This window comes from Jaculus jaculus, chromosome 7 (assembly GCF_020740685.1).
Source record: "Jaculus jaculus isolate mJacJac1 chromosome 7, mJacJac1.mat.Y.cur, whole genome shotgun sequence".
NCBI classification, from domain to species: Eukaryota; Metazoa; Chordata; class Mammalia; order Rodentia; family Dipodidae; genus Jaculus; species Jaculus jaculus.
In genome coordinates this window covers 156,949,653-157,090,841 of record NC_059108.1, presented here as the reverse complement: position 1 = coordinate 157,090,841, position 141,189 = coordinate 156,949,653, and the positions used below count along the sequence as shown (strand labels likewise).

General features: G+C 49.9%; 4 protein-coding genes, 1 non-coding gene and 1 pseudogene across 9 annotated transcripts; 3 read left to right on the top strand and 3 right to left on the bottom strand.

Annotated features, from left to right (window-relative positions):
* Positions 1 to 28,685: 28,685 nt before the first annotated feature.
* LOC123462235 lies at positions 28,686 to 29,187 on the bottom strand (annotated as a pseudogene).
* A 22,218-nt stretch (positions 29,188 to 51,405) lies between these two features.
* Positions 51,406 to 52,503, top strand: Gpr132 (G protein-coupled receptor 132). The gene has a single exon (XM_004665569.1). It carries the CDS (start codon positions 51,406 to 51,408, stop codon positions 52,501 to 52,503), a length of 1,098 nt encoding a protein of 365 aa, XP_004665626.1.
* Positions 52,504 to 68,281: 15,778 nt separating this feature from the next.
* On the top strand, positions 68,282 to 76,834 carry Cdca4 (cell division cycle associated 4). Of its 5 annotated transcripts, none has more exons than XM_045155487.1 (2): positions 68,282 to 68,398; positions 74,788 to 76,834. In XM_045155487.1, the coding sequence occupies exon 2, from the start codon at positions 74,791 to 74,793 to the stop codon at positions 75,502 to 75,504; it is 714 nt and encodes a 237-aa protein (XP_045011422.1). In that variant the 5' UTR covers positions 68,282 to 68,398; positions 74,788 to 74,790; the 3' UTR covers positions 75,505 to 76,834. The 5 variants fall into 5 exon arrangements, with proteins under 5 accessions (XP_045011422.1, XP_045011421.1, XP_045011424.1 ...); XM_045155486.1 differs by lacking the exon at positions 68,282 to 68,398 and adding an exon at positions 68,424 to 68,795; XM_045155489.1 differs by lacking the exon at positions 68,282 to 68,398 and adding an exon at positions 71,690 to 71,725.
* An 8,447-nt stretch (positions 76,835 to 85,281) lies between these two features.
* Positions 85,282 to 93,297, bottom strand: Clba1 (clathrin binding box of aftiphilin containing 1). Its single transcript, XM_004665568.2, has 5 exons — positions 92,560 to 93,297; positions 91,116 to 91,261; positions 89,691 to 89,820; positions 87,071 to 87,187; positions 85,282 to 86,003 (listed from the first exon to the last, which is right to left on the bottom strand). The coding sequence occupies exons 1-5, from the start codon at positions 92,980 to 92,982 to the stop codon at positions 85,845 to 85,847; spliced, it is 975 nt and encodes a 324-aa protein (XP_004665625.2). The 5' UTR covers positions 92,983 to 93,297; the 3' UTR covers positions 85,282 to 85,844.
* Positions 93,298 to 100,317: 7,020 nt separating this feature from the next.
* Positions 100,318 to 140,047, top strand: Ahnak2 (AHNAK nucleoprotein 2). The gene is made up of 8 exons (XM_045154112.1): positions 100,318 to 100,394; positions 119,731 to 119,789; positions 119,893 to 119,991; positions 120,636 to 120,737; positions 121,438 to 121,588; positions 121,887 to 122,071; positions 122,187 to 122,947; positions 123,818 to 140,047. Exons 1-8 carry the CDS (start codon positions 100,340 to 100,342, stop codon positions 139,887 to 139,889), a joined length of 17,484 nt encoding a protein of 5,827 aa, XP_045010047.1. The 5' UTR covers positions 100,318 to 100,339; the 3' UTR covers positions 139,890 to 140,047.
* Positions 119,077 to 119,157, bottom strand: LOC123462649. The gene has a single exon (XR_006638433.1). It is a non-coding gene; the product is annotated as a small nucleolar RNA U2-19 (small nucleolar RNA).
* Positions 140,048 to 141,189: the final 1,142 nt, after the last annotated feature.

The following is a 141,189-nucleotide window of genomic DNA, read 5'->3' as shown; positions in this document are numbered from 1 at the left end:
GAAGGCTCCCATGGCAGCAGGGTGCAGGTGAGTAGGAGCCTGGAATCCAGTGAGGAGGTACCAGGAGGATAGGGTTGGATGTTCGCAGGATACAGGTCTAGGAGGCCTGAGCTCAGGTACGTTAGATTAAGGGGACTGGGTAAATATTGGGGGAGGGGGCTGGAGAGATGGCTTAGCAGTTAAGGCACTTGACTGTGCAGCCCAAGGACCCATGTTCTACTCTCCAGATCCCATGTAAGCCAGATGCACAAAGGTGAGGCAAGTGCAAGGCATGCCCACTAGGTGGCACAGTGTCTGGAGTTCTATTGCAGTGGTCGAGGCCCCAGCGTGCCAATTCTCTCCCTCCCTCTCTCTCTCTCTCTTTTTTTTTTTTCGAGGTAGGGTCTCCCTCTATCCCAGGCTGACCTAGAATTCACTATGTAATCTCAGGGTGACCTTGAACTCTGGTGATCCTCCTGCCTCTGCCTCCCTAGTGCTGGGATTAAAGGCATGTGCCACTATGTGCAGCTTCTCTATCTCTAAAATAAAATAAAGAAAGAAAAGATTGAGGAGGGGATGAAGGTTCAGCTGGGGAGAGTTTGGAGGTCTACTGGAGACTCTTCCTGGTAAGGAGGAGTCAGGGCTGGAGACACAAGTGTGGGAGTTGCTGGCACCAAGGTAGAGGTCTGAGCTGGGGCCCAGCAGTGCCCAGGAGGAAGGTATCAAGGACTGGACATGGTGCAGGGAAAGGATAGAATAGAAGCAGAATAAGAAAGACATCCTGGGGGCTCAACAGGACAAAGCCAGGCAGGCCCCAAGCATGGCCACAGGGAAGCAGAGGGTGACTGCGCACCCAAGGTCAGCCTGGCAGACAGGGACTGAGTGCAGGTCTGAGCTCCAGGACCCGGATGTGCCTCTGCAGGGTTCACAGGCTAATGAGCACAGCTCCATCACTCGTATGATAGCCCTGGTGTGGGGCCAGCTGCCTGGCAACCTCTTTATTCTGCTCCTTCATCCCAGAGACTAACATAGGTCTGGCGTTAAGTGAGGGTCAAGACCAGGCCACACATACCTCTTCCTTCCACCTGAACTGCAGGTGGATCAAAGCTCTCATGTCTGCCTAAATCCATGGGGAGAGTGGGCATGAGAGTGGAAGATTTACCAAGCTTTGGGCACAAAGATGCCTTGGAACCTAGCTCCCTGATAGAAGAGTAAAACAGATGAAGAGAGCCATTTGTGCCCAGGGTGATTGTCAGCAAACTGAACGTGAGGTGAGAAATACCTATAATCAATATGCTGATGAGCAGACAGACACCTCTACCACACAGTCTGTGATTACGAGAATGCTGCAGCCACTGCCCCATGCACTTTCACATGTTCACACACCTGACAAAAGGCTGCTGAGGCCTGGAAGTCCTGCAGCCAGAGAAAGCAGCTTCCAGCTGCAGAGCTCTGGGACCCAGGATCCTTCCCCCTTGTGTCATCACCAGCACACCCAGGACCCACCCACAGGGTAGACAGCAGCACCCTGCCTCCTCAGGGTCCAGGCTGGGGGTGGAGCATCTCAGCAGTGCTCATGTGGAAAGACCTATAAGGGCTGCCAGCTGCCCAGGGCTGGCTTGCACCACACTCCAGGCTTGGCAGGGTAGACCTCCCACCAGAGCAGGAGCATAGTCACAGAGTAGCAGCAAGGCAAACAGTCACACTCATGATTTTTCCAAGAACAAGGACCACTTTGAGCTAGAGGGATGGCTCAGCTGTTTAAAGCACTTCCTTAACAAGCACGAGGGCCTGAGAGACCACCTGAGTTGAGTACCAGGACTCACATATCCAGCTGGCTGTGGTCACATGCATCTTTAACTCAGGTCCTTAGGGGAGCAAAGACCCGAGAATCACTGAAGCTCACATGGGCACATACGTGTGCATACATCACACACACACATAAAAGCAAGTGAAATAAAAAAATAAACACCATTTGAAAAGTCAGTCAAGGGTTGGAGGAATGGCTTAGTAGATAAGGTGCATGCCTGCAAAGCCAAAGGACCCAAGTTCAATTCCCCAGGACCCATGTAAGCCAGATACACAAGGTGGCACATGCTTCTGGAGTTCGTTTGCAGTGGCTGAATGCCCCGGATTGCCCATTCTCTCTCTCTCTCAAATAATAAAATAAAAATAAATTTTAAAAAAGGTCAGTCAAAAACTGAGATGGTATGGGTGATGGTACTCTTGGTTGGCTGTGAAGTGGCTTCACTTTATTGCACCGTCTGAATCTTCACTCTAGAGCTGGGAGTGTGGTGGTGCACACCTATAACCCCAGCATTTGGAAGGTAGAGGCAGGAGTATCAGCAGGTCAAGATCATCCTCACCTGTATAGCAAGGTCACAGGTAGCCTGTGATATGTGAGACTGTCTCAAAAGCAAACAAAAACAAATCAATATGTAGGGCATGGTGGTGCATGCCTTTTATCCCAGCACTGGGGAGGCAGAGGTAGGAGGATCGCTGTGAGTTCGAGGCCACTCTGAGGCTACATAGTGAATTCCAGGTCAGCCTGGACCAGAATGAGACTCTACCTCAAAAAACCAAACAAACAAAAAATCAATACAAAAAAGTACCCTAAATAGTGCTTACTGTAGAAATTGGTCTGAGTGACTGAATGCAGAAATCTGGAAACCACTTAATAAGCAATACTAGAAGAATTTTCAGCAGACAGAGGGCATCCTAAAGACAGGAGACTATGGGTTATATGCCATGCCTTTAGTATCTATCAGCTGAAGCACCAAACCGCAGAGCTGACTCTGCTGTGCCTCTGCTCAGACACCTCCCATACCTCCCCACTGCCCTCTTGACCATGCTGGAGCCTAGGCCCTATTCTGTAGCCCCAACTTCCATCTGAGAGTTCCCCAGCATTTCTCCCCATCCACCCTTCTTCCTTCCCATCCTCTGCCTGAATGCCAGGTATTGAAAGTTATTCAGTTATTATTTATTTATTTCATTTCTAACACACACATATGTATATGTATTTTGATCTTATTCCCTCAATTACCTTCTCTTATTCCCCTCTCCTTCCACCAACATCCTTCTTCTTCTCCGTTAATTCCTGTCTTACTTCCATGCCCCTGTTTTGACCCATTGAGTTAAATTAGGCTTGCTTGCATGACCATGGGCGGAGGTTATTTGTTGTGGAATGGGCAACTGACCAGTGGCCACACCACTGATGAACATGACTCCCCTCTCCCAGCAACCATTAGCTGCCATTAGGCATTCTGGGAGAGGTGGGGTCTTATGAACTCTTCCCCCAGCCATGTGAGATATTTACAGGTTTAATCTTGTATATGAAGCCACATGCACTGTGAATTCATGAGTGTAATGGCCATATTTATGCAAAGACAGCAGCAGCTCAAAGCCCCCTTCTTCATCTTCCTGCTTTGACACCCTTTCCGCCCCTCTTTCACAAGTTTCCCTGAGCCTTGGAGGGGGTGGTTTAGTTGTCCTATTTAAGGCTGAATACATAGTCATCATTTCTTCTTCTTCTTTTTTTTTTTTTCCAGGTAGGGTCTCACTCTGGCCCAGGCTGACCTGGAATTCACTATGTAGTCTCAGGGTGGCCTTGAACTCACGGAGATCCTCCTATCTCTGCCTCCCTAGTGCTGGGATTAAAGGCGTGGGCCACCAGGCCTGGCTATCACTTATTCTTGACAATTTTGCCAGTTATGCATCTCTGCCCATTGTAGTAAGAAATGTCTGTGGGCTGGAGAGATGGCTTAGTGGTTAAGCGCTTGCCTGTGAAGCCTAAGGACCCCGGTTCGAGGCTCGGTTCCCCAGGTCCCACGTTAGCCAGATGCACAGGGGGCGCACGCGTCTGGAGTTCGTTTGCAGAGGCTGGAAGCCCTGGCGTGCCCATTCTCTCCCTCTCCCTCTATCTGTCTTTCCCTCTGTGTCTGTCGCTCTCAAATAAATAAATAAATAAATAAATAAATAAATAAATAAATAAATAAATAAAAAAGAAATGTCTGTGATAGAGACTTCAAGCAGTACTAATCTATGGAAACAAATACAGATATTTAGAAGCAGTTTGACATTTTGCATAATCATAGTAAAATGTTCCCCCTAGGATGGATGTCCTCAGCTGTGGGCTTTTGAATCCCAGGCTCTGCCCTATGTGTACTTCCTGCCTTTCCTTCATCTATGCTTCTCTGTGCCCTGTTGCCTCTCCTACCTCCTGTAAACGTCCCTCTGGGGAGTAATGACATGTATAGTGCTAGATCTGGGCCTTCAAGCCGAGGGGGTTTGCAGTGCAGGGGAGTTGGGGGGTCTTGTCAGCTTGTGGGGTAGCTGGGATCTCAGCCCACCATTGTAACTACAGTTTTTTCCCAACTTCACTGAGGCCGGGGAGGATGGACAGGTGGTTTGCTCCAGCTCACAACAAGGTGTGTGTACCTTGTCCAATGAATGGTGGAGGCTGTAGTAGGGTAGGGTGGGGTGGTTGGCTCCATGTAGGGATGGGATCACACAAACAACAGACTTCTCACCACGCCTCCCAGGCCTCCCACTCCCCAGCCTGCCCCTCTTGTGGACATCTCTAGCTTGTGGGCCACACAGGCTGCCCACACCTTCTCTTGGCCCTGGGTGCATGGCGGAGTTGCCAGATTTTCCTGATTCAACAGCAGCCTTCCTCTCCTATAAGTTCACCTTCTGCTGCCAACCTGGTTCCTACACCACACCCCTTTGGGCCTCGCCCTATCCTAGGTCAAGCAAGCTACTCTTCTGGGACGCTGCCAGCCGCCTCCCCCCCGCACCCCCCGGGGCCGTGCTGTGGTGGGACTCCTAGTGGGGTGTTCTTGCTGAAAGGATCCTCCAGCCTGGGGCAGTGCAGGCCAGGTTGGGCCCGGCTCGCGGACCCCGCCCCGCAGCACCCCGACCTCGCCAGGTATGCGCACGGCGAGGGGCGGGCGCTGGAGCAGGGCCGGATCGGGCCCGCCGCGACACGCTCCGAGACGGCTTGCACAAAGGCACATTCCGCCGCCGCACTCCCCGCCCGCGCCATCCGCGTCCGGTCTGCCTCTCCGGCCCCTCCTGGTCGCCGTGGGGGTGGGTTGCGATCGGGGCTCCTCCTCCCCGCCCCACGCGGGCGCCGGGCCGGGCTGACCGCGCGGGCTGGTCCGGCGGCCACGCGGAATCCGCTCGCCTCCGGGAAGCCCCTGTGGTTGTGAGCGCCAGGTCCTCTCCTCTCTCCCCGTGTGGGGACCGTCCGTGAGACTGAGCTCAGAACCTCCTTTCTCCCGGGCCCCCACTGGTCAAGGACATCGCAGAAAGCTGGCGGTCCCAAGAACAGGCAACAGGTGAATGCGACTGCAAGGCCCGAGCCTAGGGGCCCAGCCCTAGGCGCTCCGGGAAGAGCAGAACCGCCCACGAGCTCCATTCCTGGGGTCGGCCGGCAGGATGGACCGACTCTCAGGCCCGCTGCAAGCACCACCACCTGTGGGAGGAAGTTGCTCGTGTTTGTCATTTCCATCCAGCCGATGAGGAAAGTGAGGCACGAGAACACTCCAGATGGTCGCGCCGAGCTGTTCCCCTAGGCGCTCCTGCCTGTCAGAAGCACCCACGACAGCCCTCTGTGGACTCCGGACCTAGCCCAATCCCGGGGTTTGAGACTGCCCACCCCTCTCCAGGGCTCGGAGGTTGGGTTTCCTTCCTGCTTGACCCTGGTCCCGGGGTCGGGCTGTTGAGAGCAGAGCGAGCTAGTGAGCAAACTGCCACCCAGCTTAGAGGTACCGTCCTGGGCTAGGGGCCTGTGTACCCGCATGCCCAGCTGCAGCCCCGACTAGTAGCTGGCCGCGGGTCGTGGACTCAGACCGGCAGCGGGAGAGCTGGGGTAGCCCCGTCCCGGGCCCGCCCCTTGGCTGGGGTGGCCGGGCCTGGGCGTGGCCCGCTCTCTGGAGTTGGCCAGGATCAAAGGGCGGAAAGTCGGCCTCCGCCCTCGCCCACTAAGACAAGAATCCGCGGCCTCGGGGCACAGAATCTTAAAACACATTCCGGGTGCCCCGGGCTCCACCAGGCAAGGGTGGGGCGGGGCTGGAGTGCCAAGGCTGGCACCACTGAGCGTGGGAATGACCTGCTGCCAGAGCCCAGCCCCGGCTGTTGTGGGAGGTAGGCCGCCATCTCTGCCCAGCCCATGCTGTGACAGCCCTGGATGACCTCAGGCACCAAGGTCAAAGGGGGACCAAGATGCTAGGCCTCGACTGCAGTGCCTGGGCCTCTGAAGCTTGAAGCTGCGGGTACACAGTGAGCACACACTGGGCCGGCAGGTGCACAGGAGGGACAGGGCTCACACATGGCCTGTTGGCTGGAACCGGTCTGAAGGTCTTGCAGACACCGTCCCTCTGACCCAGTGGATGCAAGGTCACCTGCCTGTAGAGACAGCCTCTTTGAAGCCCTTGGCTGGATGGGGATAGACCCATCCAGGTCCCAAGCGCTGAAGACTAGCCAAACGCAGGATAACTACAGCAATGATGCCTTCCTACCCCATCCCATTTTACAGATGGGGAAACAGGCCCAGAGGGGTCAAGTGACATTCCTAAATTCATAGGGCAAGGTGGAGGCAGCTCAGTAGGTTAAAGGTGGACTTGGAGAAATCTTGGAGAGCCAGCTGTTCCCCTCCTGAGAGTCAGAGGTGTCTCTTTCCTTGGTGTGAGTCTTCATGGAGGAGTAGGCTTATAGTAACCTTGTCCTAAGTGAAGTCCAGAAGGCCCAGCCAATGCTCTGCTAGCCCATTAGCCTCCCAGCTCTGTCCTGTGCGCTTAACCCTGACTCTGAAGCTGAGTGCCCCCTGGTGGCTATAGTGTCTGATTTGAGTGACGGAACAGGTTTCATCCAGGGAGCCTGAGGGAACTTGATTGAGGCAGGATGGGGGACAGCCCACCCAGAAGGGCAGCAGGCCAGGGCAGAGGAACTGCTGGGTTGGAGCACTGCTCTGGGGGCTGGTCCACGCCTAGTGTTGTAAGGTGTCTTCTGTGGTCAGAAACTTGGAGAGAATTCGAAGGCAGTTGAAGGCTATCTTGGCAGAGGGGATCCCATGCCTTGGTTCCCTGGAAAGTGGCTGCAGGGAAGCCGGGCCTGGGTATCAGAGGAGGTCCATGTGTCAGAGGAGGTCAGCTGGCAGACTGTCCCTTGGGCCTCATGTTGCTCCAGTGGGGGAGTGAGTCTGAGGCCTCAAGTGACTGCAGTGCAGGTCAGCATAGAGACTAGATTAACCCTTGATGGCCCACACTGACCTGCATAAGGCTCCTATCTGGCATTGACAAGTTCACAGTCGTTGCTGGAGTTGTGAGTGAATGGAATAAAGGAATGAGGTTTTGGTGAATGAATGAGCTCGTGCATGAATGCGTGCTGGGCCTGCCCACACTCCCAGTGTGGCACCTTCTTACCCTCAGAGCCCAGAGGATCATGCTGAAGCAACTGCTCAGGTGCTGGGAGTGGGGAGGTGCCTGGTGGGGGGGTCCTCTGGGCCTTAGTTTCCCTTCAGCAATTGTGATGGTGACTCACTTCCCAGGCACAGTTCCAGACGAAGGAACCATCTTGACATGGAAATTACCCTTTGCACAGATGGGGAAACAGAGGTATTTAGTAACTAAGGCAGCTGGGATTTGCACCCACAGGAGTTGAGGACAGCCTGCACCCCAGCTTTCTCTAGTGGCTGTAGGGTGAAGATTGGTCACCTCTAACTGGGACGCAAGCCGCCTGTAGGGACAGGGATGGGGCTGGCCCAGGAGGAGGGAAAGGTCTGTGAGATTGTGAGAATGCTGTCACCCACCCATTCTGTCCTCTTGCCCAGGCTGACCCGGGGAGGTCAGAAAGAGGTGGCAGGGGACAGGGCAGGCCCCCTGGGAGTCCCAGGAGCGTGTGTCAGCACACTCAGGATTCGCCCCCACCCGTGCTCTGACATGTGGAGTGGGATTCCCAAGAGGGAGGAGGCAAAGTTCCCAGAACCCAAGGCGGTGTTGACTGATCAGGCCTGTTCCTTCATCCACGTGCCCCCTTCCGGGTTTCGGATCCTACTAGATTCAGGGTTTCCCAAGGCGGGGGCGGAGGGAGGGCCCCATGGATGGTCAATTAGAAACCTCGCCACTTCCGGGCCTTGCCCAGCCTTCCCCTGTTTCTGAGCAAACCCTGCGTTAGGGGCCCTGCGTCTGGAGCCCGAGTGCGCATTTGTCACACCTCAAAGTTCACATCTGCAAAATGGGAACAAGAGCAGGACCTATCTCCCACGGTTATTGTACAAAGGTAAAGCCGTGAGCCCCCAAGGCAGTTCTCCCTGGGAACCACACGCGTGCTTGAGCCTCAGGAAACCCGGGTGGGAGCAGCCGGCGAGCGAAGCTGTACTGTCTTGGCTCGCTGGGGGCTGCGGAGCCCGCCCCGCCCGCCCGCGCCCTCTGCAGGCCCCAGCGCGTTCCGCTTACCGCGGGCTGTGGGTGGGCGGCGGCGGCGGCCCCGAGCGTGCCCTGGAGGTAGAGGAGCAGACGCGGAGGGGACAGGAAGTTGAGGGGACGAGGAGGAGAGGACCTTGACTTTCGGAGTGGGAGGAGGGGGGAGCGCCAGATCAAAGGATGCGGAGGGTGGGCTAGAGGGGCTCTAGATCCAGGCGGGAAAGGACTGCAAGTCCCCAGAACCATGGGGAAGAAGAGCTCCTGGATCCTTTACTGAATGAGGATCCCCCTCGCGACCGCAGCACCCCGTTTTCCCTACGTCTAGGCCTTCAGGTGCGGGGAGGGATGGGGGGTAATCTTCCAGCAGGGCAGATGGGGCGGAGGAAACCTTGAGCACTGGCTGAGCCCTCGGTGGAGCACACCCCATCCGAGAGACAGAACTGCCCTCACCGCCCATTCTGGGGTAGTAGTTGCCGGCTTAGGAGTTCCCAGGAGCCCTTAAAGAGCCCTCCATTCTCAGCCAGGCCGGTGTAAGGGCTGGCGGGGACGCCAGACTGACTAGTCTGTGCTCTGCCCTGCTTCAACCCTTTCCTGGATCAGCCTGGTTGGGGTCACAAATGGAGACCCACCCCTGACACCTTTAGCCCATCTTGCATCTGTTGTGGCTTGTCGGGAGCCAAGAAACAGTTACCTTGGGGCAGCAGCAGGTGGAGAAAGTTGAGGTGCCTGTTTCCAGCAATACTTCTGATGAGCTGTGTGAACTGAGGCTCTGTGTGCCTTTTACCTAAGAACATGGAGCAGGGTAGTGAGTGCTACCAAACTGCCTAGTCTGCTTGACCCCAAGAGAAGCAGGCTTCCAGGGAATCTGGACCTGTGTGGAACAAAGAGAAGCTGACCCCTGGCTGTCTCCAGGATGTGGTGCTGTGGGACTAGAGGGCCCCAATTTGAGCAGGGCTATGGATATCCCTAGGGTACCAATCAGTGTTCAGGAGGGTGCACTCCCCAGCAGAGCCTGCGCCACTCCCAGGGACGCCATTGAGCATGTGCAGACCTCCCCCTCCTGCAGCCGGGCCTGCGGATGGGACGGGCCTCCTTGTTCAGGCCCTGGGACTTCTCAGAAGGCTGGACCAAGAGATGGCACTGGAGGGATGGAGCTTGAGGCCCGAGGTCGAGGACAGTTAGGAACCAGGCTCAAGAAAAGGGTGGCTGCTGAGTCTCAGACCTTAGCTACCTTCCTACCCTCAGGGGACACCTATGCAGGAAGCCCAACGAGCCCAAATTAGCACAGAATGACCTATCCTGCCTGGGTTTGGAAGAACTGTCACTATGACCTGGGCCCTAGGAGGTTTTCTGGCTGAGGCATCTAGTCTTTTTGAATCAAGAAACTATTCCGGTGTAGTGGCACATGCCTGTAATAATGCACTTGGAAGATGGAAGCAGGAGGAGCTGGAATTCAAGACCTGCCTGGGTTACAATAGCAAGACCCTATTTTGAATAAGCCAAACCAACACCCCCCCCCCCCGAAAAAAATACATCCTAGGTTATTTGCCATTCTCTGAGGTTGGAGCAAGCCAGCCCTGACAGGGCCTCTACCCTACTGCTGTTTCCCAGGGCCCAGTGGCAGACACTGGCCCAAGGAAGGGCGTTGTCCCCTCTCCCTTGTGCTGCTGTCCTTCAGTGCCACTGTCTGATGCTTGCTTTCCCAGAACCAGCCACACGGAGGCAGAAGCAGTATGCAGCTGTTCTCACCTCCAGCCTGGCAGAGTGGCCTGAACTTAACCACTGCTGCTTTGGAGAACAAGATGGACTGCCATGGATATGGCCTCTCAGCTGTCTCAAGGCCATGGATGTAGGCATGGTGCCCTCCCCTCTGCCTATTGCAGTTCTTGAGTTGTGGAAATACAAGGCTTAGAACCTGGTGGGTTGGGCAGCTGTGGAGATGTAAAGAAGGGGGACAGACTTGTGCCCCTCAGAAACCCCTAGCTCCATCTTGGTTCCCTCCCGAGTTCTGTTTGCCAGAGGAATGGCAGTATGAGAACACAAGACTTGTTTGGCTCTAAACACCAGGGCTGCTCCAAAACTATGGTTTAATGATCTCAAGCCCCAGGGGACCTATACATCAGGCACTGCATTGCCAGGTGATCAGATGTACTTAGCTGTGTCTAAACCTCAGGAGTTATACTTTGACAGAATCCACACTTCCTTCCATGCCCAAGGCCTGTCTACTGGCCTACCTCTCTCTGGCCCTGAGGCTCAACTTTTTCCAAGCTTAAAAAAATTATTTATTTATTTGCAAGCATAGACAGAGAGAGAGAATGAGAATGGGCCCACGAGGGCCTCTTAGCCACTGCAATCAAACTCCAGATGCATGTGCCACCTTGTGCATCTGGCTTTATGTGGGCACTGGGGAGTTGAGCCCTGGTCCAAGGCCTTGCAGGCAAGTGCCTTAACTGCTGAGCCATCTCTCCAGCCCCCCAAACTTTTATTGGTGTTTGATTTTTTGAGGTAGGGTCTCACTCTGGTCTAGGCTGACCTGGAATTAACTATGTAGTCTCAGGGTGGCCTCGAACTCCCAGTGATCCTCCTACCTCTGCCTCCCAAGTGCTGGGATTAAAGGTGTGCCACCACACCCATCTCCCCCAAACTTTTTTTGTCTACTCACCATGGAGGGCTTGGCTTGGTAGGCTCCTCAGCAAGCCTTTCTAGAGCTTGTGCGGTGCCTGGCTTAGGACTCCTGCACTGGGGCTCAAGTCTTAACTGTTTTTTGGGTAGGCTTATGCAAATTATAGGTGAGGGATTAAGGGGTAGATCAATGGAAGGAAGGATACATAGAGGGATGGGTGGATAGAGGGGTGGGTGGATGAATGTATGGCTGGAGAGAAGGATGAATGGGGTGCATGAGTGGAGGATGCAGAAGAGGAATGGTTAAGGGTGGATGATGGATAGAGAGAAGGATGGATAATGTGACGGTGAGATTCTATTTCCAATTTGATTAGACTAGGAATCAAAAGACATACCTCTTAGGTGGGAGCAAGCCACCTAAATCTAGGAAGGGGTGATGCAGACAGGAAGAACTTCCCCAGAATGGATGGCCTTTCTGGTGATGGACTATATATAAAGTAGGTCTAGCCGGGTGTGGTGGCGCACGCCTTTAATCCCAGCACATGGGAGGCAGAGGTAGGAGGATCTCTGTGAGTTTGAGTCCACTTTCAGACTATATAGTGAATTCCAGGTCAGCCTAAAAGCAAGGTCCAGAAGAATACAGAGCCTTTGCCTGTCTGGCTGCCCATGCTGCTTACTGGTACACACATTTACGGTGTTGCTGCCATCCTTCATGGACACTGAAAGCAACCATCATTAGGCTTCCAATATGGATCAAAGACTAGCAGCTCTCCAGGAATCATCCCAGACCTTCAATTCCAGATTGGGACTGCTGAAACATCAAGCTTCATGAACTGAGCAGCCACTGGGTTCTCAGACTCTCCAGCCTGAGGACAGCCATTAATGGACAGCCTGTGTCCTGAAAGCTATTCCAGTAAATACATTTTTATAATATATATTCATTGTATCTGTTCTGTTCCTCTAGGGAACCTTGACTAACACCAATAGATAATGTGGATGAATGGCTAGAAAGATAGAAGGATGAGGAGACAAAGAGTGAGTGGATGGATGGATGAAGAGGGAGAAGGAGGGCTGGAGAGATGGCTTAGCAGTTGAATGCTTGCCTGTGAAGCCTAAGGACCCTGGTTTGAGGCTTGATTCCCCAGGATCCACGTTAGCCAGATGCACAAGGGGGCGTACGTGTCTGGAGTTCGTTTGCAGTGGCTGGAGGCCCTGGCATGCCCATTCTCTCTCTCTGCCTCTTTCTCTGTCTGTCACTTTCAAATAATAAATAAATAAAATTTAAAAAAAGAGAGCCGGGCGTGGTGGCACACGCCTTTAATCCCAGCACTCAGGAGGCAGAGGTAGGAGGATCGCTGAGAGTTCGAGGCCACCCTGAGACTACATAGTGAATTCCAGGTCAGCCTGGGCCAGAGTGAGACCCTACCTCAAAAAAACCAAAAAAATTTTTTTTAAAAAAAAGAGAGAGAAGGCTAGATGGTGAGATAGAGGGTGAGTGTACATATGGATGGAGGACAGGATGGATAGGTAAGAGGGTGAATGGATGGACAGAAGGAGGGATGAGAGATGGATATATAGAGGAGTTTATGGATGGATTCATGGAGAGGAGAGATGTATAGATCTAGGATAGGTGGATGGCTGGATAGAAAGAAGGAAGGATGGAGGGAATATATAGAAAGATGGATTGAGCAAATAGATGGAAAGATGAATGGGTGGAGGGGAAGATGAATGGATGAGAAAGAGAAGAGGAAAAGAGGGTTAGGTAGATAGAGGGATGCATGAACAGATGGAGACAGCAGGCCTGGATTGCTCACTGTAGCAATCAGCTTCATGTTGCTGGAATGAACCTCCAGACCAGACAGTTATGGGAGGAAGGACTTTACTTGAAGCTTACAGATCCAGGGAAGTTCCATAATGGCAGAAGGAGCTGGCCCCCTTTCACAGGCCCACACAGAGAGAAATACTACAACCAGCACCATAAGCAAGCACACTCCAGGAACCCCAGGCAGAGCTCAAGCACACTGCATAGTTTTAGTCTGGAATTCCAGATCCTCCCCCACACCTTTGGGCTGGACCCTAAGATCCACCCACAGTGACACCAAGTTCAAACGAATAAAACTCCTGAATCTATACTAAGTGAGGTAACCCAGGCCCAGAAAGCCAAGCGCCACATGTTCTCTCTCATATGTGGATCCTAGCTACAGATGATTGGGCTTCTGCGTGAGAAGGAAAATACTTGGTAGCAGAGGCCAGTAAGTTAAAAAGGAGACATAAAGGGAAGAGAAAGGAAGGGAGGAGGATACTTAATAGGTTGATATTGTATATATGTAAGTACAATGATTGTAATGGGGAGGTAATATGATGGAGAATGGAATTTCAAAGGGGAAAGTGTGGGGTGGGGAGGGAGGGAATTACCATGGGATTTTTTTTATAATCATGGAAAATGTTAATAAAAATTTAAAAATTAAAAAAAAACACCTCCTGAATCTATTGGGGGACATCCATTCAAACTACCACACTCACACACTGCACAATCCATAGTACTTTTACCTTTGCTTGGCTCAGGTAAACTCTGATCCCTGGGAATGTCTGAGACTCTGTTGAATCTTGCATGGACATTTGGGAGTGGTGGAAAGTAGGGAGCAGCTATCCATAGCACCCCTGAGGGTGTGGCCATGAGGCTTTTCTGCTGATTTCTGATTCACCAGGGACCAGGGCCTGAAAGCAGTATCATCAGTTGGAGTTGGTTCCCCTGGATGATTAAGTGGGGGCTCCAGGGAAAACAGGAGGAAAAGGGATGAATGTATAGAAGAGTAGAGAGATGAAGAGAAATGGATGGTCGGATGACTGACCGAGTGAGTGAATGGGTAGATATAGAGAGGGATGAATAGATAGACGCATCCAGAAGTAAGTGGGTAGATGGATGTGGAGAGAGGGAGACAAGATAGAGGGGTAAATGGAGAGGAGGAAGAACAGGTGGATGAAGGGACAGATGGCAAGATGGAGAGGAGCATCAAGGGCAGAGACAGGAAGTGGATAACTACAGAACATGAGTGGGTCAACTGTGTGATCTTTTTTTTTTTTTTTTTTTTTTTGAGGTAGTGCTTTCCTCTACCTCAGGCTGACCCAGAATTTACTATGTAGTCTCAGGGTGGCCTTGAACTTATGGCGAGCCTCCTACCTCTGCCTCCTGAGTACTGGGATTAAAGGTATATTCCACCACTCCAGGTTTGTGTGATTCTTTTAACCTTGGTGAACATTTGAAAAATATAAGACACATTATGAAATAACTCGTGAATAAAAGAAGAGATCATGGAGCTGGAGACATGGCTCAACAGTTAAGATGCTTGCCTGCAAAGCCTAACAAATTACCAGGATTCAATTTCCCAGCACCTATGTAAAGCCAGATGCACGAAGTACACATGCATCTGGAGTTCATTTGCAGGGGATGGAGGCCCATCCTCCACTATCTGTCTCTGTTCTAGCTCTCTCTGCTTGCAAATAAATAAAAAATAAAAATAAGTAAAAATAAGCCAGGCATGGTGACACATGCCTTTAATCCCACCACTCAGGAGGCAGAGGTAGGTGGATCTCTGTGAGTTCAAGGCCATCCTGACACTACATAGTGAATTCCAGGTCGGCCTAAGCTAGAGTGAGACCCTACCTCAGAAAAATAAATTAATAAATAAAAGAGTAAATAATAAAAATAAGAATAAAAGATCATAATAGAAATTTAAAATACTGAAAACCAGGCTTGAGAGATGGCTTAGTGGTTAAGGCACTTGCCTGCAAAGCCTAAGGACCCATGTTCTACCTTCCATATCCCACATAAGCCAGGGGCATAAAGGTGAGGAAAGTGCAAGTTTGCACATGCCCTCTAGGTGGTGCAAGCATCTGGAGTGTGATTTCAGTGGCAGAGGACTTAGCACACCAACTCTGTCTCTGTCTCTTTCTCCCTTCCTCTCTCTCTCACTCTAAAATAAAAAAATAAGCTAGGTGTTGTGATGCATGCCTTTAATCCCAGCACTTGGGAGATAGAGGTAGGAGGATCTCCAAGCATACGAGGCCACCCTGAGACTACATAGTGAATTCCAGGTCAGCCTGGGGTAGAGTGAAACCCTACCACAAAAAACCAAAAAATAAAATAAATAAATAAAATACTGAAAACCAGATAATGATAAAGATACTACATTTCCAGATTTGTGAGAACAACAAGAGTAGAGTCTCTGGGAAAACAGCTAAAACATGTGTAGACATACTTGGGCTGCAAGGTCACTCACTGAGAAATCAAGCTGGAGCTGAGCTGCCTCTCTGTAGACCAGCTAACAGAAAGCTGTAAAAATCTGCACACATGCAACCCTATGGAAGACAGAAGTCATCACAGTGAAAAAAGTGGACACTGGAAGCCTTAAGTTTGGCCAGCCAGGCCAAATGAGCCAACAGGTGCAATAGTGGTATGTCTGTTATGGGGGAAACCAGCTGATTTCTAATTGGACTGGAGGCCTCCTCCATGGGAAGGAATATATGCCTGGTATGGAAAACCTAATCAAAAGCTGATGGCAGGGGAGGTCATGAGCCCTAGGGGTGTAATGTCTGCTTGTTTATGGCTAAATGCATATGATATGCTCACCAATCTGCCCTGTAAGCACTTTACTTAAAGTTCTCACTTTTGGCTAGAGAACTTTCTCTTTTCAGATGGCGGTAACCACTGGAATGACCCAAAAAGCATCACAGTGCTGAGAAGAAGTGGCAGAAGAGTATTCAGCACTGAAATATTTTTGTCATATCTTCCAAGGCTCAAGGTTCATTGTGTAAAAGTGGCAGAAACAATGTAAGCGCCAAAGGAAGGGTAGGAATGCTTATAATGCAACTGTCCAGGCAAAAAATGGCCTCAATATCCATGACCTTGAAGTGCCTAGTCCTACCTTCACAGACACTCATAATAGGAGGAAAAGATGATGACATCAAAGTAAAAGAGAGACCTATGGGAAGAAGAAGGGTTATGGTGGAGAGTGGATTTGTGAAGGGGAAAGTCGGGGAGGGGAGGGAATTATCATGGATTATTGTCTGTAATTATGAAAGTTGTCAATAAAAAAGTTAAAAAATAAAATAAAATAAAATGTGTGTAGAGAAGATATCTCAGGACTTGTAAACATGGTCTCTGCCTTGGGGGTGGGGGTGATGCAGTAGAGGCATGGCTGCATAACAGGGTGGGGACTCATGGCAGGCACCTATATCTCAGTGGTTCTGTTGGTTACGTGGCTGGATGCATTTTGGGGTGCACTTACCCAGTGTCAGAACTAAACACCTAGAAGGACTGAACTTCAGTGTGTAAATTATACCTCAGTTTAAAAATCACATGGGAGGGCTGGAGAGATGGCTTAGCGGTTAAAGCGCTTACCTGCAAAGCTTAGGAATGCATGTTTGAATCTCCAGGTCCCATGTAGCCAAATGTACAGGTGACGCAGGTGCCCAATGTCACACACGTGCACAAGGTGGAACACGTGTTTGGAGTTTGTACACAGCGGCTGAAAGGCCCTGGCACGCTCATTCTCTCTCTCACTCTCTCAAAAATAAAGCAAATAAAATATTTTTTTTAAAAAATCACATGGGAGACTTCTGGTTAAGATGGCAGTTTAGGTACCACACCAAAGCAGCCTAAGGGGGAAAAAGACCGAAAAAACTCAGCAAAATACACACTTTTACTAAAAAGTGAGGTGTATAGGAAACCGAAATGGCAGTGGAGAAGTAGGAGAGATCCAGAGCCCACACAGGCCAGCTAAAGTGGCCCCGGCAGGTCCGCCGACCGTGCTGGTGGCAGCGCACCAGATAGCCGCCAGGCTCAGCTCCAGCCTCAGGAAAAGCCAGGTGAGGGGAGCTTCCACTCACACCAGAGCTGTCCACAACTCGAGAAACGTGAAGGGAGAGTGGCAGTGAGCAACGGAGGAGCAGACCACGAGGTAGAAGAACACGTGGAACAGCTCTGGCATCAGCAGCAGCAGCCCCAGCAGCGGCAGATCCAGTAGCGGCAGCAGTGGCAGATCCAGGAGCTTCAGAGGCAGCAGTGGCAGATCCAGCAGCAGCAGTGGAGGATCCAGCAGTGGCAGCTAAAGCAGCGACAGCAGCAGCAGTGGACCGAGCAGAGGTGGACAGACTCAGCAGTGGCAGTGTTAGCAGCAGCGGCAACAGATCCAGCAGTGGTAGCTTCAGGAGCAGCAGTGGCGGTTCCAGCAGCAGGGTTGCCATTCTGCAGGGCCACAGTTGCCAGGCTTGGTTTGCCCCGCAGGAAAAGCCAGTGCCCAGCTCCAAAAATCAGAACAGCAGCCCAATGACCCAGCCAGCAACTGGACTGAGAAAAAAAACATTCAAAAAGGTAACTGGGATTGATAGCACCAAGGAAGGGTCTCACTTGATCACAAGCTGACTTGGATCCCTCAACAGTTCAGAAATCATAACCTCTTTGTTGCTAGAGGATGTGGTTGTTATAATAACTACTCTTGTATAAATATTTGGTGCTTTTTTGATTGAATGTGTACAGTGTTTAGTTAAATTTTAGAATCTACCTGTATTTTGTTCCACTCAGCCTACTTGAATACTCCCATAGCAGGGAAACTCAACCCCTAGGAACACCTCTGTAGATACTCTGAGAGCCTTAAGAGCCACACCTAACACCTTAACCTCTTATCCAGAGATATATAACATCAAATCAATTGATACAGCTAAGAATACCTAGCTAGCTAGAAAATCCAAGCATTAACTTAATCCAAGATGCAAAAAAATATACATTATAACACAAGAAACACTAAAAAGCAAGACAATATACATCCCTGTTCCTGGATTGGAAGAATCAATATTGTGAAAATGGCAAACTTACCAAAAGCAATCTACACATTTAATGCAATCCCTATCAAAATTCCAAAAGCATTCTTCATGGAAATAGAAAAAACAATCCAAAAATTCATTTGGAATCACAAAAAAACCTCGAATATCTAACATAATACTGAGCAACAAAAATAAGGCTGGTGGTATCACCATACCTGATTTTAACCTATACTACAGATCCATAGTAACAAAAACAGCGTGGTACTGGCACAAAAACAGACATGTAGATCAGTGGAACAGAATAGAGGACCCAGATGTAAGCCCAAGTAGCTATAGCCACCTGATATTCGATAAAAATGCCAAAAATACTCATTGGAGAAAAGACAGCCTCTTCAGCAAATGGTGTTGGGGAAACTGGATATATATCTGCAGAAGGATGAAAATAGATTCTTCTCTCTCGCCATGCACAAGAATTAAGTCCAAATGGATTAAAGACCTTAACATCAGACCTGAAACTCTGAAACTGCTAGAGGAAAAATTAGGGGAAACCCTTGAACATATTGGTCTTGGCAAAGACTTTCTGAATACAACCCCAATTGCTCAGGCAATAAAACTACAGATTAATCACTTGGACCTCACGAGATTACAAAGATTTTACACTGCAAAGTGAAAAAAGCAAAGAGGCAACCTACAGAATGGGAAAAAAATCTTTGCCAACTATATATCTGATAGAGGATTAATATCTCAGATATACAAAGAACTCAAAAAGTTAAATAATAAGGAAGCAAACAAGCCAATCAAAAAATGGGCTATGGAGCTAAATAGAGAGTTCTCAAAGGAAGAAATACGAATGACATATAAGCATCTAAAAAAATGTTCTACGTCACTAGTCATCAGGGAAATGCAGATTAAACCTACATTGAGATTCCATCTCACTCCTGTCAGATTGGCCACCATCATGAAAACAAATAATCATAAATGTTGGCGGGGATGTGGAAAAAGAGGAACCCTTCTACACTGCTGGTGGGAATGCAATCTTGTCCAGCCATTGTGGAAATCAGTGTGGAGGTTCCTAAAACAGCTAAAGATTGATCTACCATATGACCCAGCTATAGCACTCCTAGGCATATAGCCGAAGGACTCATCTCATTTCCTTAGAAGTACATGCTCAACCATGTTTATTGCTGCTCAATTTATAATAGCTGGGAAATGGAACCAGCCTAGATGTCCCTCAACTGATGAGTCGATAATGAAGATGTGGCACAATTATTCAATGGAGTTCTACTCAGTGGTAAAGAAAAATGAAGTTATGAAATTTGCAGAAAAATGGATGGATCTGGAAAGGATTATACTAAGTGAGGAACCCAGGCCCAGAAAGCCAAGCACCACATGTTCTCTGTCATATGTGGATCCTAGCTACAGATGATTGGGCTTCTGTGTGAGGAGGAAAATACTTAGTAGCAGAGGCAAGTAAGTTAAAAAGGGGATATAAAGGGAAGAGAAAGGAAGAGAGGAGGGTACTTAATAGGTTGGTATTGTATATATGTAAGTACAATGATTGTGATGGGGAGGTAGTAGGATGGAGAATGGAATTTCAAAGGGGAAACTGTGTGTGGGGGGAGGGTATTATCATGGGATTTTTTTTTATAATCATGGAAAATGTTAATAAAAATTAAATAAATTAAAAAAGAAAATAACAACAAATGGAAAAAAAATAAGTAAGTAAAAATTAAAAAATTTAAAAAAAAATCACATGGGAGAGTTAGCCATGGTGGCGCACGCCTTAAATCCCAAGATTTGGGAGGCAGAGGTAGGTGAATCATCATGAGTTCGAGGCCACCCTGAGACTACATAGTTAATTCCAGGTCAGACTGGGCTAGAGAGAGACCTTACCTTAAACAAACAAACAAACAAACAAACAAACAAACCAAAAACAAACATGGGGGTAAAGCAGAGTCAATCCTAAGAAAGTTGAAAGATGCTCAAGGGGGAAAAAATATCAACGCTGAACTGAGATAGGAGCAGCAAGTTGGACCAGGCTCCAGGGTGACCAGAACAAAATGTCACAGTCCTCTATCAAATTGATTGAAGCAATAATTCAAAGTCTCACTAGGCCCAACTTGGGGCTGGAAGGACTTGTTCCACAAGTGACGGCTGAGAAGACAGCAATCTGCAGCCTCCAGCATGTTGGCCTTAATGCCAGAGGTCAGTGCTGCCCTGCCCCCTGGAGAAGTGGTGGGCTTAACAGGAAAGCAGCTCCACATTGCTAGTGGCCAGGGCTGCAGCTGGGCAGAGCCTCACACCCTGCACAGATGAGCACCGCCGTCTCAGGTCCAAACCCGGGAAGCAGGCTGGCTGCTGGGCTTCACGCAGTAGTGAGGCTGGCCCGGGGCCGCCGTGCTCTGCGCACTGCCCACACTCCTGGTCTGCCCGGAGCCGTGCGAGGTTTCTGCAGGTGGTTGTGCTGTGGGTGGGAGCATGCATGTACAGTGTGTATGCATGTACAGGCATGTGGGTGCCCATGTGTCCATTTGTGCTCACACATACATCAGCGACAGAGCTTTCATTTTCTCGAAAGCGGAGGGGGACATGGCAGAATGGGGAAGGAAGTGTGATTTTGGAGCCCCATGACTCACCCACCACCTTGGAGGAAAGTCTCATCAGCATGGCCACCAGTAGGTGAGGGGCAAGAAGCACAGGCATCTGGTCTGACCCAGTTTTCTCCCAGGTGGGAGGCGTGTCCCCTGCTGCCCAAAGCCCCTGTGTCTAGTCTCGCAGATTGTCTCCTAGGCATGCTAGTGCAAGTCTCCTAGCTCACTCCAGGCTTAGGGTGAGGCCTCTGCTTTGTCTGGGGCCTCGACTTCAGAAGCTCCAGTGGATACAGGGGTCCCTGCTAGGTCTTAGGCCAGTGTCAGGTGAGAGAGCCCCACAAGATAGCAGACAGCAGCAGCTCCACTCAGGCACCTCAGTGCCTGGGAACTGCAGTGGCCATGCCCAGACAACCTGTTTCTGGTGAGTGCAGTGGGCTCTCCAGCAGAGGCATGCTTTTTCCTGTGGGTTGCAGTCTCTCCGCCATGCTGCCATCCATGTCTGGGGTGGTGTCATGGGTGGGGTGGGATAGGGAAAGGGCCACAGTATACCACAGCACAACCGGTCAGCCCCAGACCCCATAGTTCCTTCCCCTGCCCAGGGCACTTCTGCTATTTAGTGGTAAATGGTGGGTGAGGGAACATGGCCCATGTCTTACTGGGCCTTCTCCTCTGTGTGCTCCTATGACTCCCCTAACTTCAGCTGCCAGCTTAGGGACCCAAGCTTTGGGACTTCCCCTGGTAGGGTCCAGGGACAGTCCTCTTAGGGATCATCCCCTCACCTAGGACATCTGAGCATCTTTCTAAGATAGACCTGTTCCAATCCCTGCCCTGGCCACCCACAAAAGTTAGGGCTTGCTGTCCAGCAGTGTGAGCATTTTGGGTGGGGGAAGGAATCTCCTGTACTGGGCATCTGGGGTGGGGGAGGTGTTGTCATGTGCTGGGCATCTGGAGTGGGGGAGGTGTTGTCCTGTGTTGGGCATTTGACAATATCCCTGGTCTCCATTCATTAGATGCCAGTAGGATCTCCCTTGTGTGTCTCCTTGGTGGTGGAGATGGTAGCTGTCACTCCACACTGGGCTGTGCACCCAGATGAGGGCAGGATGGGTCCCCTGGGCAGGAAGGGGACAGCTGGGGAAGGCCTGGCTGCCCCTGCCTCCAGCAGGAAAGAATCCAAATTTTTGTTGTTGTTGTTTGAGGTAGGGTCTCACTCTAGTCCAGGCTGACCTGGAATTCACTATGTAGTCTCAGGGTGGCCTTGAACTCATGGCAATTCTTCTATCTCTGCCTCCCAAGTGGTAGGATTAAAGACATGCACCATCACACCTGGCTAAGAATCCAAGTTTATAAAAATACATTTTGGGGGGGCTGCAGAGATGGTTCAGCCATTAAGACACTTGCTTGCAAAGTCTAATGACCCAGGCTCAGTTCCTCAGTACCCACATAAAGACAGATACACACAGTGACACATGCATCTGGAGTTTGTTTGCAGTGATTGTAATCTCTGGTGTTCTCTCTCTCTCTCTCTCTCTCTCTGTCCCCTTGCAAATAAAAAAAATTATATTAAAAAAATTAAAATTTATTTGCAAGGGGGGGAGGACAATGGATGTAGCAGGGCTTCTTGCTACTGAAAACAACTCCAGATGCATGAGCCACTTTGTGTATTTTGCTGCATGTGGGTACTGGGAAATTGAACCCGGGCCTTCAAGCTTTGCAAGCAAGTGCCTTTACCCACTGTGCCATCTCTCCAGCCCCCAGAATCTAAATTTTGATTTCCAGTCTGCCCTGGGTCTTCAACATTAGCTATCAGGCAGATGTCACAATCAGTGAAGAGACAGCTCCAGAGTGTGGCAGGGTCACCATGCTGTTGGAGAGCTGCTCACAGCTTTCTCACTCATCTGTGCTTACCTGTGGTGGCGCTGGTGGGGGCCAGGACTGGACAGGAGTGGACCCATGCACCAGTACGTACTTCTGAATTTCGGCATAGGGTTCAGGCTGACTCATGGAGGGCCCTTGGAGCAGGCAATTCTGCTCTTTTATCCCTGTCCCTGCCTCCATGTTCTGGGTTCTGGGGTGGCTCTCATCATTGGTGTTCTTCTTGTTTCAGGGGACACTTTTTATTTGAATTATTCATAAGGAGAGAGAGAGAACAAGCACATTTGCAGGCCAGAGCCTCTCTCCACTGCATACAGACTCCAGATGCATGTGCCACTATGTGCCTTACGTGGCCTTATGTGGGTATCGGGCTGTCAGACTTTGCAAGCAAGTACCTTTTCTTTTGAGGCAAAACCAACAGACTGACTTTTTTGTTGTTGTTTTGGTTTGGTTTTTCAAGGTAGGGTTTTGTTCTAGTCCAAGCTGACCTGGAATTCACTATGTAGTCTCAGGGTGGCCTCAAACTCATGATGATCCTCCTACCTCTGCCTCCTAAGTGCTGGGATTAAAGGTGTGTGCCAGAACGCCCAGAGACTGACCTTTTTTTATGAGGGGGGCGGGAGAGAATATTGGTGTGCCAGGGCCTCCACCAACTTGCTTGCGTCCCCTTGTGCACATTTGCAACCTTGGGCTTCTGTCACCTTGTGTGGCTGGCTTACATGGAACCTGGTGAGTAGAACATGGGTCCTTAGGCTTCACAGCAAGATTGCTAAGCCATCTTTCCAGCCTGCAAGCAAATACATTTAACTGAGCATCTCCCCAGACTTTTTCAGGGGATTCAAGACAAACACAGACAGTCCCTGGAAGCTGCTGAGAGTAGACAAGGGCTCCACGGAGGGGCTGTGGCATTGGAGCAGGGAGATCTGGGAGAGGGACTATGATGGAGAGAGTAGCAGCCCTTCCCTGCGGAAGGAGAATGCAGGCTTTACTTGGCCGGGACTGTGGAGATGCTACACTAGACAGGCCTTTCCTGTGCCCAGGGGTCCCAGAGAGAGGCCCTGCCTCATTTCTTCCTGTGTCCTAGGATCTGTGCAGCTTCCCAGCTGGCTCCAGACAGTGCTGTTTCTCTCAGGGACTGCCCCCTTTCCCGGGAGCAGCAAAAGCATCCTAAGTAGCCAAGGGATACATCTGAGGATGGAGACGACATATGATGCAAGTAGAGGTGACTGGGCAAGGAGAACATGGTGACAGAAACTCTTGCAGAGAACCTCTTAGCAACCTCTGCTCCTCCCAAGAACCTATACCTGACAGGTGGGATGGTGGAGACCAGGACTATAGATCCTAGCATATAACTGTCCCAGCCTGTAGTTCAGGGTTGACCCCAGCACAAAGCAGAGAGAATGAGAGAGTAACAAGAGTGAAGCTCAGAAGAGGCCTGGTTATGGGGCTCCCTCAAGAAAGGTGACCAGGAGTTGGCTGAGACACAGTGTAAGGGGAAAGTAGAGGAAGGAAGGGCAAGGCTGAAGTCTGGGCTGGGGGAAGTTCCTGCCGGCTCCAGCTAAGGACCAAGGACCAAGCTGTACTCCCAGCCTCCAGGGCCACCTGTGGCCACTTCTGGCTTGGCAGGTCCAGGGTTGGGTCTGGGGTATTTCCAGGGAAAGATATGGGATGCCCTAAGTTCCTCACACTGAGGCAGGTGAGATGGAGGAAGGGACAGAACTGCATGTTCCTAAGGACCGTCCCCATGAGTCAACCCAGAGCCATTCCCAAGACAGAGAGAACCAAGTAGGGGCCCCCACCAGTGCTTCTGCCCCTTCTCTTCTCAGAGCCCTGAGCTTCTCAGCCTGCCTCAGAGCTTCCTGCCCCCCTCAACCTGCCATACTGAGGAGGTATGCCCTTGGATACAGGCAACAAGGTCATGTGATACTCTGGCATGTCAGCAGCTCTGCAGCCTTCCCATCTCCACCATGCTGCTCAGCCACACTGAGGCTGGAGAGGAGGGAGGATGCGGGTGGGGGGGGGGGGTAAGGAGAGGGGAGGAAATTTCAGGCTGACTCAAAGGGGAGGGGCTATGCTGTCCTCTCCGCCCTTCCTTCCTGACACTTAGAACTCAAACAGACATGAAAGTCACAGCTCAAGTAGTTGTCTTTGCTTGTGAGATATGGCTTTGGTTGGTTTCTGAGGGCCTTGGAAGCTTTCAGTCCAGTGCTGAGAAGGAAACATTCCCTGGGATTAGGCATATCTATCAGGGTTCCTGGGACTAGGGAAGCCTGGGCCCATCAGGGATGCAATGAACTTTTTGAAATCATATGACTTGCGACTCACACTTGGGGCATGCCCTGTCAAAGGAACCACAACTTCAAGAACTGGCAAGTGCTTGGGTTGACTCTTCTCAAAAGCCCCTATCTTTCCCCAGCCTCTTCTGTCTCAGGGCGCTCCCTTCAAGACTTCCTTTGCCAGGGTCCAGGGACCTCTTACCCTCCTGTGTGTGTAACAGGGCCATCCTGCATGGAAATATCTGTTTCCCTTCCCCCACTTGGTATCATTAAATCCCGAAGGTGAGAAATACAAGGACAGAGTCCTTTCCTGAGAGATGGATGAAGCCAAGAAGGTAGAGGGGTTAGGGCTTAACCTGGGGGACTGCTATTCCAGCTTTGGCAATCAGGCACTGCATTAACTTATAACATACTCAGTGTTTGCAAACCATAGTATATAGAGAGCCATAATGGCAAACCCAAGGATTCAGACCGTGAGATCAACAGTGGGCTATTTCCAGTGTTATCAAGAATGATGACTAGCTAGGCATGGTGGGCACGCCTTCAATCCCAGCACTCGGGAAGCTGAGGTAGGAAGACCACTGTGAGTTTGAGGCCAGCCTGACACTACATGGTGAATTCCAGGTCAGCCTGGACTAAAGTGAGACCCTACCTCAAAAAAAAAAAAAAAAAAAAAAAAAAAGAAAAGAAAAGAAAAGAAAAAAAAAAAAAGATTGATGACTGCTTGGTAGAAACATATTAAGAATGTAAAAACCAAGCTGGCCATGGTGGCTCATGCCTTTAATCCCAGCACTCAGGAGGCAGAGGTAGGGGGATCATTGTGAGTTCAAGGCCACGCTGAGACTCCACAGTGAATTCCAGGTCAGTCTGGGCTAGACTGAGACTCTACCTCCAAAACCAAAAACCAAAAAAGAAAAAAAGAAAAAGTAAAAAGCGAACTGCCAAGTTTTAAGATGCATGGTGTGGAGGATGCTGTGAGTTTGGAGCCTGGAACTAACTACATGATAAATTCCACTTCAGCCTGAGCTAGAATGAAACTCTACCTTGAAAATCAATCAAACCAAAAATAAATTAAAAAAAAAAAAGTAAAAACCCGGCCAGGCATGGTGGTGCACGCTTTTAGTCCCAGCACTTGGGAGGCAAACGTAGGAGGATCCCCATGAGTTTGAAGCCACCCTGAGACTACATAGTGAAATCCAGGTCAGCCTGGGCTAGAGCAAGACCATACCTCAAAAAAACAAAACAAAATAGCAAAGACCCATGAATCCTGCACTGTGGGATCATGGTGATCTATCAGAGAATGACCCATGTGCCAACCCACTGATAATACCTGTCCATCTATGGAAGACAGATAAGCAACATGTGTCCATCCATAGAGAGGAAGGACTTTCCAACACCCGCTGCAGCATAGCTGAGCCCATAGGACAGAATGCTGAAGGAAGTAAGCCAGGCACAACAGGACAAATATTGAAAAATGCTTCTTGAAGACAAGGTTCTTATATTGGTCAAATGGTAATGGCTGTGGTTGGGTGAATGGTGGTAGTGGGTACAGACTTTCAGTTTTATAAGGTAAAAAAATTCTAGTGATGATAATGGTAAGGTCTCACAACAGTGCAGCTGTCCACTGAAAAGGAATGACAATGGTTGTGTTTTGGGGGAGGGAGGTTCTGAGGTAGGGTCTCAGTCTACCCAGGTTGACCTGGAACTCACTCTATAGTCCCAGGCAACCTCAAACTCACAGTGATCTTTTACCTCTGCCTCCCAAGTGCTGGGATTAAAGGCATGCATCACCATGCCCAGTAATGACAGTCATTGTTATGATGAATATATTATATAGTTCATCATATTAAAATTAAAAGCTGAGCTAGGCATGGTCATGCATGCCTTTAATCCCAGCATTCGGGAGACAGAGGTAGAAGGATCACCATAAATTTGAGGTTATCCTGAGATTACAGAGTAAGTTCCAGCTCAACCTGGGCTAAAATGAGACCCCACCTTGAAAAAAAAAAAAAAAAGGAGGAAAAAAAAGAAAAAAATTAAAAGCTGTGAGAGCTGCATGGATGGCTATATAGAGACCATTGTACCAAACGGTTAGGAGTATGGCTCACCTCCTCCACAAGCAGCAGCTGGTCAACTGGAGAAAGACATCAATGACCACATGGAAAACTCAGAGATGGTTGCTTCTCAGCAAATAACAATAACTTGATCTTTTCCTTTCCAATTTGTACCCCTTTTATGTGTGTCTCTTGCCTTATTGCTATGACTAAGACTTCAAAAACTATATTAAATAAAAGTGGGGACAGGGGACACCCTTGTCTTGTTCCTTATTTTAGTGGAAAAGCTTCCAGTTTTTCCCCATTTAGTAATATGTTGGCTGTAGGCTTTTCATAAATAGTTTTTATTATATTGAGATATGTTCCTTCTATTCCCAGTCTCTGTAGGACTTTTATCATGAAGGGATGTTGGATTTTGTCAAATGCTTTCTCTGCCTCCAATGAGATGATCATGTGATTTTTGTCCTTCAACCTGTTTATATAATGTATTACATTTATAGATTTGCATATATTGAACCATCCCTGCATCTTTGGGATAAAGCCTACTTGGTCAGGGTGAATGATCTTTTTGATATATTCTTTTTTTTTGTTATTCTAAAGAACAGACTTTATTCATTTTCCCAAAACACTAAAACAGCACATGGCATAGTAACTTAGCACACAGTATAAATGATGTATGCAATGCATTATCCCTTAAATGGCTGATTTTAACTCTGAGTTCAGGAGTCCTAAAAAATTATACATTCTTAAATGAATGACCTTTATTAAAGTTATCAACAAACAACAAAAATCTTAATGTAAAAGAGACCTCAATTCCTAGGACCTGGAAACTGTGTCACGGAAATACTTGATTTGCTTTTCTGTTACCTGTGCTATGGAAAATAGACTTATCATTCCTTCATACGCAGGAGAACCCTGTTGGGACTCCTAGCTTGAGAAGATGATTCCAAGGTTAATATTGCAACGTCACCATATGTGTCTCCAATTAAACTGCTTCAAGTGGAGGGAGGAAAAGGAGAGGAAACTTTGCTGCAGGTCAGAGTTATTCTATGAAATGCAGACATGGTAACAGCTCACTGTGAACTGAGCAAAGCTTGCATAATAAAAAGTAGAGCAGGTAGACAGAAAAATCCACTCCCATTAGGCAATCAGAGACCGGCAGAGATGGACGGTGTCTGGGACAGTAGCCCTTTAGAACGGGGATCTGAGAAGATACATAAAGAACCTCACGTGAAGTCACTGCGCTCTCACTGGACGTCATGCTGGATACATCATCATCTACAGAAAGGGTTTCTCAGTCCTGAGCCTCTTCCCAGCACAACTTAAAACATGCTCGACAATTTCCTTCTGCACCAACCAGCAAGGTCCGTCTAGTCATCCACATGGACTCCTGGGAGCAGGGACTGGATCGCTGTGCTCTACGCATCCTGGCTCAAGGCAAAAGAAATCCTCCTAAGACAGCTTTCAAAATTAACCTACTGTTTTTATTGTTCTCCTGTACCTTAACTATGGCATGAGAGATTTGCTAATTCCAAAGGTGGTAAAGCCAGTAGCCCCAGTATTATCTGGAGACCATTTGAAGTACTTTTTATACTTGAAACAATTTTCTTGCAGCCTATTGTTTGCTCTGAAAACAAGGGCTTTAATAGGGTAAGGAGAAAACATCTTGTCTCATCTTCCAGGAGAACTTCAGGAAGGTCACCTGGCATCCAGAGCAGATCAGAACGCAGACAAGACAGTTCTAACTCAGGAAAAGCGCTTGGCAGTTCACACTTAAAGAATCCCACATCCCATGGTTTGGGGTGGCCTGGCCATCCGACACCCAGAGCTCTCCTTTGGGGTACTGTCCTTCTTGGCTATCTGTGGCTCTGGGTCCTCCCTCCAGCCAGTCCCTCCTCAGGGCTTCCTTCATGGCACCATACACCCTAGCAAGGCGCTCCTCCACTGGGCCAGGGGGCAGACCCTCATCCTTGCGCACAGCAGCGGCCAGGGTTTGGACCTCTTCCTGTTGACTCAGTTAGATGTGGATGCAGTTTGTCTCCACTGTGAAGCAAATGATCGGCGCAGCTCAGGTCACTCTTCATTTCCAAGGAGACAGCCTCATCCTGTGATTTTCCATTGGCTCCAACCACAGGCTGGTCCTTCTTGGAAGGCACTGCTGGGCAGGGGCTCCCCCTCTGGGTTCTTTTCTTAAGGCCACTTAAGAGTTTGTCCAGGTCACCTCCTCCAGAGCACTTCACGTTTGCCAGGCAGGTGTCCAGGGTCCCTCTTCTGCCCCCCATGCTTCGTGTCCTCTGATACAGTGAGCTGGGGTGACGCCTGTCAGTCAAGGAATGACCTTCAGTGGATTTCAATATGAACCTGCAGGCGCACGTTGAGCATCATGGACGCCACGATGTACAGGTAGGGGAAGTTGATGCGCAGCCTCCAAGCCAGGTCGAAGAAGATGAGCAGCGTGCGGGTGAGCCCCTTGCAGAAGACCCCATAGGAGCCGCGCGGTGGCCGAGCGCGAGAGCCAGACAGCCAGGCCCGACAGAGCCACCGACATATAGAGACCAGCGCTCCCTCCCACCGCCTCCCCGGCTCGGCCTCGTCGCCTCGCGTTGTCGGGGACCTCGGCCCCGGGCCGCTGGCCTGCGCTCGGGCTCTCAGGCAATCCCGGAGGCGGAGTTGAGGCCGGCCGGCCTGCGGGAGCCGAAGACGCTCGTCACGCTCCGCCAGCCGCTGCCTGGTCAGCGCCCGACGCTGATATATTCTTGTATTCTGTTTGCCAATATTTTGTTGAGAATTTTTGCATCAATGTTCATGAGGAAGATTGGTCTGTAGTTTTCTTTTTTTGTTCTATCTTTTTCTGGTTTTGGTATCAGGGTGATGCTGGCCTCATAGAAGAAGTTTGGTAGACTTCCTTCTTTTTCTATTTCCTGGAAAAGCTTAAGAAGCAATGGTGTTAGCTCTTCCTTAAAGGTCTGGTAAAATTCAGCAGTGAATCTATCTGGGCCTGGGCTTTTTTTTTTGGGAGATTATTGATAACTGTTCAGATCTCCATGTTTGTTATAGGTCTATTTAAGTGATTAATCTCATTTTGACTTAAATTAGGTAGGTCATATAAATCAAGGAAATCATCCATTTCTTTCAGATTTTCATACTTTGTGGACTATATGCTTTTATAGTATGTCCCTATGATTTTTTGAATTTCTCTGGAATCTGTTGTGATGTTACCTTTTTCATCTCTGATTTTATTAATTTGTGTCTCTTCTCTCTTTCTTTTGGTCAGATTTGCTAAGGGTTTATCAATCTTGTTTATCCTTTCAAAGAACCAACTCTTTGTTTCATTAATTCTTTGGATTTTTTTTTTTTTTTTTTGGTTTCTATTTCATTAATTTCTGCCCTAATCTTTATTATTTCTTCCCGTCTACTGATTTTTGGTTTGCCTTGTTCTTCTTTTTCCAAGGCTTTAAGGTGAAGCATTAGGTCGTTTACTTGCGACCTTTCTAATTTCTTAATATAGGCACTTAAGGCTATAAATTTACCTTAGAACTGACTTCATTGTGTCCCAGAGATTTTGGCATGTTGTGTTCTCATTATCGTTTGACTCTATGAATTTTTTGATTTCCTTCTTGATTTCTTCATTGACCCATTCATCATTTAGTAGTGTATTGTTTAGTTTCCATGATTTTGTGTATGCTCTATAGCCTTTCTTGCAACTGATTTGTAGTTTAATTCCATTGTGGTCAGATAGAATGCAAGGAATTATTTCAATTTTCCTGAATTTGTTAAGGTTTGCTTTATGTCCTAATATATGGTCTATTTTAGAGAATGTTACATGTGCTGCTGAAAAGAATGTATATTCTGCAGCCTTTGGATGAAATGTCCTGTATATATCTGTTAGTTCCATTCCTTCTATGACCTCATTTAGTCCAGATGCCTCTCTGTTTATTTTTTCCTGGGATGACCTGTCAATTGATGAGAGTGGGGTGTTAAAGTCACCCATCACCACTGTGTTTGGTGTTATCTGTGACCTTAGTTCTAATAGTGTTTGTTTGATGAATTTGGGAGCCCCCATGTTAGGTGCATATATGTTTAGGATTGTAATGTCTTCCTGTTGGAGTGTGCCCTTAATCAATATAACGTGACCTTCCTTATCTTTCTTGACTAACGTTGGACTAAAGTCTACCTTGTCAGATATTAGGATAGCAACCCTTGCTTGTTTTCTAGGCCCATTTTCTTGAAACACCATCTTCCTACCTTTCACCCTAAGATAATGTCTATCCTTTGTAGAAAGGTAAGTTTCTTGGAGACAACAAATTGTAGGATCCTGCTTTTTAACCCAGTCTCAAACCTATGTCTTTTCGTTGGGGCATTGAGGCCATTGATATTAAGAGATATTATTGAAAGGTGTGTATTTATGTTTGCCTTTTTTCTTTTTTTTGTGGTTCTGGTTCTACCTGTGCTGTCTTAACTAGTATTTGAGTATTGCTTGTTTTTTCTAGGTTCCTTATATGTGTGCTTTTCCTTTTCTTCAGCATGGAGGAGTCTATCAAGTATTTTCTGTAGAGCTGGTTTTGTCTTCAAATACTCCTTTAACCTGTTTTTGTCATGGAATGTCTTTATTTCTCTGTCTCTTTGAATGGATAACTTTGCAGGATAAAGTAACCTTGGTTGACAGTTGTTATCTTTCAGAACTTGCAATATATCACTCCAAGCCCTTCTGGCTTTAAAAGTTTGTGTTGAATAATCTGCTGTAATCCTGATGGGCATACTTTTGTAGGTAACTTGATTTTTCTCTCTAACTGCTTTCAATATTTTTTCTTTGGTGTGTGTGTTTGGAACTTTGATTATAATATGGCGAGGAGAGGTTCTTTCCAGGTTTTGTCTGGCTGGGGTTCTAAAGGCTTCCTGTATCTGTATTAGCACCTCTTTCCCAATTTGGGGGAAATTTTCTTCTATGATTTTGTTGAAGACACCTACTATGCCTTTGGAGTAGAATTCTTCTCCTTCTACTATGCCCTGAATTCTAATATTTGATCTTTTCATAGTGTCACGAATATCTTGAAATTCTCACTCATACTTTTCTATAAGTTTGTCTTTCTCTTTGTTGGCCTGTATTAGATCTGCCACCTGGTCTTCTAGCTTAGATATTCTGTCCTCTCCTTCATCCAGCCTACTGGTGAGATTTTCTACAGAGTTTTTTATTTCATTAACTGTGTTCTTCATTGCTAGTAATTCTGACTGGTTTTTCTTTATTATTTCTATTTCCTTATTTATGTCTTGTATTGCCTTCTTTATTTCATTAGATTGGTGTCCTGCATCTTCTTTGATTCCTTTGATTTCCTCTTTAAGTTCCTCTTTGACTCCTTTGATTTGTTCTCTGACTTCTTTGAACATATTTGCAATCATTCTTTTGAAATCTTTCTCAGGCATTTCCTCTAACTCGTTCTCACTGGAGGTCATTTCTGATGTATTAATACTTTTAGGTGGATTTATATTGTCTTGCTTTTTAGTGTTTCTTGTGTTATAATGTATATATTTTTGCATCTTGGATTAAGTTAATGCTTGGATTTTCTAGCTATCTGGGTATTCTTAGCTGTATCAATTCATTTGATGTTATATATTTTCAGGGTAGGAGCTTAAGGTGTTAGGTGTGGCTCTTAAGACTCAGAGTATCTACAAAGGTGCTCCTAGGGGTTGAGTTTCCCTACTATGGGGGTATTCAAGTAGGCTGAGTGGAATAAAATACAGGTAGATTCTAAAAGTTAACTAAACACTGTACACATTCAGTCAAAAACAGCCCCATGTATGCCAGAGTAGTTATTATAACAACCAGATCCTCTATCATCATAGAGGTTAAGATTTCTGGTCTGTTGAGGGATCCAAGTCAGCTTGTGACCAAGTGAGACCCTTCCCTGGTGCAAACCCAGTTACCTTGGATGAGTTTGGTCTCAGTCAAGTTGCTGCCTGGGTCATCGGGTCGCTGTTCTGATTTCTGGAGCTGAGCACTGGCTTTACCTGTGGGGCAAACCAAGCCAGGCAACTGTGGCCCTGCAGATCAGCACCCCTGCTGCTGAAACTGCTGCTGTGAAAGCTGCCTCTGCTGGGTCTGTCAGCAGCTGAAGCTGCTGCTGCTGGACCCACTGCTGCTGTTGCCTCTGCTGCTGCTGCTGCTGCTGCTGCTGCTGCTGTAGCTGCTGCTGCTGCTGCTGTAGCTGCCACTTCCGGAGCCACTGCTGTTGCTGAAGTTGCTGCTGCTGGGTCTGCCACTGCTACCACTCCTGTGTCTGCTGCTGCTGGGTCTGCTGCTGCTGCCGCTCCTGGGTCTGCTGCTGCTGGGGCCGCTGTTACCGGTGCTGGAGCCGCTGATGTTGCTCCCGGATTCTGTTCCTGCTTGTGTCCTGCTGTCGGCTCAAGTTGGCGTGGCCGGGTCCCCCACCGCTGCTCTGTTCACCAGAGCTGGGCTCAGGCGGTTGGGTGGGGAGGGAGCCGCAGCTGCTCTGGTTCTCTCGCTATTCCACGTGTTCTTCTACCTCGTGGTCTGCTCCTCCGTTGCTCACTCTGATTACCAAATCTTAGGCTAGCTTTCTAGGGACTGAAAAATCTTGTAGAGATGGCTGCTAGGGTACAGGGTGAGACAGACTTGTAGCTCAACACTGTCCTTGTTTGGATCCAAGATATGTGAGTTCAGGGCTTTATTAGTCACAAGAGACCTTTGTATGCACCCACCCCCAGCTCAGGAAGCACCTCTGTGAAGAAGACTGTCTTAGTGACACCATTTTCCCACTGCTCAGTCCACATTGGAAACCTCCTACAGAGCTACTACGATGGTGTGCTTCGACCCACAACAAAGGAAGGCTTGTCAAGCAAGCCAAGGGGGATATATGTTCTTCTACAAGGCTTTGCCCAGGAAAGGGGAAGCTGGAATGTCAGGGGACTAAAGGCCACCAGATAGGTATTCCAGCAAGGATGAGATTTTTCAGGTAGATTCAAGCTGAGAAGAACTGGATTGTTCTAGCCCACTTGCTGGGTGACCTGCATTGTCTTACTAGGAACAACATAGGAGCAGGTAGGGACCAGCACAGACAGAACTGCCTGGCTTAGTTGCCCGCCCCTCCTTCCCCAACTCTGACGCTGGCCTCAGCTCCTAGCTCAGCTCTTGAGCAGAAGTGAGGCCTTGCTATAGTACTATGAAGACAAAGTCAGGTGCATCTGGAATTGTCTCTTTCTATTCACTTTCTTCTTCTTCTTTTTCTTTTTCATTTTTTTTCTTTAGTAGGGTTTCACTATAGCCCAGGCTGACCTAGAATTCACTATGTAGTCTCAGAAGTGGCCTTGAACTCACAGTGATCTTCCTACCTCTGCCGCCCAAGTGCTGGGATTAAAGGCGTGAGCCACACCTGGTTGGAACTGCCTCCTGACATCCAATGTCATCACAGTGACATAATGCTCATGCTCCGTCTACTTTGTGGTCGGGGAGTTTCAGAATGATCATGCTCAGAGCCCACCCCACCCCCACACACACACACTACTTCCTGAAACCTCTCGGCTGGGCCTGTAGAGGGGCCTCAGTACTGCTGAAGGACGGGCTTGGGTAAGTCACTGGATCCTCATGCTAGGGACAGGCCTGGGGGTGGGAGCTGCCACAAACAGGGACTGAGCAAAGGTGCTTTGGTGGCTCAATGGTGGGTCCTGTCCCCAGGAAGGAGCTCAGATGCACTGTGCATAAGAGCAGGAGGATTTGGGGGCACAGGGGCTAAAGCATCACAACTACCAAGTGTCAGGAGGTTTTCTGGAAGACCCTCTGCCCAGCTGCCAGTTCAGACAACAGTCAAGGAGCTGGATTATCTCTCACAGCCTCTCCTGACCCGCTTGTGGCAGAGCATAGCCCTCAGGAACATTCAGCTGTGTGGACGTGGGGTGAGGGATTCCTCCCTCCAGGGACTAAGTGGGGAGACAGAACACAAGGGAGATTCGGCACAATCTTCTGCAGTGGATGGTAGTCCATCTGGTTATAGGCTCAGGCCCTGGGTTGTCAACTTGCAGACCTCTGAGGCCAGAGCTCCTGGCACAGGGGTCCATAAATCCTGGTGGGTCTGGGTACTGGGTTAGCCCACACCCATGAGGTACCTGGTCTGGCCTCAGAGGACTAGAGAGAAGACAGTGAGCAGCTGTTTCTACATTTCTGTCTAGGGTCCCCAGCATAATGTTTTAGGAAGTTGGCTAGGATGGGAGTGAGAACAGGGATATCTTTGGTCAGGTAAGGAAGAATGGCCAACAGACACGGGCACTCAGCCTCAGTACCAAACTGGAAACAACCTGAGATGCCTGCAGTGGAGAACTGAAAAAAGACATGCAGGTGACTCCACAGAACCCAGTCCAGTGGCTCTGAACTGAAATCCATCCTAAGCTCCCAAGTAAAATAGGCAGTTAGAACTAGTGTGTACCAGGGGATGGTCTTCTGTACTTTCCTGTCAGTTTGGAAAACTCCATAGTCAAAAAGTGACAAACATATTGCAAAAGACTAGAGAAATAAACATTAGGTAGAGATAGAGGACAGGGGTCTGGGTCAGTAGCCATGTGATGTCACTCATGGTTTGTTGCCTGGGTGTGCCTCGAAGACTTTACCTCTCTTCCTGGAGAATGGTCTACTCAAGACGAAGGGACATGTGGGGTGAAAACAACTCCAGGAAAAGAGGCAAAAGACAAGAAAGGGGAAGTCAACCAGACAGGGGGGCAGGGTAGCAGGGCAGAAGGGAAGGCCTGAAGATGAGCTGGACAGCAGGGAGGAAGGGATGGTCTGAGGATGGGATGGACAGCAGGGAGGAAGGGATGGCCTGAGGATGGGATGGACAGCAGGGAGGAAGGGATGGTCTGAGGATGGGATGGACAGCAGGGAGGAAGGGATGGCCTGAAGATGAGCTGGAAAGCAGGGAGGAAGGGATGGTCTGAGGATGGGATGGACAGCAGGGAGGAAGGGATGGTCTGAGGATGGGATGGACAGCAGGGAGGAAGGGATGGTCTGAGGATGGGATGGACAGGAGGGAGGAAGGGATGGTCTGAGGATGGGATGGACAGCAGGGAGGAAGGGATGGTCTGAGGATGGGATGGACAGCAGGGAGGAAGGGATGGTCTGAGGATGAGCTGGACAGCAGGGAGGAAGGGATGGTCTGAGGATGGGATGGACAGCAGGGAGGAAGGGATGGCCTGAAGATGAGCTGGAAAGCAGGGAGGAAGGGATGGTCTGAGGATGGGATGGACAGCAGGGAGGAAGGGATGGTCTGAGGATGGGATGGACAGGAGGGAGGAAGGGATGGTCTGAGGATGGGATGGACAGCAGGGAGGAAGGGATGGCCTGAGGATGGGATGGACAGCAGGGAGGAAGGGATGGCCTGAGGATGGGATGGACAGCAGGGAGGAAGGGATGGTCTGAGGATGAGCTGGACAGCAGGGAGGAAGGGATGGTCTGAGGATGGGATGGACAGCAGGGAGGAAGGGATGGCCTGAAGATGAGCTGGAAAGCAGGGAGGAAGGGATGGTCTGAGGATGGGATGGACAGCAGGGAGGAAGGGATGGTCTGAGGATGGGATGGACAGGAGGGAGGAAGGGATGGTCTGAGGATGGGATGGACAGCAGGGAGGAAGGGATGGTCTGAGGATGGGATGGACAGCAGGGAGGAAGGGATGGCCTGAGAATGGGATGGACAGCAGGGAGGAAGGGATGGTCTGGGGATGGGATGGACAGCAGGGAGGAAGGGATGGCCTGAGAATGGGATGGACAGCAGGGAGGAAGGGATGGTCTGAGGATGGGTTGGACAGCAGGGAGGAAGGGATGGTCTGAGGATGGGATGGACAGCAGGGAGGAAGGGATGGTCTGAGGATGGGATGGACAGCAGGGAGGAAGGGATGGTCTGAGGATGGGATGGACAGCAGGGAGGAAGGGATGGTCTGAGGATGGGATGGACAGCAGGGAGGAAGGGATGGTCTGAGGATGGGATGGACAGCAGGGAGGAAGGGATGGTCTGAGGATGGGATGGACAGCAGGGAGGAAGGGATGGTCTGAGGATGGGATGGACAGCAGGGAGGAAGGGATGGCCTGAGGATGGGATGGACAGCAGGGAGGAAGGGATGGTCTGTGGATGGGATGGACAGCAGGGAGGAAGGGATGGTCTGAGGATGAGATGGACAGCAGGGAGGAAGGGATGGTCTGAGGATAGGATGGACAGCAGGGAGGAAGGGATGGTCTGAGGATGGGATGGACAGCAGGGAGGAACGGATGGTCTGAGGATGGAGTGGACAGCATTTGTGGAGTGTGAGACCTTGGAGAGAAGGGACATACAGGTGTGAGCAGTTTCAGTGCTGGGGCATGTGCATTTGGCTGTAGTTTAGGGGCATTTGGACTCACTCACTCCATGGTTCTGTGGCTTTGGTCATCCTAGTAATGTTCCAGGGCCATCATTCGAGTTATGCTGCTTGTGTCTAGCAGGGCCCATAATGGGGGCTTAGCTGGTCACACTTTCCTTGGAGCACAGACCACTGAGATAGACTTTGAAGCCACCTTACCCAGGCAGGCATCATGAGCCTTGTGGTCTATGTGCCCATGGTCTTCATGGACATCAAGTGTGTGGTGGGCCTTGTGGACATTGAGGGCATGGTTGACCATCTCCTACCAGATTCTCACTGCTGCTGAGTTTGGCCAGAAGTCTGCTCTGGGTTCCCTTCCCCAGGGAACAACCACTACCACCTACCCCACAGACAATATTTAGTCATAAAGATGGGAGATGACAAGAGTAAAAAGGTCACCAGACAAGGCTGAACTCTCACAGCAGGCAGAAAGGATTTAGTTCTCTAAGTGGACCAACCTGAAAGTCCTTCACCCTGCCGTCATGCTTCCACAAAAGAACCAGCTCAGGGAGCTGCAAGAAGGCCTGGGTCAACTGCCCCCTCCACAGGAAGCCTGTGCCTTAGAGGGTGGGGCACTGTCCTGTGTATGTTCCTGTAGAGGAAACAGCCCAGCTGCCACAACAACTGACTTGGTCATGTTGGGGATCCCCTGAGGTTAGGCAGCATCAAAGTCCTGAGTACCCTGAGAAAGATGACTTTGAGGATGGAGACTCACTGACAGCAGAAAGTGGTAGCTGGCCTGTGAGGCAGGGTATTTCCCTGGGCAAGATGTGATTTAAAAGTATAGGCCCAACAGCACTGCAAGGCTGGGATTGCCCAAGGGTGTTCACAGTAAGGAGCCTCACCACTATTCTGGGGAGTTGGAACCCCTTTGTCTGGTGCCCAGCATAGTCAACTGCCATCTCCCATCCAGGAAAAGAGGCAAAAGACAAGAAAGAGGAAGTCAGCCAGACAGGGGGGCATGCATGCTCCTGCCTGAATCTCATGCTTGGCCCTGTTTGATGTGGTGGCTAGATCATCAGGGCCCCAATGTCAGGGATGTGGCCCTAGATATGGATTTCAGAGCCTTTACTATTGAGCAGGCACCTCCAGTTCCCCACCCTGTCCCTGGCCAATTTCTGAACTCAGTGTGCAGGCCCAGTTCTGTGACAGGGTGCTTTGCCTGCACCTGAGCAAGCTCCCCTAGCGCGAGGCTCATCACAGAAGAAAATCGCAGTTCAGATTTTCTGTTGGGCTCTCACTTCCTTCTGTTTCTGCAAAGTGGCTTCAAAGACCACACACACACACACACACACACACACACACACACACACACACTGCTTCTCATGCTCAGGCTGCCAGGTGTCTAAGGATGAAAGATGATTCAGCCCATGCAGGAGTGACCCTATCCTCCCAGGTAGGCTCTGTCAGCTTTCTACACCACTCAGACGAGTTGCAGACAGGGAAGGAAGAATCCGGGAGGCTTTCCCAGACCTTTCAGTACTCTGACCCTGGGGCCTCAGGGAGGGTGGGTCCACAAGGTCACATGTCCATTTTCCAGGACAAGGTTCCTGTTTAATTTTGGTGTTTGGATGGGAGATGGCAATTGACTATGCTGCATGCAGTGTAGAGCAGCAGCTCTTTAAGCCCAGGGCTGGCCCAGGGACTCAGTAGCTGAGAAGGAAGTAGGGCTCCAGATATGGTGGTGCCTCAGGTGGGGTAATGCCTGCTCTTTGCACTTCCCAACTCTGGCCAGGCTGCTGTCAATAGGCTCTGACTCTCTGCAGTTCATCACTCCATCTGGGGACCCCACCTCTCAGGGCTCAATGTTACTTTGGAGCACTCATTTTGGGTCACCAGGGATTCCTGCATCTCTTGCCAGGCCCACACAAAGTCCACCTGGGGCAGCATCTGCCATAGCACCTACAACTGAGAGTGAGGGTCTTAAAGATCCCTTGAAGACTCCCATCTTACCTCACAGGAGGCCCGCTTGAGACTTGGAGAGGCAGATGAACCTCTACCCTAACCCAGGGCAAGACCAACAGAGTGAGGATGGGGCAAGGATCCTGCTAAGGGCCCAGTGCTTGACAATAGCTCTGCTTGGTTCTTTCTGGCCTTGCTCTCTCACATTTTTTTTAAATATTTGTGTGTGTAGTATAGCGTGTGTGTGTGTGTGTGTGTGTGTGTGTGTGTAGATACACACACCCCATTTATATACATTTGAAGGCCAGAGGAGGACATTGGGTGCCTTTCTCCATTGCTGTTCTCCTTTATTCTCTTGAAATGGAGTCTCTTGGAGCTCTCCTTTTTTTAGCATGAGCCCCAGTGATTCTCCTGTTTCTACTTCCTTTAGCACTAGGGTAATAGACATTTTTGGCCCTACCCAATTTTGTGGGTTTTTTTTTTTTTTTTTTTTGAGGTACGGTTTCATTCTAGCTCAGGCTGACCTAGAATTCACTATGTAGTCTCAGGGTGGCCTCGAACTCATGGCGATCTTCCTACCTCTGCCTCCTGAGTGCTGTGATTAAAGGCATGCGCCACCATGCCTGTCCCTACCCAGTTTAAAAAAATATTTATTTATTTATTTATTTGAGAGAGAGAAAAAGGCAGATAGAGAGAAGGGGTGCACCAGGGCCTCTAGTAAATAAACTCCAGGTTCATGTGCCATCTTGGGCATCTTGCTTACGTGGGTCCTAAGGAATTGAACCTGGGTTCTTTGACTTTGCAGGCAAGTGCCTTAACTGCTAAACCATCTCTTCATCCCCTGCCCAGCTTTTTACATAGGTGCTAGGGGTCAAACTCAGGTCTTCATGCTTGCACAGCAAATAATCTCACTTTTTTATAGTAAAATATTTAGGGCTGGAGACATGGCCTAGCAGTTATGGTGCTTGCCTGCAAAACCTAAGGAGCCATGTTTGATCTCTTTCTCCAGATCCCACATAAGCCAGACAAACAAAAAGGTGAGGCAAACACAAGGTCTCACATGCCCACTAGGTGATGCAAGATTCTGGTGTTCGATTGCAGTGGCTGAGGCCCTGGCATGCCCCTCTAAAAAATAAAAATAGACCTGGGCATGGTGGCACACTCGTTTAATCCCAGCCCTTGGGAGGCAGAGGTAGGATGATCGCTGTGAGTTCAAGGCCACCCTGAGACTACACAGTTAATTCCAGGTCAGCCTGGACCAGAGTAAGACCCTACCTTGAAAAACCAAAAAGAAAATAATAATAATAATAATAATACTAAAATAAATAAATAAAAATAGAGCTGGGTGTGGTGGCACATGCCTTTAATCCTAGCACTCGGGAAGCAGAGGTAGGAAAATCGCTGAGTTTAGGCCACCCTGAGACTACATCGTGAATTTCAGGTCAGCCTGAGCAGGAGTGAAAACCTACCTCGAAAAACCAAAAATAAATAAAGTGAAACAAAAATAAACAAAATAAATATATAAAAATAAACCAGGTGGTGGCACACTCCTTTAATCCCAGCACTTGTGAGGCAGGGGTAGAAGCATTGCTATGAGTTTGAGCACACCCTGACAGTACATAGTGAATTCCAGGTCAGCCTGGGCTAGAGTGAGACCCCATTTTGTTTTGAAAAAACAAAAATAAATAAATAAATAAATAATAGAGCTGGGCATGGTGATTTATGCCTTTAATCCCAGCACTCGGGAGGCAGAGGTAGGAGGATTGCTGTGAGTTCAAGGCCACCTTGAGACTACATAGTGAATTCCAGGTCAGCATGCCTAGAATGAGACCCTACCTTGACCCCCCCCCAAAATAATAAGTAAAAATTAAAATAATTAAAAATATTATTCATTTGAGAGAAAGGGAGGGAGGGAGAGAGAAAGAGGCAGATAGGGAGAATGGGAGTATCAGGGCCTTCAGTCACTGCAAATGAACTCCAGACACATGTGCCACTTTGTGCATCTGGCTTATATGGGTATTGGCTTCACAGGTAAGTGCCTTAACTGCTAAACCATTTCTCCAGCCCACCATCACATTTTAATATGTATTTGTGTTTTAAGATGTTGCTTTACATTCTTCAGAAGCTGGCAAACTTCCTGTCATTTCAGGTTGATGGTCCAGCTTCCACTTATTTCCAGTTTTCAGAAACAGTTGAGAAAAGAAAGCAGGGAAACCCATGGCTAGTCATCAACCAGGTGAGGCACCAGCACTTGGTGTGGATGTCTGTGGGTTCTTCTTTACTTGGGAGTAGTGTCTGGAGAATTCCCACAGCTTCCCCTGGAGGCCCACTGCACCCTTGGTGCACCATGAGAATCTCCACCTGACTGAGGGCAGCCGTGACCTAGTTTGGGAGTCAGGTGAGCAAATGGGTTGGAGCCAGTGACATACCCCTTTGGAGCCAGCCTATATCCCTCTGTTCACAGGCCCAAGAAACACGTGAGCCTCAGCAAGCCTGCCTAAGATGTCTCTAGGGCTTCTGGGGTTCTGGCTGAATCCTCCACAGCACCTAAAGATGTGTTGGGAGTTCTGGGGCATCCTCCCACACCCTCTTTAACTGGTCAGCATGATGTCTGGAATCTATTTCAGGGTCATTCCCATAGGGAAGGAAAGATATACAGATGTACCATTCCATAGTTCTCAGTCTGTGTGCTAATGGTATTGTCCTTAGGGGTCCCCAGAAGGGTTCCTGTTTCCTTCATATTTAGTGATGTGCTTTCATACATACCCGAGTCACACCCACTTTACTGTTTGGATCATCAGAAAAAGATTCCTTCGAAGGCATTTGAGCAGGTTAAAAGGTAAGCATGCTTAAGGTTGTTGAAAAACCTCTGTACTGACTGTCCCATCAACACAGTGTCAGGGTGACCACTCCCTCACTCTCCATAGCACTGACATGGCTACTTGTGCCAATCTGACAGGCAGAACAAGGAAATACCCCTCCATGTTTGAGTTTGCATTTATTGACTTTTTAGGAGAAATTTTTATTTCTACTGTGAAAGCTCATGGCATTCTTCTCTCCTCTTCCGGCTTTATGAAGGCATAATTGACAAATAGAAGTTATGCTTATTGGGTTGGAGCAATGGCTCAGTGGTGAAAGGTACTTGCTTGCAAAGCCTGATGAACTGGGTATGATACCCCAGTACCCATGTAAAGCTGGCGGCAAGAGGCCTTGCTGAACACATTCTCTCTCTCTCCTTGCGAATTAATAAAAGCATTTTAATGTATTTATTAGAGGCAGAGAGGGAGAGAGAGAGTGAGAATGGGCATGCCAGGGCCTCTAGCCACTGCAAACGAACTCCAGATATGTGTCACCATATGCATCTGGCTTACATGGGACCTGGAGAATCAAGCCTGGGTCCTTAGGCTTTGCAGGCAAGCACCTTACCTGCTAAGCCATCCCTCCAGCCCAATAAAAACATTTTATAAAATTACATTTATGATTTCCAGAGAGATGCGTTGGTGCCCCTTGGATTTGGTGGTTCCTTTTTTTTTGAAACTTTTTTATTGACAATTTCCATATTTATAGACAATAAACCATGATAATTCCCTCCCCTCCCCTTCTCCACTTTCCCCTTCACAAATCCACTATTCATCATACCCCTCTCTCTCGCCATTAGTGTCTTTTTTATTTTGATGTCATCATCTTTTCCTCCTATTTTGAGGGTTTTGTGAAGGTAGTACTAGGCACTGCGAGGTCATGGATATTGAGGCCAGTTTCTGTCTGGGACAACTGCATTGTAAGCAGTCTTATTCTTCCTTTGGCTCTTATATTCTTTCCACCACCTCTTCCACAATGGACCCTAAGCCTTGGAGGGTGTGATAGAGATGTTTCAGTACTGAACACTCCTCCATCACTTCTTCTCAGTAGTATGATGCCTTTTGGGTCATCCCAATTGTTGTAGTCAGGTTCACATTGCTGGCAAAAATCACCCGACCAAGAGCAATTTGTGGGATAAAAGGTTTGTTTTGGTTTACAGACACAAGAGGAAGTTCCATGATGGCAGGGGGAAATGATGGCATGAGCAGAGGGTAGACATTACCTCCTGGCCAACATAAGGTGGACAACAGCAACAGGAGAGTGTGCCAAACACTGGCAAGGGGAAATTGTCTATAATACCCATAAGTCCACCCCCAACCCCAACAATACACTGCCTCCAGGAGACGATAATTACCAAATCTCCTATCATTCAGAACACCTAAGTTTATGGGGGACACCTGAATAAAACCACCACACTAGTGGTCACTGCCATTTGGTGGTTCTTCCTATCAGGTTGCTTTCTTTGTTTTGTTTTGTTTTTTGAGATAGGGTTTCACTCTAGTGCAGGCTGACCAGGAATTCACTATGTAGTCTCAGGGTGGCCTCAAATTCACAGTAATCCTCCTACCTCTGCCTCCCAAGTGCTGGGATTAAAGGCATGCGCCACCACGCCCGGCTTTCAGGTTGCTTTTTGTTGAATTGCAGGAGTTTATGTATATTGAGGACCTGGTATTATGTCTAATAAGATTAATTCATGAGTTGGCAAGTCAATGGTCTCTCATGCCTTCTTGAATGAATCAATTCATGTGATTCAGTCTGACTCTTAAAGCCATTTCAACCTACTCTTTCACCAGGACATTTTAAACTGACAGTAACCTTCCTGAGGGGATCTACATGACACTCAGAACCAGCTTGACATCAGAGCATGCCAACATGCCAGGTGAGAGCCTTTTTTTGACTCAGTCAAGGGGGATCATAAGAGGCTGGGGAGATGGCTCAGTCAATAAAGTGCATGCATGAGGATCTGAGTTCATAGTCATATAATCCACATAAAAGACAGGTGTGATGACACATACCTATAATCCCAGTGTGGGACAACAGAGACAGCAAAATCTCTTGGGTACACTGGTCAGTTAGTTTAAACTGAATCATGAATGCCTAGATTCAGTGAGAGACCTTGACCCAAAAATGCAGGCTGCAGAGAGAGAGAGAGAGAGTAGTCGAGGAAGACCTTCGACCTGCACACAGCACACACACATATGCCCCCCACAGAGTGCTCACCAAAATTCTTCTGTATTGCACTTCTTTGTCTCACAAATCAAAATTTAAAAAATGTGTAGGGTGTGGTGGTGCTCACCTTTAATTCCAGTACTTGGGAGGCAGAGTAGGAGGATCACAGTGAGTCTGAGGCCACCCTGAGACTACATAGTAGATTCCAGGTCAGCCTGGGCTAGAGGGAAACCTTACCTTGAAAAAACAAGAAAGTGAAGAAACAAATAAGATTTTAAAATGCAAAGACAATGGGCTGGAGAGATGGTTTAGCAGTTAAGGCACTTGCCTGCAAAGCCAAAGGACCCAGGTTCAATTCCCCAGGACCCATGTAAGCCAGATGCACAAGGGGACACACTTGTCTGGCGCTCATTTGCAGTGGCTAGAGGCTCTGGCACTCCCATTCTCTTTCTACCTGCCTTTTTCTCTTTCTCTCAAATAAATAAAAATAAAATATTTTTTAAAATGCAAGGACAAATTTCCAGACTGAAAACTAGCCCAGAGACAATGAAGCTAGTGGTGCTCTCAGGACATATCCATTGTGTAATTCTTAACTAATCTTTTTTTAAAAATTATTTATTTATTTATTTGAGAGCAACAGACACAGAGAGAAAGACAGATAGAGGGAGAGAGACAGAATGGGCACACCAGGGCTTCCAGCCTCTGCAAACGAACTCCAGACGCGTGCACCCCCTTGTGCATCTGGCTAACTGGGACCTGGGGAACCGAGCCTCGAACCAGGGTCCTTAGGCTTCACAGGCAAGTGCTTAACCGCTAAGCCATCTCTCCAGCCCCATTGTGTAATTATTTATTAATAAAGTATTTTAGAGCCAGGTGTGATGGCGCACACCTTTAATCCCAGCACTTGGGAGGCAGAGATAGGAGGATCACAGTGAGTTCGAGGCCACCTGAGAATACAGAGTGAATTCCAGGTCAACCTGGGCTAGAGTGAGACCCTACCTCAAAAAAAAAAAAAAAAGTATTTTATTTATTTATTTGACAGAGAAAGAGGGGGAGGGAGAGAGAGACAGAGATTGGGCACGACAGGGCCTCCAGCCACTGCAGACATACTCCAGATGTGTGTGCCCCCTTGTGCATCTGGCTAATATAGGTCCTGGGGAATTGAACCTGGTTCCTTTGGCTTTGCAGGCAAACACCTTAAGTGCTAAGCCATCCCTCCAGCCCCCATTGTGTAATTCTTCTGATAGGTGCTAGCAAAAGCCAGACACGAGTATGAGAGAAGTGAGGTAATAGTTGGTGCTCTGAGGGTCCACTTCCTGTGAAAGTGACCATTGTTAAGCCACCAGCTGTCTAGTAGCCAACAGGAGAGCTGGGGGTACTGCAGAGGCTATAATAAGTAGCTGGCTGGAAGCTTCCATTGCCTTCCCAGGAGCTACCATGCTCTACCCTTCTGGGAATCTCTGCTGTTATCCCAGAGGTTCCTTCCCTCCCCATGTCTCCTTAACTGTGTGGAAAGGACTCAGTTTAGCCCATAGTAAGAAATTGAGAATAAAGAGAAATGGAGAGTTGGGGGTGGTGGGACACACCTTTAATCCCAGCACTTGGGAGACAGAGGTAGGTGAATCACTGTGAGTTTGAGACCACCCAGGTTTGATTCCTCAGTACCCATGTAAGCCATATGTACAAGGTGGCACATGCATCTGGACTTCATTTGCAGTGGCTACAGGTCCTGGCATGCCCATTCTCTCTCTCTCCCCCTTGTTCTATGTAATAAATAAAATAAAATAAAGAAAATGGACATTTTTTCAGACACACAAGTAATGTGTTTGACAACTGGCCTCAGAGAATTGCAGTCTGAGGATTGCCCAGCCTGTATTCTTGTTCTTGCTTTTTTTTTTTAATTTTTAAATTTTTACTAACATTTTCCATGATTATAAAAAAATATCCCATGGTAATTCCCACCCTCGCCCCCCCCCCCGACACTTTCCCCTTTGAAATTTCATTCTCCATCATATTACCTCCACATCTCAATCATTCTACTTACATATATACAATATCAACCAATTAAGTACCCTCCTCCCTTCCTTTCTCTTCCCTTTATATCTTCTTTTTAACTTACTTGCCTCTGCTACTAAGTATTTTCCTTCTCACACAGAAACCCAATCATCTGTAGCTAGGATCCACATATGAGAGAGAACATGTGGTGCTTGGCTTTCTGGGCCTGGGTTACCTCACTTACTTCCTTTGTTTGGTTTATTCCAAGGTACCTTATTTTTTTTGATGCAATTGTGAATGGGAGTGTGTTGCAGTCCGGTTTGCATTGCTGGTAGAAATCACCCAACCAAGAGCAACTTCTGGGAAAAAGAGATTTATTTTGGCTTACAGGCTCAAGGGGAAGCTCCACGATGGCAGGGGAAAACGATGGCATGAGCAGAGGGTGGACATCACCCCCTGGCCAACATAAGGTGGACAATAGCAACAGGGGAGTGTGCCAAACACTGGCAAGGGGAAACTGGCTATATATATATATGTAGCTCATAAGCCCGCCCCCAACAATACACTCCCTCCAGGAGGCATTAATTCCCAAATATCCATCAGCTGGGAACCTAGCATTCAGAACACCTAAGTTTACGGGGGACACCTGAATCAAACCACCACAGAGTGATTCTCTGATTTCATCCTTTGTGTGTTTGTTGTTAGCATACATGAAGGCTACTGATTTCTGTGTATTTATTTTGTATCCTGCTACATGGCTGTAGGTTTTGATCACCTCTAACAGTTTGCTAGTAGAGCCTTTAGGGTCCTTTATGTATAGAATCATGTCATCTGCAAATAACAATAACTTGATCTTTTCCTTTCCAATTTGTACCCCTTTTATGTGTGTCTCTTGCCTTATTGCTATGACTAAGACTTCAAAAACTATATTAAATAAAAGTGGGGACAGGGGACACCCTTGTCTTGTTCCTTATTTTAGTGGAAAAGCTTCCAGTTTTTCCCCATTTAGTAATATGTTGGCTGTAGGCTTTTCATAAATAGTTTTTATTATATTGAGATATGTTCCTTCTACTCCCAGTCTCTGTAGGGCTTTTATCATGAAGGGATGTTGGATTTTGTCAAATGCTTTCTCTGCATCCAATGAGATGATCATGTGATTTTTGTTCTTCAACCCGTTTACATAATGTATTACATTTATAGATTTGTGTATGTTGAGCCATCCCTGCATCTCTGGGATAAAGCCTACTTGGTCAGGGTGAATGATCTTTTTGATATACTCTAGTATTCTGTTTGCCAATATTTTGTTGAGAATTTTTGCATCAATGTTCATGAGGGAGATTGGTCTGTAATTTTCTTTTTTTGTTCTATCTTTGCTTGGTTTTGGTATCAGGGTGATGCTGGCCTCATAGAAGGAGTTTGGTAGAATTCCTTCTTTTTCTATTTCCTGGAAAAGCTTAAGAAGCAATGGCATTAGCTCTTCCTTAAAGGTCTGGTAAAATTCAGCAGTGAATCTATCTGGGCCTGGGCTTTTTTTTTTGGGAGATTATTGATAACTGTTCAGATCTCCATGTTTGTTATAGGTCTATTTAAGTGATTAATCTCATTTTGACTTAAATTAGGTAGGTCATATAAATCAAGGAAATCATCCATTTCTTTCAGATTTTCATACTTTGTGGACTATATGCTTTTATAGTATGTCCCTATGATTTTTTGAATTTCTCTGGAATCTGTTGTGATGTTACCTTTTTCATCTCTGATTTTATTAATTTGTGTCTCTTCTCTCTTTCTTTTGGTCAGATTTGCTAAGGGTTTATCAATCTTGTTTATCCTTTCAAAGAACCAACTCTTTGTTTCATTAATTCTTTGGATTTTTTTTTTTTTTTTTGGTTTCTATTTCATTAATTTCTGCCCTAATCTTTATTATTTCTTCCCGTCTACTGATTTTTGGTTTGCCTTGTTCTTCTTTTTCCAAGGCTTTAAGGTGAAGCATTAGGTCGTTTACTTGCGACCTTTCTAATTTCTTAATATAGGCACTTAAGGCTATAAATTTACCTCTTAGAACTGACTTCATTGTGTCCCAGAGATTTTGGCATGTTGTGTTCTCATTATCGTTTGACTCTATGAATTTTTTGATTTCCTTCTTGATTTCTTCATTGACCCATTCATCATTTAGTAGTGTATTGTTTAGTTTCCATGATTTTGTGTATGCTCTATAGCCTTTCTTGCAACTGATTTGTAGTTTAATTCCATTGTGGTCAGATAGAATGCAAGGAATTATTTCAATTTTCCTGAATTTGTTAAGGTTTGCTTTATGTCCTAATATATGGTCTATTTTAGAGAATGTTACATGTGCTGCTGAAAAGAATGTATATTCTGCAGCCTTTGGATGAAATGTCCTGTATATATCTGTTAGGTCCATTCCTTCTATGACCTCATTTAGTCCAGATGCCTCTCTGTTTATTTTTTCCTGGGATGACCTGTCAATTGATGAGAGTGGGGTGTTAAAGTCACCCATCACCACTGTGTTTGGTGTTATCTGTGACCTTAGTTCTAATAGTGTTTGTTTGATGAATTTGGGAGCCCCCATGTTAGGTGCATATATGTTTAGGATTGTAATGTCTTCCTGTTGGAGTGTGCCCTTAATCAATATAACGTGACCTTCCTTATCTTTCTTGACTAACGTTGGACTAAAGTCTACCTTGTCAGATATTAGGATAGCAACCCCTGCTTGTTTTCTCGGCCCATTTGCTTGAAACACCGTTTTCCAACCTTTCACACTAAGATAATGTGTATCCTTTGTAGAAAGGTGAGTTTCTTAGAGACAGCAAACTGTAGGATCCTGCTTTTTAACCCAGTCTGCAAACCTATGTCTTTTCGTTGGGGCATTGAGGCCATTGATATTAAGAGATATTATTGAAAGGTATGTGTTTATGTTTGCCATTTTTTTTGTGTGTGGTTCCAGTTCTACCTGTGTTCTCTTGTGTTAACTAGTATTTGAGTATTGCTTGTTTTTTCTAGGTTCCTTATATGTGTGCTTTTCCTTTCTTCAGCATGGAGGATTCTTTCAAGTATTTTCTGTAGAGCTGGTTTTGTCTTCAAATACTTCTTTAACCTGCTTTTGTCATGGAATGTCCTTATTTCTCTGTCTATTTGAATGGATAGCTTTGCAGGATAAAGTAACCTTGGTTGACAGTTTATATCTTACAGACCTTGGAATATATCACTCCAAGCCCTTCTGGCTTTAAAAGTTTGTGTTGAATAATCTGCTATAAATCTGATGGGCTTGCCTTTGTAGGTAACTTGATTTTTCTCTCTAACTGCTTTCAATATTTTTTCTTTGGTTTGTGTGTTTGGAACTTTGATTATAATATGGCAAGGAGAGGTTCTTTCCAGGTTTTGTCTGGCTGGGATTCTAAGGGCTTCCTGTATCTGTATTAGCACCTCTTTCCCAATTTGGGGGAAATTTTCTTCTATGATTTTGTTGAAGACACCTACTATGCCTTTGGAGTGGAATTCTTCTCCTTCTACTATGCCCTGAATTCTAATATTTGATCTTTTCATAGTGTTCCGAGTATCTTGAAATTCCCACTCATACTTTTCTATAAGTTTGTCTTTCTCTTTGTTGGACTGTATTAGATCTGCCACCTGGTCTTCTAGCTTAGATATTCTGTCCTCTCCTTCATCCAGCCTACTGGTGAGATTTTCTACAGAGTTTTTTATTTCATTAACTGTGTTCTTCATTGCTAGTAATTCTGACTGGTTTTTCTTTATTATTTCTATTTCCTCATTTATGTCTTATATTGCCTTCTTTATTTCTTTATATTGGTGTCCTGTGTCTTCTTTGATTTCCTCTTTGATTCCTTTGATTTCCTCTTTGATTTCTTCTGTGATTCTTTCGATTTGTTCTTTGACCTCTTTGAACATAATTACAATCATTCTTTTGAAATCTTTCTCAGGCATTTCCTCTAACTCGTTCTCACTGGAGGTCATTTCTGATGCATTAATACTTTTAGGTGGATTCATATCATCTTGCTTTTTAGTGTTTCTTGTGTTATAATGTATATATTTTTGCATCCTGGATTAAGTTAATGCTTGGATTTTCTAGCTAGCTGGGTATTCTTAGCTGTATCAATTCATTTGATGTTATATATTTTCATGGTAGGAGCTTAAGGTGTTAGGTGTGGCTCTTAAGACTCAGAGTATCTACAAAGGTGTTCCTAGGGGTTGAGTTTCCCTGCTATTGAAGTATTCAAGTACGCTGAGTGGAACAAAATACAGGTAGATTCTAAAATTTAACTAAACACTGTACACATTCAGTCAAAAACAGCCCCAAGTATGTATGCAAGAGTAGTTATTATAACGACCAGATCCTCTATCAACAAAGAGGTTAAGATTTCTTGTCTGCTGAGGGATCCAAGTCAGCTTGTGACCAAGTGAGACCCTTTCCTGGTGCAATCCAAGTTACCTTGGATGATTTTGGTCTCAGTAAAGTTGCTGCCTGTGTTGTTGGGGTGCTGTTCTTCTTTCTGGCGCTGGCTTTTCCTGTGGGGCAAACCGAGCCTGGCAAGTGTGGCCCTGCATATCAGTACCCCTGATGCTTGAACTGCTGCTGCTAAATAGCCACTGCTGGGTCTGTTACTGTTGCTGCTGAAGCTGCTGCTGCTGGGTCTGCTGCTGCTGGGGCCACTGTTACTGGTGCCAGAGCCGCTGATGTTGCTACTGGACTCTGCTCCTGCTTGGGTCCCACTGTCGGCTCAAGTTGGCGTGGCCGGTCCTGGGACCGCTGCTCTGTTCGCTGGAGCTGGGCTCAGGCGGTGGGGGAGGGGAGGGGAGGGAGCCGCAGATGCTCTGGTTCTCTCGCTGCTCCACGTGTTGTTCTACCTCGTGGTCTGCTCCTCTGTTGCTCACTGCCACTCTCCCTTCACATTTCCTGAGTTGCGGAGAGCGCGGTGTGAAGGGAAGCTCCCCACACCTGGCTTTTCCTGCGGCTCGAGCCACGCCTGGTGGCTTTCTGGTGCGCGCTGCCACCGCCGCAGTTGATGGAGCTGCCAGGGCCGCTTTTGCCAGCCTGTGCAGGCGCTGGATGCTCTCGATCTCTTCTACTTCTCCGCTGCCACTTCAATTTCCTATACACCTCCCTTTTTATTAAAAGTGTGTATTTTGCTGAGTTTTTGGTCTTTTTCCCCCCTAGGCTGCTTTGGCGTGGTACCTACGCCGCCATCTTAACCGGAAGTCACCTTGTTCTTGGTTCTCGTGGAGCTATTGGACATCCAGGATCAAAAGTGTCATTTCTAGTAATCCATGTGGAGCTTTTTGAGCCCCTAGTGTGCCTATCCTGGAGTCCATGAATCTCCTTACTCTCTCCATATGGTCAATCTTCCTCCTGGCTTTCCACAGAATCTCACCCACACTGTCATCTCTGCCCCATAGGAAATGCCACCCTGGTGACCATGCCCATCCTTCAGACCACCTTGGCCCATTCTACTGAGATCTGCAATGCATCCTTTGAGGAGAGCAGGATGGTGCTGGTGGTGGTGTACAGTACAGTGTGCATGCTGGGCCTGCCAGCCAACTGCCTGACTGCCTGGCTGACCCTGCTGCAGGTGCGGCAGGGCAACGTCCTGGCTGTCTACCTGTTCTGCCTTTCCCTCTGCGACTTGCTGTACATTAGCACGCTGCCGCTGTGGGTTGTCTACATCCAGAACAAGCACCAGTGGACGCTAGGCCCAAATGCCTGCAAAGCAACCGCCTACATCTTCTTCTGCAACATCTCCATCAGCATCCTCTTCCTCTGCTGCATTTCCTGCGACCGCTTTATGGCAGTGGTCTATGCATTGGAGAGCCGAGGCCGCCGCCATCAGAGGACTGCCATCTTCATTTCTGGGTGCATATTTGTCCTTGTTGGGCTTGTTTACTACCCAGTGTTTGACATGAAGGTGGTGGACACCTGCTTCGAGCCCCTATGGATGAATGACACGATCGCTGGCTACCACTACCTGCGGTTTGCTCTTGGCTTTGCCATTCCTCTCTGCACCATCGCGTTCACCAACCACCGAATATTTCGAAGCATAGAGCTGAGCACAGGACTGACCACTGCCCAGAAAGCCAAGGTGAAGCACTCGGCCATTGCCATTGTTGTCATCTTCCTGGTCTGCTTTGCACCCTACCATGTCATACTCCTCATCAAAGCGGCTACCTTCTCCCTCTACCGAGGTGATAAGGATGCTGTATGTGCCTTTGTAAGCAGACTATACACGGTCTCCGTGATGTTTCTGTGCCTGTCCACAGTCAACAGCATCGCCGACCCCATCATCTATGTGCTGACCACAGACCATTCTAGACAAAAAGTGTCCAGAATCCACACGGAGTGGAAAAAGTGGTCCACAAAGACAGATGTCACACTTTCAAAGAACTCTGAGGAGATGCGTTCACCCTGGGGACTTAATGACAGCTACACAGTCCCCAAACCTGTGTGCCCTCCGGGGTCACAGCCTGCCAGGTGGGGTTCAAAGTGCACTTCAGAAAGGTTGACTGAGGAGTCCTGCTGAGTCCACTATACCAGTAACAGGGGAGGATGCCAAACCTCAGATTCCAGGGACCAGTGACGTTCCTAGTCCTCTGAACCCACAGTGAGAGTGCCCACAGCACTGAATGTGGACCCCTCTGAAGACACAATACTGCTCTCTAGTTCCTGGAGCTATCCATCCTATGAGCCTCTGCTCCTTGGATGATCCAGAATCCCAAGCTCTTCCATGTGGAAGTGGCAGTGCACCAAGGTCAGTGATATCCCTAGGTTGCCAGGGAGCATATGATGGGCAGGAGAACTCTTCATCCTGTAGAGCTCTTCACCTTGTCCTGGCTAGCTCCCAATGGCAAGGCCAGTGGCAGAGACTGAGTTAGGACTTCATTTTCCGTGCTTTCTGGGTTGTCTGATGGTTACAGTGCATCTTGTGTTTTCCTTACCCAGCTAGCCTCAGAGGTGGGCAAGAAGCACACCTAGGGTCACCCAGCACCATGGTGGTGTCTGGAAGATGGGGGTTGGCTGTGCCAGAGCCCAGAACTCTTAAGGGGCTAGGAATCTAGCTTTGAGAACTCTGGTTGTGTGTGTGAAGGTGGGGGTGTGGGGTGTGGGGAGGGTGGTTCTGGACAGAAGCGTGTGCCCCCTAGGGGAGCAGTAGGGCACAGCAGCCAGAGAGCCCCAATCGTTTCTATTGGGAAGTGCTGGTGGACACCACAGAAAAGGATGCTACAGCTTCTGAGAGGCAAAGGGGATTCCTGGAATGTCTTTATCTTTAGATTTCCTGCTTTATCCTCCTGGGGCAATGGGACTAGTGCAAGCCCTATTCTGCTCCCCCTCATGCTCCATCATGGAAGGAAACCTCATGGTCAGATATAGATCCCAGCTCTGTGGGAGAAGTCTCTCTAGGCTGGACCATTGACAACTACCTCACTGAGTCACAGTTGGGGCTGACTACCACACAGCTTTCCCTTAGAGAGTTCTCACTGAGCTGAGCAGAGGGGGAGGGGCTAGCACCCATGCTTCCAGGAAGTTTCTCAGAGGCAGTGGGATAAATCCCAGATTTACAAGTAACACTGGTGTTGACTGTGGTTCATTGTGGGAGGTTTTGGGAAAATGCATTGAGAATAAAAACAAAAATCTGTGTTGATCCCAACTTTTTGTTTGTTTATCATTTTTCTTTTTGAGGTAGGCTCTCATGAAGCCCAAGCTGGCCTCAAAGTGGCTGTGTAGCGGAGGATGACCTTGAACTCCTCATCCCATTGTCTTCTCTTTCAAAGAAGTGCAGCGATTACAGGCATGCACCACTGGGTCTGGTTTCCAACTTGCTTTTTAAAAGAAATAAGGCAATTTGTTTCTACAGGTAGATGTTTATAGGGGAGATGGCTCAGTGGTTAAAGGTACTTGTTTGCAAAACCAGAAGACCCAGATTGACTCCCCAAAAATGTCTCTGGTGCAGGAGATGCCATTCATCCACAGGACTGGATGAGGCCCAGAGAGTGGGTGTCACAGAATAAGGGTGACATATGGGGGAAGAGTTGGATAGCTAGTGTCAGGGCAGAAGGGCCTGGATAGATGTGGCACCCTAAAGAAAGGAAAGGCCCTCCAGGTGCGGGAGGTTGAGGAAGGTCACCATGGTCAATAATCTTGTGTGCAGACGGCATCTGGAGGTGGGCCCTGGGAGTTGCCATAGTAGCTTTTTATTTTTTTTTAACTTTATTTGTATTTATTTATTTGAGAGAAAGGGGCAGAGAGATGGAGAGAAAGAATGGGCATGCCAGGGACTCCATCCACTGCAAATGAACCCCAGATTCATGTGCTCCTTGTGCATCTGGCTTATGTGGGTTCTCGGGAATCAAACAGAGGTCCTTTGGCTTTGTAGGCAAACACCTTAATTGCTAAGCCATCTCTCCAGCCCCCTAATAGCTTTTTATGTTTGTTTGTTTGTTTTTCAAAGTAGGGTCTCACTCTAGACCAGGCTGACCTGGAATTCACTATGTAGTCTCAGGGTGGCCTTGAACTCACAGTGATCCTTTTATCTCTGTTTCCCAAGTGCTGGGATTAAAGGCGTGCGCCACCACGTCTGGCTGATTATTTTGATGCCCTGAGTCAGGTTACAGAGTAGCCAAGACCCTCATCAGATGCTGGTGCCATGTTCTTAGGACTCTGCACCACCAGAACCATGAGCTAAATAAACTTTTATCTGTGATCAATTACCAAACTACAGGTATTTTGTTTTAGGAACAGAAAATGGTCTAAGACATATAGCATCACCTACTTGGTCTAGAAGCCCAAAACTCTTGGTCAGCTATATTGAAGAGACCTTTGGGGAGTGAAGGAGGGAGGAGAATGCTCTTGAGGTTCGTGAGCAAGACAAGCAGAGGGACAAGGCCACAAGAAGGATGGTTATGGGGTGCTTGAGAGTGACCAGGTGTGACCCAGGGCTATGGGAGAAATAGGCTGGGACAGGCCTGCAAGTCAAGACTGAGTGGGCCAGAAGCAGGAACCAGACATACATAAGAGGGATCCAGGGTAGGCCTAAGGCCTGTGAAGAGAGCCAAGAGAGTCTACCACATAACTAATGGGTAACAATGGTTCCACAGGGAAGGAAACAAATAGTGGTTCTTTGTGTTCAGCATAATAAAACCAACATCAAACCCTTGGGCTACAGATATGGCTCAGCAGTAGAGAACTTGCCTAGCATGCCTGACATCCTGGGTTCAATTCCCAGCACCTTAAAAAATAAATAAATAGGGCTGGAGAGACGGCTTAGTGATTAAGGCACTTGCCTGCAAAGCCAAAGGACTCGGGTTTGATTCCCAAGAACCCACATAAGCCAGATGCATAAGATGGCACATCTGGAGTTTGTTTGAAGTGGCTAGAGGCCCAGGCATGCCCATTCTCTCACTCTATCTGTTGCTTTCTCTCTCTCTCTCTCTCTCTCTCTCTCTCTCTCTCTCTCATAAATAAGTAAATAAATAAATCTGAACCCTTCAAGACAAGTTGCCCAGTGGCCATTGTGTGGTAGGCCCTGCCATGCACAGGGAAGTGATTGCTCACTGTCCACCTGGCCTTCAGCCACAGAGAGCACCTCACTCAGTGCCTTCCAAGCCAGGCAGTGCTCGTGGGCTCAGGTAGCATATTGCCCATGTGTAGCCCCAAGTTCCCCATGGAAATAGCTGCCAAGTGTATCTTTGGGGTCCACAGGGTCCAATAGGGGAGTGAGGGTCCCTGCTCAGTGGGGCTAGTGCCTGGCATATCAGGTAGATCAGATCTTCAAGGCCCCTGGAGGACCTGGCCCAGCTATTCACCAGGACAGGGAGCATAAAGCCAGGGGTTGTGGTAAGCGTAAGTACAAGAGAGAACAATGTATCCCATGGGGGAAGACCTACATGGAGATATGCAGTGAGGGTCCAGGGACTCAGACTGGCAGTGTTCTGTCCCAGAGAGAGAGCTGAGGAGAGCACAGAACTCTCTTCTGCTCCCTGGGATGATGACCAGGGTTAGGGAGAAGTGGCAGTCTCTTCCTACCTAGATCACTCAAGAACACATACATATACACTTGGTCACATATACTTGGCCTCATGCACCTGGCCTCATGCACCAGGCACATATACACATACAAACATACTCTGGCATATGCACACATTCTGGCAGAAACACATCCAGACATATACTGAGGCAGAACATGTAAGCACAAGTACACACTTGGACATGCACACTTTAGACACACACACACCCAGGCTGTGTCCTGACAAGGGTTCATAGGTAAGGCTAAAATTCTGACTGCCTTTTTTTCTTTAGTTCATTGTCCAGGTGGCACATACTATTGGGAGTAATTCTAATGGGAAAAAATGGTCATCCAGCTGGTTTTCCTGATAAGTTCTAGGAGCTGATGTACCTTTGAAGATAGTTGATGGGGAGGCTCTTTGTACACCCTGCCTTAGATTACTTCCTCATGTACTTACTGAGATGAGATTGCCTCAACAAGGCCCAGCACCACCACCCTGTCAGGCCCACAGTAGTCATCAGGTCCAAGATCAGTGCTACTCCTGAGACACACTGCTGTCTCTGAAGCTGCCCATTCATCATGTACATTCATTCTCTTTGCTAGTAGGATGCCTCATGCATCTATTCTTTAGCTTTGGAGGCACAAACAGAAGCCTAGACTGGCATCTAGTGAGGCCTGTAAGAGATAGCCAAACTGACTTTATAGCAGTTTCACTTTCATGACAACTAACAACTTTTGGTATAACCTGCTAATCCATGAACCATCTCTCAGAGTTCTTACCTCTCAACAATGCTGCACTGGCAACCGAGTTTCCAAGATATGAGCTTTCTGGGGACACATTCAAACCACAGTAAGTTTGTTGTGAACAACTTGTGGGCAAGTTTTTTTTTCAACTTAAAAAAATTATTATTTTTGAGAGGGAGAGAGAGAGAGAAAGAGAGAGAATGAGCATGCCTTTAGCCACTGCAAACAAACTCCAGATGCATGCACCACCATGTGCATCTGGTTTACATGGGTTCTGGGAGTCAAACCTAGGTCCTTGGGCTTCATAGGCAAGCATCTTAACCTCTAAGCTATTTCTTCAGCCCTTGTGTGCAAGTCTTTCTGTGAACATATGTATACACCTTGTTGAACACAACCTAAGGAGCAGAATGCTGAGTTATAGGCCTTGTGCTCAGCCCTGCCAGGTCTTGCCACACAGTTCTACAAAAGGACTGTCTCAGCTGCAGGTTTCCATGTTTTCGAAACTGTCTTTGCCACTCAGGAGGCAGAGGTTGGAGGATCACAGTGAGTTCGAGGCCACCCTGGGCTACAGCCATACCTTGAAAAACAAAAATTATTTTTGCCTTTTTTAAAATTCCATATACATTTTATTTAAAAACATATTCATTAATGCCAGACACTACATACACAAGACCATCATAATAGAAGGAAAAGATCATGATATCAAAATAAAAGAGACTGATTGAGAGGGGGAGGGGATATGATGGAGAATGGAGTTTTAAAAGGGAAAGTGGGGGGAGGGAGGACATTACCATGGGATATTTTTTATAATCATGGAAGTTGTTAATAAAAAATTTGAAAAGAAAAAAATACATATAGTTTTTTATTTGCAGGCAGAGAGAGACAGAGAGAAGAAAAACAGAGAAAGAGAGAAAGAATAGATACTCCAGGACCTCTGGCCTCTGCAAACTCCAGATGCATGTGCCACTTTGTGCATCTGGCTTTTATGTGGGTACTGGGGAATTGAACCAGGGTCATTAGGCTTTTCAGGCAAGTGCCTTAACCTCTGAGCCTTCTCTCCAGCTCCCATATACATTTTAGAATTAGCTGGTCCATTAAAAAAAAAAAAGCTAGGCATGGTGGTGCACACCTTTAATCCTGGCACTTGGGAGGCAGACATAGGAGGATCACCATGAATTTGAGGCCAGCCTGAGAATACATTGTGAATTCCAGGTCAGCCTGGACTACAGCGAGACCCTACCACCACCCCCCCAAAAAAAAATTACCCTTGGATACATATTGAGTTCATTGCCAGTATGGACTACATGAAACTCAATCTCAAAATGTCCAGATTGTTATCTTTAATAGATTTTCCTTATTGACTATATAGCCAATGAGTTTACCTATTATTTTTATTGCTGTGTATGTAATATGCACGTGTGGTGTATGCAGGTCTCTGTGCCTTTGTGGTGACCTATGTGCTTGCCTGTGGGTGGGGTAGGGTAGTAGTGCTTGCCTGTGGTGGGCCACGCTGTTCCTGCTTCATCATACCAGTTTTTTTTTTTTTTTTTCAAGGTAGGGTCTTGCTATAGCCTAGGCTGACCTGGAATTCACTATGTAGTCTCAGGCTGGCCTCGAATTTACAGCAATTCTCTTACCTCAGCCTCCTGAGTGCTGGGGTTAAAGGTGTGTGCCACCATGCCTGGCTCATCATACCAGTTCTTATTTGAGCTAGAGTCTCTTTGCTGGTACTGGAGCTTGCTATATTCAGAAGCCTGGGCAATTCCTTGGTCTCTTTGCTCCCCTTTGCAGGACTGGGGTTATAGGTGTGCATGGCCAACTGTTTACATGGGAGCTGGAGATTTAAACTCTGGTTTCAGGCCCCCTTAGACCTCATGCTTGGTCAGAAGGCTCACTTAACTGCTAAGCCATCTCCCATCTCTCCAGCCCAGAACTTACTAACATGGGAATTTTGGGATTCCTTGCCCATACACCAATATACCAATGCACCAATAAATTTAGTGTACCCTGGATTCTTATCTTATAAATTTAAAGAATTAAAATCCATAGACCAGAGGGTAAGATTTAGAGAGATTTTATTAGATTAAGAGAAGGAAGCTGGGGGTGATGGCACATGCCTTTAATCTCAGGACTTGGAAGGCAGAGGTAGGAGAGACTATATAGTGAATTCCAGGTCAGTCTGGGCTAGAGTGAAGCCCTACCTCAAAAGAGAGGGAGAGAGAGAGAGAAAAGGATAGAAAAGAAAGTGCAGAGAGTTCCTGCCATTTGGAGGGCAGGAAGAGGTAACGAGGGGACAGGGAAGTTCTTCCCTCATCTCAGCCTGACTGGTCTAAGATGGGGGGAGACGTACTAGAACCTGGAGGTTCAGGAATAATGTACTGGTAGCAAGAGAACCCTTGTTCCTAGTAAGGTTTTATTTATAACCTTATTGTTCTGGGTTTTACCTTTTGTTATGGGGTTCGGTGTCACACAAGAAAGACCACTGACCCACAGAATGTGAGGCAATGTTTTATTGGGTAAAAAGAAAGAAAAAGAACACCTTCCAAGGCTCAGGGTCTAATGCAGAAGAGATGGTGGAAAGAATGTAAGAGCCAAAGGAAGGGTAGGACTCCTTACAACGTGCTCCCTCCAGACATAGAATGGTCTGGATATCCATGACCTCATAGTGCCTGACACTACTTACACAAGGCCATCATAATGGGAGGAAAAGATCATGACATCAAAATAAAAGAGTGACTGATTGAGATGGGGAGGGGATATGATGGAGAATGGAAAGTGGGGGGGAGGGAGAGTATTACCTTGGGATATTTTTTTGTTTGTTTGTTTTGTTTTTCAAGGTAGGGTTTCACTCTGGTCCAGACTGACCTGGAATTAACTCTGTAGTCTCAGGGTGGCCTTGAACTCACGGCGATCCTCCTACCTCTGCCTCCCGAGTGCTGGGATTAAAGGCATGTGCCACCACGCCCGGCTCCTTGGGATATTTTTTTTTATAAACATTTTAAAAATATTTTTTGTTCATTTTTTATTTATTTATTTGAGAGTGACAGACACAGAGAGAAAGACAGATAGAGGAAGAGAGAGAAAGAATGGGCACGCCAGGGCTTCCAGCCTCTGCAAACGAACTCCAGACACATACGCCCCCTTGTGCATCTGGCTAACGTGGGACCTGGGGAACCGAGCCTCGAACCGGGGTCCTTAGGCTTCACAGGCAAGCGCTTAACTGCTAAGCCATCTCTCCAGTCCATCCTTGGGATATTTTTTATAATCATGGAAAATGTTAATAAAAATTGAGAAAAAAAAAGAAAGAAAAAGAAGGAAGCTGGTGCACGAGGTCTGCATCCCAGAGGGATCTCAAGATGCAGCCCTTATCTGTTTTTATTGGAAACAACCACATAATGTTTATAGTAAAAACAGGATCCGGAGTTAAATGACAAAATTACATACTGTTAAACAAGGGGGTCTATTACAAGATGTCACAAGGTTACACAAGTCACCTGGGTGGAACTGAGGCAAGAGACATTGTATGCTATGTAATCACAAAGATATCTAGAAACAAAGAGATACAGGGTACATTGCACTGAGGGATCATCCCATTCCTCAGTTAACAGTAAACACCTGCATTGCACAGAGGGATCATTTATTCCTCAAGTAACAGTAAACACCTGCATTGCACTGAGGGGAGGGATCATCCCACTCCTCAGGTAAAAGTAAACACCTGCATTACACAGAGGGATCTCCCCATTCCTCAGGTAACAGTAAACACCTGCATTGCACTGAGGGATCATCCCATTCATTTCACATTCCATTTTCCACTTTAGATTTAGTTGAGTCAGAGTGAGGGCTGTTTGGTCTGTACTAGGGCTGGCTCAAGAACAGGTCAGCCATAAAACCAAGTTTTGGAGCTAAGTTTAGCCAACCACAATGGCAGGCTCAGATTTGAATTCTAGAAAAGGGGACTTCCCTTGTGGGAGGGGCTCGGGTTGTTTGTGGAAAAACAGATCCAAGAACTCCTTCAGTCAGGAGATAAGTAAAAATAGAGACTGCAAGGGCAGTCTTAAGGACATTCCTACCTTTACTTTTGGGAGCTCAGTCACCCTAACTGCCTCATTACCTAATTTTTAAAAATCAATTGGAAGTTTATTTGGAATATATGTTGGGTTTTCTATCTTTAAAATATTATTTTATTGGGGAAGGGAATGGCTCAGTGGTTAAAAGTGCTTTTTGTACAAGCTTGATGACAGAAGCTCAGATCCCCCAAACCCATATAAAACCCAGATACAATGGCATTTGTGTCTGTAATTCTGGCATTCCTACAACAATTGGAAAAGTCAAGAAAGTCCTGAAGCTCATAGGCCAGCTAATTTGGTGCTTACAGAAGCAAAATAACAGTGACCCTGCCTCAAATAACGTGGAAGATGAGGACCAATACCCTGAGGTTGTCCTCTGATTTCCATTTGTGAGACATGGCATGCATGCACCCATGCACACACATCACAAAGTAGTCTTAAATATTTTTATCTGAATGGGTGCACCAGGGCTTCCAGCCACTGCAAACAAACTGCAGACACATGCGCCCCCTTGTGCATCTGGCTAACATGGGTCCTGGGGAATAAAACCAGGGTCCTTTGGTTTTGCAGGGAAACCTCTTAACTGCTAAGCCATCCCTCTAGCCCACAAAATAATCTTATTTTGGGGATTAATGGTGGTTTTCGTTCTTTTAAAATCCTTGCTCCTTTTATTTTTTAAAAAAATATTTTTATAGCGGGCATGGTGGCACATGCCTTTAATCCCAGCACTCAGGAGGCAGAGGTAGGAAGATCACCATGAGTTAGAGGCCACCCTGAGACTACATAGTGAATTACAGGTCAGTCTGGATTAGAGTGAGACCCTATCTCCAAAAAAAAAAAAAAAAACCAAACAAACCTTTTTTTTTTTAATTTTATTTGCAAGCAGAGAGAGCGAGAATGGGCATGTCAGGGCCTCCAGCCATGGTAGAAAAACTCCAGACATGTGTGCCACTTTGTGCATCTGGTTTTACATGGGTACTGGGGCGCCAAACTCTGGTCATTAGGCTTTGTAGGTAATCGCCTTAACTGCTAAGCCATCTCCCCAGCCCCTTGTTCCTTTTTTTCTCTACCTTCTTGTGTTAGCTAGGCCCTTTAGCATGATGCTAGGTGGAAGTGTGGAAGCAGGTACTTTGGTCTCATTCCTGCTTACTTTTACATTTTCTGATTCACTCGAACATTTCTTGGAAGCTCTTTGCAAGCATATCATTCAGATGAAGGGGATCCCTATGTAGTAAGAAATTTAACCTTGGGCTGGAGAGATGGCTTAGCAGTTAAGGCATTTGCCTACAAAGCCAAAGTAGTGTAGTGTCTGGAGAAAGATAAGAATGCTTAAAAAGAAAAAGAAGAATTTAACCTTGACAAAAGAGAGCCCTAGCTAGGCATGGTAGCGCACACCTTTAATCCCAGTACTCGGGTGGCAGAGGTAAGAGGATTGTTGAGTGTGAAGCCACCCTGAGACTACATAGTGAATTACAGCTCAGCCTGGGCTATAATGAAACCCTATCTTGTTAAAAAAAAAAAAAAAAAAAAGGAGAGCCCTAGTATTTGCTCTCTGTAGCTGTTTTCTCCAAATCATTTCTAGCTGAAGAGACAGGAGGGAAGCTCTAATAAAACTCACCATTCACTGGGCATTGTGGTGCATGCTTTTAATCCCAGTACTCAGGAGGCTGAGATAGGAGGGATTGCCATGAGTTCGAGGTCACCCTGAAACTACACAGAAAATTCCAGGTCAACCTGGGCTAGAGCGAGACACTACCTCGAAAAAACAGCAAAAAACTCTCACCATTGTAAGGAAAGCGTAGAGAGAAAAGCAAAAGAGAACACTGGACTTGATCTCTACAGACAGTTTACTGAGAGAAACAGCAAGGGGTAGCAGCCTTCCTGCAGGATGGAGGCTGAAGCACTGAGCCAGACTGGGGTTCAAACTTATAAGGAGCATCCTAAGAAACAGACTGTACTAGGTGCAGTTGATAAGAAAATTATAGTTGTTTGTGTCCTTATTCAGAACAGGCTTCTTCAGCCAAGACTGTCTAAGGGAGGATACTCAGATGGTCCCTGGTCCTTCAAGGCCATCTAAGCTAAGGGGAGTACATCAATCAGGGAAGATGTCAAACTTAATGAGGCCAAATACCTCTGCTGCTTATTTATTGCCCGCGAGCTTTAGGAACAGTTATTAACTCTTTAGTTCCCTTTAGTTTCAGGGAAAGTTATTAACGCTTCAACCATGTTCATGAAGTACAAAAAGTTGTATGACTCACAAGGTTCATTCCCAACATCATGTATGTAGTGAACAATTGCTGGGGGGTGGGTGGGAGGAAACTGTGGCAGAGCTGTCTGCAAGTTATCCAGGAAGCTGTAGTGTGCAGTTTTTGAGTCATCACCATGCTGGGATGGGCTTTTCAGTGGCTGAGGCTAGGGAAATGGCTCAACAATTAAAGGTGCTTGCTTTCAGTGATGGAACTGCTTTAGAGCCACCCTATTCCTATAAGTAACCCTAGTCAATTCATTGGTTCACCAGGCTAGAACTGTGTGTAATCATTGCTTTATTCTTTTGCTGGTGGCTTATCTTGGATGAAATGACATTTGCTCATGTCTCTCCAGGAAAAGCCATACAATTCCTCAGGTCCTGGGAAGTGATCTCTAAACCCTTGGGACATCCTGCCTCATGCAAGTGATTCTGCCTGGAGCCACACCAGATGGCCCAGTGATGTGATGGGGAAGCTGAGTTTGGGCTCATGTAACCTTGGCTTCACCTCCAGAAGGGCTGAGACTGAATATTAGTCTTGTGTGCACTGTACCTCAGGTGAGCCTCCTAGTGGATATGATGAATCCTGTCACACATGACAGAAAGAAATAGCTTTATGACTGCAGCAGGAGGGGCAATTGGTAGTGGATTTCTTTCTTTTTGAAGTAATTAATTATTTGCAAACAAAGAGACACACAGAGAGGTGGAGAATGGGTATTCTAGGTCCTCCAGCCACTGAAAAAAAAACTCCAGATGCATGTGCTACTTTGTGGATCTGGCTTTATGTGGGTACTCGGAAATTGAACCTGGGTCCTTAGACTTTGCTGGCAAGTGACTTAATCGCTAAGCCATCTCTCCAGCCCAGTAGATTTCTTCTGAACCCTGTGCCTCTTTCCTTGGCTGACTTTGATCTTTAATCTAAGGGTGCAGGCTGGAGAGATGGCTCAGTGGCTAAGGTGTTTGCCTGCAAAGCCTAAGGACGCTGGCATGATTCCCCAGGCTACACATAAGCCAGATGCACATGGAGGTGCATGCATTTGGAGTTTGTAGTGGCTGGATGTCCTGGTGCTCCCATTCTCTCTCAAATAAATAAAAAAGTAACATATTTTATTTATTTATTTGACAGAGAAAGAGGGAGACAGAGAGAGGAAATATGAATGGACACACCAGGGCCTCCAGCCATTGCAAACTCCAGATGCATGCGCCCCCTTGTGCATCTGGCTAATGTGGGTCCTGGGGGATCCAACTTGGGTCCTTTGACTTTGCAGCCCAACGCCTTAACTGCTAAGCCATCCCTCTAGCCCATTTTATTTACTTATTTTGGGTTTTTGAGATAGGGTCTCACTCTGGCCCAGGCAGACCTGGAATTCACTATGGAGTCTCAGGGTGGCCTCGAACTATGGCAATCCTCCTACCTCTGCCTCCTGAGTGCTGGGATTAAAGGAGTGAACCACCACTCCTGGCAGTATTTTATTTTAGTTTAGTTTAGTTTTTTTTTTTTTTTTTTTTTTAAGGTAGGGTCTCACTCTGGTTCAGGCTGACCTGGAATTAACTGTCATCTCAGGGTGGCCTTGAACTCATGGCGGTCCTCCTACCTCTGCCTCCCGAGTGCTGGGAAGTATTTTATTTTTATTTGAGAGACAAAGAGGCAGATAAAGAGAGAGGATGGGTACACCAGGGCCTTTAGCCACTGCAAACAAACTCCACACATTACCATCTTGTGCCATCTGGTTTATGTGGGTCCTGGGGAATTGAACCTGGGTCCTCTGGCTTTACAAACAAGGGTCTTTTTCTTTTTTTTAATTCTCGTGTTTTCAAGGTAGGGTCTCACTCTAGCTCGGGCCGACCTGGAATTCACTCTGTAGTCTCAGAGTGGCCTTGAACTCATGGCGGTCCTCCCAACTCTGCCTCCTGAGTGCTGAGACTAAAGGGATGAGGCCCCCTTGTGCACATTTGTGTCCTTCAGCACTTGTGTCACTGTGCGTCTGACTCATGTGGGACCTAGAGAGTCCTAAGTCTTTGTCTAAGTCCTAAGGCTTTGCAAGCAAGTGCCTTAACTGCTAAACCATCTCTCCAGCCCTGGAACACATCCTTACTCAGGAAATATTATTCACTCCTCCCATTACCCAACCTGCTCACCCTTTTGTTAGTTCCCTTCCAAATATTCCCTTTCTGCTTTTTTTTTTTTTTTTTTGTTTTGTTTTTCAAGGTAGGGTTTTGCTCTAGCCCAAGCTGAACTGGAATTCTTTATATAGTCTTAGAGTGGCCTCAAACTCAAGGTGATCCTCTTACCTCTGCCTCCCAAGTGCTGGGATTAAAGGCATGTGCCACCACGGCCAGCATCCCCTTCTGCTTTTAAATTATTTGTGTGTGTGTGTGTGTGTGTGTGTGGGTGTACATGCATGCATATACTTAATGGGCTGCTGGAGAATTGAACCTGGCTGGCAGGATTTGCAAGCAAGCACCGTTAACCACTGAACAATCTCTTCAGCTCTATTTTCTGCTTTTATTTCTCTCCATCTCTCTTCACACACATACCATTTAGATTCTGCATATGAGAGAAGACATGCACTATTTCTTAGTCTGGCTTATTTCACTTAATGTGATCTCCAGTTCTATTTTCCTGCAAATAACATAATTGTATTCCTTTACAGTGGCACACAACTCCTAGTCCATCTGTGGGCAGAAAGCAGCATGTCATCGCTTTTATTTGCTTTGCTCATTCTGACAGACTGGACATCTTTGCTACTTATTTCAAGGTGTTTCTAATTCCTTTGACACTCCATTCATTTGTAATCTTCATGTGTTAAGATAGCTGTATATTAGGAACATGATCTTTTGTGTATGGTCATTACAAGCCACCAAAATCATATTTAGATGTTAAGACAGTCAAGCACGATTTTCTTGATCTGCACCTACCCAGTACGGATGTCTAATACTGCACTTTTCTTTTGGGGGGGGGGCTCAATCAGAAGGACTTGGGCTCCCCATGAGTGGCGCCAGGGAGTGGGTCTTTCCCGCGTGCATCACCTGTGGGGGATTTGCTGCTGGGCCTTTTCTTTTCTCTTCTTTTTGAGGTAGGGTTTCACTCTAGCTCAGGCTAACCTGGAATTCACTATAGTCTTAGGGTGGCCTTGAACTCATGGCAACCTCCTATCTCTGCTTCCTGATTGCTAGGATTAAAGGCATGCACCACCACGCCTGGCTCCCTTTTCTTAATATTTTCTTTTTGTTTATTATGAGAGAGGGGGGCAGGGAGAGGGAGAGAGAGAGAGAAAATGGGCACACCTGAGCCTCTAGCCAGTGAAATTCAGCTCCAGATACATGCACCACCATGTACGTCTGGCTTAGGTGGGTTTTGGGACATGGAACCTGGGTCCTTAGGCTTCACAAACAAGTGCCTTAACCGTTAAGCCATCTCTTCAGCCCCTGCCCTTTTTTTTTTTTCTCAGACATGTTATTATTTTTTTTTGAGCTTGAATATTTATTTTTGTTTCATTTTAAGTACTAAGAAAGCTGCCGGATGTCTTGGGAGGTGGGAAGGAGAGAAAGAAGGGTGAGAGAGGGTAAAGAGAATGCAAGGGAACCATGGGGAGCTGGAGCAGAAGCCCACGGGGAAGGCTCTAGATCCCACAAAGACAGAGAAGTCGTAGGAGAATACAAGGGTGGATCTATGGGGTATGCCTGTGTTTTGTGGCTGCCCTCCACTACATCCACAGGCTGTCAGACATGTTATTTTAATCAGATACAACAGAAGAAAAACATTTTAGAATTAATCTTTGTAGCTAAAAAAAATCTGGTATACAGTGCATCTTCACCCCAGAGGACAGTATATAGGCCCCTTTGCTGGCAAGCACCACTGCCGCATCTCAGTCATGTGTGCACTCTGTGCCACAGGCACTTCAGACTCATAGGGGCACAGTGAACACAGCTGCTGTGGGGTCCAGACAGTGTGGCTTGCACACATTCTCAAGGTTGGGGTGAGGGGTGGTGTCTACACTCCTGTGCTACAGGCAGCACTGACCTGGCCTTTTCTTATTAAACCTTAATTTTTGGCTAGAGAGATGGCTTAGCGGTTACAGCGCTTGCCTGGGAGGCCTAAGGACCCATGTTCGACCCTCCAGATCCCATGTTAGCCAGACCCACAAAGATGAGCAAGTGCAAGGCCGCACATACGCACTAAGTGGTGCAAGTGTCTGGGTACGATTGCAGTTGCTGAAGCCCTGGTGTGCCAATTCCCTCTCAAAATAAAATTTTAAAAATGAAATAAGAGCTTCTCTTCTAAACCTTAATTTTGCTTTAGACTCCTGAAATTCTCTTCTGTAGTGTAACCCAAAATCAAGGGTACACTGAGTGGAGTTCCCTGGGAGGCACTCTCAATTCCGCAGGGTTAGGCTGCATTTCCCACTACCAGATATTTGCATTCACAATTGAGATCCTGCCCTCCTCTGACGCCATTATAGTGGTCCGCATATGTTCAGAGCCAACTACCTTCGAGATGTCCCTTCGGGTACTCACACTCAAGGGCTTCTGCCGCACCTGCGCCTTCCAGCCTCGTGCTCGAGCCCCCAAATACCCACCACTTCCTCTCTGGGGCCTCGCACAGGGCAGGGGAGGCCGCGCTAATTCCTGGGCAGCTCAGCCCTCCCCCCACGCATTCATTCATCAGGCGCTCAGTCTCCCCTCATCAATAGCATCAGGACTTTGTCCTGTTTAAGGCCTTGTCCACTAGGACATTCAACTTTTATCTTTTGGTGTTGAAACACGACCTCGCATGAAGGGTAGGGGGCTCCGCCACAGAGGCACACTCAGATCTATCATTCCTAGTCTCCACCGCGTCCAACGTTCTCCTCTGTCCGTCCTCTCAAGTGAACCAGAGAACGTATACAGAGCGGCGACGGAACCCAAGAACACAGGAAATCGCTACTGGAGTCGGGACACGGACGGTGCGGGACAGAGTTGAAGCGCTAAGACCAGGCGCTCAGATACCTGGGAGCTGGGGGCGGGGCTAGGCGCGCGGAAACCTGGGAGCTGGAGGAGGGACCAGGCGCGCGGAGACCTGGGAGCTGGGGGCGGGGCCAGACGCGCGGAGACCTGGGGGCTGGGGGCTGGGGGCGGGGCCAGGCGCGCGGAGACCTGGGAGCTGGTGAGCTGAGGGTGGAGTCCCTGCGCGTGAGTCCAACGGCCGCGGACGCCGCGCGGGAGCACTAGCCGCCGAGGCTCCGCCCCTCTCGGGTTTGAACGGAGCTCCGCCCAGTGCTTCGCCAATCGGCGGGCGCGCGGCTCCGCCATGGCCACCCTTTGTGGGCACTGATCGTCCCGGCGAGAAGTGGAGCGGCGGGCCGGCCTCGCGGCGTAGGTGAGCGACCGGGTGGCGTGCCCTTTGGCGCCTGAGGCCTGGGCGGCAGCCACGGCGAAGACCGAGCGGGCCTCCCCCGGCCGCCGTCCTGCACCGTCGCCTTCTTGCAGGCGTCTGAGTGACGGGCCCGGTGAGCAGGAGCGGCCTCAGTCCTCGCTCCCTCCCGCTCTCCCCTCCGCGGCTCTCCCTCCGGCCCTCTTGGTGCTCGTTTCGGTCTCCCTCCTTCGGTCCACCCCGCCCCGGCCGTCCTCCCCTCCCATCGTGGCCCCTCTGGCCGCCGCCGCCCCGAGCTGAATTTCCCTTGGCTGCTGCAAACCAAGCCGGGGTTGGAGCGCCTGCAGGCGGGTCACGGCCATTCCTGGGAAGGCAGGCCGGCCTCCCTGCAGCCGCCTGCCTGGTGAGTGTGGAGCTCGCGTCCCTTCCCTTTGTTTATCGACTTCCTTGCTTGGAGAAGGGCACCAAGTGCCCCGCTGTGCCTGCCCTCCCCTACGGTAGTAGGCCCTACTTTCAGCTAAGCTGGCCATTTGAGGCCTAGTGGACACTGCTTGGAGCGCAGCGGTGGCACCCGAGAGGAAGCCTGCAGTGTCTTCCGGTCTAGCCTGGTCTGCGACTGTAGTCAGATGAAGCTGGGAAAAGTGCCGGAGACCTTTTCTAAAGCTTCTCTCCCCCAAGCAGGGTCACCAAGGAGGAGGACTCTCAGAGAACCTGGTCTAGATCTACAGCGCCCTTGTGCTTTCTCTACTGGTGGCCTTTGTATATGACAAACCAGATGGCACGAAGGAGCTAGCCATTGTTTTAAATGAGGTGCAGGAAAAAGTGTCTGCACACATAATTAAGTCTTATGAACCTCCTCCTTGTAACTGTTTTATTTTCAAGGAGTTTGTAGTTACAGTGAAATTCAGACTGCAGTCAGTTAGGTTTTTTTTTTTTTTCAAATTTTTATTAACAACTTCTATGATTATAAAAAATATCCTATGGTAATACCCTCCCACCCCCAAAGGTTAGTTTTTTGTTTGTTTTTTTTTAAAGCGTGAATGGCAGGTCTTGGAAGAAAGCCAGGAAGCTTCCCTTAAGTTGGATTGGAACTTCCTCCCAGGTATAAGAAAGTCTCAGATCCTTTCAAGAACCATAGGAACTGGACTTAACTTTTTAGTAACTTCATGGAAAATCTCAAACATGCTGCAAGTCGTGGCTCACACCTTTAATCCCAGCGCTGTGGAGGCTGAGGTGGGAGGATCCCTACCTCGGTTCTAGGCCAGCCTGGGCTACAGTAAGAACTTGCTTTACGAAAAAAAAAAACAAAAGATAATCTCAAGCAGACATAGTGGCACTGAATTGCTGAGCTCAGTGATCCTAGAAATTTCCCAACTTGCTTCCTTCTCTTAGTTGCTCTTTGATGAAATGTTTCAAAGCAATTGTGATAATGTGATTGAAATCACTATGGTTTTGTGTGTGTGTGTTTGAGACAGGGTTTCATGTAACCCAGACTGGTCTGAAACTCATGTAGCTGAGGATGCCTTGAACTCTGGATCGTCCTTCCTCTACCACCTGAGTGCTAAGATAACGTGTGTATCATCACACTTGGCTCTGAAATTGCTAATGTTGATTGACTGTAAAAACCCAGCACTCAGGGGCTGGAGAAATGGTTTCGCTGTTAAGCGCTTGCCTGTGAAGCCTAAGAACCCCGGTTCAAGGTTCGATTCCCCAGGACCCACGTAAGCCAGATGCACAAGGTGGTGCATATATCTGAAGTTCGTTTGCAGTGGCTGGAGGCCCTGGGTGCACCCATTCTCTCTGTGTCTCTCTGTCTCTTCCTCTGTCTATTGCTCTCAAATTAAAAAAAAAAAAACAAAACAGTACTCAGGAGAGCGCTTGTCAGTGGCTGTAGTCTCAGCCCTGGTGATGGAGTACTGTCCTAGCCACCTTTACTCATCTAATTAAACTTTGGGGGTCGGCAATTCCACCTCGTTCCCGAGGTTGGGAGAACAGCTTCAGGATCAGGATATGGCGGACATGGGTTCCCCTACTTCCCATTTCTTCACCTCAGGTTGCTATAGGGGCGCAATCATTGTTACTCCTGCCTTGCTTCCCATTTCCATTGCCACTGTCCCTGAGCTCTCAAGCCTGTCTAGCCCTTATCTCTGAGCCAATGCTTGGTCTGAAGGAGGACAGAGGGCAGGAGTGAAAATTAACTGTTAAATTAACTGTTAGGCCTTGCTGGCTTTAGCGGCCCTATGGATACCAATTGGAGAGCTATTAGACACTTCAGCTAGATGTGTGGGAAGACTCTTGGTGTGGAAGGAAGGGAGTTGTGGAATACTGATACACTTTATGTAGCACTTAACAGGAGAGCTTTCTGTAATCTTGCATTAAAAGTGTTAAGCAAAAGCCAAAAGAAAAAAAAAAAAAAGCCTGGCGTGGTGGCACATGCCTTTAATCCCAATACTCGGGAGACAGAGGTAGGAGGATTGCTGTGAGTTCAAGGCCACCCTGAAACTACATAATGAATTCCAGGTCAGCCTGAAGTAGAGTTAGACCCTACCTTGAAAAGCAAAACAACAACAAAAATGTTAAGCAACTTCAGGCCAGTCATACAGACGGGAGCTGTGCCCAGGTCAGCCTAGGAAGGCCCCTGTCCAGAATCCTTTATTTTTATTTATTTATTTTTTGACTTAATAAAATTTTATTTTTCCAAATGTACAGTCAGTTGAGTTGAACCTGTTCTTCACCAGTGGTGGGGGCATCTCCGCCCTTGGTATTTCTGATGTAAATCACTTGAGCTCTGTGCTTTGAAACCGGTTTGGTAAGTCCTTTACGAAGAAGCTCCTGTAGGGCTGCCCTGGCCAGGGAACCGCAGATCTTCAGTCTCTCAGAGACCACAGAAGGGGTAATAAGATTATAGTTGGGAAGAACTTCTGTACAGAGTTTGTCATAAGTAACTTTGTCAAATAGGACTAGGTTCTTGAGCTTGTCCCGAACTTTGCCTTTGGACCACTTCTTTTTTGGCCTTGCCCCCAGATTTGTTGATTGGATCTTTGTCCTTTTCCTCCTCTTATGATGGTCTTGTGCAGGTAGTGTCAAGCACTGTGAGGTCATGGATATCCAGGCCATTTTGTGTCTGGGGGGAGCGTGTTGTAAGGAGTCCTACCCTTCCTTTGGCTCTTACATTCTTTCCGCCATCTCTTCTGCATTAGACCTTGAGCCTTGGAAGGTGTGATAGAGATATTGCAGTACTGAGCACTCCGGTCACTTCTTTCCAGGACCATGATGCCTTCTGAGTCATCCCAAGATCACTGCCATCTGACAAGAGAAGATTTTCTACCAAAAGTGAGAGTAGCATTAATATAAGGGTATGAACATTAAGTGAAGTGCTTACTGGGCAGTTTGATAAGCATAGTATATACATTTAGACAGCAGCAGACGTTACACCCCTAAGGCTCATGACCACCCCTGTTTTAAGTTTTCAGTATGGGGATGTATTCCCTCCTATGGGGCGGGCCTCCAGTCCAATTAGAGGGCAGTTGGTTTCCACCGTGACAGGCATCCCACTATTGCACCCATTGGCTCTTTTGGCCTGGCTGGCCAAATACAAGACTTGCAGTGTCCACTGTTGAGTATCTTCACTAGTGTTTTCTCTTTCTCCCATTGAACTGCATGCAGAATGGCTTCTTCCACCCACCTGTTCTTATTCTTAGTCCTTTCATGAATTTATCCCATCTTAGCCCCTGGTTAGCCAAACCAACCTTCCTAGGACAAACCTGCCTTCCGAGTGGGTCATCTGCTAGATTTTCAGTGAAGAGTGGCCAGCAGATCTGTTTGTAAACTAGGGCTTAACTGCCATCACTTGAGCCATTTTGATGTGAGTTCTAATTAAGTCATTCAGAGTTGGAAATTCATAAATAACCAGACACAAAGAGGAACTTGCTGAAGAAGAACCTTTGGAGCTTCCCCCAACACAAAGTGTCTTGTTATAGTTGGACATAATATAGTAATTTTCATTAAGTTTAGCAATTTTCCATCAGTGACTTTAAACACATAATTAGCTTAAAAAATCAACTCTGCGCTGGGTATAGAGGCTCATGCTTGGAGTCCCTGTGCTCTAGAAGGGGAGGCAGGAGGGTCTGGAGTTAGGCCAGCCTGTACTACATAGGGAAGCACTGTCTTAATTCCTCCCCAGATAGAAATAACTAATACAGTGTTAAAAAGACAAAGAACTCAAATACTCAAGTAATTAAGGCATTGTTCATTACTGTAGTGGTAAGCTCCTTTTCTTCATTTACAGAAACACCTGTTGGACGTGGGGCTGTATAGCTCAATTGTAGAGCATGTGATTAGCAAGTACAAGACCCTGGGTTCAATTCCCACCACCAAACAATAATACACCTACTGGTATGCACACCTTGAGAGGCAGCATGGAGAGTGATACCTGCTTGCCCTTTTGGAGAAATAGTCTTGTAGGAAAAATATGCTATAGCCACCTAGTATCACAAATTATAACTTTTAGTTTTTAAGGTAAGTTCTTAGTCTAGCCCAGGCTGACCTGGAATTCACTCTAGTCTTAGGGTGACCTCGAACTCACGGTGATCCTCCTATCACCCTCTGCCTCCCAAGTGCTGGGATTAAAGGTGTGCACCACCACACCTGGCTTTTTTTTATTGTTATTATTATTTTTAATATTTTATTTATTCATTTGACAGAGAAAGAGGGAGAGGGGGAAAGAGAGAGAATGGACACGCCAGGGCCTCCAGCCACTGCAAATGAACTCCAGACATGTGCGTCCCCTTGTGCATCTGGCTAACGTGGGTCCTGGGGAGTCGAACCTGGGTCCTCTTGGCTTTGCTGGCAAACACCTTAACTGCCAAGCCATCCCTCCAGCCCTATTATTATTTTTTATTGTTTATTTATATATTTTTTATTTGCAAGCAGAGACAGACGGAATGGGTATGCCAGGGCCTCCTACGCACTGCAGTTGAACTCCAGATGTATGTGCCACTCTGCATCTGGCTTTACCATGGGTACTGGGAGATTGAACTCGGTTTGTTAGGTTTTGCAGACAAGTGCTTTAACTGCTGAGCCATTTCTCTAGCCCAAATTTTAACTTTTTGTCTTGAAATTATAATTGTTTCATAGGAAGTTGTAGGGAAATGTCAGGAGGTCTCATGCCTGGCCCCCACTCCTCCAGGGTTGGAAGGTTTTGCAGTCAGGTTTGCATTTCTGGCAGAAACACTTGACCAAGTGAAGCTTGTGGGGAAAAAAAAGGTTTATTTTGCTTACAAATTCTAGGAAGCTCCTTGATGATGGCAGGGGAACATAATGGCATGAGCAGAGGGTGGACATCATGTCCTGGTCAACATTAGATGGACAACAACAGGAGAATGTGACAAACACTTGCAAGAGGAAACTGACTAACATCCATAAGCCTGCCCCCAACAATACACTGCCTCCAGGATGGTTTAATTCCCAAATTGCCACCAGCTGGGGACATGGCATTCAGAACACTTAAGTATATGGGGGACACCTGAATCAAACCACCACAGGAGGGAACAGTCCCGGTATGGCTACACACTTGTTCTGGTGCTTATTCCCTCATCCCAGAGTTCCGTGCTTGTCCCTTGAGGTCTGCTGGCCTCATTGCCATCACACTAGTGTTGGGAGAATGGGGTCACAAGATGCAGCCTCTTGAGACTGACCTTTCTCTAGCATATAGTTCCTGTGGGAGTTCTCCGCATTGTCCTGTGTAGTGCTAATTCCATTCTTTCTGCTGCTGACTAGGATCTGTGGAGTGGATAGACCAGTTTCTTCTTCCAGTCCTTAGCTAAAAGGGATTGTTTCCAGTTTTTATTGTGAGTAGTATAGTATGTTATATTCTTGGACAACTTTTTACATGAATCTTGGCTTTCCATATCCTCTGATTAAATGCATAAGAGGTCAGTTAATTATATACAATTGCATATAGAGTGTTACATGCATGGGAAGTGAGATGTGTGACCATTAAAAAAAATCATTTTCCAGCTGGGTCTGGTAGTACACTCCTGTAGTCCTAGCACTGGGGAGGCTGAAGAAAGAGCATCACCATTTTAGGGCCAGCTTGTGTGACATAGCAAGATAGTATCTCTACAACATAAAACCATAAAGAAATTTTATATATATATATATACACACACACACACACATATACATATACATACACACACACACACAAATATCATACATATATTCCGTTTCTGTTAATTTATGTTGTGATGAGGATTGCAGCTTAGAGCTTTGTTGCCATAGACTCAGTGTCCCAAATGGTTTCTGGTACACATGCTGTTGCTTTGTTTTCTCTGTCCTGGTCCTTTGGCTAGGTACTACAATGTGCTAAATGGTGTCTTCCTTGGTTCCCACAGGACATGATGTTTGCACGAGGTCTGAAGAGGAAATGTGATCAGGAGGAAGGTGGGGAGGTCTTTGGCAGTGTCCCTTCCTATAGTCTGCAGCGGCAGTCACTTCTGGACATGTCCTTGGTCAAGCTCCAACTATGTCACATGCTGGTGGAGCCCAACCTCTGCCGCTCTGTCCTCATCGCCAACACAGTCCGGCAGATCCAAGAGGAGATGAGCCGGGATGGTGTGTGGAATGGGATGGTGCCCCAGAATGCAGAACCGGCACCTCTTGACCGCCTGGTGTCTACAGAGATCCTATGTCGCACTGTGAGGGGCCCGGATGGGGAGCACCCTGCTCCTGAACTGGAAGAAGGCCCCTTGCAAGGCCCAGCTTCTGAACTTCCCACAGTCAACTCAACACATGGGCCAAGGAACCCTCAGAGTAGCCTTTGGGAGATGGACAGCCCTCAGGAAAACAGAGGAAGCTTTCAGAAGTCATTGGACCAGATCTTTGAGACGCTGGAGAACAAAAATCCAAGCTCTGTAGAGGAACTTTTCTCAGATGTGGACAATTCCTACTACGACCTGGACACGGTATTGACAGGAATGATGAGTGGCACCAAGCCGGGCATCTGCAACGGGCTGGAGGGCTTTGCTGCAGCCGCCCCACCTCCCAGCTCCACCTGCAAGTCTGACCTGGCGGATCTGGACCATGTGGTTGAGATTCTGGTGGAGACCTGAGGGGGAAGGCCCCTGACAAGGACAAGGTCATGCATCCTAAACAACATCTCACTTGTACTGTACCCACACCCACACACAGCCAGGAACCCATTCCTGCTCACTTGTTGATTTTAAAAATATCTTGGGATGATTGTTATTAGCAAGGGCTATAGCTGCTAGGCCTGTCCCACTCTCTGGGAAGGGCAGAACAGAAGCCGTCACCAGGAACTGGATGGAGCTCACTGAAGGCTTCTTGGGCCTGGACCAGGTGACATTCACAGCCCTGAGCTCATTTTCCCTGTTGCGTCAGGGTGGTGTCACATAGGGATGGCAAGCCACAGCTGAGTCCAGTCCTTTTTTAAAGTAGATAGATGACCTTTCTAAAATTAAGTTTTCTATGTTTTGACAATATTTTTACTTAAGATATATATTTTTAAACTTTTTATACTTTAGATCTTTTCAACTATTTTTTTAAAAGTATATTTTTTCTACAAACATCCTTTGCTGCTATATTAGAAACATTTACAACTTAAAAAAGTAAACCTGGTTTAAGGTTAAATTTGGAATTTTTTGTTTGTAATGATCTTTTCTACACTCCTGAGGCAACAGTGTACGTGTGTTTGGATTTTTCTTCAGTTTTGTGTGGGACCCTGCTCTGCTCCATCATGTTCCACATTCCAGGAGAGTGGGATGGATTAGAGTCAGAGGCATGCACAGCTATCTATCCTACCCTACTTCCTTCACTATGTCTGCTATGCAGCCTTGTTCTCCTGGACTTCATTGTGCCTGATGGCTTTATTTATGCCTATTTATATGTAAATGCCACCGAAGGTCAAAAATCTGCCTGTTGGTCTTCAGACTGGGGTCTCAGGTGGTACCTTCTATTTGATTCCTAGAATGGCCCTGTACTGGTTGTCAAGAGGGGAGGCCAAATGTGCAGACAACATCCAACACTATGTGTTTCATGCCAGGGAAGCTGCTGGGTAGCAAGCATGTGTGCTTGGAAAGCAAGTATCCCATGCACCCTTAGGCTGAATAATGCCTGTGCTTGCACCATTGAATTGGTGCTAGAACATTTTAAAGATACACTTGAGTTTAAAATGAAAAGGTCTGAACTGTATTCATTGTATGGCCCCTTGATCCTGGTGTGGCTGCACCAGCTGCTTGTACTTCCAGAGGGTCCTTTTGCCTGCTCAGAGGTTGGACTCTCCCATGTCCATGTTGCCTGCTTTTCTTGACTTCCCTATTTCTGAACCTCAAAGGTTTGTTTCTTGCATATGGCCATTTTTTAAAAAAAATACCAACAATGTAAACCTCACTTTATTAAAAAAGAATTATCCCACAAGCAAAATGTGTGTTATGAATTGTCTACCATCTCCTATATCTTGACTTTGTCTAGTTTGTATTATTTATTATTAAGCAGGAATGGATTTACTTATCTGACCTCACAGAGTTTAAAGCAGAACTTCCCTTTACTTTTCACCATCTAAGGGTGTTGACACAGGTCTGTTGTGCAGGAGCAGGGCTCTGAGTAGCACTACAGCCTGTGGACTTTTTTTCCTGCTTTTGAAAAGGATTTCCTCTTGGAAGCTAGTTTAAAGGGAGTTTATGGTGATGAGCATAAGGCAGGATTTTGCTTGTTTATGGCATTTCTGTTCCTTCTAGCAATGGCTTATTTAGTTTTAAATATCATTTTTATTTATTTATCTGACAGAAAGGAGAGAGAGGGAAAGAATGGGTGCGCCAGAGCTTCCAGCCACTGCTAACAAACTCCAGATGCTTGCACCCCCTTTGAGCATTTGGCTAACATGGGTCCTGGGGAATTGAACCTGAGTCCTTTGGCTTTGTAGACAAACAACCACTAAGGCATCCCTCCAGCCCAGCTTATTTAGTTTTAGCAGTATCTGTTCTGTCTGGCAACCTTCAAAAGTGTTAAAATTTGGTGTGTGTGGGGGCAACTGGGGAGATGGGTCAGTGGTTAAAGGTTCTTGCTTGCAAAGCCTGAAATCCTGGGTTCAATTCCCCAGACACCCATGTGACTCAAAAAGCGGTATAAGTTGCCTGGTGTGCTGGTGCATTCCTTTAATCCGAGCACTTAGGAGGTAGAAGGATTGCTGAGAGTTTGAGGCCACCCTGAGACTACATAGTGAATTCCAGGTCAGCCTGGGCTAGAGTAAGACCCTACCTCAAAAAACAAACAAAAAGCCATGTAAGCATCTGGTGTTTCCTTTGCAATGGCAAGAGACCTTGGTGTGTCCATACACACAAATTTTAAAAAATTTTAAAGTGGGGCTCAGTAGATAAGGTGCTTGCCCAAAAAGCCCAGTGACCCAGGTTTGATTCCCCAGTACGTAAAACCAGATGCACAAAGTGGCACATGCATTTGGAGTTCAGGAGCTCCATGATTTAAACTTTGTGTGGCAGGTATGTTCACTTGTGTCCATGTAGGACAGAGGTTGACATCAGTTGTTTTCCTCTCTCACTTTCCAGTTTATTTACTGAGGCAGGGTCTCTCACTTAAACCTAGAGTTTGTGGATTCAGCAAGTCTAGCTAGCCAGATTGCCCGGGGATCCCATCTCTGCTTCCCAAATCACTAGGGTTACAGGCAAACTTAACTGCCAAGTCTACCCAGAATTTACATGGGTGCTAGGGATTCAAACTCAGGCATGTGTTTTACCCATTGAACCATCATCCCACACCCTGGAAATACAGACTTTTAAAAGCAAAATGCCACCGTGGCAGTCAGGTTTGCATTGCTGGCGGAAAACACCTGACCAAGAGCAGTACATGGGGAAAAGGGTTTATTTTGGTTTACAGACTACATGATGGCAGGGGGAACGATGGCATGAGCAGAGGGTGCACATCACTTCCAGGCCAACATCAGGTGGACAACAGCAACAGGAGAGTATGCCAAACACTGGCAAGAGGAAGCTGACCCATAACACCCATAAGCCTGTCCCCAACAATACATTGCCTCCAGGAGGCTTTAATTTCCAAATTGCCATCAACTGGAGACCTTGCATTCAGAACACCTAAATTTATGGGGGACACCTGAATCAAACCCCATATTCTTCCCCTGACCCCCATAAACTGATAACCATACATGATATAAAATACAATGCATTCAGTCCAACTTTTAAAAGTCCCCATAGTTTTTATCAATCTCCAAGATGTTCAAATGCTCCCATATGCCAAGTAATTTTAACTGAGCCATAGTACCCCCAAACCCCAGGGCACAGAATAAACATTCACACTGCAAAAGATGGCATTGGGTATAGCAAAGAAATATTCAACCAATACAAGATTTAAACAAGGCAAATATCAAACACTTAACTCCAAGTCCACCAACTATAGTCAATGACAAGTCTCCAAATCCGGTAATTCTAACCAGCAAGTCTCTGGAGTTCCAATTCCGTACTACCAGCTAGGCTATTCACGTCCTAGAAAACTTTATTTGGGGCTGGCAGCTCTCCTTAGCATCCATCTAGTGGTTCCAGCATCTCTACTAGGTCTCCACTGCAATCCACGGTCCATCTTCATGGCTCCACTGGGACTCCATGCAGGCAATCCAGCAAACCTGTTTCACTCTGCCCATAGCCATTTCCAAAACACAAGACCCTGTTGTAAATTCAATGACCCTCTCTTTTCCTGCATTACTTATATTCCATAATACCAGGTGGGGTACCAACTTGCTAATCCAGGGGGGATAAAGCAGACTTTGAAGAACAGGACACTCCTTGAGCATTCACACTCCTTCAAAAGATTGTATTCCTGTCCTTCCAATGCAGGTCAACTGGCCCAATCTCAAGGATTATAATTTCTCATGCAATTGCAGTTGAAGGAGCAGAAGTTTCAGCCCAAAGATTTCTACTGTGCCATATCCCTCTACTCACAGCAGTCCATTTCTATGCAATGCAACCCTGCACAAGTTCTCAGGACATGGGCACAACAGCAAGCGCCTCACACAAACTGCTTCCAGCCCAGCCCAGGCAAATCTCTCACCCTTAAAAGACAAACCTCTTAAGTCCATAGTTCCTACTGCATTCAGGTCTTTCAGCTCTGACCAGAATAGTCTATCAAGCTGTACTTACAGCACCGCAAGGTACCTCTTAGGACAAGGTTTCAAAACCACATTCCTCTTGCAAAGCAGTTCCAGATGCCAAAGCCACACAGGTTTCTAGCAGCAGTGATCCCCCTCTTCAGGTATCAATTTTACTGGTGCAGTCAGGATCACATTACTGTCAGAAAATACCTGACTAAGAGCAGCTTGTGGGAAAAGAGGTTATTTTGGCTTATAGACTCAAGGGGAAGCTCCATGATGGCAGGGGAAACAATGGCATAAGCAGAGGGTGGACATCACCTTCAGTCCAACATCAGGTGGACAGCAGCAACAGAAGAGTGTGCCAAACACTGCAAGAGGAAGCTATTTATAACACCCATAAGCCCGCCCTCAGTAATACACTGCCTCCAGGAGACTTTAATTTCCAAATCTCTATTACCTGGGCACCTAGCATTCAGACCACCTAAGTTTATGGGGGACACCTGAATCAAACTACCACAACAGAAAATAATTCCTACAATCATCATATTCAGAAAATCCTGTCTCCAAACTGCCCTTTCTAAAATTTCTAATATTTATTTGAGAGAATGAGAATGGGCTTGCTAGGATGTCTAGCCACTGCAAACAAACTCCAGGCATATGCATCTCTTTGCATCAGCTTTACATGGGTACTGAACAATTAAACCTAGATTGTTAGGCATTGCAGACAAGTGCCTTAACCACCGAGCCATTTCTCCAGCCCTCATTCCTGATTTTTTTTTTAATTTTTATTAACATTTTTCATGATTATAAAATATATCCCATGGTAATTCCCTCCCTCCCCACCCCTCATTCCTGATTTTTAAAAGTATTTTCTTGACACAGAGTGAGCATTTGTGTTGGGGGTGGGTGGGTGCCAAGGCCTCTTGCCACTGCAAACTCCAAATACATGCACTACTTTGTACATCTTGCTTTACATGGGTACTGGGAAACTGAACTTGGGCCATCAGGCTTTACAAGCAAGTGCCTTTAACCACTGAGCCATCTTCCTAGCCCCTCATTTCTAATTTTTAAGTTTTTTTGAGAGAATTGGCTTGCCAGGGTCTCAGTCACTGCAATCGAACTCCAGATGCTTGTGCCACATAGTGGGCATGTGCGAACTTGCACTTACCTCACTTTTGTGCATCTGGCTTATGTGGAATATAGAGAGTCAAACATGGGTCATTAGGTTTCACAAGCAAGCACCTTAACCATTAAGCCATCAAGGTAGAGTTTCACTGTAGCCCAGGCTGACCTGGAATTCACTATGTAGTCTCAGGGTGGCCTCAAATTCACAGCAATTCTCCCACCTTAGCCTCCCCAGAGCTGAGATTAAAGGCGTGCACCGCCATGCCCGGTTCCTTTTTTTTTTTGAGATAGTCTTGCTGTAGCCCAGGCTACCCTGGTAGTCTCAAGGTGGCTTCAGACTCACAGTGATCCTCTTACCTCTGCCTCCCAGCAAGCTGGGATTAAAGGCATGTGCCACCATGCTTGGCCATTTCTGATTATTTTTTCGAGGTAGGGTCTCACTCTAGCTCAGGCTGACCTGTAATTCACTATGCAGTCTCAGGTGGCCTCAAACTCATGGCAGTCCTCCTATGTGCTGGGATTAAAGGTATGCACCACCATGGCCAGCTTCCATTTCTGGTTTTGAAAAAAATATATTTATCATCTTTAAAATTTTTTTCTTTGTGTTTTCGAGGTAGGGTCTCACTTTAGCTGAGGCTGACCTGGAATTCACTATGTCATCTCAGGGTGACCTCAAACTTTCGGTGATCCTCCTACCTCTGCCTCCCTAGTGCTGGGATTAAAGGCGTGTGCCACCACGCCCGGTTTAAAAAATCTTTTTACTGGACTGGAGAGATTGTTTAGTAGTTTAGGTGCTTGCTTGTGAAGCCTTAGGCAGATGTAAACCAGAGGTACAAGTTGGCTCATGCATCTAGAGTTGGTTTGCAGTGGCTAGAGGCCCTGGGGTGGCTGTTCTCTTTGCCTCTTTTTCAAATAATTTTTTTAAAGAGATAGTAGTTCCTACTTACTCTTTTTAAAATAGTTTATTTATTTGAGATAGAGATTGAGAAACAGAGGGGAGAGGGAGAGAGAATATTAAAAGAAAAAAATCTTTTTCTTAGCTGGATGTGGTGGCACACGTCTTTAATCCCAGCACTCGCGAGGCAGAGGTAGGAAGATTGCTGAGTTCAAGGCCACTCTGAGACTACATAGCAAATTCCAGGTCAGCCTGGGCTAGAGCAAGACCCTACCTCAAAAAACCAAAATAAGTATTTTTCTTTATGTGTATGCATGGGAGTAGACGACACAGTGTGTATGTGAAGGTTAGAGGACAACTCTGAGTTGTCTGTGTTCCACCTTTGAGACAAGGTCTCTTGTCACTGCAAACTATCAGACTAGGTGGCCTTGAGCTTTGGATTCTCCTGGTTTCACCTCCCTTTGTCAGGGCATTCCCTAACAGCACAGATATATATAGGCTGCTTTGCATGGGTGCTGGGGAACTGAACTTAAACCAGCTGGCTTTGTAAGCAAGCCTCACCATATACTGAGCCATCTCCTCAGCCTCCACTCCTGATTTATTTTTGTTTGTTTTGCTTTGTTTTTTAGGGTAGGGTCTCACTCTGGTCCAGGCTGACCTGGAACTAACTCTGTCATCTCAGGGCGGCTTTGAACTCATGGCAATCCTCCTACCTCTGCCTCCTGAGTGCAGCGATTAAAGGCGTGCACCACCACGCCTGGCTAACTCTTGGTTTTTTAACTAACTGAACTTACATGAATTTATGGTGTATGTTTTCAAAATATGTCTAGCTAAATGGAGCTGTCAAGTGCATTACCTCAGTTACCATTTTGGGTAGTGAGGGCACTTACAATCTATTCTTGGCATTTTATTTTCTCAAGGTAGGGTCTCACTCCAGCTCAGACTGACCTGGAATTCACTATGTAGTCTTAGGGTGGCCTTGAACTCATGGTGATCCTCCTACCTCTGCCTCCTGAGTGCTGGGATTAAAGGCATGCACCACCACGCCCAGCTAACTCCTGATTTTTTAACTAACTGATATTACATGGGTTTATGGTGTATGTTTTCAAATATGTCTACCAAAGTAAGATGGCTAAATGGAGCTGTCAAGTGCATTACCTCAGTTATCATTTTGGGTAGTGAGGGCACTTACAATCTATTCTTAGCATTTTTTTTTTTTTCCGAGGTAGGGTTTCACTCTAGCTCAGGCTGACCTGGAATTCACTATGTAGTCTTAGAGTGGCCTTGAACTCATGGTGATCCTCCTATCTCTGCCTCCCCAGTGCTGGGATTAAAGGTGTGCACTACCACGCCCAGTTGGCAGTTCTTTTTTTAAGAAATATTTTTATTTAGGGGGCTGTAGAGATGGCTCAGGCGGTAAGACACTTGCCTGTGAAGACTGACGACCCATGTTCAGTTCTCTCGTACCTACATAAAGCCTGATGCACAAAGTGGTGCATGCATCCGGGGTTTGTTTGCAGTGGCTGGAGGCCCTGGCACACTCATTCTGTCTTCTCTGCCTCTGCTTGTAAATAAATAAAATACATAATAATAACAGGGTATTTTATTTATTTGCAAGCAGAGAGAGAGAAGAGAAGAGAGACAAAGAGAATGGATATGCCAGGGTCTCCAACCTCTGCAAACAAACCCCAGATGCATATACCACTTTGTGCATCAGGCTTTATGTGGGTAAGGGAGAATTGGACCGTGGCTGTTAAGCACCTTAAATGCTAAAGTTTCTCTCCAGCCCAATTCTTAAGAGCATAATTCATAAGCCAGGCATGCTCCTATACTCCTTTAACCCCAGCACTCTGGAGGCAGAGAGGATTGCCATGAGTTTGAGGTCAGCCTAGGACTACAGAGTGAGTTCCAGGTCAGCCTGGGCTATAGACCCTACGTCCAAAAAAAAAAAAAAAAAAAAAAAAAAAAAAAAAAAAAACCTACCCACAAAGAAAAAAATCAAGAACAAAATTCACTACTAACACACTCCTAACATCGCCATCTTGGACAGATCTCTTGAATATCTTCCTGAGACTACCTTTTATCCTTGGTAACTGCCCTACCCCTCAACCTCTAGAGATCACATGTACTAGTCTGTGTACCTGGCCTACTCAATAATATAGTGTCTTCCAGGTTCATCCACGTTGTCACAAATGACAGGATTTCATCATTTTTTTTTTTTCTGTTTGTTTTGAGGTAGGGTCTTGTTCTAGCCCAGGCTGACCTGGAATTAACTATTAATTAATTAATTATTATTAATTAATTCAGGGTGGCCTCAAACTCACTGTGATCCTCCTACCTCTGCCTCTAGAGTTCTGGGATTAAAACTATCACACCAGGCTAGGATTTCATCTTTTTATGGAGGAATAGTATTCTATTGTGTATGCACTTTTTAAAAATCCATCTATTGCCAGACAATTCTGCAAATTCTCTTCTTGGCTCTATGAACATGGTGTAAATGCCTCTTTAAAATTTTTTTTTTTTTTTTTTTGGTTTTGTTCTTCAAGGTAGGGTCTCACTGTAGCACAGGCTGACCTGGAATTCACTATAGTCACAGGGTGGCCTCCAACTCATGGTGATCCTCCTACCTCCATTAAAGGTGTGCACTGTCATGCCCAGCCTCAACAAAAATTTTATTAAATTTTTTTTTACCCAGAAGTGGGATTGTTGGATCACATGGGGACATTTATGCTGTTTTCCACAAGAGTTGTGTTAATTTACATTCCCACCTTCAACAGGGCTGACTCCTCTTTACACCCAGTCCACCACTTGTCTTTCATACGTGTAATGATAGCCATGCTGACAGGCACGTGGCACATCCCAGTGCTTCTGATTGTGTTTCTCTGATGGTCTGTGATTTTTTTTAATGCCTATTGGTCACTGTGTTTTTTGAGAAGCACTTTTTCTTATGGGAAGAAAAAGTTTATTTCAGGCTGTTTCCACAAGAAACATGAGACACTTTCCCCGCTCCCCATTTGCAATCAAAGAGACAGAGAGGCAATGGGCTTGCCAAGGCACAGTATCACTACAAACGAACTCTAGATGCATGTGCCAATTTGTGCATCTGGCTTTATGTGGGTACGGGGGGATCAAACCTGGGTCTTGAGGTTTTGAGGCAAGCACCTTAGTTTTCCAAGGTAGGGTTTCACTCTAGCCCATGCTAACCTGGAATTCACTATGAAGTCTCAGGTGGCCTTGAACTTAGGTGATCCTTCTATCTCTGCCTCCCAAGCTATGATTAAAGGCATGCACCACCACGCCCAGCTCTCGATTATCTTGTTATTGAGTAGTCCGGGTTCACTGTAAGACAGTGGCACTTTTGCATGCTTTTCAGCTGTGTGGCAGTTGCAGCTTTTTCTGGTTAAAAATGAAAAGTTAGGGCAAATTTTCTAAACATCTGACCCCCCCAAAATTCCAAGTTACTCCTTTGCTATGCGCCTGAAGCCAAGTGCCACATGGTATTGGCTGAGGACCAGACAGGTGCAGCATCAAGAGCACCTTCCTTCTCCCTTCCTGACAGGAGTGGCACCGGCACTGCACATGTGCTGGCTGGACTATTATGAGTCTGGACAACTGGGTGAGCCCACAGCGAAGCTGGTCTGTGGGATATCACATCAGCCCCCACAGTGGTCTTTCTGTCAGTCTCCTACACCTCAGGCTTCCCTGCACAGCTAATGAATCAACAAGAACAGAGGCTTACCCAGTATTTCTATTTAATAAAATGTTACCAAACTCAGTGCTACCTGCTTATATCTGCCCCAGCACATGACCAAGGAAGGTAGCCCTACTGGAGCCTTCTGGGACACCCGACATGATCTCCCCACCTCTGAGAAAAAGCATGTCCCAAGGGCCACTGGGAAAAGATGGGATCCAGCATGGGGTCACTCGAGAAACTTAAGGAAACAGCAGGAGCAGCCAGAGCCTGGAGCAGAGGGTTTCCTGCAGGTGTTCAGCAGCTGTCTCCCACTTTCTTCTGAACTCTTGGATCTGAGCCAGGCCTGAGTTATGACTGGGTACCTGGCCCCAACCTGCAGTGTACCAAGAAACCCTGCCTCTGTACATGGAGATTGGCTCCAAGGACACATCCTCTGTGTACTCTCTCAGACCTGACAGGTTGGGGCACAGGGTGGGCTGACAGAGGTCCTATAAAATGACATGGAACTGGGAAACCTCCACAAAATAGTTCCCAGTTTCTAGTACCAATCCAGTAAAAAACAAAAATGTAAAATGTCTCCCAAAGGTACAGAACACTCCTGCTTTCAGCGGATATCTTTAAAGAATGCCATTTTTAGGGTGCGTGGAGTGAGGATCTTTTTCCGTGGAATGGTGATACAGTGCCCGGTCCCATGTAGGGGTGTCTTCAGAAACAGGCTGTAGGTAATCAGGCTCCCTTTTCCACCTCCAGGCGTCCCTGAGAGCTGAGAGGAGGATGGTGGTCAGGCACATGTGCAACCTGAGAGGCCCAGACATTATCCTACCCACCTGGGGCTCCTCAGCATTCTTCCTTGGTATCTGTCATCTTAAAAACATTTTTATTATGCAGTGCAACCAGAGAACCTCACAGGAGGTAGTTCTAGGGCAGAGCCCACAGGGCAGCCCTTGCTATGTGACTTCCCAAGTCAACCTTACAATTTTGACTGGCCTGCAGCCCATGAGTAGGCAGCATCTGCTTCTCAGTGGGTTCCTGGCCCGTCCACTGCTGGACTCCATGAGCAGCACAGCTTACTGAGCATCTCCAGTGCTGGCTATAGCCAATGCAGGCATGAACATTTAAATGTCCTGTCGCTCAAAGACAACTGCAGCCTTCCCTCAGAGGTTTCTGTCCTAGGGTATCTTCCAGAGAGCAGTCAGTATTTTGGGGCCCCATCACTGCTCAATGAGTCCATGATGAAGCATCCACTGAAGCTGCAGCTTACACCTGTGCCAGACTCTTAATCAAAATCTGATCTATTAATATGCACATTTTTGATCAAATATAAAGTACCCTTATTAAAGAAATGTGTTGAAAGGTATATGAACAGAATACTATACCTGTTTAACAATACTATATGTTAAGTAAAAATAGTTTGGAACTTAAAATTTAAAAATCTGATCTGGGTGCTGCCTCCTGTGCTGCTGTGTCCTGACCCATGATTCCCACAAGGCCCTCTCCCAACACTGCAAAGTTGATCCCAGTGACCTCCACAGTGCCTGGTCAAGGAGAATGTAAGATCTAGGCCTAGGCAAGCTCTCCCCTTTCTCACTGATAAGAGAGCTATAGGACCCTTCTGTTCATGCCTTTCTTCCTGCTCAGCCTTGCTGAGGTGATGGGCTGGCCTGGCTGCAGCAGGACTCTCCACCCCTAAGAAAAGAGCTGCTCCACAGATCCTGAAAGTGCCTGTGTTGGCCCTTGCCCAGCAGCTATACCTCCTTCCCCTCAGCCTCTAAGTTCTCAAGCCTCCTGGTCCTTGGTACCCTGAAGCCTGCTGCCCCTGGTTGCACTCACCTTGGTCTGGATCAGGGCTTTGCAGTGGTGTAGGTGGAAGCTGCTGACTGCCAGCAGATCTTCAGGTTCCCTGAGGTCAGAATTTTCTGAAGTGTGACCCTGGACTCGGGAAAGGCTCTGAGGAAACAAATCTCTCACAACATCACCATTTTCATTCTAACAAATGCATTACTTTAGTTCTGGACACCCTGAGCCCCTCAAAGGGTTAGGCTTGTGGGCCTCCTGCCCAGTCTTGCCACCTGCTCCCCTTTACTCATGGGCCTCCAGGGCTTCCATACCCCTTGATGACCAGCCTGTTGTAGTTTGAATGTGTCTTTAAGTTTGGGGGTTGGAAACTTATACCTCAGATTCATATGCAGATTGCATCTGGAGGCAGAACACTGAGGGGTTATTAGGGCTAGAGCAGGCATTACAGTGAGTTCTCCACAGTGGCATTAGGTACAGAGAGACCAGACCTGGCACACTTGCTATCTTCCCTTTTAGTGCTCAACCAGCTATGATGCAACAAGAGCATTTTGTCAAGTGCCCGTGCCATGCTTCTGGATTTCCAGATTATATAACTGTGAGCCAAATGCACTTGTGAAAGCTATAAATTAAACACCCTAAGACTACATAGTGAATTCCAGGTCAGCCTGAACTAGAGTGAGACCCTACCTCAGGGGGGAAAAAAAGCTATAAATTATCCAGCCTTAGGTATTTTGTTATAGCAACAGAAAACAGACCAAGACATTGCTCAGTAGAATGTCTTCACAACCACCTCCAGGATAAGCCTCACACTGCTATCACCTGGAGTTGTCTCCCTTGAGCCTTCTACCCAGGATCCCCACTTCCTATGAGGCCAGGCTGATCTGCCAGGGCGATGGGGCTGTCTTTTCCTCCCAGTTCCTCATCCATCTCTTGACCAGTCTAGTCTGTGTGGCCTTGGTCCAACACAGAAACCAGTTGCCCTCACCAGGGCCAACCTACCTGCCTGGCTTGAGTTTTTGTGTTTAAAATATTCCATAATACTTCATAAAAAGCTCTTGGGCTGGAGAGATGGCTTAGCAGTTGACATGCTTGCCTGTAAAGCCAAAGGACCCAGGTTCAATTCCCCAGGACCCACATAAGCCAGATGCACAACAGGGCACACCTGGAACTTGTTTGCAGTGCCTGGAGGCCCTGCCATACCTATTCTCTCTCTCTCCCTCTCCCTATTTCTCTCTCAACTAACTAAATAAATAGGGCTAGAGAAATGGCTTAGTGATTAAGGCAGTTGCCTATCAAGCCTAACGACCCAGGTTTGATTCTCTAGTACCTCCATAAGCCAGATACACAAGGTGATGCATGTGTCTGGAGTTCATTTAAAGGGGCTGGAGGCCTTAGTGCACCTGTTCTCTATCTGCCTCTTCTTCCTCTCCATCTTAAATAAATATATATATATTTTTAAAAAAGGAATAAAGAGCTTTTTACCACCTACCCTGACAGGTGGCCTCACTCTAAGGTGTGCTTTTTCTGGTAATCCAGGAGCCTGCATCTTAGCCTCACACTAAGGTGTGTCCCTCTAGTAACACAGGAACCTATGCCTTGGTGCACTGATGTATCAGTGAACACTGTCTATGTTGTCTTCTGGCCTGCTTTCCTACTGGTTTGTCCTGCTGGCTCCCACTTCAAGCATGAAGGATTCTTCTCAGGGCCTCAACATGTTTATGGGGCCACTTGGAGGCCCTCAGTCCTTATCCCCATGCTTCCTGTGTGCCACAGCAGGCCCTGACTCACACGCACCACTCTGCTATCACCCAGCACCCAAAGTGCAGAATCTGTTGACCTACAGGCCCTAGTGGAGAGCACCCATGACCATCCTGGTGCCTGGCTGATTTCTCTACCTATCTCTGTCCCCTTTAGCAGCTCTCCAGAGATCTCAGCACCCACAGGATGGCACTGCATGGCATTCCTCCTCCACATACAGCAGCACCTTCCATTACTCCCACCTGAACCTACATATGCCTTCTCACACCTGTCCCATACACATTCCTGTAGGAGCCTTGCACAGGTGATTAAGGACAGCATGCTACCCATGAAGATGCCCACAGCCCTCATGCTACCACACCTTCCTCAACTGCCCCTGCAAGTTCCCTTCTGAGAAGTGGTCAGAGAACCTCAGAAAGATGTTCTTCCCAGTCTCAATAGCAGGCAGGTGTTCCTGCTATAGATAGTCTGTTTTCTCTACCACACTTTCTAAGGCCATTGGTCTGAGGGCTTAACATGACACAGTGTAGTTTGCCACAGTGAAGTCTCCTCCCATTATGGTTTTAGTATGAAATGTCCCATAGGCTCACATGCTGGTGCTGGGCTGTCAGTGGATGGCTTTGGGGAAGTGACTAGATCCTGAAGGTTCTGAGTTAATGAATGGATTAATCCAACAGTGTGTCCTTGCGGGCTGTATCTTGCTCTGGCCTCAGCTTGTTAGTGCTTCCTGTCCTCCAGGAAGTGGACAGTTTTCCTCTGCCATCATGTATACCCTCACAGACCCAGAAACATGGAGCTAGCTCACTGCAGGCTGAAGCCTCTGAAATGTGAATCAGAAGAAACCTTTTGTCCCCTTCAGTTGTTTTGCTCAGGTGTTCTCCCCAAACCACCTTACCTTCTGAGCAGTATCTACGCCAAGAACAAGAAAGAGGTTTTCCTGGCAGCGAGAATCACTCCAGAGGCCTTGTGAAGGAGACATGGTATCAGTGTTCTGAAGGGCTCTCCAGAGTTTCCTAGATTCAGAACTGGGAAAAAGATGCAGCCATTGAACAGAGACTTGAAAGCTTTCCAAGCAGTCACTGAAGCCCAGCCCCACAAGCATAGGAGGACCTAGCCTTCAAGGGCTGAGCACAGGTCCCTTCAGAATCTCTGAGCTCCATTTTTTTTTCTCTCTCTCTCATTTACATGTTGACTCAAACATTCACCATCAGCATGTCCTTCCCTGCTGCCTCTCTGCACACAGCATCTTCTCAGAAGCCCCTGGTCCAATGGTTTGCTGGCTCTGTTCACTCACTTGCCTACAACTGTGCCACTACAGACAGATGCACACAAACAAGAACAGGAATGGAAGAAAGTCTATTATGGCAACATTAGTGTGTGCTGCATGGGTTGTGCAGGTGAGAAGCTCAGGCCCTGGCCAACAAGGCAAAAATGGCACCCAAGAGCTACAAGGCAGCTAGAACAAGCTGAATGTCAGGTTATTTCAGCACACGCACTATGTTCTTCCCCAATCCATCACCCTGTCTCAGAATGTCCTTACCAAGTTGGGCAAAAGGGTCACCTGTGCCAGTGGACTGACAGCAGACTAGATACCAGAGCGCCACCTGCCTGTGGGGTTGCCTCGAGGCAGATTCTCCCCAGCAGCCATGCCTTGTAGGAGCAACAGGCACCTGGACACTGCTGGCAACCACTGTGTACTCCAAACCTCAACCCTTGGTCCCTATGGTGGGTGTTCTGGGCAGGTACTCCAATGGCAGCCATGATGGGCCAGGTCAGAACCCAGTCTCCAGAGCTCTGACAATGCTCAGGTCTGTTCAGACACTGAGAAACCCTGTAGCACATCCACTGGTTTTCCCTGTGCTGTGAAGAAAAGAGACAATGCTCATCCTCTCACAGGACCTCAGGCCAACTTATCTGAAGCATTCTAGTCCCTCAAGCACTGCTCCTGCCAGTTGAAAGCCTGTCTCTACAAAGTGGCCAGCAGACAGGATGGCCTTTGATTTCCCCTTCATCCTTGAACACTGGTAGCACACAGAGCTGGCCCTATGGATTATATGGCTGCTCAAGTGTACTTTCTCAAGCTCTGTGGCTGAGGATCACAAGGTACCAAAGATCACTCAGCCAAGGCCACATCGTGGGCACCACAGGAGCATCCACCTGTGCTGCTGGTTCCCCTGGAATGCTGCAGCCCACAGGTGGCTTCAGGAGTAACACGCTCTCTCTCTATGAGTAACCACTGAGCCCTATGCAGCCACTTTACCAAACAACAGTTCAAATGCAGTTAGTACAACAATGTTTACTTCCAATCTAAGTTCATTACCACAGTCTGGGCACAGATGCAAGGCCAGCACTTTCTTTGCTGTTTATTTCTAAGAAATGGTCTAAGGAGCAAATATCTTCAGCTGCCTGCTCCACTGAGACTTCTTGAAAAGCAAAGCTAAAAACATTCTCAGAGCTGAGAATGAGCTGGAAAGAAAAAACATTCCAAAGTTAGCAGAAATACAAATACACTGGGTCACCTTATGCAAAATGATAATAATTTGTTTTTTTTTTAAGTAGGGTCTTACTCTAGCCCAGGCCAAAATATTTATTTTTGATGAAAATGCATTGTGTCCCTGATTGCACCTGGTGATGCCATCTCTGAACAAATTCATTTCTTAGAATCTCCATGCTGGGTAAAACCCCAGCAAAGACCACAGGGCTCAAAGGACCTAAGGGCAAAACCTAGACTTTGCCAGGGACACATGGAGAAGGTGGCCTCTCCACACCAGCCGTGCTTTATATGCTAAGTGGCTGAGAGGTTCACACGTATAACAGTGGACATACTGTATCTCAAAAAGGCCCTGGGTTAGGTGATGTAGTGAGGACAGGGTTTGAAATGGCACTGGCATGATGGGGGTGGGGGTGGCAAACCAGGGGCAGGCAGGTGTCTGAGGTTTCACATGTGAGTTTTGTCTATTCCCACAGTGCACCTCATCTTGGATGCACTTTCTTACATTCATCTAGTATTTGCAAAATGCTCATTATTAAAAAAATATTCTCTGGTGTATCACCTACAGTGGACAAAGTCCTGGTTGCAGAACAAGCATTATGGTCGGACTGACTGCAAAGAGTGGACCTTGTTGGGGATCCAGGAAAAGCAGTCTAGAAGGCAATCTACCCATATTATAAGCAACACCTTTTCTTTCCTTCATCACTGCTTGGTTTTGCTCTCTGGTGTTGAGGTGAGCCACATGAGAAAAGATGGTAGTGTGGGAAAGAGAATGGCCAGAAGACAAGGCTGAGAAGCAGTCACAGGAAGCAGGGGCTCAGCTCTGAAGGGTGAACAAGACAAAGGGAAGGGCTCAGCAGGCCCACGTGCCTGCCCAACCCAGTTCATCACTCCAAACGATGGAACAATATGATTTTAGGGTCTAGCATTTTCTAACTCGGTACGTTTAGAATCTAAACGCTTCCTAGACTTTCTTCCCCACTACCTTGAACCCCCGGGGTCAGGCAAGCACAGGCCTGGTGAGAGGTTGTCAGGGGAAACTGCCTGGCTCTAGTGTCCCCCACCTGGCATTGGCCTGACCTGTTTCTGCAATGTCCCCTCCCAGCCTTTCCTTCCCTGGACCTTGAAGAACAGGGCGGCCAACCACATGACAAGAGATGAAAGTCAGGAGAGGACCCACAAGGAGTGACAGAACCCTTCCGCGCTCCCAGTACACAGAAGCCTGTACAAGGTCTATTGGTGTAGAAAACACTTCCCACTCAACCAGAAATACCTCTGAAGACGGCCCAGCAGCAGTTCCTGTCACCCAGGGTCCACCCTGCTGTGCCTGGCACGAACCATGCTCCTTTGGGACAGAAGGGGTTCTCTGTCGCTGAGGTCCTGTGCATCTCCCGGGGAGTCCCAGGGACTGAGAGGACTGCTCAGCCTCAGATTCCTGGAAGCTTTCGAACTCCCCCCACCCGCCGCAGAGCTCCCCTGAGTGGGGACAGCTGGGTGGGCAGGTAGGCAGGCCTTCTTCCAGCCAGGGGCCGCTAGCTTTCCGCTCAGGCAAGGCCCCGGGACCAGTGCAGCAGCTCTCTGTGCGCTCCAGACGGTCAGCACTCTGTCCTCTGCTCGTCTGGATGAGGGACACCTCACCAGACTCCCCGGCGGGGTCACTCATAGGCTCTCCCCCCAGCTCCTGCCGACCTTGCATCTTGACTCGGCCGGCAGACAGCTGCTGAGTTGCAACTGCCCAGGGCTGCGCGGCCTCCTGGGGATGCCAGGCGCCACCGCAGGGACCACACCGGCCGGCCCGGCACAGGGGCGGCGAGAAGAGGCCCGCAGGGAGGACGGCCACCGGGGAAGACAGGCTGCAGAGCCTGCGAGTCCGGGGAGGACAGGGCTTGGCCGGGGACAGGGTCCAGCAGCGGGCGGAGCGTGGCCTGGGCTCCGCGGGGCCCGAATCCGCGAGCACCCACCTTCCCCAAAGACGCCGGCAGCCAGGTTCACCCTCAGTCGGCGCCGCACGTTGCCCAGCAACGGAGGGCAGCAGCTCGCTTCCGGCGCCCATAGCGTGCGTCAGCACGTCTCCGCGGGGCGTGGCCATGCGGGCCCCCGCCCCCTGGTCGGCCCTACGGTGCCGCCCCTTGAGGCTCTCGCGTGCCAGATTGAGCGCGGGCCAGTGAGGCCCGGGCTTCGGCGCTGTCCACGGTGCCCCTACGGCGCCGCCGGTGCCTGTATCCCTGATGCACCCTCACAGGAGCGCACCTAGCCCAGGAATAAAGCCATCGTCTCGCCTCCTTTAACACCCTCCACCCACTGGAACTCACACTGCTTGACCGGCGACCCTCATCCCTCTGCATAGCTGCCATTGGACCTGTTGATCTTTCGTAGGATGTTTGCGCCACAGAACTAGAGGACTAGGGGCCAAGTTTGTCTTACTGACCTAGCCTGTTCCTAAATCTCCCTTTCGTGGAGAACAGAAGTCTACTCTGCCTGCAGAGCAGAAGGGGTGCTGCCCTCTCTCTGGTGTACTGCTCAGATTTTGGACCTGATCACCAGCTAGTTTCAAGGCAGAGCAGGGCCAGTCTAGGCCACGGGCAGCTTCCCACTCCAGCTGCCACCTGCAGTAAAGGCCCTGAGGAGCTAGCCTTGTCCCTCTCCCCCCACCTGGCAAGTCCACATTCCCAAGAACCCTTGTTTCCTTCCCATCTGTCCACATCCCCAGGCTCATGAAGTCAGCCTTGAGCTTGTCACATCTCCACCTGTTTTCCCAGACTGAACCTTATTGCGCCATGCCTCAGCCTTGGCATTTCATGAAGTTCCCAGTCTCCACCCATCTCAGTCAAGGTACTGGAAAACATGATGTAAATATAATGAGATCATTCTCTGCATCTTGGACCACAGGCTCCCGCCCATCTCCTGAGGGCAGACCAACCTGGCACAGCTCACTAGAGTCCTGAAGGCAGACAGCTCAGGACTGGATCTTGGCTTATCCACCTCAACTTTCACAGTGGCTTGGTGGGATGGGGTCAGACACTGTCTGGGTTTACAGACATTGGCTTCAGCTTGCCTCCTCATCACCCAGTAGGTCCTGCCCATTCCCACTGCTCTGATTCCCCTCAGCTCTGTATTTGCCATACTCAAGATTCAGGGAGTGGGGATATTAAGGCCTGGGCCCAAAGCCCTGAGTAGGAAGTGGAATGGAGCTGGACCAGTTCTCTGGGCCCTTAGCACCTCTCCAAGTCCTGTCTGGTCTTCAGCTTCCTCATGGAGAGTTAAGTTGTAGAAGGAATGGCCAAGGATTCAGAAGGACAGCAGGTTCTAGTTCCTGGTCCATAGGTTGGGGTGAACTGTATGACTAGTGTGACAAGTGAATAATACTCCCCAAACATTCATAGTGAATTCAAGGCCACCTTGAAACTACACAGTGAATTCCAGGTTAGCCTGGGCTAGAGCAAGACTCTACATCAGGAGAAAAAAAGAAAAGAAAAGAAATGGAAGAGGCCACATGTATACATTTATTTTTATTTATTTATTTGAGAGAGAGGCAGATAGAGAGACAATGGGTGCACCAAGGCCTCCAGCTGCTGTAAACAAGCTCCAGACACATGCACCACCTTGTGCATCTGACTTACATGGGTCCTGGAGAATTGAACCTTTGGCTTTGCAGACAAGCGCCTTAACCACTAAGCCATCTCTCCAGCAATCATATATGTATGCATTTAAAGTAAGGATTTGGAAATATAGAGAGGACCCTTTTTTAGAATAAGTTTTCACTCTAGGCAAGGTTGACCTGAAATTCACTATTAGTCTCAGAGTTACCTGGAACTCACAGTGATCCACCTACCTCTGCCTCCCAAGTGCTGGAATTAAAGGTGTGTGCCACCACACCTGTTCTAGTTATTTATTTATTTATTTCAGAAAGAGAGAGAGAGAGGCAGACACAGAGAGAAATTGGGCACACAGGGCCTTCAGCCACTGTAAACGAACTCCAGATGCATGTGCTACCTTGTGCATCTGGCTTACGTGGGTCCTGGGTAATCCAACCTGGCTCCTTTTGCTTCAAAGGAAAATGCCTTAACAGCTAAGCCATCTCTCCAGCGCCCTCCCCCTCACCCATTTTTTTGAGGCATGATCACACTTTAGCTCAAGCTGACCTGGAATTTACTATGTAGTCTCAGGCTGGCTTCAAACTCACAGTGATCCTCTTTCCTCAGCCTTCCAAGTGCTGAGATTAAAGACATATGCCTCCATGCCCAGCCCAAGATGGCCCTTGGTTATGTGGGAGGATCAAGTGTCAGAGGCCAGTCTGGGCTACACAGAGACCCTGTCTAAAGAAATGGCAGGGAGAAGGAGAGGAGAGGTAACGATGCAAGTAGAGGTGGAACAGTACTGGGACCCCAGAAGCCAAGCAGGACAAGGCAATGGAGCTTCCACCAGGGCTTCCAGAGAAACACAGCCACCATCACCCAAAACTGGAGGAATGAGTGCAGGTCATTTCAACCCAGTCTGTTCTTTATGATATTTTGTTGTAGCAACCATAGAGAACCGGTAGATCTGGATGACTCCTGGAAATCCCACTAAAGTGGTGCTGTCTTGAGGAAGGTGTAGAGGCAACCCTAACATTAGTGTCCAGCCCTGACTGCAGGAGGTCAAGCAGCTCAGATAGATAGCTGATAGATGGCCCCTGCCTCTTGGGCCAGCCTGGAGCAGACTGCCTTTCTTCTCTGTCATAAGCCCAGGGTCTGGTCTCCACGTGGTGGGCGGAGGAGACAGCAGTTCAAGTTTCATTGGCTCTACCTGCTGGAGTGAGTGGACCAGAGGGCTGGGACCCCACTAAAATCAGGGTGTGGGGAACCAGGCCCTGAGTACCAAGGGGCTATAGAAGGACAGGTACAATGTATCAGGTGGAGTAGCCAGGCAGCTCTCTTAGGCTCCACTTCCATCACCTGTGACCCCCTCAGCCCAGCCTTGCTGTCTGGGGTGGGATGCCTCTGCATAGGAGACAAGCCTCCCCTGTTCCAGACTCAGGAGACAGGACTAAGCCTGAGTCCTGGGGAAGGTGCTACTTTTCCTAGAGCCCACGATCAACCTGGTGTTTCCCAGGGTCACTTGACAGAAAGGACTAGTTGGGCAGGGACCCCTGCCCTAGAATCACTTGACTGTCCTGCTCCTCAGATCATCTGGTGAGATGGGAGGCCCATGTCCTGCCTCTGTGCTTGTGGCCTGTGGATAACCGTGCCAGCCTGGAGCTACTTTTGCCCCAAGACCCAGTGGACTACTGAGTCCACTGCCAGAGATGAGGTGGAGCACCCTAATATTCCCCACTACCTGAGCTCATGGGTGTGTGGAGTTGTGCAAGCACAGAGGAGAGGACATAGGGACAGGCACTCAGCATTGAGAGATGAGGCTATTAGAGGTGGGGCCCACCTCTAATGGTCACAGAAGAGGAGGTGGCTCTAGAAGAGGGCCTCCCAACTGCTTATGGCAGCCCTCAGCTCCTGGACCGGAGGCCTGGCACCACCCCAGGTAAGCAGGTTGGATGTAGGATCCCACCTCCTGCCCACCCATGAGTTGTGCAGGGCGGGGCCAGAATAATGGTAGAACCATTTTTGCTGTGTTGCTGCAGCTGCTGCTGGAGGCATCAATGATTGATGCTCTGGGCATCCTGGCCGGCCTGTCCAAAGAGGCAGCGGAGCATGGTGGCAGGCAAGCAGATTGTGGTAGGATGAGACTCCGCCCTGCCTGAGCCCTCAGCCCTGGGACCCAGCCTTGGAGCATCACAGAACTATGTGGCACTCAGGGTGATAGTCAGAGGGGTGAGGCCTTTTTGTGCGGGGCATGGCTGTGGGCTGGGTCCGCAGCTGGGGGGAAAGGATGTCAGTTCCTGGGCTGGGCCTTTTCTGTCCCAGAGGGAACAAGGAGAGGAGACTGGAGCTGCAGCATGACAGGGCTCCTGGAAGTGTGCCGCAGAAGCAGAAGAGGGCCAGGTGTCAAAAGGGAGAAAGGGACCAGATGGGGCCTCATAGGTTCCCCTACACCCATTTTCTCCCCAACCCTGCTTTTTGTGATCATGGGGCCAAGTTTGGGTTTCTGAGTCCAGGCAGTGATGGAAGGGTCTGATTGGGCCTCGGGGAGCCAAGGCCAATGTGTATGTGCCCCCTTCATGCAGCTGTAACCTGCCCATCTTTGGCAGGCCCTCTCAGATGCATAGCGAGACAGTTCAGAAGGCCCAAGAGTATTCAGGTAAGGGGGTGGCTCCTGAGGAGAGAGCTATTCCCAGTTTGACCTCCAAACTAAGGGGTTGGGGTAGTCAGGATTAGGGTCCTCAGCTTTCCTTGACAGCCAAACTGCAGTCACATCCCTGGTAGCCAGACAGAGATGGATCCCCTTGCCAAGGGCTGTAACCTGGATTCCACAGCATGAAAGAGAGGGAAGGGGCAGCCTGGGGCAGGGGAGCCCTTCATCCTGAGTCTGGAGCCCAAGCCAGCCCTGAAGCAACCTCTAAGGGTTCAGGTGAGTGGAGCAGTGTGTAGCCTTGTTGCTCATGCAAGCCTGAGTAGAAGGGGCATCCTGGGCATGCTGTGGTTGCATTCTGGTTCTTTCTCTGGGCCAGGATTATGAAGGCACAGCCAACAAAGTTCAAGAGGGTTCTTCAGGTGGCCATAGGGAGGACTAGGGGTAGCTCCCCAGTGTGTGCTGCTCCCATACCCAAAAGTGGCACATTGAGATCCCACTTACCTTAACAAAATGGCCTTGAGGCCTGTCCTTTTTCACTTGAGCAGCCTGGGTCACATCCCTTCCTCACAAAGCCAGGGACAGTCACCACAGCCCCAGGGATTTCATGCCACATAATAAGGATATGTCACACAGAGTCTTCAGTTCTGATGCCACTACACTTACACAGTGGCCAAGGGACCCACATGACATTGCCAAGACCACATGTCTAACAGGGTAGAGTCTGTGCACAAAGGTCCTTGATTCCATAAAACTTCCCCAGGCCCACACAAATTGGAACCAGATTCAGACACAGTAGATAAGTAGGCTGAAACCCCTAGCCCACCCTATAAACTCAGGGGTACACTCTGCCACACAAAGACCCACATACCAAGGTACAAGGCAGTGTTGACTCCTGCACCCAGGGCAGTTCTTCTGAGAGAGAGGGAAGAATCATGTGCCACCTGAAAAATAGGATTCTGCTCCATCAGGCTGTCAGAGGAGGCTGCCAGGCCCCTTCCCGACAGTGACTCCAGTGTCTGTCTGACCTGTATGTGGCTGGCAGGCTGCCCAGTGGCTGCAGCTCAGTTGACGGGAACTGCTGAGAGTGAGTCATCTTGCCACTCACAGGATCACCTAGGCCCTCATTTCTGTGCAAAGATCCCACATGAACCTGGGAGTGTGTGCACCTCTGTGACTACATGTCCTGTTACGCATATTTGCACACATGCTTGGTGTGTGTGTGTGTTCGTGTGTGTGTGTGTGTGTGTGTGTGTGAGTTTACTGGGACAAATCCAAGGTGGCTTGTGGCATGTGTGCTGGTGTGAGCATCTTGTTTCTGTGCCTGTGTGATCCTTCTGCAGTGTGGACTCTCCTGGGTCCCCATGCCCATCCTGACTCCCAGGCTGCCCTATTCCAGCTTTCTGGGTGTACGTACCTCTCAGTCCACCTGGCACGACCAGTGCATTGTCCTCCTTGGTGTCTGTCCTCTCTGGGTCTGTTCCTGCCTCTGCTTCCAACCCTCAATGCCTGCCCCTACCGTGCTGTCCCTGAGGTCTGCAGCAGGCAAGGATCAGCTAACTCTGCTTCAGTGGAATCCTCCCCGCCCACTCCCCAGACAAGTGGCCTCTGTATGGTGTCCAAGTAAAGCCCGGCAAGGCTCCCACCCTGCCTCACCAAAGCCCTTCAGTCAGCTTCTAGAATGTCCCAGGATCTTTGGATTCCCTCCCCACTTCATTGTTGCTGCCCTGGTCCAGCTGCTTCTGACTTATAGAAGCTCCCCCCCCCCCAACACACACACACACTCCACACACATACACACGCTTTGGGAATTTCTACTCAAGTATCCCTGGCAATATACACTCAGAGTCTTCCCTCCAGCTCAGCAGGCCTCTTTCTCCTGCCTCTTCCTCTGTACCACCACACTACACGACTGCTCCATTGGTCTAGAACACTTCCCTGCACTGCCTGGCTCACCCTAAGGCTACATCTTGAGCTCCAGGAGCCTTTCAAGATCTTCCCCTGCCCTGCAGAGCTCCTTATCTGTAGCCCTTCTTCCTTCTCCCCTTCCCCTGCAGAGTCAGTGTCCTGTCACAGCTAGGTTCCAGCCAGAACTGGTGTATGTGTGTGTGTTGAGAGGGAAAGGGCTTCTGGACTCCAGGATGGCCCACAGCCCCGGTATTTCACACCTACATAGCCCATAGCAACCCTGCCCAGGGGGCCCTAACCGTTCCGGTCTGTCCTTGCATCGTGCCTCCCCTCTCCTCCCTTGCCCCTGGAGAACTCCACCTTGTCCTGAGGAACTCAGATCTCAGGTGGTCACCTCCCTTGGCCCCTGGGCCCCCATTATTCCCCTTCCCCGCGCAGGCTGGTTGTAAAGACAGCTCGACTCCTAGACCCTGGGTGTTGGGGTGGGCCGCCCCTCCTTGGTTACGATTTCCCTTAGATCTGCTCCAGCAACGTAGGTTAGGTGCACTGGGCGGGCGAGGCCAGCTGGGGACCGGGGAGTCCGGTGGGGCGGAGACGAGGCGGGGCGGGGCCGCGGGGGCGGCAGCCAATAGGCTGAATGAGGCCGGCGGTGCCTCCCGCGCGCTCGCTGCGCAGTGGCCCGAGCGGGCTGGGCGGCCCGGGGCGGGGCGGCCCGGGGCGGGGCGGCCCGGGGCGGGGCGGCCCGGGGCGGGGCGGCCCGGGGGTCTGGAAGTACCCGCCGCGTCCGCCGCAGTCAGAGCCCCGCCGCCTGCGGCTGTGCAGGGTGGCAGCGCCTAGGGCGGTGCCCGGCTGCCGGGGCGTCGGTTCCGGGACCACGACTGGGCGCGCCGGGCCGCAGTCGGCCCGCACCACCGGCCGCTAAGATGTGCGACTGCTTCCACGTGGTGCTGCCTACCTGGTCTGGAGCCCCCGGCGGCGGTGCGCCTCCTCCCCTCCTGCAGCCCGCTCCCTCGGGCGGGTGGGCGTCGGCACGCGCAGTGCGGGAGGATGGAGGGCGGGAGCGCCTCGGGGCCGCGGGCGGGTCTCTCGCGCTTTGGTGCCTCGCTGCCCGCTCTGGGTCGCTGTCTTGCTCCTGCCTTGTCCACCTGCTTCTGGCGCTTCCCGCTGCTGTCTCCCTTTCTCTGCCGCACACTTTGTCTTCTGGGGTCTCCATCACTCTCGGTGGCTCCTCACCCTACTCTGACTCTCACTGTCCCTGCCTGTCCCTCCTTTCTCCATCACCTTCCCTCTGCTGTAACCCTCTGGGGGTACTGTCCTGGAGCATGCCTCGTGTGTGAGTTGGCGTCAGTGCCTAGTCCACTGACCTGCTGTTAGGCTAGCTTCAGACTTGCTTTGGCGAGGATATCATAGCTGGAGCAAAAGTTAGGGTTCTCGGCGTTGATGGGGTCTCCCAGTCTGTGCTGTGCTGGGTCCACCAAGTGGCTACCGCATGTTTGGGTCTACAGCTCTGTGGTTGCTGGGGCAAGGCGAAGCTTGAGGACTGGAACTTGGTAAAGGGTCTGAGTAGAGTCAGAGGTCAAGCCCCAAGGTCTACACTGGGCAAGGGGAATGACCCCAGGGGTAGTCAGTGCCCCTCCTGAACTTCTCTGCTACCGTTTGTATGATGGGTCTCTGGCATGAGCATGGCCTGGCTATCTTGGAGGTCAGGGTGGGACAACAGTGGACTGTCCTTCAGGCTCTGGGTCAGCAATGCAGCAGCCTGGCCACACCCAGGGCACCTAGCCAGCTCCTGGCAGTGGGGATGGGACCATGTTGCACTGGTGCAGACTGGACCTCCTCTTTGGGGAAACAGGCCAATGACAGTGATGATGAGGCCACTCATGATGTAGAGAGACCATGCAGAGTGGCAGCTCTGGTCTGGCATCCCATTTCCTCCACCAGAGTTGAACTCCCAAGGCCCTTCCTGTAGCCCATTTGTCTGGTAGGAACCAAGGCTGGGGTGGGAGGCTTGCCCTAAAGGACCATTAAGCAGGATCCTGGGTCACTTTCAGAAATGGTCTTCACCATCCCGGGAGACCTTCTCTTGAGCCTCCCCTGCCCAGGTAGAGGGCTCCCCACTAGCTCTGAACAACAGTGAGCGAATGATACCCTCCCAGGCCCCACTCTTTCCTCATAGCTGGCTATAGCCCACAGCACTGCAGATCCATCTCCTCAGAGGGAGAGGGTGGGACCCAAAGACATGGGGCTACTCTGTCTCCAGCTTCCCTGGGTGGCCACTCCCACACTCTGGCTTCTCCATTCCTGGGTGCCCAAGACCCCCAAGTCCCAGATGTCAGGGCCACTTATCCACATTCTGCCTCCACATCTGAGGACCTTATTTTCTCCTTTTAGGTTATGGTTTCCTATATTGTCTGGGACAGTTGCTCCTTGTGTCCCCCTGCTCCTAGGGAGTGAGGGCAGTGGCCCTTGCTGCAGAACTGATAGGAGACCTGTGGGATTAAGAGCCCAGGGAGGCTGTCCTGTCTAGGTCCTCCCCAAGTCCTACCTACGGCCCATGAATCCTCATGAAGGCCATCCCCCCCACTGGGTCTAGGCCTAGCTAGCTAGAAGCAGTACACTCCCAGAAGGTTAGAATTGCACTCCTGTGCCAGCTGTCTCTGGCATCCTGAGTCTTCTGATGCCCACCCTTCCCAGAACCTGTCACTTTCCTGCAGCCCACTGGAAGGGAGCAATGTATGAGCCTGCTTGTGCAAAGCCTGCCCCCTGGTGGCTGTTCTGGGAATGCACCTGTGTTGGAGCCCGTGGGTCTGCATGGACAGGGATCCGCCCAGTCTAGGAGTGCCCATGCTCCTCTTGCAGTGAGGAGGACTTCATGCATGGCTCCTGATTGACACCACACAGCTCATCACTGATGCGTGCAGCGTGTCATCCACTTTCTATCACAGGCAGAGCTGAGTCCTGAGTAGCTAGAGTGACAGGGAATCCAATCACTCTGCCTGTGTGAGCCTGGCTTGATCTAGGCACTTCACCCAGCTACACTCCAAAAAACAGTCACTGGCTCCTGCGAGTCCCGAGGTGCAGTGATACCATACGGGACCTCTGGATTTTCTCTCAAGTGAGGGCTTTTTCTAAGACAGTACAGGCGAAGGGCAGCTGCTGAGGTGCCCAGCCTGTGGGGTTTAGGCTGTGGGTCCGGACTTCACATCTATGCCCTGGAGTGCCCAGGCTGCCATGCTGAGCTGGAACTGTGCCTCAGGATGCTGCATGCAGTACTGCAAACATCTCCTCCACAAGGTTTCCCACACTGGTGGGGTCTGTGTCCCAGTCATTATGTAAGATGGACACTGAGGCAGGGAGGATGAACCCTGAGCCATGGTGAAACCCTCTGGGCATCCATCCAGAGCTGTAGGCCACACTTATACAGGGAGGTGATGTGTGGGTCTGATGGGTGCTGTCTCTTCCCTACCCCATCAGGAAGGGGATAATAGGAACAGGGCTCCGGTGGCCCCTCTGCAGTCTAGACCTGTCCATGGTGGGACAGGAAATGAGGAGGCAGTAGAGGATATCCTGGACCACACCCCTACTTGAATGAGATGGGTTCAGAAGCCACTGCTGGTAATGGCTGCATCAATTTTGGTGACAATACTCCAGGCTCTTTCCCTGGGTGTCTCAGGGACAAAGCTAGGATGTGCCTTGTCCTCTGGCTTGTGCCCCAAGCATCAGGCTATATTCATCTGGATCACCTAGGACAGGGTAAGGTAAGGCTTGGGAGTAGACAGGAGGGCTAAGCCAGAAGGTAGCCTAGTCTCCCAGCCTCCCATGCCCATCTCATCCTCTTGTCCCCACTGGACTGAGCCTTTAATAGAAATGCCCTCATTGTCTCCTTCTGCCTGGACAAACTCTTTAAAAAATATTTTAGGGCTGGAGAGATGGCTTAGCGGTTAAGCGCTTGCCTGTGAAGCCTAAGGACCCCAGTTCGAGGCTCGGTTCCCCAGGACCCACGTTAGCCAGATGCACAAGGGGGCGCACACGTCTGGAGTTCGTTTGCAGGGGCTGGAAGCCCTGGTGCGCCCATTCTCTCTCTCTCCCTCTACCTGTCTTTCTCTCTGTGTCTGTCTCTCTCAAATAAATAAATAAATAATTAAAAATATTTAAAAAATATTTTATTTTTATTTATCTGAGAAAGAGAGTGAGAGTTAAAGAGGCTGAGGGAGAGAGAGAGAGAAAATGGGCACATCAGGGTTTCTGGCCACTGCGAATGAATTTCAGGTGCATGTGTCACCTTGTGTATCTGGCTTACGTGGGTCATGGGGAGTTGAACCTGGGTCCTTTGGCTTTGCAAGCAAATGCTTTAGCCACTAAGCCAACTCTCCAGCCCTGCACAAACTTTTTCTTTTTTTTAATCTTGGGCTGAGTGGGGCACTGCTTGTACTGGAAGCCCTGGGATGACCTGTGGTTCTCCCTAACTCTGGCTCCCTGTGTCCTTCCTCCTGTGACCAGTCTTCACTGAAGGTCCAGCTTAGGCTGATTTACCTGGGGAGGAGAGATTCTGAGCCCTCAGAGAAGGGGTGACTGTTAACCTGCCATTCATTCCTTGGTGCCTTGCCTAAAGGGGGGCAGACCCACACTCAAGGATGGTGTCAGGTGTGGGGCATGTCTACCCTTCTCTGCCAGTTCACCTAACTACCTGTATGTGGGAGCTGCTCAGCACCATTTCACCCTAGAGGCCCCCAGACTTCAGCAGTTACACACAGGAAAATCTGTTTGTCCAACAAATGACAAGTGGCTGCTGCTGTGCTCAGCATGGCTTGTGCACAAAGTCAGGGAAGGCTTCCTGAAGAGGAAGCCAAGCCGAGGCTCCTGAGGAGGATGAACATATGCAGAGGTCTGAAGAGGGTTGTATCAGAAGGATGCGCAGGGCTCGGGGCCAGAGGGCAGAGGCGATGGACGCTGGTAGTTCTGTGAAGAGGCTTGAGGCTGGGTCTGGGCTCTGCCCTGGTAGGGAACAGGAGTGGTCAAGTGGAGTGGGGTGAAGGCATGGGAAGTTGGGTGAGTCCAACGGGGCTTGGAGTGGACCCAAGTCATAGCTGGACCCACACTGAGGACTCTCTTGACCTTTGACCCTACCCTAAGGGTGGCTGTTGTCCTGCAAGGGTGTCTTTGGTGGCCCTATCCACCTACCCCTACTCCCTGCCTCTGCCTCCAGAGTTCCCTTTATTTTTCTTAGTTTGGAAGCCACAGGCCGATGGAGGCAAGGCCCGCCTTGTTGGGATAAATGTTTAATAGTCAGAAGCACTTTCTCAGATAGAAAATTGGAACTGGGCCCAGGAGGCCTGTGGCGGGAGGCTTTGCTCCCCTCTCCCACACCGCAGGCATGGTATAAATACCGCTTACCTACCTACTGGCTCCTTCCCTGCTAGCATGCTGTGATGCCAACCGACCGACCTCAGTGTGTGCTTGCAAGGGTGGAGGGAATGTTGAGGCTGTTCTCAGGGGTCATGGGTGGGTCCCACAGGTATGTCCTAGTGGGGGAGGAGGAGCAGTGGGTACAGCTGATGGTTATTCAGAAGCAGAAGACTAGGAAGCACCCTCCTATCAGGACCAGTGCTGGTGGTGGGGACACTAGCAGCTGAGGGCCTCACCCGGGCCCTGTCTCGCAGGTCTGCCATCCTGTGCTGCGCCCTGCTCCCTAGGAGCTACTTGGGCACTGAACCCTGGTGACTCAGCCCCTCCCAGCCAAGTCACAGTTCCTTTGCCTGGAACTCCAGCCCTTGGGCCTCTGCTTGCTCTGGGCTGGAGGTCAGATCAAGGGGTTGCCTGCAGGGCATCAGGCTCAGGGTGACTTGTCCTCCATGCCTCCTTTAACCCCCACTAGCATTCCATTTTCTGAGAGCTGGACCTTTCATGGAGGTACAGATGACAGCTTCACATGGTTGACTGGCTACAGGCTAGCTCTCTAGGGGCTCCCTCCCTGGAAGGCCTTGTTCCAAGGTGGCAGCAGCACCCTGTAGTGGCTCAGAGGGAGTCTCTGCTGTGACACATTCCCTAGGAATGCCTCCTCTGCTCCTAACCTTCTGTGTATTGAGTCACCATCAGCTGCCCCCAGCCCCTACCCAGTCCTGCCAGTTCCAAGTTCCCATAGTGACTCAGAGCTGGCCCAGCTTTGAGCCAGTTTTGCCTGTGCAGTGGGCATCCCTGGCACATCCAGACACCCAGATCTTGGGGTCTATGATATGTGGATGAGTGCCCTCAACTGCCCCACACCTGCCCAATGAGCCCTGTCACATGGACCCAGGGGTAGAACATCAAGTGGGTGTTCCTAGGACCTGAGTAGGCAAGGCCTACTGGGAGTCAAGCGAGGCCCTTTGTAGTGGACATGGGGAGAAAAACAGCTCATAAAGTCAGCCAGCACCTACCCCCATCATCTAGAGAGCCATTGGTGCCAACATCCATTTGGGTTGTGCACATGCATCTTGGAGAAGCACCTTGGAGTGGGTGTGGAGGAATGGCAGTGACTTCTTTCTTTCTTTCTTTCTTTCTTTCTTTCTTTCTTTCTTTCTTTCTTTCTTTCTTTTTTTCTTTTGGTTTATTGAGGCAGGGTTTCACTGTAACCCAGACTAACCTGGAATTCACTATGTAGTCTCAGGCTGGCCTCAAACTCACAACGATCCTGTTACCTTTGCCTCCTGAGTGCTGGTATTAAAGGCATGTGCCACCACACCCGGTGGCAGTGTCTTCTTGTGGTAGAGCTTGTGAGGGGAGGCTGTGGTCCCCTCAGACTGGGGAGAAGTCACTTAGCCACACAGCTTTGAGCTGGCTTTGCATGAACCCTCATTGGTTTGGGTGAGGTGGGTCCCTGATTAAAGCTACTGTCATGGTCCTGAGGCCCCTGGGTGGATAGCATGGGAACAGAGGGTGGAGGAAGGTGTCAGGAGATGCCCTGTATGCAGTGAGCCTCACGGCTGGGAGCCATGATTGGTTTGATTACCTAGACTCAGGAGAGCACATGGTAGCAGCAGGTGGCCTGCTCTGTGCCAGCCTCCCTCCTGCCTCACTCCAGTTAGGCTGGCCTGGCTTGCAGGCTTGCAGCTTGGTGCCCTACCCTCTCTAGGAGTTGACACTCAGGTGTCAAGTTGTAAACAAAGTTCCCCGGGTGAAAACTGCCTGAGAGTAGGGCCCTAGAGTGGGAAGTTGGGCAACAGGCCTGGCCAGCTTTCCTGTTGCAGTGTACATGGAGTCATTCTCTACTTTGGTGACCCGTTAGGTTTTTAGGGCAGAGTTGGAGAAGGCCTGCCGTTCCCTCACCTTCCAGGATGGGTGGGTCCCAGGGCCTCCAACCCCCTTTTCCTGCCAGTGCCATCTACTGCTTTCTGTCAACCTTGGAGCTTTCTGATCTGCCTGGAGGCTCTTCCTTCATTGTTCCCCACCTCACACTGCTTCTGCCTTCCATTTCCCAGTGGAGGGCCTGGCTTCCTCTGCTGTCCTCACATGCTACCATTTCTGGGCCACCAAGGCTCTGGTGTGTTGAGCAAGGCTGACTTCACTAAACCTTCATTGCCCTGGGGCTCTGGACCGGTCCCCTCAGCTATAAGCCTGCTCCAGCTTGCCTTGGGGTTCAGATGGCCCATAGCCACCTGGATCCTGGCCCAGGGCTGTGGGCACAGGGTACAGTGGTTCTGGGATCTCAGCAGAAATATGAGGAGCACAGCTTGTGGGTCCTTCCAAGTCCTGCTGGATATCCAGAGCCAAGAGGCTAGGACTGAGGGCTGACGGCTGGGGTCGCAGAGGGAGGTTGATGAGCAGGAACAAGCCAGCAGCTGCAGTCATGACTTCACCCAGGAGATAGGCTACTGTAGTCCCACTTATATCTAACAATGGTGATGGGGAGTAAGGATGTGGTTCTGGGGCAGAACCACATCTGACTTACGCAGTACCCTGAAGCTCCAAGGGGCAGGAGATGGCTAGAAAGGCTGCCCTGTGTCTTCAACCTCCTCACTTTCTCTTCCTTGAACTTCCAGCCACCATATGGAAACTGAGGCCTAGGGGCTGAGCAGGAGGACCCTGCCTCTCATCTGTGAGTCCATCGCTCTCAGGCTGGATGGATGGTGTGACTCAGCAGGCATTTCCTCCCCGGGTCAGCTGCCTAGACTGGGGGGTGCAGTTTGGGGTGGGGTCCCTGGCTTCCAGAGGCAGAGCCTGTGAGGGGACCTGCCCACTCCCTGGGGTAGAGTGTTAGGGGCTTGGCTGGGCTCTGAGCCTAGCTGAGGAGGAGGTGGGAGGAGGGACAATGCTGGGAGGGACTGCAGATGGGAGGAACAGGGGAGGGAGCTAGCCAGCCCAGGATCTGCCCTGGATTAGTTGGGAGAGCATTTGTCTTAAGATTGGCCTCTTTGGAGAACCAGCTGCATCCAGTCCCCTTCCAGACTCAGCTCTGCCCCTCACCACTCAGCAGGTCAGTGGGAGCTGGGTGGGCAACCAGCAAGGGGGCCCTGGAGAGATAGAGCTGGGCTGGGCACCTCTCTGACACCTTGCCCTGCCAACTCACTGTGGCTTTAGCTAATGTGGTACATTAGGACCAGCTGGGCTGGGAACAGATGTCAGAGGGGCTATTTGGACCCCAGAGAACTTGGGAACCAAGGAGGAGGTCTGGAGTGGCTCCGACAGCTTCGGTTCCAGGGTGTGAGAATGTGCCGTGGGGTCCCAGCTTTCCTAGCCCTGCCGGGAAAGAGCAGGGCTCTCCTGGAGGCAGTGGCCACTTTTCTAGCAGGGCAAAAATCAAAGGTTGGGCCTTGTGGCTTGAGGATGGGTCCTTATATGGTGGCCACTGATCTGGTTTGGTGTCCAGGGGGCCTATGGCAGATGGCTGGGGTGAGGCTTGGCTTGCTTTCAAGGTGGGCTATAGGGGTCTGGAATGATGGGCCACCCATCACAGACCACAATGTCCAGAGTGTTGCCCTTCCACAGAGGAACATATGCAGGTTGTGATTCTGGGGCCTATGACTGGCTTAGTCTCAGATGGGTACACATGTGGGGGACTATTGCTGGCTGCAGAGCCCCTTGGTTCTGTGGGCTTATATGCCTACCTTGTGCCTCAGTGTTTTCAGATGTAGAATTCATGGTGATCCTCCTACCTTTGCACCTTTGCCTCCCAAGTGCTGGGATTAAAGGCGTGTGCCACCAGCCACCATGCCTGGCTCTTGCTTTTTTTTTTTTTGAGGTAGGGTCTTCTCTGGCCCAGGCTGACCTGGAATTCACTATGTAGTCTCAGGGTGGCCTTGAACTCATGGCAATCCTCCCACTTCTGCCTCCCGAGTGCTGGGATTAAAGGTGTGCACCACCATGCCTGGCTTACTTGTTTTGTTTATTGAGACAGGTTCTCACTCTAGCCCAGGCTAGCCTCAAACTCACTCTGCAAATCAGGCTGGCCTCCAGTTTGTAATCCTTCTACCACTGCCTCCTGAGTGTTGGGCCATGATACCCAGCATTATACAGAATTTTGACCAACTCATTCCCTTCCTCTCCCCAGCTACTTCATGTAGGAGCCTTTAATCTATACCTACTCTGTGCTCTGAGCACATGGGTAGCAAAGTATTTTGGGGCCTGAAGAGGCTGCAGCAAGGTGACCACACTGCATATGGGAAGCAGTGTGTAAAATGCCCAGCACTGGAGCAGGCCCCGACCAGTAAGGAGCAGCCAGAGTGAGAAGCGCAGGGGCTTATTTTTGATAAGAGAATGCCTGAATGGCCTCCTGGTGCAGCTGGCCTGTGTGGGGGAGAACCAGCCCTGGTCTGAGGCCTGGTCTCTGGCTCAGCCTCCTGGAGCTAGCTCTATTTCTTTACCCTGAGAGTGTCCTAATGAAGTGTTGGGGATGGGGATGGGGTGGGCAAGCCTACCACTGCCCAGGGTGTTGCTTCTCAAGGTCTGAAAATCTTATGACAGTCAGCAGCACTTGGCACTTTCCTTGTGAAGTTCCAGAATAGGGCGAGGCCTGAGTACATGCACAGCCACAAAAGCCTGGGTACATAGTGCATGTGGGCCCCACTCATGTGGGCACCAGGATCCCTCCCACGTATGAGGGTAGAAGCCTCCCCAGGATGAGCTTGCCCCAGGCTCCCCTGCCAATGACTCACAAGGGGCTGCCCTTGGGTGCTCAGAGACAACACACACACACACACACACACACACACACACACACACACACACACACTTGCATGCAAAAGCTCTCAGGCAACCAGAGAGCTGACTGTCGCTCAGCCAGTCTCTCCCCAAAATCCCATTACCTTGGTGACATGCAAAATACCCACCACACCTGGCCCTACCTGGAGACCAGAGCTGCTCTGGATGCAAGCCTGGGTTTTGTTTAAGTGAATGCCCACCCCACCTCCATGACCCTGCACTCCACTTTAATGGCTGTGGGGTCATAGGGGCAGCATGTCCCCTGTGCATCCCGTGACTATCTCCCTATCCTTACGTCCACCTGTTCAGCCCCAACTTCTTTGAGCCAGGGGCTCCCACCATGGTGCCCCACATCCACACGATGCCTAGGCCCTACATGCAGAGTGGAAATGCTGCCCCAGAATCTTGAGCTCCTTTGCTGGGTACAGGCTTGTGCCTGCAGGAGTGGGATGTTAATGTTGAACTCTGAGGCCCTGTGGAGGGGCTGAGGTGCTGAGAAAGGGAAAGGGCATTTGGGGACCATCAGGTGACAGCAACCAGATCTGCTGGTCCTGGTTCAGGTGTGTCACCTCCATATCTTCCTCTATAAAGAGTGGCTTTGGTTACTGTCAACAATTTCAGTGGCAGTGCCCAGGGCTGGGCTAATTACAGAGCATCTGTGAGAGACGGATGTGAGTTAGCAGGTGAGATAGCCCTACTCCAGGCTGAGTGGGGTTCCTCAGAACCTGGAACCCATGCTCTTGGTGGGTGGGAACCCAGGCACCTTTCCTCCCCCAGCATGCAGGGCCAAGCTGGCACCAGCAATGGGTAGAGTTCCCCTTTCTTGTTTGTGCATCTGCGAGCAGGACTCATGCCAATCCCTGGGGTGCAGCTGTGTGGCTGAGGTCACACCTCCTCTGTTTCTCCATCCCTGCAAGGGTAACTGTGAGGTGGACTGAAGGTGCTGGGTCTCACTGAATCTGAGGAGCCTGGCACCCAGGCCAGCTGGGTCAGACTGGTCTGTATCTTCCTCTCTTCCCTCCCCCTCTTGGGTACGAAGCAACACGGGGTGTGTCCCACCTCCCAGCTGCCAACACCTTTCCTCACAGGTTCTTGACACCCACAAGACTCCCCTGGAGCAGATTTGGGGTGCGGTTTTTTAAGACAGGTCCCTGCCTGACTGTGCCTCCTTATGTTCTTGCCCCTCCCCACCTCAGCCCAGAGCTCTGGACTTCTGCCTCAGATCTGCTGTTCATGCCCAGTGGTGACCCTTCACAAAGAAGCTGCCCTGAAAAGGAGCTCACTCATGACCCTTCCCCGGGTCTGACCACCCTTCACAGTCCCATCCAAGACAGATCCTGTGGGCTGTGTTTTTTCCTGACCAAGGGTGCTGGAAGTGTTGAGGAGAGCTGGGTCTCTGGACAGCCTGGAGGGGCTAACACCAGCTCCCAACTCACTACTGGGATGGTGTCATGGAAGCCCAGCCTAGGGTTCTTAGGCATCCTCCAAGATGGGTGGGGTGCAACTATGGAGCAAGCAGCTATGGAACTACTGTTAGTGACCACTGGGTTAAGTGTCTTTCCCCCTCCCAGCCTTAGTTTTCTCATGTGCTGCCCAGCGGGTACAACTCTGGGGGAGCAAGAAGAGGTATGGGAAATAGAGTATGGGTTCACCTGCCATTGACTAGCTTCTGGGACATGAAGCTGACCCCAGATCCCTCTCACAACTCCCCTTTCATACTCTTTCCTATACCACTCCGAACCTCCCCCCAAGTTAGGATCAGTCTGATAGGGCTAAGGCAATGTGAGGGTCCTCTGAGAAGTTCCCAGAGCGCTGGCAGGGGCAGGGTGCATGGACAAAGAGCGAAGATGGGCTGAGATGGATCATGGCACTGTGCAGAGGGAGGTAGCCCTTCACCCTCCACCACCATGTTAGAGATCAGAGTCCTGAGAAGACCTCTGTGGAAGTGCCAGCGATAGTGGATTCTTGGGCTAACACCTTGCCTAAGGTCAGTTTTATAGATGGGGAAATGGAGGATGTCCTTCCTGGGCTGGGCCCTCAGAGCAACAGGAAAGAGAGGGATGAATTCTAACAGTCCCATCTGCGTTCCTCACCTCTTGCCCTGCCAGAGCCAACCTCAGGAGGCTCTGCCCTCTCAGAATCACTTTGTGAAAGGACAAAGGCCCAAGAGGAAGCAAAAGTAGCAGGCCCAGGGCTCTTGGGCTGAACAGGAACAAGTCTAGGGGTACCTTTGGGGACAGGCAGGGTAGCCCTTGAAGACAGGTGGGGGAAACCCAGGCTCAGACAGGCAGATTCCTGCTGAGCATTGGCTCCCATCTCTCATGGGAGTATGGTCAAGTCCAGGACACTTGTCCTGACAATAAGCAGCACATGCTCTCCAAGGCCAGTGCACAGCTCCACACAACAGAGATCTCACCTCCTCCCCTCTTCCAGAGGCACACACTGTTCAGGACAGGTTGGAACAGGGGTAGAGAGCTCAAGAGCTGAGGCTCCCTGCCACCAGCAGTGCACCCCGTGAGGAGGCAGTCCCTGGAGCCCAGGTGTAGTCAGTGTCCCACCTGGGCTGCCCCGTCTCTGAATTTCCATACAAGTAAAGGGGCTTTGAACCTGGAATTCTGTTTGCATGAAGGTTTTGGTCTGTGTGTGTGTGTGTGTGTGTGTGTGTGTGTGTGTGTGTGTGTGTTCCAATAAAACTTTATTTACAAAAGCAGGCAGTGGGTCAGATTAGGCCCATGTCTTTCAACTAATAAGCATAGTACCTGGTACAAAGAAGAGACCTTGAACTATAAAATATCATCTGGGTGTGGTGGCACACCCCATCTGAAAAGAGAAGCTTGTCTAGCCAAAAGTGAAAACAGCATTCATATATGGATATAAACATTAAGAAAAGGCCAGGTGTGGTGGGGCATGCCTTTAATCCCAGCACTGGGGGGCTCATAGGTAGGAGGATCACTGTGAGTTCGAGGCCACCCTGAGACTACATAGCTCAGGTTGATTTAGAATTCACTATGTGGTCTCAGGGTGGCCTCGAACTTGCAGTGATCCTCTTACTTCTGCCTCCCAAGTGCTGAGATTAAAAACATGTGCCACCATGCCTGGCTCCACAGGTTTGTTTTTTTTTTTTCCAGGTAGGGTCTCACTCTAGCTCAGGCTGACCTGAAATTCACTCTGTAGTCTCAGGGTGTCCTCAAACTCATGGCGATCTTCCTACCTCTGCCTCCTGAGTGCTGGGATTAAAGGCGTGCACCACCACGCCCGGCTTATTTTTTAAATACTATTATTGATGGATATTTGAGTCTTTCTGGTTTCTAGGTGCTACTGAGACACTTGTATGTGTTTTAGGGATGTGCTTGTGCCTTTCTATTAGCTGTGTCCTTGACTATGGGCCCATAGGGTAGGTTGCAGTGGCCTTAGGAGATAATGACACACCATTTTCCAAAAGGATTGGGCCAGTTTACTCATGTCTAGGACAGGACAGGAGCTCAGCTACCCATGTCCTCCTCACCTTCCATGTAGCCAGGCATTTTTATGTTAGCTCCTCTTCTGGAAGCGTCTCCTTGCTGGGAAGGCCTTGATCTCCGTGTGTAATGGAGTCATTGCATGGCGTCTGTGCGTGCTGTGACAGTGTTTTCCTGCCCATCCTGCCTCTCTTCTTCCTTCCTTCCCTACTTTCCTCCCTTCTTCCCACCTCTCTCTCTTTGTCTACCTCCTTCCCTCTTTCTTGCTGCTGGAGCTAGAACCCATAGCTTCTTGCATGCTAGGTAAGTGCTGTACCACTGAGTACATCCCCAGCCCCTTGTCTATTTTCCTGTTTTTGACTTTTTAAAACTTTAATTTAATTTTTATTTATTTGACAGAGAAAGAGGGAGACAGAGAGAGAGAGAATGGGCATGCTAGGGCCTCCAGCCACTGTACACAAACTCTGGACGCATGCACCCCCTTGTGCATCTTTGCCTATTTTCTTATTGGGTTGTTGAACTTTTGTGTTTGCCAGAACTGTTTGCTGTTTCTGGGCAAGAGGCCTGCATTTAGGCCAACATCCTGCATCTAGACATCTTAGTAGGTTAGCAGCTTCCCTTCTCACATACTTACTTTGGGTGAGCAGAAGGTCTTCATTTCGAAACAGGTCAATTTCTCCATCATTTCTCTTATACCAGTGCTTTTGTGTCTCTTTCTTACTTCAAAGTAATTTTTATTTTTCTTCTAGAAGATTATTAAACTTTCAACATTGGAACTGTCAGTCTCTGAAATCGTGTTGTCTGTGGCTGACTTGAGAATGATTAATGCTCTCCTGTGTGACTGTCCTGTGGTCCTGTACCCCTTATTGAGAAGAACCTTTCTTTTCTACAGGTCATAAGAATATGTTTTGTCCCATAGATTTCTTCTGCATTTCCTGCACAGTGAAAATTTCTGCCTTTTCCTGCATTAATTAGCCATTTGTATGTAGTCTTTAGCAAAGTGTTCAAATTTTCAACTCATTTTTTTTTGAGGTAGGGTCTTGCTCCAACTCAGGATGACCTGGAATTCACTATTTAGTCTTAGGCTGGCCTTGGACTCACAGCAATCCTCCTACTTTGGTCTCCCAAGTGCTGGGCTTAAAGGCATGTGTCACCATTCCTGACACAGAGAAAGAATGGATGCAGAAGGACCTCTAGCCACAGCAAATGAACTCCAGATGCATGGGCCACCTTGTGCATCTGGCTTACGTGGGCCCTGGGGAATGGAACTCGGTTGTTAGGCCTTAACCACTGAGCCATCTATCCAGTCCTTTTTTTTTTTTTTTTTTTTGAGGCAGGGTTGTATTCCAGCCCAGGCTGACCTGGAACTCACTGTCTCCCAGGCTGGGCTTGAATTCACAGTGGTCCTCCTACATCAGTCTTTGAGTGCTCAGATTAAAGGCATGTGCCATCATGCCTGGCTGTAAGTGATGAATATGGATGTGTAATGTCTTTTCAGTTTCTGTTTTAGTTCCACTATTGACTTATTGGCTATTTATTTATTTATCTATTTCTTTTTAGGCAGTGTCTCATGCTAGTCCAGTTATCCTGGTACTTACTCTGTAGCTTAGGCTGGCCTTGAACTCATGGTGATTCTCCTACCTTGACTTTCCAAGTGCTGGGATTAAAGGAATGTGTTCCCACGCCCAGCTACAGTGAATTTAATCGTGTTTGTTAATGACGTTATTCTTTTGTACTTTCATTGAGGTTTTATTTGTAAACTGTAGAGCCCCTGCTATAAATGTACAATTTGATCATTTCTGGTGAGCCTGTCTACCCTTACCAAAAACTAGTTTCAGAACATTTCCACTGTCCCGAGATCCCTGCAGCCCAACCCTGAGCTGAGAAAACACTAGCTTAGCTCTGTGAAATACAAACTTGGACCCAACACATCCATCTCTCACATCCCCTTAGGGGGGATTAATTCATGTGTGTATAACACCTAAATGTGACAGTCCCAGTGTCATGGGGCTGAGATTATAGTTCACAGTCTAGCCTGTGCCCCTACCCAGCCAGCAACTTTTATGAGTAAAGCATGTCACCAATAGCTGCTCTTAGGTTATACCTGCAGATCTTCAGCAAAGGCCACACAGCCCTCATAGGCCTGTGGATTCATTATCTCATCTTTTACAAGAAAAAATTGCCAACACTTTCTTCATACACTCTTAGGAATTTTAAAGAAGGTATGGAGAAATATGTAGTGATGGACACAGAACATTTTCATCAGTAGTGGTAGTCCCTTAAGATTATGTTACCTGGTGACAAGTAGCCATCTTAGTTTGTTTAAGGACTTTATGGCTTCAAATATTTTTTATTTTTTATTTTTTTGAGGCAAGCCCAATAGACTGGCTTTTTTTAAGGGCTGGGGGGAGAGGGAGAGAGAATTGGCACACCAGAGCGTCTAGTCACTATAATGGAACACAAGACATGTGTGTCACCAGGTGTGCATATGCAACCTTGCGTGCTTATGTCACCTTGTGTGTCTGGGTTATGTGGGATCTGGAGAGTCAAACATAAGTCCTTAGGTTCGGCAGACAAGTGCCTTAGTCCTAAACCGTCTCTCCAGCCCTCAAATATATATTTTAAAATATTTATTTATTTTAAGAGAGAGAGAAAGAGCCAGGCATAGTGGCACATGCCTTTAATCCCAGTACTCGGGAGGCAGAAGTAGGAGGGTCACCAAGAATTCAAGGCCACCCTGAGAATACAGAGTGAATTCCAGGTCAGCCTGAGATAGAGCAATACCCTACCTGGAACCCCCCACCCCCAGAGAGAGAGAGAGACAGACAGAGAGAGACAGAGACAGAGAGAGGGAGAGAATGGGCGCACATTGGCTTCTAGCTGCTGCAAATGAACTCCAGACACATGCACCTCCTTGTGCACCTGGCTTACATGGGACTTGGGGAACCAAAGCTGGGTCCTTTGGCATTGCAGACAAGCGCCTTATCTGCTAAGCCATCTCTCCAGCCCAGGTAGGTATAAGGACTTCTATGATGTTGACACAATGATGAAATTGCTCTGCCTCACGGTTCTCAGGCATAGCCCTGTCACTAGCCATTGGTATATGATGGCAGTCTTTTTCATCTGCTACCCATGCCATTCCCTGCATTCTTCCTGTGGATTCAAGTCAGTGTTGGGCCTCAGCTACTTTTGGTTGGTAGGACCTTTTAGTACCTGGTTGAGGCAGAGCTGTGGACAGTGACCCCTTCATCCATGTTCATCTATAAATTTCTTTATTCTGACTGTATTTTGAAGGATAGATTGCTTGATGTCAAGTTCCTAGCTCTCATTTTTTGTTCTCTCAATGCTTTGCACATGTTGCTCTTCTTTTTTGTTTTATTATTATTATTATTATTATTATTATTTTGGTTTTTCCAGGTAGGGTCTCACTCTAGCCCAGGCTGACCTGGAATTCACTATGGAGTCTCAGGGTGGCCTCAAACTCATGGCAGTCCTCCTACCTCTGCCTCCCATGTGCTGGGATTAAAGGCGTGCGCCACCATGCCCAGCTTTGTTTTATTTTTTGAAGGCAGGGTCTCACATTAGCACAAGCTGACTTGGAACTGTAGCCCCAGGCTGGCCTTAAAGTTAAGGCAATCCTCCTACCTCAGCCTCCTGAGTGCTGGGACTAAACTATTCCTTCTTCTAACTCCCACATTTCTGTCTTTTATTTTTATTTTACATTGTGTTAGAGTCTGATTGTGTTGCCTGGTCTTGAACTTTTTATCCTCCTGCCTCAACCTCTGGAGTAGTTGAGATCCCAGGAGTTCATCAGCAGGCCTAGCTTTTTTTTTTTTAAAGAAAAAAAAAACCTTTTTTATTGTGCTGGAGAAGTGACTTTGCAGTTAAAGTGCTCGCCTGTGAAGACCTAGGCTCAACTCCCCAGAACCCATGTAAGCCAGATGCACAAGGTGGTACATGTGTCTGGGTTCATTTGCAGTGGCTGGAGGTCCTGGTGTATCTATTCTTTCTCTCCTCTCTCTCTAATAAATTAAAAAAAAATAAAAGGTCCAATTAAAAAAACTTTTTATTATCAATTTTTATACATGTATATAATGTATTTTGATTATAATTCCCTACCATTGCCTGCGCTAGCCTCCCACTGTTCCCTTCTACTGAACTCCTTTCCAACTAGTCCCTCTCTACTTTGATTTTGCATTTGCTCTTCTCTCCCATCGATGTCAAATGTTGATGAGCTCAATATTGTACAGGTCTTCAGCAAGTAGCTACAAGTGCTGTGAGGTCGTGAAGCAACCTTGTGTCCCGAAGATGGCATTCCAAAGCACTCCTCCTCATGCTCTGGCTCTTTCTTTCTTTCTCCCCTCTTCTGCAGCTTCTCTGAGCCTTAGAGGATATGACAGAGATGTCTCATTTATCACTGAGAACTCAACAGCCTTTTATTCTCAGCACTTTAACAAGCTCTGATTATCCCCAGTAATTGCCGCCAACTGCAGGAAGAAGCTAGGTTCTGACCAAGGGCGAGAGCAGCACTAATCTACAGGTGTAACTGGGTCCAGCTTTTGTTCCACATTTCTGATGAGAAGCCAAGTGTCAGTCAGACTTCGGGGCCTTTGCGTGTGGTGGTCACTTTCTCTTGAGCATGTGGACTATGATATGACCAGGGCAGAGCTCTCTGTGATTATCTGGCTCCAGTTTATAGAGCTTCTTGGACCTGCAGACTAGTTCCAGCCTCTGCACCAAGATGGTTTTCTTTCTCTGATGCTGAAGGTTGTCCACAGGTCACCAAGACTCTGTTCTTCTCATGTTTCCTCAGTCTGTCCTGCTTTTTTTTCAAATGGAGAGAGCCATGGTTGAGAATGCTTCCTTCTTAGTCCTCACCTCTGCCATTGAGTCCCTCCAGCACACTTTCAACTCCATAATTTCCCCTTGGCTTTCAAAATATTATTTTGGAGGTTAAGGCGATAGCTCAGTCAGTAAAGTGATTGCCTTGTGAGCATGAGGACCCGAGTTCGATTCTCAGTAACCATGAAAATGCTGGCTGTGGTGGCATGCACTGTAATCCCAGTGCTGGGGTGGCAAAGACCAGTCTAGCCTAAGAGGTGAGCTCCAGGCCAGTGGCAGACCCTGTCTCAGAAAATGTGGCTGGCATTACTGAGGATGATGCCTGTGTTTGCCCTCTGGTCTCCACATGCTCACAGAGCTACTTATACCCACACATAGCACACATGAGCATTCATGTACATGTGCAAGCCGTGTTCTGTTTCCTCAGGAAAGCCTCTCCCTGAGCACTGCTATCATTTTTCCCATTAAGCTTCAAGTTTTATTGCTCAGAAATGAACAGTCTTTCTCACATACACACTCATACCTCACACACAAGCCTTTATTTATTAAAATGCTCTGTAGTTGTTTTTTTTTTTTTTTTTTTTTTTAGTTTTTTAAGGTAGGGTTTCACTCTGGCCCACTGGAATTCACTGTGCAATCTTAGGGTGGCCTCAAACTCATGACGATCCTTCTACCTCTGCCTCCTGAGTGCTGGGATTAGAGGCATGTGCCACCATACCCAGCTTCTGTAGTTTTGTTTCTCAAAGCTATAGAGATCAGGGACTGGAGAGATGACTTACTGGTTAAAGCACTTGCTGGCAAAGCCAAAGGACCAAGGTTGAATTTCCCAGTATCTACACAAGCCAGATGCACAAGGTGGTGCATGTGTCTGGAGTTCATTTGCAATGGCTTGAGGCCCTGTCATGTCCATTCTCTCTCTCTCTTTCTCTCTGTTTCTTCACTCTCAAATAAATAAAGTAAAAGCTTTAAAAAGTATTTTTACAAAACTATAGAGATCAGGCTGAAGAGAAGGCTTGGTAACTAAAGGCACTTGCTTGCAAAGCCTGATAGCCCTGGTTTGATTCCACAGTTCCCATGTAAAGCCAAAGAAACACACAAAGTGATGTGTTCATCAAGAGTTCACTTGCTGCAGCAGGAGGGCCTAATATGACCAATATCTCTTTCTCAAAAGTAAATAAAACTATTTTTAGAAAACTATAGAAATAATGCAGTAAGGAGACTGGAAGACCCTTGATGCTCAAATTTGGTTATTTTTTTTTCTTTTCAATTTTTTTTTATTAACAACTTCCATGATTATAAAAAATATCCCATGGTAATACCCTCCCCCCACTTTCCCCTTTGAAAGTCCATTCTCCATCATATCCCCTCCCAGTCTCTCTTTTATTTTGATGTCATGATCTTTTCCTCCTATTATGATGGTCTTGTGTAGGTAGTGTCAGGCACTGTGAGGTCATGGATATCCACGCCATTTTGTGTCTGGGGGAGCATGTTTAAGGACTCCTACCCTTCCTTTGGCTCTTACATTCTTTCCGCAATCTCTTCTGCATTAGAACCTGAGCCTTGGAAGGTGTGATAGAGATATTGCAGTACTGAGCACTCCTGTCACTTTCCAGCACCATGATGCAATGTCACTGCTCAGTGTGTGGCTATTGTTTGTTTCTTTCCTGGGCTGTTAGTAAGTCTATATGGTGCTCAATGCCTCCAATTCCACCCCAGTGCTATGCCACCAATGCTACTGCCACCCCTGCCAGGGGCTATGGATCTTCCCTTAGGCCTGGTATCTGTGCTGCTTTTCTGCACCACCCCCTCCTGTCCACTAATAGCTCCTCTCTCTGCAGTGTCTGGCCGACAGCTGCAGTCACAGGAACCAGAGGCTGAGACTGAAGAGGACTGCTCTGTGAGTGAGACCCCAGGAAGAGGCTCATCCCCTCAGTCCCACCCCATCCTCTTCCTGGCCGGAGAGCCTGGTGGCTGCATATAACTTGATTCTCTCCTGCCAGGTGACCGAAGGGCCTGCAGGCGAGATCATTCGGCCACGGCCACAGGGGTCCTCACCTGTCTACGAATGCACGGCTGAAGGCTCTGGCTTTGGAAGCCAGGTAAGCTTGCTAAGCAGAATTGCCGGCCAAGGAAAGGCTCAGGAGTGGTCCATACTGCTGTCTCCTGCGCAGCGTCTGCAGCCAGCTGCCTTTCTGTGCTGCCCACTTAGCCTTCCCTTCTGCCTCTTCTGTGTCCCTCCCTTCAACTGGGTGAGCCCCCATGCAAGGAGGGACACTTGAAGCTCTCTAGTGTAGGTATGTTAGGAGAAGGCCCTTGGCCCTCATGCATGGGGTGGGGAAGGGGCGCAAAATGTGCATGTACACACCTGCATGACACGTGCAAGCACCAGTGTGCACACACACCTGTGCACTGACAGCATCTTTGGGTAGGACACTGCAGGACTTTTCTGTGAGGGGAACTGCAGCAGCCACTGGAGGAGCCTTGTCTATCAAATCTGTACTCTGTGAAGGTCTTCCTTAACCCTCCCCGCCCCACCTCCCCAGAAGTTATTCCAGTTGCTGCTGAGTCTGGAAGTGAGGGCTTGGCCCCATCAGGAAATGAGAGATTGAGAGTCTCTTTACTGGCAAGCCAGCCAGGACTCAGCTCCTCTGTACACTGTGCACCCTGGGCTCTCCTGGCTGGAGCTTCCCTGGCCCTGTTGCCCCATAGGGGGTAGATGGTAACTCCTAACCCATGGCTGCAGGCAGACAGTCCGGCTAGGCGCAGCTCCTCCAGCAGACGGAGATCCTGGTGGAAGCGGGATTCAGGGGACTCTGTGGCCTTCTCCAGCATGAGTCATTCAGAGGTGGGTACTACAGCAGCAAGGAGCCAAGAGTCAGCTCCTCCCCAGGGACTCCAGTCAGAGGGGAGGGAGGGGCCTGCCCTGCACCCTGGGGAGGGTGTCCCAGTGCCTTTCCAGCCTCCACCCTCTGATGGAGAGCCTGACTCCTGGCTAGGAACGTGCGCACCTGTGTCCCCATCTGTGCAGGTAGGTGGACAAGCCATGGGGAGGAATGTCTTTGGCCATGGGAGATGTGAGGCTCAGTGGGTACCCAGTGAGGGCTTTTCTGACTCTGTAGGAGCCTGCGCTCTCTCAGTGGCCTCAGCTTGCTCTGGACACGGAGGGAGTTGTAGTGGGCAGGGTCAGGCAGGCTATGAAGGAATGGAGTTCATGTCCTTCCTGGATCCCATCCCCAGTACTTAGTTAGGATAGGTGTCTGATATGTTTTGATGAGCTAATGAGGGGGCCACTGACGGGCGATGATGGCAGCTGAGCCAGCAGGATACTGTCCTCTGGGGGCTTGGCCACCACAGATAGGCTGCTCCTGATCCCTGCAGTGACAAGAGGAGGTGATTTCTTTAAACCCAGTCCCAGTAGCCTGGCAATGCTCACGCCTCTTCCAGGGCAGCATGGGGCCTCATCCTCCAGAAAAGTGGCGCCAGCAGAGATGCCAATGGTGGTCCAGGCAAATGTTTGTCATGGCCCTGATGTGCTTCTGCCCCAGTCTGTGCAGGAGGTGACAGAGGTGACACTGAAGACTGAGGTGGAGGCAGGAGCCAGTGGCTACAGTGTCACTGGTGGTGGGAACCAAGGCATCTTTGTCAAGCAGGTGCTGAAGGACTCATCTGCTGCTAAGCTATTCAACCTGAGAGAAGGTGCGGCTGTCCCCACTGTTAGAGGAAGGGTGGGAGGGGCCTAGAGTGGGCGGGGCCTTGCCTGACAGGAGGGAGGGAAGGACCGGGAGTGGGCGGGGCCTAACCTGACACTCAGGATGACCTTTACATATCTGCCCAGGCACTCCAGGCTGGGGCTACCCACAGTACTCCAGATCCCACCTGTTGCCTGAGGTGCTATTTGGGGGTGAGGCACATGCTACAGACTGCAGCAGTGGGGCTCCTTCTCCCACCCAGGGTGGGATCTGGGGCTGAGCTTTGCTGCTCTTCTTTCCCACAGGGGATCAGCTGCTCAGTGCAACCATATTCTTTGACCACATAAAATACGAAGATGCCCTCAAAATCCTTCAGTATTCAGAGCCGTACAAGATTCAGTTCCAAATCAAGCGGAAACTCCCTGCCAGTGAGGAAGAAGAGTGGGCCATCTGGAATCCTCAACAAGGCCCAAAGGGCCAGGAAAAGCAGGTGAGGTCCTGCCCAGTAAGGCCCGATGTGGCCATAGCCACCAACGGACCCCTGTACTACAATCAGGTCTTGGGCTCCTGTACCCATACCAAATATCTCTCTCCCTGTGTTTCAGGACAAGGATGTTGCCGATGGGTGCATGGAGACCCCCACAAAGACACTAGAGGCAGATGGAGACCAGGAGAGGCTTATCTCTAAGCCCAGGGAGGGCCGAGGCAGGCGGCCCCAGGACAGACTATCCTGGCCAAAATTTCAAGCCATACAGAGCAAGCGGGCTCCAGGCCCTCGACGTTCACATAGTTCCTCAGAGGCCTCTGAAGGCAGGGATGTACCTTATTTGTCCTCCACAAGCACAGACTCAGACGCCCAAATGCAGGCTGAGCGAAGGGATCAGAAGGCAGGGCCAGACAGCCAGAGAAAGAGATTTCTTAACCTAAGATTTGGGATAGGTTCAGGGCAAGCCACTACTACCACAGGCAGAAGCAACAAAGAAGCCCAAGGCAGACAGGGTCCTGCTGGGGTGCTGGAAGAGTCCCTGCTTGGGGAGGATAGCACAAGAGATGTGGCAGAGACTGTTAGTGACAGGAATAAAGACAGTACACAGGAGCCAAGGGCCATGCTTGATCTGAACATGCCACGGACCATGGAGCCCAGTCTTCCTGAACTTGGACAAGGAGCTCCTGGAGAAGGGCTGAGCAGGGCAGAGAGACACCAAAGGAAAACAAGGAACACTAAGACAATTGAGGAAGGAAGGACACACAGCCAATCACGTGGGGGCACAACCCCAAGCATGAGAGGGGAGGCCGAATGGGAAGGAGTCCAGAGTCTGGAAATAGGAATCTCACAGTTGACCCTAGGAGACAAACAGGAGGAAGAATCCACACCCACAAAGGAAACAAGGGTCCCCAAATCCAAAACAAACCGACAGCAATATGGATTCTATGAAGAAAAACTGGCGGAGAAAGAAAGAGATGATGGTGTGCTGGATCTGGGAGAAAAGGAGGAAAAAGATTCAGAACAATGGGGTAGACAAAAGACTCAGAGGACAAAACACATGACAGACTGGAGGGGAGAAGCAACCGAAGACAGGAGTGAGGAGAAAACCAGAGAAATCCACAGCATGCAAGAAGTAAAGGGCGAAGAGGACAAGAAGGAGGAAGAGCAGAACAGACAGAGAAAAAGCATAAACATAAAACGGGTAATGAACAAAATGTCATCATTTAGGTGGTCCCCAACTAAGGACATAAGTGCAAGAAGGGGAAAACAGCCAGAAGCATTGACAACCTGGAGAGCAGCTGAAGACAAATATGAGAGAGGAGAAGAAGTCATAAAAGCAAAGAAAAAACAGGAAGACAAAAGGAGTCCAGACAAGGATTTGAGAAAAACAGACGAACTTGGGGAAAAAGAAAGCCCAAGAAAAGAGGATGCGAAGAACATGGAAGCGGTGGTGGCACTGCCTACAGCCAAGGGCCAACCAAAGACCCCTGACCTCAGCATTGAGCTCCCCTTGGCCAAGGTGGAGGTCAAGGCCGGCCAGGAGGGCATGAAGCTGCCTGAGGGCGAGCTGCCCATGCAGGTGGCCGGAGCCAGCCTCAAAGGGCACCTGCCCAGGGTGCAGATGCCCAGCCTCAAGATGCCCAAAGTGGACCCAGAGGGCCCACGGATGGACATGAAGGGCACGAAGGTGGAGCTGAAGGGCCTCCAGGATGAGCTGAGTGCCTCAGACCTGGAGGTGTCTGTGCTTTGTGTGGAAGTGGACATCCAAGCCCCCAGTGCCAAGATGGAGGGGGACATGACCCTGCCAGACAAGGACGTGGCCTCGAAAGACAGCAAGTTCAAGATGCCCAAGTTCAAGATGCCCTCCTTTGGTGTGTCTGCACCTGGAAAGTCCCTGGAGGCCTCGCTGGATGTGGCAGCACCCAAGGTGGAGGCAGAGGTGGCCCGGCCAAAGACAACCGGTGAACTGAAGGCCCCTGACCTCAGCATTGAGCTCCCCTCCGCTGATGTGAAGGTCAAGGCTGGCCATGTGGGCGTGAAGCTGCCTGAGGGCGAGCTGCCCATGCAGGAGGCTGGAGCCAGCCTCAAAGGGCACATGCCCAGTGTGCAGATGCCCAGCCTCAAGATGCCCAAAGTGGACCTGAAGGGCCCGCAGGTGGACCTGAAGAGCAGCATGATGGACCTGAAAGGCCCCGGGGGCGAGGTGAGCACCCCTGACCTGCAGGTGTCTGTGCCATGCACAGAGGTGATCCAAGCCCCCTGTGCCAAGCTGGAGAGGGACATGGCCCTGCCAGACAAGGACGTGGCCCCCAACAGCAAGTTTAAGATGCCCAAGTTCAAGATGCCCTCCTTCGGTGTGTCTGCAACTGGAAAGTTCCTGGAGGCCTCACTGGAGGTGGTGGCGCCCAAGGTGGAGGAGGAGGTGGCCCTGTCCACCACTCCTGGCGAACTGAAGGCCCCTGACCTCAGCACTGAGCTCCCCTACGCTGACATGAAGGTCAAGGCCAGTCAGGTGGGTGTGAAGCTGCCTGAGGGCGAGCTGCCCGAACAGGCCGCCGGAGCCATTCTCAAACGGCACCTGCCCAGGGTACAGATGCCCGGCCTCATGATGCCTAAAGAGGACCTGAAGGGCACCAAGGAGGAGCTGAAGAACCCCCAGAGCGAGGTGAGCACACCCAATCTGGAGGTGTCTGTGCCGTGCGCGGAGGTGGACATCCAAGCCCCCAGTGCCAAGCAGGAGGGGGACATGGCTCTGCTAGACAAGGATGTGGCCAACAAACACAGCAAGTTCAAGATGCCCAAGATCAAGATGCCATCCTTTGGCATGTTTGCACCTGGCAAGTCCCTGGAGACTTCGATGGAGGTGGCAATGCCCAAGGTAAACATAGAGGTGGCCCTGTCCGCCTTCCCAGGCGAGCTGAAGACCCCTGACCTCAGAATTGAGCTTCCCTCAGCTGACGTGCAGGTCAAGGCCAGCCAGGTGGGCATGAAGCTTCCTGAGGAGCCCCTGTCTATGGGTGAGCTGCCTGCGCAGGTTGCCAGAGCTGGCCTCAAAGGGCACCTGGCCAAGGTGCAGATGCCCAGCGTCAAGATGCCCAAAGTGGACCTGAAGGGCCCGCAGGTGGACATGAAGGAAGCCATGGAGGAGTCTAAGGGCCCCCAGGGCAAGGTGAACTTCCCCAACCTGGAGGTGTCTGTGCCCTGTGTGGAGGTGGACATCCAAGCCCCTGGTGCCAAGCTGGAGGGGGATGTGGCCCTGCCAGACAAGGATGTGGATGCCAAAGATAGCAAGTTCAAGATGACCAAGTTCAAGATACCCTCCTTTGGCATGTCTACACATGGTAAGTCCCTGGAGGCCTCGCTGGAGGAGGCAACACCCAAAGTAGATGTGGATGTTGCCCTGCCTGCCACCCAAGGTGAACTGAAGACCCCTGAACTCAGCATTGAGCTCCCCTCTGCTGACGTGGAGATCAAGGACAGCCAGGTGGGCGTGAAGATGCCAGAGAGCCCTCTGGCTGAGGGCAAGCTGCCCACGCAGGTTGCCAGAGCCAGTCTCAAAGGGCACCTGCCCAGGGTGCAGATGCCCAGCCTCAAGATGCCTAAAGTGGACCTGAAGGGTCTGCACATGGACCAGGAGGATGCCAGGGCAGACCTAAAGGGTCCCCGAGATGAGCTGGGGGCCCCTGACATAGAGGTGTCTGTGCTTGGTGTGGAGGTGGACATACAGGCCCCCAGTGCCAAGTTGGAGGGGGACATGGCTCTGCCAGACAAGGACATGGCCAATAAAGACAGCAAGTTCAAGATGCCCTCCTTTGGTGTGTCGGTACCTGGCAAGTCCCTGGAGGCCTCGCTGGAGATGGCGATGCCCAAGGTTGAAGCAGATGAGGCCCTGCCTGCTGCCCAAGGCAAAATGAAGGCACCTGACCTCAGTATTGAGCTCCCCTCCACGGATGTGAAGGTCAAAGCTGGGCATGTGGGCATGAAGCTGCCTAAGGGTGAGCCGCCCGCGCAGGAGGCCGGATTCGACCTCACAGGGCACCTACACACTTTGCAGATGCCCAGCCTCAAGATGCCCAAAGTGGACCTGAAGGGCCCACAGGTGGACCTGAAGGAAAGCAAGGTGGACCTGAAGGGCCCCCGGAGCAAGATAAGCTTCCCAGACCTGGAGGTGTCTGTGCCCTGTGCAGAGGTGGACATCCAAGCCCCCAGTGCCAAGCTGGAGGGGGACGTGGCACTGTCAGACAAGGACGTGGATGCCAAAGATAGCAAGTTCAAGATGCCCAAGTACAAGGTGCCCTCCTTCAGTGTGTTGGCCCCTAGCAAGTCCCTGGAGACCTTACTGGAGGTGGGGGCACCCAAGGTGGAGGCGGAGGTGGCACTGCCCGCCGCCACAGGCAAACTGAAGACCCCTGACCTCAGCATTGAGCTCCCATCCGCAGACGTGAAGGTCAAGGCTGGGCATGTGGGCATGAAACTGCCCGAGGGCGAGCTGCCCATGCAGGAGGCTGGAGTCGAACTCACAGGGCACCTACACACTTTGCAGATGCCCAGCCTCAAGATGCCCAAAGTGGACCTGAAGGGCCCACAGGTGCACCTGAAGGAAAGCAAGGTGGACCTGAAGGGCCCCCAGGGCAAGATGAGCTTCCCAGACCTGGAGGTGTCTGTGCCCTGTGCAGAGGTGGACATCCAAGCCCCCAGTGCCAAGCTGGAGGGGGACAAGGCACTGCCAGACAAGGATGTGGACTCTAAAGACAGCAAGTTCAAGATGCCCAAGTTCAAGATGCCCTCCTTCGGCATGTTGGCCCCTGGCAAGTCCCTAGAGGCCTCACTAGAGGTGGGGGCACCCAAGGTGGAGGTGGCACTTCCCGCCGCCACAGGCGAATTGAAGACCCCTGACCTCAGCATTGAGCTCCCCTCTGCTGAGGTGGAGGTCAAGGCTGGCCAGGTGGGCATGAAGCTCCCTGAGGAGCCACTTCCCGAGGCTCAGCTGCCTGTGGAGGTGGCCATATCCAGCCTCAAAGGACACCTGCCCAGGGTGCAAGTGCCCAGCCTCAAGATGCCCAAAGTGGACCTGAAGGGTCCACAGGTGGACCTGAAGGGCAGCAAGGTGGAGCTGAAGGGGCCCCAGGGTGAGATGAGCGTCCCTGACCTGGAGATGTCTGTGGTTGGCGCGGAGGTGGACATTCAGGCTCCCAGTGCCAAGCTGGAGGGGGACGTGGCCTTCTCAGATAAGGATGTGACTGTCAAAGAGAGCAAATTCAAGATGCCCAAGTTCAAGATGCCCACCTTCGAAGTGTCCGCACCTGGAAAGTCCCTGGAGGCATCTCTGGAGGGGGTGGCGCCCAAAGTGGAGGCAGAGGTGGCCCAGCCCGCTGCCCCAGGCAAACTGAAGACCCCTGACCTCAGTATTGAGCTCCCCTCTGCTGATGTGGAGGTCAAGGCTGGCCAGTTGGTCATGAAGCTCCCAGAGGAGCCACTGCCCATGGGCAAGCTGCCTGTGCAGAAGGCTGGAGCTGGCCTCAAAGAGCACCTGCCCAGTTTGCAGATGCCCAGCCTCAAGATGCCCAAAGTGGACCTTCAGGGCCCACAGGTGGACCTGAAGGGCCCCCAGGGCAAGGTGAGCTTTCCTGACCTGGAGGTGTCTATGCCCTGCTCAAAGGTGGACATCCAAAACCCTGGTGCCAAGCTGGAGGAAGACATGTCCTTGCCAGACAAGGATGTGGCCTCCAAAGACAGCAAGTTCAAGATGCCTAAGTTCAAGATGCCCTCCTTTGGCGTGTCGGCACCTGGAAAGTCCCTGGAGGCCTCACTGGAGGTGTGGGCACCCAAGTTAGAGGCAGAGGTGGCACTGCCGGCAGCCCCAGGTGAACTGAAGACCCCTGACCTCAGCATTGAACTCCCCTCCACAGACGTGGAGGTCAAGGCTGGCCAGGTGGGCGTGAAGCTCCCGGAGGAGCTGCTGCCCATGGGCGAGCTGCCCATACAGGCAGCCGGAGTTGGGCTCAAAGGGCCCCTGCCCAGGGTGCAGATGCCCAGCCTTAAGATGCCCAAAGTGGACCTGAAGGGCCCACAGTTGGACCTGAAAGGCGCCAAGGCAGACCTGAATGGTCCCCGGGGCAAGCTGAGTGTCCCTGACCTGAAGGTGTCTGTGCCCTGCACGGAGGTGGGAATCCAGGCCCCCGGTGCCAAGCTGGAGGGGGATGTGGCCCTGGCAGAAAAGGACGTGGCCGCCAAGGACAGCAAGTTCAAGAAGCCCGAGTTCAAGATGCCCTCCTTCGACGTGTTGCCACCTGGAAAGTCCCTGGAGGACTCACTGGAGGTGGCGGCACCCAAAGTGAAGGCAGAGATGGCACTGCCCACTGCCCCAGGTGAACTGAAGACCCCTGACCTCAGCATTGAGCTCCCCTCCATGGACGTCGAGGTCAAGGCCAGCCAGGTGGGTGTGAAGCTGCCTGCGCAGGAGGCCAGAGCTGGCCTCAAAGGGCACCTGCCCAGTTTGCAGATGCCCAGCCTCAAGATGTCCAAAGTGGACCTGAAGGGACCCAAGGTGGAGCTGAAAGGCACCTGGGGTGAGCTGAGCACCCTCGACCTGGAGGTGTCTGTGCCCGGCACGGAGGTGGACATCCAGGCCCCCAGTGCCAAGCTGAAGGGGGACTTGGCCCTGCCAGACAAGGTTGTGGACACCAAGGACAGCAAGTTCAAGATGCCCTCCTTTGGGTTGTCAGCACCTGGCAAGTCCCTGGAGGACTCGCTGGAGGTGGCGGGTCCAAAACTGGAGGCAGAGGTGGCATTGCCCACTGCCCCAGGTGAACAGAAGATCCCTGACTTCAGCATTGAGCTCCCCTCCACTGACGTGGAAGTCAAGGCCGGCCAATTGGTCATGGAGCTCCTGGAGGAGCCACTGCCCATGGGCGAGCTGCCCATGCTGGAGGCTGGAGCCAACCTCAAAGGACACCTGCCAAGGGTGCAGATGCCCAGCCTCAAGATGCCCAAAGTGGACCTGAAGGGCCCGCAGGTGGACCTGAAGGGCAGCGAGGCGGAGTTGAAGGGGCCCCGGAGTGAGCTGAGTGCCCTGGACCTGGAGGTGTCTGTGCCCTGTGCGGAGGAGGACATCCAAGCCCCCGGTGCCAAGCTGGAGGGGGACATGGCCCTGCCAGACAAGGATGTGGCCGCCAAAGACAGCAAATTCAAGATGCCCTCCTTTGGTGTGTCTGCACTTGGCAAGTCCCTAGAGGCCTCGCTGGATGTGGCAGCACCCAAGGTGGAGGCAGACATGGCCCGGCCAGATACAACCAGTGAACTGAAGGCCCCTGACCTCAGCATTGAGCTCTCCTCCATGGGCGTCAAAGCCAAGGCCGGCCTTGTGGGCATGAAGCTGCCCGAGGGCAAGCTGCCTGCGCAGGAGGCCAGAGCTGGCCTCAAAGGGCACCTGCCCAGTTTGCAGATGCCCAGCTTCAAGATGCCCAAAGTGGACCTGAAGGGACCCAAGGCGGAGCTGAAAGGTACCCGGGGTGAGCTGAGCGCCCCCGACCTAGAGGTGTCTGTGCCTGGCACGGAGGTAGACATTCAGGCCCCTGGTGCCAAGCTGATGGGGGACTTGGCCCTGCCAGACAAGGATGTGGCCTCCAAAGACAGCAAGTTCAAGATGCCCAGGTTCAAGATGCCCTCCTTTGGCGTGTCCACAACTGTAAAGTTCCTGGAGGCCTCACTGGAGGTAGCGACGCCCAAGGTGGAGGCAGAAGTGGACCTGCCCGCTGTCCCAGGTGAACTGAAGACACCTGATCTCAGCATTGAGCTCCCCTCCACTGATGTGGAGGTCAAAGCTGGCCAGGTGGGTGTGAAGCTCCCTGAGGAGCCGCTTCCCGAGGCCAAGCTGCCCGTGCAGGCGGCCGTATCCAGCCTCCAAGGGCACCTGCCCAGGGTGCAGATGCCGAGCCTCAAAATGCCCAAAGTGGACCGGAAGGGCCCACACGTGGACTTGAAGGGTGCCAAGGAGGAGCTGAAGGGCCGCAAGGGCGATTTGAGTGCCCCTGACCAGGAGATGTCTGTGCCCTGTGCGGAGGTGGACATCCAAGCCCCCAGTGCCAAGCTGGAGGGGGACATGGCCCTGCCAGACAAGGATGTGGCCACCAAAGACAGCAAGTTCAAGATGCCCAAGTTCAAGATGCCCTCCTTCAACATGTCCTCAACTGGAAAGTCCCTGGAGGCCTCACTGGAGGTGGTGGCTCCCAAAGTGGAGGCGGAGGTGGAACTGCCCACCACCCCTGGCGAACTGAAGGCCCCTGACCTCAGTATTGAGCTCTCCTCCTCTGACATGAAGGTCAAGCCAGGCCATGTGGGCGTGAAACTGCCCGAGTGCAAGCTGCCTGGACAGGAGGCCAGAGCCAGCCACAAAGGGCACCTGCCCAGTGTGCAAATGCCCAAAGTGGACCTGAAGGGGCCGCAGGTGTGCCTGAAGGGTGACAAGGTGGAGCTGAAGGGCCCCAGGGGTAAGGTGAGCACCCTGGATCTGGAGGTGTCTGTGCCTTGTGCGGAGGGGGACATCCAAACCCCAGGTGGCAAGCTGGAGAGGGATGTGGCCCTGCCAGAGAAGGACGTGGCCACCATAGACAGCAAGTTCGAGATGCCCTCCTTTGGCATGTCCGCAACTGTAAAGTCCCTGGAGGCCTCGTTGGAGGTGGCGACGCCCAAGGTAGATGCAGAGGTGGCCCTGCCCATAGCCCTGGGTGAACTGAAGACCCCTGATCTCAGCATTGAGCTCCCCTCCACCGATGTGGAGGTCAAAGCCGGCCAGGTGGGCATGAAACTCCCTGAGGAGCCGCTTCCCGAGGCTGAGCTGCCCATGCGGGCGGCCATATCCAGCTTCAAAGGGCACCTGCCCAGGGTGCAGATGCGGAGCCTCAAGATGCCCAAAGTGGACCTGAAGGGCCCACATGTGGACTTGAAGGGTGCCAAGGAGGAGCTGAAAGTCCGCAAGGGCGAGGTGAGTGCCCCCAACCTTGAGGTGCCTGTGCCCTGTGCGGAGGTGGACATCCAAGCCCCCAGTGCCAAGCTGGAGGGGGACATGGCCCTGCCAGACAAGGACGTGGTCACCAAAGACAGCAAGTTCAAGATGCCCAAGTTCAAGATGCCCTCCTTTGGTGTGTTGGCACCTGGCAAGTCCCTGGAGGCCTCGCTGGAGGTGGCAGCGCCCAATATAGATTCAGAGGTGGCCTTGCCCACCGTCGCAGGCGAACTGAAGACCCCTGATCTCAGCATTGAGCGCCCCTCCACTGACGTGGAAGTCAAGGCTGGCCAAGTGGGCATGAAACTGCCTGAGGGTTTGGCGCCCAAGCGTGAGCTGCCCTCGCAGCCTGCCAGAGCCAGTGTCAAAGGGCACATGCCCAGGGTGCAGACTCCCAGCTTCAAGATACCTAAAGTGGACCTGAAGGGCTCGCACGTGGACCTGAAGGGTGGCAAGGCGGAGCTGAAGGGCCCCCAACACCAGGTGAGTGCCCCCAACCTGGAGGTGTCTGTGCCCTGCGTGGTGGTGGACATCCAAGCCCCTGGTGCCAAGCTCGAGGGGGACGTGGCCCTGCCAGACAAGGACGTGGCCGCCAAAGACAGCAAGTTCAAGATGCCCAAGATCAAGATGCCCTCCTTTGGCATGTCAGCACCTGTCAAGTCCCTGGAGGCCTCGCTGGAGGTGATGGTGCCCAATGTTGAGGAGGCTGCTCCAGGTGAAATGAAGGCCCCTGACCTCAGCATTGAGCTCCCCTCCACCGACATGAAGGTCAAGGCTGGCCAAGTGGACGTGAAGCTACCCAAGGGCAAGCTGCCCACGCAGGAGGCCAGAAACGGCCACAAAGGGCACCTGCCCAGTGTGCAGAAGCCCAGCCTTAAGATGCCCAAAGTGGATCTAAAGGGCCCGCAGGTGGACCTGAAGGGTGGCAAGGCAGAGCTGAAGGGCCCCCAGGGCGAAGTGAATGCCCCCGACCTGGAGGTGTCTGTGCCCTGCGCAGAGGTAGACATCCAAGCCCCTGATGCCAAGCTGGAGGGGGACGTGGCCCTGCCAGACAAGGACGTGACTGCCAAAGACAGCAAGTTCAAGATGCCCAAGTTCAAGATGCCCTCCTTCGGCACGTCAGCACCTGTCAAGTCCCTGGAGGCCTCACTGGAGGTGGTGATGCCCAAGGTGGAAGCAGAGGTGGCCCTACCCATAGCTCTGGGTGAACTGAAGGCCCCTGACCTTAGCATTGAGCTCCTCTCTGCTGACATGGGTGTCAAGGCTGGCCAGGTGGGTGTGAAGCTGCCTGAGGTTCCGTTGCCTGAGGGTGACATGCCCACACAGACGGCCAGAGCTGGCCTCAAAGGGCTCCTTCCCAAGGTGCAGATGCCCAGCCTCAAGATGCCCAAAGTGGATCTGAAGGGCCCGCAGGTGGACCTGAAGTGTGGCAAGGCAGAGCTGAAGAGCCCCCAGGGCAAAGTGAACGCCCCCGACCTGGAGGTGTCTGTTCCCTGTGCAGAGGTGGACATCCAAGCCCCTGGTGCCAAGCTGGAGGGGGATGTGGCCCTGCCAGACAAGGATGTGGACTCCAAAGACAGCAAGTTCAAGATGCCCAAGTTCAAGATGCCCTCCTTCAGCGTGTCCACAACTGTAAAGTCCCTGGAGGTGGTGGCTCCCAAGGTAGATGAAGAGGTGGCCCTGCCCACTGTCCCAGGCGAACTGAAGACCCCTGATCTCAGCATTGAGCTCCCCTCCACCGATGTGGAGGTCAAGGCTGGCCAGGTGGGCATGAAGCTCCCTGAGGAGCCACTTCCTGAGGCTCAGCTGCCTGTGCAGGTGGCCGTACCCAGCCTCAAAGGGCACCTGCCCAGGGTGCAGATGCCCAGCCTCAAGATGCCAAAAGTGGACCTGAAGGGCACACATGTGGACTTGAAGGGTGCCAAGGAGGAATTGAAGGGCCGCAAGGGCGAGGTGAGTGCCCCCGACTTGGAGGTGTCTGTGCCCTGTGCAGAGGTGGACATCCAAGCCCCCAGTGCCAAGCTGGAGGGGGACTTGGCCCTGCCAGATAAGGATGTGGCTTCCAAAGACAGCAAGTTCAAGGTGCCCAAGTTCAAGATACCCTCCTTCGGTGGGTCAGCACCTGGTAAATCTCTGGAGGCCTCACTGGATGTGTCAGTGCCAAAGGTGGAGGCAGAGGTGTCCCTGCCCGTTGCCCTGGGTGAACTGAAGGCTCCTGACCTCAGCATTGAGCTCCCCTCTGCTGCTGTGAAGGTCAAGCCTGGCCAGGTGGTTATGAAGCTGCCCGAGGGCAAGTTGCATGCACAGGAACTCAGAGCCGACCACAAAGGGCACCTGCCCAGTGTGCAGATGCCCAGCCTCAAGATGCCCAAAGTGGATCTGAAGGGCCCGCAGGTGGACCTGAAGGGTGGCAAGGAAGAGCTGAAGGGCCCCCAGAGCCAGGTGAGCGCCCCCGACCTAGAGGTGTGTGTGCCCTGTGTGGAGGAGGACATCCAAGCCCCTGGTGCCAAGTTGGTGGGGGACTTGGTCCTGCCAGACAAGGACGTGGCCGCCAAAGACAGCAAGTTCAAGATGCCCAAGTTCAAGATGCCCTCCTTTGGCGTGTCGGCACCTGGCAAGACCCTGGATGCATCGCTGGAGGTGGAGACGCCCAAGGTGGAGGCAGGGGTGGCCCTGCCCATGGATCCGGGCGAGCTGAAGACCCCTGACCTTAGCATTAAGCTCCCCTCTGCCGACATGAAGGTCAAGACTAGCCAGGTGGGCGTGAAGCTTCCCAAGGGTGAGCTGCCCACCCAGGAGGCCAGAGCTGGCCACAAAGGGCAGCTGCCCAGTGTGCAGATGCCCAGCCTCAAGATGCCCAAAGTGGACCTGAAGGGCCCACACTTGGACTTGAAGGGTGGCAAGGAAGAGCTGAAGGGCCGCAAGGGCGAGGTGAGTGCCCCCGACCTGGAGGTGTCTGTGCCCTGCGCAGAGGTGGACATCCAAGCCCCCAGTGCCAAGCTGGAGGGGGACGTGGCCATGCCAGATAAGAATGTGGCTTCCAAAGACAGCAAGTTCAAGATTCCCAAGTTCAAGATGCCCTCCTTTGGTGGGTCTGCACCTGGCAAGTCTCTGGAGGCCTCACTGGATGTGTCAGTGCTGAAGGTGGAGGCAGAGGTGGCCCTGCCCGTTGCCCCGGGCGAACTGAAGGCCCCTGACCTCAGCATTGAGCTCCCCTCTGCTGCTGTGAAGGTCAAGCCCGGCCAGGTGGTTATGAAGCTGCCTGAGGGCAAGTTGCATGCACAGGAGCCCAGAGCCGGCCTCAAAGGGCACCTACCCAGTGTGCAGATGCCCAGCCTCAAGATGCCCAAAGTGGATCTGAAGGGCCCGCAGGTGGACCTGAAGGGTGGCAAGGAAGAGCTGAAGGGCCTCCAGAGCCAGGTGAGCGCCCCCGACCTAGAGGTGTGTGTGCCCTGTGTGGAGGAGGACATCCAAGCCCCTGGTGCCAAGTTGGTGGGGGACTTGGTCCTGCCAGACAAGGACGTGGCCGCCAAAGACAGCAAGTTCAAGATGCCCAAGTTCAAGATGCCCTCCTTTGGCGTGTCGGCACCTGTCAAGACCCTCGACACATCGCTGGAGGTGGAGACGCCCAAGGTGGAGGCAGGGGTGGCCCTGCCCATAGACCCGGGCGAACTGAAGGCCCCTGACCTTAGCATTGAGCTCCCCTCTGCCGACATGAAGGTCAAGACTAGCCAGATGGGCGTGAAGCTTCCCAAGGGTGAGCTGTCCACCCAGAAGGCCAGAGCCGGCCACAAAGGGCAGCTGCCCAGTGTGCAGATGCCCAGCCTTAAGATGCCCAAAGTGGACCTGAAGGGCCCACACGTGGACTTGAAGGGTGGCAAGGAAGAGCTGAAGGGCCACAAGGGCGAGGTGAGTGCCCCTGACCTGGAGGTGTCTGTGCCCTGCGCAGAGGTGGACATCCAAGCCCCCAGTGCCAAGCTGGAGGGAGATGTGGCACTGCCAGATAAGGATGTGGCTTCCAAAGACAGCAAGTTCAAGGTGCCCAAGTTCAAGATGCCCTCCTTTGGTGGGTCTGCACCTGGCAAGTCTCTGGAGGCCTCACTGGATGTGTCAGTGCCGAAGGTGGAGGCAGAGGTGGCCCTGCCCGTTGCCCCGGGTGAACTGAAGGCCCCTGACCTCAGCATTGAGCTCCCCTCTGCTGCCGTGAAGGTCAAGCCCGGCCAGGTGGTTATGAAGCTGCCCGAGGGCAAGTTGCATGCACAGGAGCCCAGAGCCGGCCTCAAAGGGCACCTACCCAGTGTGCAGATGCCCAGCCTCAAGATGCCCAAATTGGACCTGAAGGGCCTGCAGGTGGACCTGAAGGGTGGCAAGGAAGAGCTGAAGGGCCCCCAGAGCCAGGTGAGCGCCCCCGACCTAGAGGTGTGTGTGCCCTGTGCGGAGGAGGACATCCAAGCCCCTGGTGCCAAGTTGGTGGGGGACGTGGCTGCCAAAGACAGCAAGTTCAAGATGCCCAAGTTCAAGATGTCCTCCTTTGGCGTGTCGGCACCTGGCAAGACCCTGGACGCATCGCTGGAGGTGGAGACGCCCAAGGTGGAGGCAGGGGTGGCCCTGCCCATAGACCCGGGTGAACTGAAGGCCCCTGACCTTAGCATTGAGCTCCCCTCTGCCGACATGAAGGTCAAGACTGGCCAGATGGGCGTGAAGCTTCCCAAGGGTGAGCTGTCCACCCAGGAGGCCAGAGCTGGCCACAAAGGGCAGCTGCCCAGTGTGCAGATGCCCAGCCTCAAGATGCCCAAAGTGGACCTGAAGGGCTCACACTTGGACTTGAAGGGTGGCAAGGAAGAGCTGAAGGGCCGCAAGGGCGAGGTGAGTGCCCCCGACCTGGAGGTGTCTGTGCCCTGCGCAGAGGTGGACATCCAAGCCCCCAGTGCCAAGCTGGAGGGGGACGTGGCCCTGCCAGATAAGGATGTGGCCTCCAAAGACAGCAAGTTCAAGGTGCCCAAGTTCAAGATGCCCTCCTTTAGTGGGTCTGCACCTGCCAAGTCTCTGGAGGCCTTACTGGATGTATCAGTGCCAAAGGTGGAGGCAGAGGTGGCCCTGCCCGTTGCCCCGGGCAAACTGAAGGCCCCTGACCTCAGCATTGAGCTCCCCTCTGCTGCCGTGAAGGTCAAGCCCGGCCAGGTGGTTATGAAGCTGCCTGAGGGTGAGCTGCCCGTGCAGGAGGCCAGAGTTGGCCTTAAAGGGCAACTGCCCAGTGTGCAGATGCCCAGTCTCAAGACGCCCAAAGTGGACCTGGAGGACCCGCAGGTGGACCTGAAGGGTGGCAAGGAAGAGCTGAAGGGCCTCCAGAGCCAGGCGAGCGCCCCCGACCTGGATGTATCTGTGCCCTGTGCGGAGGTAGACATCCAAGCCCCTGGTGCCAAGTTGGTGGGGGACGTGGTCCTGCCAGACAAGGACATGGCTGCCAAAGACAGCAAGTTCAAGATGTCCAAGTTCAAGATGCCCTCCTTTGGCATGTCGGCACCTGGCAAGTCCCTGGAGGCATCACTGGAGGTGGCGGTGCCCAAGGTGGAGGCAGAGGTGGCCCTGCCTGCCTCCCCGGGTGAACTGAAGACCCCTGACCGCAGCATTGAGTACCTCTCCTCTGACATGGGGGTCAAGTCTGGACATGTGGGCATTAAGCTGCCCGAGGGCCCGTTGGCTGAAGGTGAGCCGCTTGCGCAGGCAGCCCGAACCGACCTCAAAGGGCACCTCCCCAGGGTGCAGACGCCCAGCCTCAAGATGCAGAAGGTTGACTTGAAAGGGTCCCCACTTAACCTGAACGTCACCCCTGTCATTCTTAAACTTCCAGATGATGCTGTCATTCTTCCCTCTCTTGGTGCTTCTCAATTTCAATCCGGTTCAGACATCTTTTACCCTTCCGTTTCTTACTACAATGCAGATGAAGTTTCATCCCTCTTTACTTCTGGCTCTGCTATCCCTGTTGATTTCCCTTCTCCTTCCTCTCCTGGCCATGTTACTTTTCCTAAATTTCACAAACCCAAATTTGTATTTTCTGATCCAGTTTCATCCTTTTCCTCCTGTGACATAGGTTTCACTAGCCAGGAACCCATTCTGTCTCCTGTGAGCAATTTGGCAGGTTCAACCTGTGGTACCGCCCACGTTTCCTCAGATCCCGAGTCCCAGACCTCCTACTCTCAATCTTCTGCTTCTCCTGTTGTGAATGAGTCTTCCACATGGCCTTCAATCGAACCCCCATCTGAAAATTCTGTCTCGGAAGGTAAGGGAAGTTCCTTCAACTTACCTAGGTTCAATCTCCATCCATTGAGTTGGTCTCCCAGGAAAGAGGCAGAATTCATACCTGAGTTCCCGGGCCATTCGGAGGATTGCACCCCATGTCTGAGCTTGGCTCCTGACCAGATGGACATGCAGCCTGGAACGGGGGAGTCCCAGTTGGATGCACAAGTGCAGATGCATACGGAAATGGATGCAGGGAAGGGAAGAAGCAGGAAGCCAAGCTTTTCCCTGCCCCGGCTTTCATTGCCCAAGCTGAATGCTTCCAAGGGGAAGGCTGTCCTTCCAGTGGGAGATGAGCATGCCACAGGTGGGTATGACTGCCAAGCCCCTCAACCATCCCACACTGATGGCAGTGCTAGAATTCCTGAGGCAATTGAAAGCACCCCAGATGTGGAGCTCACAGGACTCCACCTGACACAGGTCCCCATTCCCAGCAACCACTTTGCCAAACCCCATCTCAGAACCTCCTTGGCCAGGGGAGAAGTGACTCAGTCTAAAGCTGACCTGCCTCTTCACAAACATGACAGCCAGGGACCTGAGTTGAGAGGTGTCTCAGGAAATTATCCCTATAGCGAAGAAACAGCCCCCACAATGGAAGACCATTTGAAGCTGTCCTGTAGACGACCAGATAATGCCTGCACCATGGAAAGCCCAGAGAAGGCTCCCATAGTGGAAGAGATGGCAACAGACTTTAATGAGCGCTGGTTCAAAATGCCCAAGTTCCATGTTCCTGGATTCAGACACTCCTCATCTAAGGAGCGAGATGGGGCTCAGGAACAGGGAACAGGTGAGATGCACATGCCACTTGCCAATGTGCCCTCAGAAGTGGATTCAGCAGCATGTGTGCAGCTGTCCCATGTTCCTGGGTTGAAGGTGGAGGCTCAGGTTTCCCTGCAGCACCCAGAAGAAAGGGGCAATCTGGGGGTCCTAGAGAGCCCAACATATGCAGATGTTGTGAAGTGTGATCTCCATAGCACAGGCTCAAGGCTGCATAGACCCACTGTTAGTATGTCCCGGGTGTATCTACCCATCCCTGAATTGACAGCCCTGCCAGCTGAAGGCTCGCTCCCCCTTGAGATGCCTGCTGTACAACTTTCAGAACCCCAGGCTTCTCCACAAGGAACGAGTGAGCAGCCTCAGTGTGGGTCCAGAGGATATGGCCTTGCTGAGTTAGAGGAAGGAGCAGAGACCTGGCCTGCCCAGCCTGAAGGGCCTCTGAGGCTGAAGGCTTCCTGCACCAACATGCCAGCCCAGGTCTCCGTAGTGAGAACAAGTCAGTTCTGGGAGGACGCTGTGCTGACTGTCACATTCCCCAAATTAAAAGTGCCCACATTTTCCTTCCCTCACTCGCTCAGCTCTGAGGCCGTGTTCTTCCCTGTGGTGAGGGAGGTGCAGTGTGCACAGGCCAATGTTGGCACTACCTTATGTGAGGATAGTCTTGGGCTCTGGGGAGCCAGCCTCCTGAAGGCTGGCACTGGGGACCCCGGTGGGAAGCCTATGGGCCTTGATGAGTCCCTGGAAGCATCCTCAGTCTCTAAGGTTAGAGTGCACATTCAGGGGTCTCAGGATGAAAATCGACAGGTCACCGTGTGCAGCGCAGTAGCACAAGAGGGTGTTGACCCCACAGCACCTGAGGCCTTTTCCACTCATATTGTCCGTGAATCAGAGATTCCTACCTCCATGATTCAGACTCCTTCTTACGGATTCTCCTTGCTGAAGGTGAAAATCCCAGAGCCCCCTGCACAGGCTACGGTGTGTACAATAGCTTCAGAGCCCCCAGAACAGGAGGATTTTGATGGGGCTCCTAAGCTGGCGGCTTCAGGAGTACACTCTGTCCCTGGAGCTCTCCAGCCAGATGCAGGGGAGTCATTTGAGATGATCTCCACCAGAATCAGCCTGTCACAGCAGCAGACACTGGAAGTTGAAGTGCCTTCTGGTTGCCAGCCTGCAGACAGCGGCTCTGACGAGGAGCCAGCAGAAATTCTTGAGTTTCCTGATGACAGCCAGGAGGTCAGGGCTCCATGGGGAAAAGACAGGGCTGTGAAGGAGAAGTCAGAAGGTAAGAAGTCTGGTCTGTTGTGGTCTTGGCTTCCAAGCATTGGGTTCTCCTCTGTGGAAGAGACGTGTGTGGAGTCCACAGACACCACCCAGAGATCCACTCCTGTCCACATGAAGCCTGGGGCTCCACCAGACCCTGAGCTGCCCAAGAAACAGGAGAAGGCAAGCTGGTTCCGATTTCCCAAGTTAGGGTTCTCCTCTTCACCCACCGAGAAGGGCAGAAGTAGTGAAGACAATGAAAGCCAGGCAAGCCAAAAGCTCCAGGAGGAAACTGTCACCTTTTTTGATGCCCGAGAGAGCTTCTCCCCTGAAGAGGAAGAAGAGGAGGAAGGCATACCAGGTGTGGCAAGTGCTGAGCCAGGCTCCAGAGCAATGGTGGCATCCTCTGTAAGAACAGAACTAGTCCTGCTGGAGGAGAGAAACACTTGTGAAAAATCTATGCCTGGACCCATGGCCAAATGAGGGCCACAGGCAACAGCAAAAGAGAGATACAACTTGGGCTGCAGAGATAGCTTAGCGATTAAGGAGCTTGCCTGAGAAGCCTAAGAACTCATTGAAATGTCCAGGTCCCAAGTAAACCAGATGCACCAGTGACGCAAGCATGCAATGTCATACATGTACACCAGGGGGTACATGTGTCAGGAGTTGGTTTGCAGTGGCTGAAGGCCCTGGCGCACCCATTCCCTCTCTGCCTCTCTCTCTCAAACTAAGTAAATCAATAAAAAGACAGAAGATGGGGCCTGGCACTGTGTGAGCACCCCATCCCAGCAATGCACAGAATCCACCTCAGAACTTCAGAACAAAGGACTTCAAAGTGTAAGTGAACAGAACTGTGGCTCCACACAGCTCCCCTGCATGCCAGCTCCCTCCACACTTTGGAAGCAGTGAAGGCTGAAGAATTCATTCAGCATCATAGACTCTCGAAGGCACTGCTGGAGAACTCTGTCAGCAGTCAGAGAGTTAGCTCCAAGAGGCTGCCCTATGCTGGGAACATACCATTGCTCTTCTGAAGTTCTGGGTAGAAGCTGTTTATGGTTTAACCTGTGTCCTGATGTTGCTGTTTCTTGGCAAATGTAGTTTTTCTATCTGAGTACATGGTGTCCCAGGAAACCCTGTTACCTTCTCACTTGTGAGCTTTCTCCATTGTAGCCTGTCATGTTCATGGCAAGCTTTGAGATGCTGATTGTAACCATGGCTATCTCTGTGTTGAGTGGCAACTATGGGCTGAGGTTAGGATGCTTGGATATTGTCATTAGACCTTGGTGTGTGTCTGCTGGCCTGCCAGTGTCCGGCTGTTTCACCAATGTGCATGACTCCTGAGCCCCTTCTGTTCAGGCCACAAGCCAGTACCAATGCACCTGATCAGCTGCCCCTAGTGGACAATAAAGGAAGTGATGCACTGAGCAATCCAGGCTGCTGAGGTCTTTTGTTCAGGGATTCTCCATTCACCGTGCCCTTGCTTGCCTCCCATGCACTGCAGACCTTGTTTCTACTGTGTGGCTCTAGAAACCAGAACCAGGAGCACGATAGAGTGGCTGCTACTTCTCACGTGTTTGTTCAGACTCATAGTCAGAAGCTACAAGGGAGAGGAGGAAGAGGAGAACCTGAGTTCATGGTGTGGCAGGGGACACCAACACATACCCCTCTTACCAGGTGGGCAGCAGCCTGAGGATGGACCATGCGGCACAGGGTAGTCATGGGCTGTGATTTAGCCCATTCTCAGAAGGCCCCTCCGTGTCACAGGCAACTCATAGAGGGAAAG

What these genes read in the sequence shown, in the direction of transcription:
- Cdca4 (XM_045155487.1), top strand. Translation starts at nt 74,791, where the DNA reads ATGATGTTTGCACGAGGTCTGAAGAGGAAATGTGATCAGGAGGAAGGT.
- Ahnak2 (XM_045154112.1), top strand. Translation starts at nt 100,340, where the DNA reads ATGTGCGACTGCTTCCACGTGGTGCTGCCTACCTGGTCTGGAGCCCCC. An exon ending in GTCTGGAGCCCCCGGCGGCG is followed by an intron (nt 100,395 to 119,730) that starts GTGCGCCTCCTC and finishes CTCTCTCTGCAG; the next exon opens with TGTCTGGCCGACAGCTGCAG. An exon ending in CCAGCATGAGTCATTCAGAG is followed by an intron (nt 120,738 to 121,437) that starts GTGGGTACTACA and finishes CTTCTGCCCCAG; the next exon opens with TCTGTGCAGGAGGTGACAGA.
- Gpr132 (XM_004665569.1), top strand. Translation starts at nt 51,406, where the DNA reads ATGCCCATCCTTCAGACCACCTTGGCCCATTCTACTGAGATCTGCAAT.
- Clba1 (XM_004665568.2), bottom strand. Translation starts at nt 92,982, where the DNA reads ATGCAAGGTCGGCAGGAGCTGGGGGGAGAGCCTATGAGTGACCCCGCC. An exon ending in CTGCTGGGCCGTCTTCAGAG is followed by an intron (nt 91,262 to 92,559) that starts GTATTTCTGGTT and finishes TTTTCTTTCCAG; the next exon opens with CTCATTCTCAGCTCTGAGAA. An exon ending in GCATCTGTGCCCAGACTGTG is followed by an intron (nt 89,821 to 91,115) that starts GTAATGAACTTA and finishes TCTTTTTCCCAG; the next exon opens with TTCTGAATCTAGGAAACTCT.